Source organism: Lepus europaeus, chromosome 9 (genome assembly GCF_033115175.1).
Source record: "Lepus europaeus isolate LE1 chromosome 9, mLepTim1.pri, whole genome shotgun sequence".
Classification (NCBI taxonomy): Eukaryota; Metazoa; Chordata; class Mammalia; order Lagomorpha; family Leporidae; genus Lepus; species Lepus europaeus.
The window spans coordinates 121,170,849-121,312,793 of record NC_084835.1 but is presented as its reverse complement, the minus strand read 5'-3'; the positions used below and the strand labels follow the sequence as shown (position 1 = coordinate 121,312,793).

Genomic DNA, 141,945 nt, shown 5'->3' with positions numbered 1-141,945 from the left:
GAACGAGACCCCGTGTCCTCTGTTTGAAGAACACCGGCAGCATACCTGAAAACCCGTGACCTGCGCGGACATGACCACTGTCCATTTCCTCAGTGTGCGAGTACCATTCCAGAGGGGCTGTCTCCATTTTAAGATTCACACTCTGGCTATGATCACGCATGTTCCATGGTGCACTGGCTGTGATCACACATGTTCCATGGTGCAGTGGCTGTGATCACGTGTTCCATGGTGCACTGGCTGTGATCACACGTGTTCCATGGTGCACTGGCTGTGATCACACGTGTTCCATGGTGCACTGGCTGTGATCACGCCTGTCCCATGGTGCACTGGCTGTGATCACGCCTGTCCCATGGTGCACTGGCTGTGATCACGCCTGTCCCATGGTACACTGGCTGTGATCACGCCTGTCCCATGGAGCACTGGCTGTGATCACGCCTGTCCCATGGTACACTGGCTGTGATCACGCCTGTCCCATGGAGCACTGGCTGTGATCACGCCTGTCCCATGGTACACTGGCTGTGATCACGCCTGTCCCATGGAGCACTGGCTGTGATCACGCCTGTCCCATGGTGCACTGTGATTACTCATGTTCCATGGTACACTGGCTGTGATCACACCTGTCCCATGGTGCACTGTGATTACTCATGTTCCATGGTACACTGGCTGTGATCACACCTGTCCCATGGTGCACTGTGATTACTCATGTTCCATGGTACATTGGCTGTGATCACACCTGTCCCATGGTGCACTGTGATTACTCATGTTCCATGGTACATTGGCTGTGATCACACCTGTCCCATGGTGCACTGTGATTACTCATGTTCCATGGTACACTGGCTGTGATCACACCTGTCCATGGTGCACTGGCTGTGATCATACATGTGTCCCATGGTGCACTGGCTGTGATCACGCCTGTCCATGGTGCACTGGCTGTGATCACACCTGTCCCATGGTGCACTGTGATTACTCATGTTCCATGGTACACTGGCTGTGATCACGCCTGTCCATGGTGCACTGGCTGTGATCATACATGTGTCCCATGGTGCACTGGCTGTGATCACACCTGTCCCATGGTGCACTGTGATTACTCATGTTCCATGGTACACTGGCTGTGATCACGCCTGTCCATGGTGCACTGGCTGTGATCATACATGTGTCCCATGGTACACTGGCTGTGATCACACCTGTCCCATGGTGCACTGTGATTACTCGTGTTCCATGGTACACTGGCTGTGATCACACCTGTCCCATGGTGCACTGTGATTACTCATGTTCCATGGTACACTGGCTGTGATCACGCCTGTCCATGGTGCACTGGCTGTGATCATACATGTGTCCCATGGTACACTGGCTGTGATCACACCTGTCCCATGGTGCACTGTGATTACTCGTGTTCCATGGTACACTGGCTGTGATCACACCTGTCCCATGGTGCACTGTGATTACTCATGTTCCATGGTACACTGGCTGTGATCACGCCTGTCCATGGTGCACTGGCTGTGATCATACATGTGTCCCATGGTGCACTGGCTGTAATCACACCTTTCCATGGTGCACTGGTTGTGATCATGCCTGTCCTATGGTGCACTGGCTGTGATCACACCTGTTCCATGGTACACTGGCTGTGATCACACCTGTCCCATGGACACTCTGGCTGTGATCATACCTGTCCCATGGTGCACTGGCTGTGATCACACCTGTTCCATGGATACACTGGCTGTGATTACTCATGTTCCGTGGTGCACTGATTGTGATCATGTGTGTTCCATGGTGCACTGGCTATGATCATGTGTGTTCCATGGTACAGTGACTGTGATCACACCTGTTCTGTGTACACTTCTGGCTGTGATCATGCCTGTCCATGGTGCACTGGCTGTGATCATACATGTGTCCCATGGTACACTGGCTGTGATCATGCCTGTTCCATGGTGCACTGGCTGTGATCACACCTGTTCCATGGTGCACTGGCTGTGATCACGCCTGTTCTGTGTACACTTCTGGCTGTGATCACGCCTGTCCCATGGTGCACTGGCTGTGATCATGCCTGTTCCATGGTGCGCTGGTTGTGATCACGTCTATCCCATGGTGCACTGGCTATGATAACACATGTTCTATGGTGCACTGGCTACGATCATGCCTGTCCCATGGGCATGGTAGCTATGATGGTGCCTTTCTAAGGGCAGCTGGCTATGTTCATACGTATTCTGAAGGCATGGGTGAGCAGTGGAGTTCTTCTGCGATAACCAAGCTCCATGGAGAGAAATTGTATTGTTACGACACAGTGTGGGTCTTAATGATCAGTGGCATGCAGCCCCTCGGCCTTTGTTGTCACGCAGAGTTGAAGTGGGAGACAGTGTCAGGTGCAGGTGGGAAGGGTGGCTGCACCGCAGGGAAGCCGTCTTGCGGAGGCAGAGGTCAGTAGGCTCTGACCCGTGCCTGCCCCCCCCCCGTGTGGTTATGGATAGACCAGCGGCTGACCAGAGGTGGTCTTCATGCTGCTCTGATGCTTCCTTTGGAGGCTGTCCGTGTAAAATTCCTCATCTGTCCTCTAGGCTTGGGAGCAGGTGTTCCCCTGCTCACGCTGTGTCCTTCAGCACCCAGGAGAGGTGTGTCTGGGAAGCACGCAGGGTACCACGGGCACTGGGGCAAGGATCCATGTTGGCTCCCAGGTCTTTCAGTGCCGTGTCACCAGGTGGGGCACGGAGCTGCTGAGGGAACTTGGGGGTAGCTCTTCAGTAATTATTGATGATTGTTAAATTACACCCATGGTAGAGTTGTGGGATAAGTTTATCATTTATTTATATCTGGAGAATGTTTGGTTGTAAAGCTGGCTTAGTTTGCTAAAGTGCACACTTTACTGGAAACCACAGTAATTTCACTGCTGCTGTCTTACCACTCTTGTGTTAATGAAGCTCTAGGTGAATACAACTTCGTGTGCTGTAATTAGGACTTAGGTGATTGCTAATCCCTGTGTAATCTAACCGTCAATTTTAGTGAGTGACATTTCCGAGCACTTAGCGAGAGCCACGTATGACCTCAAGTGACCTACGTGAGCCCTCCTGTTTTGTCCTCATAATTGCTACATAATTGTAATTAGAGTTTTGCCTTAAGCCTGTGAGACTCCAAATCATTTACTTCAACCACAAGGGTCACCGCGGGCTTGTGTGCCAATCACTGCTGTCCCAACAAGGACAGGTGCATGCTGGGCGCTCTGATGGGACACTGGTGAGTGCCGCCCCTTGGGGAGCTCTGCACGACGGGAACAGATTCTAAGGGAGTCTGAGGCAGCCATGAATCAACACGTGAGAGTCCGTGGAATTCCGGAGGACGTGTTTTCCAGGGCCGTGTTCCCGCAGGCTGGAGAGGGGCAGAAGGACCCGAGCCCAGAGACTGCAGGTCCCTTTTGCTGCCTCCCTGTGGACACACTTGTAAAGCCTTCCGGAACAAATCGAGCTCATTTGCATTTCAAAATAACATGTACCACTTATGAAGGGACTGTATAAACACGTTGGTGTTTTAGGTTAGCCAGAAAACAACGTTTTTGTACTTTTAAATACTTGTAAATGATCTGTGAAGTGAGTGTCTCGCTGGAGATGATGCTGACAGGATCAGTTTGTGAATCGTGGCTAGGAAGTTGGCGAGTAACATCCGTGTTGGTCTCTGTTCTGTTGCTATGACAGAACCCCCAAGACTGGGAGACGCGTAGAGGAGACAGGAATACTGAGCCCACAGTTCTTGGCGGGGGCGCGCCTCAGCCCTGCTGAGGACATCACAGTCCTGGGAGGGACAGGAAGTCAGGGCAGGGCTGGTCTAGCTCTTTGGTATCAACCAGCTCTCCTGAGAACTGGCATCACCAGTGACAAAATCACCTTGTACCAGGCTCTGCCTTTTAGAGCCACATTACCTCTCAACACTGCCACACTGCGGCTGCGGCTTCCAGCACTCAAACTGCCAGCAACACACACCGCATCCAAGCCACAGCAACATCTGCTTTTTTATTTTTTATTTCTTATTTTTTTAAAGATTTCTTTTATTTATGTGAAAGATCTACAGACAGAGGGAGGGAGGGAGGGAGGGAGAGAGAGGTCTTCCTTCCACTGGTTCACTCCCCCAAATGACTGCAACAGAGCTAAGCTGATCTGAAGCCAGGAGCTAGGAGCTTCTTCCCAGTCTACCACGCAGTGCAGGGGCCCAAGGACTTGGGCCACCTTTTACTGCTTTCCCGGGCCATAGCAGAGAGCTGGATCGGAAGTGGAGCAGCTGGGACTTGAACCAGTACCCATATGGGATGCTGGCGCTGCAGGCTGGGGCTTTAACCCGCAGTGCCACAGCACCAGCCCCTTTAAATTGCATTTTTAAAAATTATTCATTTTGACACTCAGAGAGACAAAGAGGGCCTTCACCCACTGGTTCCCTCCCCAAATGCCTACAACAGCTGGGGCTGGGCCAGACTGAAGCCAGGAGCTGAGAACTCAGTCTCCCAGGGTGCACATCTGCCGGAAGCTGGAATTGGAGGCCGGCGCCGCGGCTCACTAGGCTAATCCTCCGCCTTGCGGCGCCGGCACACCGGGTTCTAGTCCCGGTCGGGGCACCGATCCTGTCCCGGTTGCCCCTCTTCCAGTCCAGCTCTCTGCTGTGGCCAGGGAGTGCAGTGGAGGATGGCCCAAGTGCTTGGGCCCTGCACCCCATGGGAGACCAGGAGAAGCGCCTGGCTCCTGCCATCGGATCAGCGCAGTGCGCCGGCCGCAGCGCGCTACCGCGGCGGCCATTGGAGGGTGAACCAGCGGCAAGGGGAAGACCTTTCTCTCTGTCTCTCTCTCACTGTCCACTCTGCCTGTCAAAAAAAAAAAAAAAAAAGGAAGCTGGAATTGGAAGCAGAGCTGGGCTGTGAGCTCAGGCCCTCCAGGATGAGTTGCAAGCGTCCCAGTGTCACACTGCACGCAACACCCCAGTGTCTGCTTAGCAAAGCACCATGACAAGCAGTTGAACTTGGACATTTTTATCACTGACTTAACAATTTGCTGCTTGCTGTCCCGTTTTTCTTCACGTGTTGTTGGAACAGCATATGGGAGAAAGGAGAATAGTTTATATCATCTTAGCACTGAGCGTCTATACAACCAGTCTCAGGTAAGAACAGATATTTGACAGTTTTTTCCTCTACTGCGTTCCACTAGGTCGACTTAAAGACTCCACAAAACTGGCTTCTTTTCATTCTTGGCCCTTCACATGCAGTAAGCAGGAGAGTCACCCAAGGAGCCTGAGCAGCCTCCCTGTTCCTGGCCCTGTCCCCCTCCCCCCAGGCGGTGTGGAGGCAGGGCCTGGCTCTCCCCCTGCCCTTGTGCCCATGTAACAGAGCTCTCCCTCACCTGTCATCTGCCTTGCATGAGTGGAGCTGTCCCCTGAGAAGGAGCCGTGTGTGTGGGCGCAGATGGTGTCAAGGGAGTGATATAGATGGAGAAAAGCTGGTTAGGTTAGGTTAGGTTAGGTTAAACTTAGGTAGAATGTGCAGGCAGGAGCTGGCCTTGTGGCATAGTGGGTAAAGCTGTTGCTTATGATGCCGGCATCCCATAGGGGCACTGGTTCAAGTCCTGGCAGCTCCACTTCCAAACCAGCTCCCTGCTTACACACTTGGGAAAGCAGCAGGAGATGGCCAAGAACTTGGGTTCCTGCCACCCACATGGGAGACCTGGAGAAAGCTCCTGTTTCCTGACTCCTGGCTTTGGCCTGACCCAGCCAACACTGTTAGGGCCACTGGGGAGTGAACCAGCAGATGGAAGAAATCTCTCATCTCTCTATCTCTCTCTCCCTCCCACCCTCCCTCCCTCCCTCTGTCCCTCTCTCTGTAACTCTCTCTTTCAAATAAATAAATAAATCTTTAAAAGGCAGCTACATGGTGGGGAGAATGGTCTCTAATACTGGAAGTTGCAAGCCCTAAAGGCAAGCTTTGCATACAAGCAAACTGACCCTGTGCAGGGAACAAGCCTTTTACAAACAGCTGGGTGACCATTAACTAAAGCCTTTCTGTGAACTCTCCCAGCAGGGATCCCTCCTGCTGAGCCCCTGTGCTGAGAGAGCTCTGCTCTCTCTTTTACTTTTTTTTTTTTTTTTTTGGGGGGGGGGGAAGGGACTGGTTCTTTCTTTCAAAAAGACACTTACCAATAATTGTATCAAAACAGCTACACTATTGGTTTTTCTTTCTCCCAACAGGCCCCAAAGAGAGCACACCAAAGGAGAGTACATTTTAAGCCAATAAGCTGTAGGATATGCCCTTAACAGACCTCACAGAAACCTCACTAAAAGTGGGGCCGGGTCAGGAAAGAAACTTGGGAAGAGCAGCTCACCGCCAGCCCAGACTGTGGAGTGCTCTCAGCCAGAAAGGCTGGCCCAAGATGCAAAGTTTCAAAATAATATAAAAATGTTAAAGTCTTGTGCAGAAGCTCTTCAAGATTTCTCTAGCCCTGATGGATACAAAGCACAGCGAGATGGCACTTTTAGAAACAGCAGCCTCAGACCCAGCAAAGGGGGTGAGATGAGTTTTATATGGCTAAATCGGTGGCAAAAACAGTTTTCTTTCCTTCAAGGAGGCAGGAAAAGCAGTGAAGTGATCACCTCAACCTAAGAGGCACATGATCCATTCTGCAAGCTGTCAGGAAGGGGCAGAGGAGGGACAAAAATTAGTCTCAGAGGTCTTACCATCTTAATTTGGCCACTTTTGATGGGGGGAAAAAAAGGTCCACAAAGATGCCTTAAAGCTGCAAACCTGAGCAGTGAGGGGTTTTTGTTTGTTTTTGGCCAACTCCTCCCAGAATCACCTCTTTGGTTTGGCTGATACTTTGTACAGAGCAATGAGGTTCCCTATGGAGGAGTCTTCCCTGGGCTCTGTCTGGCTCCCAGTAAGGCAGGCCCACACGTCGTTCCCTGCTCTATGGACAGTTACCTTCAAAAAGTAAGAGAAGGATTAGATTGCTCCTTCAGAGGGTGGACTTGCTTGAAATGTTTTACAGAATGGTCCCTACAACAAAAAAGTCATTACAGAATGTGCACATCACAGCATGCGTGTAAAGACGCTTTGTGTTGTGTTCACATGCCCTTGAATGTTGTTCCCAAAAGTGCTCAGCCTCTAGTCCCACTGGAATCCCTGGGAAGAGGCAGAGACAGTTTGGTGAAGAAGACATGGGGGAGGGGTTTAAGGATAGAAGAGGTGAGTGGCAAAAGAAGAAAGTGGCCTTCTTCCAGTTAAGGATCAGCCCTCAGCCACACAGCAGACTCATAGAATGACAAATACCCTAAACAGCATTCTGGCCTCAGAATCAGCCCTCAAGGCATTCAGATCTGGCTAAAAAGCCCATGAGAGCGTTTCAGGCATGGAAAGCCAAGACACTGTGGCAAAAAATGACCTACATGAATGATCTCTGTGATTGAGGTCCTGGTGGAAAGAAGGGACCATCAAAGAAGGAGGTACCTTTCTCTGAAGGGAGTAGAGAACTTTCACTTTGACTATGGCATTGTATAAATAATGTCAGAGTTTGTGGACTCAGGAGGCTTCCATAGCCTTGGCAGCTCCCAACAAGAGCCTTGGCTGATCACTGATGTCATAAATAAGAATGTCAGTTGTTAAATCAACAACAGGAGTCACTGTGTGCTTGCTCCCCATGTAAGATCTCTGTCCTTAATGTGTTGTACTATGAGAATTAACAGTAAAACTAGTCTTCAAACAGTACTTTATACTTTGTGTGCCTGTGTGGGTGCAAACTGTTGAAATCTTTACTTAGTATAGAGTTGATCTCTGTATATAAAGATAATTAAAATGAATCTTAATGAAGATGGGATGGGAGAGGGAATAGGAGATGGGATGGTTTGGGGGTGGGAGGGCAGGCATGGGGGGAAGAGCTGATATAATCCAAGAGTTGTACTTATGAAATTTATATTTATTAAATAAAAGCTTTCCATTAAAAAAATTGCTTCAGGAAAAAAGATCAGCCCTCAGTGTAGAGGTCAGCGCTGGGCAGGCCGGCCTCAGGTGGGGCCGGGATCAGGGAGGAGCAGCGGCAGGGCAGAACTGGGGTGCTCTACCTCTCGTTCAGCTCAAGCAGAGTCTGGTCCAGCACCTTTGTGTACAGAGGTGCTCCTCTGTGCATTTCGGTTGCTCTTCCAGATCATCAGCTGTCTTTTCCAGTTGGCTACGGATCTCTCAGCAGATTCAGCACAGGACTTTGCCTCCTTCAGTTTATTGCTGAGAATCTTTATTGCTTCCTCATATTTGTCCTCTTTTTGAGAATATTTTTCTTCAGACATTTAAGGCTCTGGTCCACCAGTCTGATCTGCCCATCCATCTCTCAGCAGTGGGACTGCCAGCTCAGCCCCTTTGTGCCTTCCAAGCTCCTTCAATAATCGCCGATTTACACCTCTTCACACTTCCTGTCTGCCTCTTGGGCAACGTGCTTAGCTTCTCTGAGTTGGATTTCCTGGAGTTCCATCTTTTCTTCATCTTTTAAGGCCCAGTTTTCAATACCCCTCATGCCTCTCTCACTCTCAGCAGCAGCTTTGTCTGCTTCTGCAACGTTTGCCGGACAGTGGCCAGGTGCTCCTGAGCTCAGTCCAGCTCCTCTTCCTCCAACTGGATCCTACGGTTCAGCGAGGCCGCCTCAGCCTCAGCCTGCTCTCGGGCCCGCCTTTCTCCCTCCACTCCCGCTGAAGGCACCCGGCTCTCTCTGCATCAGCCGCCTGCTGCTGCAAAACCTGGATCTTGGGGCTTTACCGCCTTGACGGTGGTGATCCCAGCCATAGTACCCACCCGGCTGCTTCTCGTGCCCCGGGCTCTTGCCTCCTCCGCTCACCCTTTCACTTTCAATAAAAGCCTGTGCGCTCTTCATCCGCCCATCCTCATCATGCCTTCATACTTTGTTGACATGCTGTGCCACTGCGCTGGCCCAAATTCTCTAAACAACGGATCAGTCAGAAGTTCTAATAGAAAAGGTTTGAAATTCACTGATAATTGTGACATTTGTTCTTGTGGAGACCCCTCACTACCTTTGAAACACCGTGTTTCAGTTCCCCAGTATTCTGTTGCTAAACTGAATTTGGGAGTAATACATAATTATGATTGCCATGCTTTATAAGTCAATAGTTGTTTAGGGAGAGCTCATTCAAGAATTATCAGATGGAAACATTTAACATTGTTATATAGCAGAGTAATATCACCTTCACATTTAAATGTTATCAGCTATTAAGTTTAAGAACACAAGAAAAAAATATGTAATTATCTTGGAATAAATCTTCATGATTTTGGATCAGACAGTGGTTTCTTAGATAATAACATCACAACCGCAATCAACAGAAGAAGAAACAGAGAAACTGACTTTCAAAATTTTAAAAATACATTGTTTCAAAAGACACCATCAGCTAAGTGAAAAGACAGCAGAATGAGAGAAAATACTTATAAGCCATCCATCTGAGGGACTTGTGTCTAGAATAAAGAACTCAATAAAAGACAAATAACCACATTTTAAAGTGGGAAAATATCTGCATCGTACTTCTGCAATAAAAATTCAGAAATGACTGGTGAGCATCATTAGCACAACTCAACACAGAGAGAAGCAAATCAAAGACACAGAGAGAGCACTGGACACCCACTAGGAGAACTATAATTAAGGCAATGCTAGCAGGTTTTGACAAAATGTAGAGAAACCGGAATCCATGTGCATCGCTGGTGGGAATGTAAAATGGCACATCCACTGTGGAAAATGGTATCCCAGTTCATTAAAAAGTTAACTATAGAGTTAGCATCCTTGGCAACCTGACAATCCCACTACCAGGAATATACCTAAAGGAGAAAGAGATATACAGACAAAAACTTGTACGTGATGATCACACCACCCAAAAAGTGGAAACAACTCAAATGTTCAATAGATGACAGATAATCCAGATTCATTGCACTCATACAGAGGTCTTGTTTGGCAATAAAGAGTACTAAAAATGCTACCTGATTGAATCTTTGAAAAGTGAAAGTAGCCATTCCTAAAAGGCCACATACTGTGAGATCCAGTGTATATGAAATGCTCAGATCAGGCAAATCCTTGGAGGGCTGTGGAGGAGGCTAAGGGGGAACAGAGAGTGACCATGGCCTCTTTGGAGGTTGATGAAAATGTTCTGCATTTGGTTGTGATGATGATTGTACAGGTCTGGATATACTAAAAACCATGGCACTGTACACTCTGAATGGGTGAACTGTATGGCATGAAAATTATGTTTCTTTTTGTTAAGATTTATGTATTTGAAAGACAAAGCAACAGAGAGAGGGAGAGATACAAAGAGAAAGATCTTCCATCTGTGGCTGCAATGACTGGGGATGGGCCAGGCTGGAGCCAGGAGCAGGAGCTCCCTCAGGGACTCCCACATGGGTTTCAGGGCCTCCTATCACCTGGGCCAGCTTCTAGGCCCCTATCACATGGGCTAGCTTCTGCTGCTTTCCCAGGCACAGTAGCAAGAAGCTAGATAGGAAGTGGAGTAGCCAGGACTTGACCAGGTGCTTTGATATGGGAGGCCAGCATTGCAAGCGCAGCGTAACCCACTGCACCACAGCAATGGGCCCAAGAATTCTATTTCAACAAAGCTGTTCTTTGAAAAGTTGGGGGCAGGGGCCGGCGCTGTGGCACAGCAGGTTTAAGCCCTGGCCTGAAGCGCCGGCATCCCTTATGGGTGTGCCGGTTCTAGTCCCGGCTGCTCCTCTTCTGATTCAGCTCTCTGCTGTGGCCTGGGAGAGCAGTGGAGGATGGCCCAGGTGCTTGGGCCCCTGCACCCATGTGGGAGACCCAGAGGAGGCTCCTGGCTCTTGGCTCCTGGCTTCGGATCAGCTCAGCTCTGGCTGTTGGACAATCTGAGGATGGAAAACCTCTCTCTCTGTCTCTACCTCTCTCTGTAACTCTGTCTTTCAGATAAATAAAATAAATCTTTAAAAAAAAAAAAACCGGGGGCAGCGTTTGGTGCAGCAGTTAAGATGCTGCTTGGGATGCCCGCATCCTGTGTTCGAGTGCCCGGTTTGAGACCCAGCCCCTTCGCTCCTCTGCTCCTTGCTAATGCAGAGATGGAAGCAGCAGGTGATGGCCCAAGCACCGGGGTCTTTGCCACCCACGTGGGAGACCCTAACTGAGTTCTTGCCTCCTGGATTTGACCTGGCCAAGCCCTGGCTGTTGTGGGCATTTGGGGGAATGAAGCAGCAGATGGAAGATCTCTCTCTGTCTCTGTCAATGTCTCTGTCTTTAAAATAGAGAAGAAATTCAACATGGTCAAGGCCAAGTCCTCCTCTGTGCCCAGGGAAGAGCCCAGTCCAGCTGTCCTATTGTGGGAGTATCTTCCAGTTCATTCCAGAAGCCCCCTTCCCCTTCAATCACCTGTCTGTTTATGACGTGGCCTCCTTCACGGTGTAAGATGCGATGTCGGGGGGCGGGGGGCACTCTTGTGTCTCCTATTCTGACCATGTATATGTGGTTTGAATGAAATCTGTGACCTTTGCTGTTGCTAAATTCGTTGTTTATACGTAGTATTTGTCTATAGAAGACCGGGCGGTCTGCCTCTCTCATTTCCATCTTCCCCTCCTCCCCAAATGCTGTGCTGTGCTCCAGGCCTCCAGACCATCTCTTCTGAATTCTTACCGTCAGTGCTCACTAACAGTCTCCCCTGGGGATGCCCAGGCCATTTTTTCTGTATCTGCAGAGCCTGGTCCAGTTCCATCAACCTAGCCTGTGTTTGAACAATGGCAGTGGCTGAAATACCCTAACAGTTTCTATCTCTAGTACCTGGCCCTGGCTAGTGTTCCCATCATCATCAGATTATCCTTAGCACTTGCTATCACTGCTGCCCAGAAGCCTTGGCGATTACCCCAGCCAAGGAGGCCCTGACGCAGGCTGCATGGCCCTTTGGGAATTGCAGGCCGGCGAGGCTGACGGCCGGTTGGTATTGTGGAGCCCAGAGCCCATTCATTCGCTCAGCCTGGCAGGAGGTGGAGAATGACGTTACCTGACACAGCCCCGATCTGCCCAGCACGCAGATCCAGTGCCTGGAGAAGCACCGTGGATGGCTGCGCTAGTGTAGATCTGGCAGAGTGTCCAGGAGCTTGGGGGCCACCGAGCGTGCCAGGTTATCAGCACCCAGCACGAGGCGGGGGCGGGGAAGTGAGGTACCGGAGGTCGGGGAAGTTCTGCGCTCCCGGCCCGGAGTTTGATAACCTGTGCCAACTTGTGCTAAGTTACCCCTTATCTCTGCAGAGCTGCAGTATCTCAGCGCGTCAGGCCAAGGCTCTTCTGTGCTGGTGAGGTGTGCACAGCACTCCCCAGCCTCGCCTGCCTTTAGCTAAAACCTGTAGTGCTCAGGGACCCCCAAGGGACACCCTCCTCCTGGGAACCACCATCTCAGCATTCAGGACTGGCCACCGCCGTCCTCTTCTCTCTGGCCCCTGGACGCTGAGTCACTTGCAGATGGCCCAGGAGATGCAGCTGAGGGTGGGATGTGTTTTGGGTTGAAGTTTTCTGCTATTAGGGTACCCGCAGAGCAGATCTCCGCCCTTCTGTCCCGTGGCGCTCCGTGTCACCTGCTGCCATGTTTCAGAATTGTTCCACTGAGAGCTGTACCCCTTCTGGCTCCCTGCCTGTGCTTTTTAAGTCCAAACTGGATTCTGGTCCCTTTCATTTCTCTCCCGAACCTCTTCCCGCCAGAGCGAGCGTGGAGCTCACGGCCAGCTCTCGGCTGTTCCTCTACAGTCGTAAGCCTCTTCCTTGAGGCTCCCAGAAGATCCAGACGCTGTCAGTTTCCTAAGCAATGGCTTTGCCAGAAAATAAGTGACGTGAGGCCTGAGGGCCTTAGAGCTTTATAACAGTAAATCCAGCGGTGCTTGTAGATGTCCCTGCTCACCTTTGTGACTGCGGGTTGGCTGTCCTCTCTTCCTGTTTCTAGAATGTGGTAGAATGTAAGGTTGGGTGGGTGATTGTCCAAGCCATGTAAAATGGAAAATCACAATCACTTGATGTTCATTTAGTTTATTCACTGGGCAAGAATGAAGCCCCTGACTGGAGTTCAGCATTCACAACCCATCAGTTAAAATTCCCTTGTCCTTTCCTTACGGGGGAATAAAGAAGTTCGCAAAGCTGTCTCTGTACTGCAATGTTCCTAGAATTTTCTGCTGGGCCTCTTAGAGTTCCCTTGCATCTAATCAGTTATCACAACAACCTCTTAATTAAAGCTTTCACAAGCATCTGGCTTTGTCTTCATGATCTTTACGGGAACATCGCCCATATTTGCATTTGCAAGTTACATAATATTCAATTCGGTGGCATAATTGCTATTACATGTGCAGCTAACGTGAGCTGATTGGCGACAAGCACGCTACTGAGCAGACTAGCAGGTGTGGGAATGTGTGCAGCCACGAAGGCGGCCATAGTTGTGCGTGTCAGCAGGTCGTGGGCAGTGGCTCTTTGTATTTCAGATGACAGGGAGAGAGGCAGTCCGTCCGGAAGGTGGACTGACAAGCGCTGACGGAGCTGCTCCTGTAGTGTGTGCTGCTGAATCCAGACCCCACCCCGCTTTGTCCTGGCTGATCTCAGGCTCATGTTTCCACGGATGACTCTTGGTTCTGTGTGTCGTCTCCGTGAATAACGGCTGTTCACGAGAGCAGTCACTGCCTGTCTCTTGGAGAGGGAACCCTCAAGAAATGATGGGAGTTCCTGGCCTGGCTGGCTAGCCGTCAGGCTCTCACGAGCAGCACCGGGAACGGAGACACCTGTCTCAACTTCAAAAGTCCTTCACGGGAGCCTTCCATCCCCAGAAAGCATATGAAATATTTCACTTATCTGTGCTTTCTCCTGAGAAGAATTTTAACAACCTTTCTTGAATCCTTTTCTTTTAGAAGTGGAAGTTAGGTTTTTTTTAAGATTTATTTATTTTGGGGCTGGCAGGGAGAGTGTGATTGTCATCAGTGGGGTCAGGACATCCTCCGTGAATGGGGACGTCTGGGTAGGGAACTGAGTAACAATGAGCCATGGACAAAGCTGATGGAAATGTCGCTGGGAAAGGAGACTTCACGCTCAGAGGCTCGGAGGCAGCACTGTGCCTGACGTTGTCAAGAAGGCCGGCCTGGTTTCTGCAGACACAATCTGGTTCACATCTGGAGGACCCCTCTGGAGATTACAGACTCTGGGTGGCCAGCAGCAGGCAAAGGGACACTATTGGTAGCATCTCCTGAGCCTGGGACTAAAAGTGTGCACTTAGGTAGGACTTCATTTTTCATGTGTTTAGATTTTAAAAATGGAAATTTTCTATTGTAGAATTATTGCTTTTTATAAATATACTTAGAAAAGAAGAAGTAAAAGTCAGAAATGTTTTAAATTTTTAATATGTTTCATTTATTTGAAAGGCAGATGGGGGTAGGGGCAGACAGACAGAGATCTCCCATCCACTGGTTCACTCCCCGAATACCAGCAACAGCCAGGCAAGCCAGGCCAAAGCCAGGAGCCAGGAACTCAGTCCAGTTCTCCCATGCGGGAGGCAGGGACCCAGCTGTTTCAGCCATCATCTGCAGCCTGTTAGGGTGCACATCGGCAGGAAGCTGGAGTTGGGACCGAGCAAGGACTAGAATCCAGGTACTCCAATGGAGGGGGGTGCAGATGTACCAAGTAGCATCTTAACTACCGCCTCAAATGCCCAACCCACAAATCAGTAATGTTTAAGAAGAAATTTAGTTGATAGCAATTATACGGGGGCCACTTGAGAATAACGACAGCTAGCATTTTAATGTCTGTCCCTTCCAGAGTGACTTTATATTTCTCCAGAAAATGGAACCATATTGGAAAGCTTTTTCACTTGGTAATATATTGCAGACATCTGTCCTTATCAACAAAGGGCTATCTTACTACTATTACTGTTATTGGTAAGAGCAAGGGTTTATTTAAAGAAGTCAATAGTCTTGGGGAGAGAATGATCTCTGAATCTAAAATTATATTGTTCTTAAATGGAGTCTAATACTACCATTATATTTTATTATGATAAAGTATATATATATTCTTTTTTTAAGGAAATTAGCATACCCTAAATGTGTTCTGTGGACCTGCAGCTGCATCACCAGTGAGATTTAGGGATGTCCAATCTTGGAGTCCCTGTGGTTGGAGAAGCACTGGCAACCAGCAGAGTCTTCTACCCACAAAGGGGCTGTTACCTAAGGCTGTGTCGTGTTGTTTGATGCCAATCTCTCTATTTACCCTGCTTGGCCAAAATCAACTATTTTAATGACTTGGAGTATCATCTGTGTCTTGACATCTGTATTTGCAATCTGTTCAATGAGATCATCCATCTTTCTAGACATACATCTATCCATCATCCATCTTTCCCTCCTTCCATCCATCTTCTTCCAGATTCCCACAATGGCCCCCAGCTGGTGCCAAAACTGGGAGCCAGGTGCCCAGACCAGGTTTCTACAAGTGATTGGGTTCTTGCCTCCCATTGTGTGACAGGAGCCCAATCACTTGAGCCATACAGCTGCCTCCCAGGGTGTGCACCAGCAGGAAGCTGGAGTCATAAACACAGCCAGGTGTCAAACCCAGGCAGTCTGGTAAGGGGTGCACGTGTCTTAACTGCTATGCCAAAAGCTCACCCCTCTTTTAATTTTAAAGGCAGAAGACATGAAGATGAGTTTCAGTGCTTGGAGAGTTGTGTATGGGTGGCAGAGGCTGGGGCTGTGGAGGAAGGGGCTGAGAGCTGAGGTCCCTGGGGAGAGGAGGGACACGAATGGGCTGGTGACTCCTGGGCACGTTGGGCTTGGCCCTGGGAGAAGAACCATCCATTGTGGAAGGGCCAAGGAGGCAAGGCGTCAACGACGTTGGGAGTGGGGCAGGGGACGGAGCGAGAGGAATGGAAAAGCCATGCCTGCTGTGTTCTATTGCTGAGTCTTCCCACCAGCAGTGAAGTGGTGGAGGGAGAAGGCAGCCCTAGCACCTGCGAGGAAGAAGGGAGTGGAGCGTTGATGACCTGTGGAAGGACATGGGTAGTACCGAGGGGCTAGCTCCGTCAGAGATCTTTGTACATGGCATGTGCTCAAGTGCAGCCTGGGTACGGGCAGCATTATCCAGGGTCTGTGCAAGCAGACCATGTGCCCCATTAACAGGGAGTCAGGTGCTTTTGTCCCTTGGAGCTTCCTGTGGGGTGAACAGGGTTTAGTTCCCAAAAACTCATGTAGATGTTTAAATCCGAGAGTCCTGGATTGATGGTGGGCGCTTGGTACCGCGGTGGAGACTGAAGATGTGCCTGGGGGAGGTTGCTGGGATGGAGCTCCACGGCCGAGTCACGGTGGCCCTCTGCTTCCTGGCTCACCGTGGCCCTCCCCCCGTGCATTCTCATAGACAGCAGACCATGGGGTCACTCGATCTTTGAACCTCTGAAACACAGCCAGTGCAAGCCTTCCTTGCTAAGTAGCTTCTCTCAGGTGGTTCAGGTAAGTAATGAGGGGCTTGTTCTGTTTGCACGCATCTCAGCACTGGCTGTTGGCAACGAGCATCTCTTTCTTGCCAGCAAACCTCTGTTCCCCTTCTGATAACAGCACCCAGATTAAGCTTTCAGGAGACCTGTTTCCCTCATGCTCAGCCTGTGTTATGCGTGGGATTTACCCCACTCCTAATTCCAGGATGAGTTAAGATTGGCTTGAGCGAAGCATCCTGTCTCCTGGCCATAGTGGGAAGCTATTCTGCTCTGTCAGAACCGAGGAGGCAGCAGAGGTGTTTGCCAGTGCTCTTGGGAAAGTGAACCTGCTTCCTTCTCCTGTCTGTGCCGTCAGAGGACTGGATCAGGGGCGTGAACATGCACATCTGGAACTGCTGCTGCCATTTGGTATCATGAGGCATCCTGGGCGTCTCTCTGAGACGGGAACTCTAGGAGGTTGTGGCTGAGCTTGTCTGTGTGTCCTGAGTCCCAGGGGCTGGTGGCTCTAGAGCCTCTCTCCGTGCTGCCGCTGCCCTTGGCTCCTCTTGCAGCAGAAACCAGGGCCACACAAAGAGCATTAAAACGTGCTGCTGCTGGGACCACCCCTGGCTCCGGGGCGATCAATGCCCACGAGTGGGGTCCAAGGAACTGGCTTCCAGTTCCCAACTGAAGTGGCCTTGGCAGTCCTGCAGGCGAGTTGATTCTGAGCAGAACCCTGCTCAGATGGGTGTGGGGCTGAGTGCACTGGCAGCCCTGCTTTGTATGGGAGCTGACAACAGCCTCAGCCGCTGGGTTTCCTCATCTCACACATCAGTGTGGACTGAAATCAACACCTTACCGTAAATGTGTTAGAGAGAATGGGGGTGCGCATTCGGCACATTGGCTAAGTCGCCATCCACATTCTGTGTCTGAGTGTCTGGTTCAAGTCCCAGCTCCCCCGCTTCTGATCCAGCCTCCAGCTAACGGACACCCTGGGAGGCATTAGGTGATGGCTCAAGTTCTTAGCTCCTGCTGTCCATCATGCAGGAAACCCAGATTAAGTTCCAGGCTCCTGGCTTTGGCCTAGCCTGGCTTTGGCTGTTATGGGTGTTTGGAGAGTGAACCAGTGGATAGAAAATCTCTGTCTCTGTCTCTCTGCCTTTCAAATTAAAAAAAAATTATTATTATTTTTAGAGCAGGCAGAGGGGACCTTATGTTGTAAGCAGATACTTGAATTTGTTCTACCTGTAAATTGGTGTTGGGAATGGCTAGAAGAAATTAGGGTGTGATGAAGTCAGAACATTGCCAGTGTTGTTGGGCTGTGGGAGTTTTTACTGCGTTAGGATACACAAGATTTCAACCGTTCATTTTCCCTGCTCCTGATGCTCAACTGGTCTCCTTTTCTCTAAATAAACTGCAGACTGAGCTGGAAGCCACAGTTAAGTGAATTAACGCATCATGTTCATCATGGCTTTGGCTGTGTGGCCCCGAAGAGAAACCTTGTGAGAGTTCTGGAGTCACTTGTTCATGCACCCGTGCTGCCTCCGCCTGCCACCTGGCACCCCACAGCCCATGGGACTTCCTGGGTGGGTGGGAGGAGCCCCTCGCTGCGTCCTGCTGCCCTGTGGCCTGCCTCTCCAGCCGTTGGAGACCAAGCTGTGGCTTCCTCCAGTGGGACAAGAGTTTGTGGAAGCCGCTGGTGCCTCTGGCTTTCCCAACCATCCAGGAATGACGTGAGCACAGCAATCTGGCAAAATCCATGGCTCACAGGTTCTCAGAGCCCAGATCCTTTCAAACCAAAGGGCTTTTTGTGGTTCTGCTCTCCGGGCAGGAAGTTTCAGTGAGGCTCAGGTGAGCTCAGTTCGTTAGTTATGCACAATCATCCTTCTGTCTGCACCACTGGTTTGTCTATTTCCAAACTCCATCCCCAGAAAAGAGCTTACATGTTCTTTCCTCAGCCAAAATATATAAAGGAAAGCTTAACTTATTGATCCATGTATGCTGTTGGGCAATCACTTTCATTGCCTGAGCTGAAGTTCAAGTTCAAGTAGCTGTTACAGTTCTGCAGCCAGTTCCTCAGGGCTCAGCATGAACTGCATGTGGTTGTACCGTGACAGTCGTATTCTGGGCACCCCCACTTGCTTTTCTGATGTGGCAATTGATGCCCCCTCATGATAACCATGTTTGAAATTCAGAGGAAGAAACGATTCTCCTGGCAAAAGTTGGAGGTTCAAGGCCAGATGTCACCTTGCTCAGCACTGCTTACTTCTGATTCGTGTGCACGTGTGAGAAGAGAGATGATCTGTTTGATGCCATTGGCCCCCACATGTCTGCCTTGAAGGGCCAGTCTGACGTGGAGGCAGTTTACCTAATATGCAAGATTTATATTATAGTTTTGCACGTGTGACCCCCAAGATAGTAGTATGATTTCCCATGGCTTAAGTCTTTTACCTGTTGCAATCAAGAAAGAATTGAGCTCTTTTTTGAGGGAAATGATCTAGAAAGCTCTTCTGGAAACTGCTTGTGAAAATTGTGCCAGCTCCAATGTCAACCTGGAGCCTAATTTTTTAACAACCATGAGTCACCAGGGTAATCAAGTCTGATAGGAAAATAGCTAATAAGTAACAAAGCCTGTGCCGTGTGCCCAGTGCATTTGGTTAGGTATTGGGGGATGGATGTGAGGGTGACGCGTGTCACATCTGCTTTCCAGAGACGTCTAGGGACAGAGGACAAGAGAGAGGGAGGCGTGGACACCGTGCAGTTGCATGGCAGTTGCTCTGCCCGTTGGCTCCAGTGGCCCCTGTGGCTGGGCTTTTGTTCCAAGCGTGCTGAGTGGGCATTTGGGGGTGCCCGGGAGATCTCTAGAGGAGTCGGTGATGAGTAGTAGGTCTACAGGTGCACCTTTTAAGTACAAACTGTTACATATTGTGATGAGAAATGGCTCTCATTATGGGTTTCATATGTTAACTACTACTGATTTGTTATAACTTTTAGGGGGCTAATATTTAAATTAAAAATCTATCTAAATGAATGTATTCATTTGAAAGGGCTGCTGGCACAAAGTACTGTGGACTGGGTGGATTCACAGTAGGAACTTGTTCTTTCTCAGCTCTGTGGTCTCCAAATCTGAGATGGAGGTGTCGGCAGATCTGGCTCTGTTCCAAGCCACCCCACTTCTGGTGGCTTGTAGAAGCCTCGCCTGATCACCACCTTCATCTCACCGGGCACGTCTGTGTCTGCATTTCCCTTTTTTGTGAGGACAAACACCAGTTTCAGTGAGTCAGGGCCGCCCTATCCAGCTTGACTTAGTCTTAACTAATTCCATCTGCAGTGGCCCTGTTTTCAAACCAGGTCTCGGGTTCACATACTGGGGGTTAGGACCTGGACATGTGAATTTTGAGGTGGGCAACAATTCAACTCCTAATAAAAAGAAAACTTAATATCAGACCAAATATTTGGGGGACTGTGTCTCAGGGCACATTTTAAAATTCAGGTTTGAAGGCAGAAATTGGGTTGACAGCTTAGAGAGGGGAGGGAAGCAATAGGAATGAGCCATGGCTTAGATGCTCACTGTGCTTGTGAAGTGTTGCTGTCACTTGTGGCCCTGCCCACTGCAGGGGCCCTGCCCGACCTCTACCAGGGGTACAGGAGATGGTGCTGCTTGAGGGCAGGGGTCTGGGGCCGCCGAGCTCCTTGGCCTCCCTGAGCGCCTGCTTTGTTCTCAGAATAACAGGTGAACGGAGAGCATGCAGGTGTCAGGAGAAGCAAGAGAAGCCAGACCTCACTGCAGTGGGGTAAGGTGCACATTTCCCTGATGGGAAGCACCAGAGCTGGCAGAACAGAGCCCCGAATAAGATCCCCAGCCTCGGACGTGGTTAAATCGTTCGCCTCACCCAGCCTGGGCTGTGCCTCCCACTTGAAAATTCCACTCCCACTTGGCCATCCCCATGCAGGGTGTTCAGCAGTGGGCAGGGGTGGAGCACGGCTAGTGGGCGCGTGAAGTCAGGCTGACTTGGGCCCATCTCTTTAGCAGGTGTACATGCAGGAGGCCAGTACCTGCTCCATCTCTGAAAGTCACACACAGGTCCTCAGGCTGAATGGGGAAGGGGCATTTTTAATGTGGGGAACATTGTGTGTTTTTGCCTTAACGTCTGGTTTGAGTTTGCAGTGACAAAGAATTAAGAGCTACAGTTCCCCACAGCTTGTGCTCGCCTCCCTGTTAACTCACTTCTCCAACAACCAGGAGCAGACTCTGTAAGCATCTAAGAGACAAACTGCCCCAAAAGGTCCTCTTCACGTCCAAGCGTTGGCCGTGCTGACTTTAAGGTGTGGAATCTGGGTCAGGATGTTCTTTGTGTTTTTTAAAGTTTTTTTTTTTTTTTTAGCTATTTGAGAGTCGGAGTTACAGAGAGAGAGGGAGAGACAGAAAGATCTTCCAACTGATGGTTCATTCCCCCAATGGCCAAAAAGGCCATGGCTGGGCCAGGCTGAATCCAGGAGCTTCATCTGGGTCGCCCATGTGAGAGGCAGGGGCCCAAGGACTTGGGCCATCTTCTGCTGCTTTTCCCATGTCATTACAGGAAGCTGGATCGGAAGTAGAGCAGCCAGGACACAAACCTGTGCCCATATGGGATACCAGCATCGCAGGTGGCGGCTCTACCCACTGTGCCACGATGCTGGCCCCACAACATCCTAAAAAGAGGCGAGGAGTGCATCGAGGCACAGTATGGAGCTAGACTTGGAACCAGCAGGTCTGGAGCACTCTCTAGCGAGGCGTCTCTCCCTATGGCTCTGTGTGCTTTCTTCCCTGTGTTCTGGCTTCGTTTTCCTCTCTTGACTCCTGCTGGGCCCATGTGCTTCACAGATCCGGGAGCTGCTGGTCCTTTTCGGCCCTGCTAATTATTGGAGTCTTCTCTGCCTCTGGCACGTGTGGCGCCTGGTTAGGCGATCTCCAAGGGCGATGGAGATCTGGCCACAGGGCCCAGCTCCTAGGCTACTGCCTGGGGGATAGCTCACCTCTCAGCAGGGAGTGCTGCCTTCTAGGGGTATCTTGGAAATGTGTGGGACCCTCTTTGTCTTCTGGTGTAACTGTTCCCTAGTGTTTACATATGAAATAAATCATATTATTTAATTCTAAATTACTTTCATTTTATTTTTCTTTTGCATTTGTTATTATGCTAATTATTTTGAAAAGTGTGTATTAGATACATCATCTCTGAGTCTCATTTAAGGTTAAGATGAAATTACAAAATATTAGCTTTAAAATGGTGAGTATGAGGGCTGGCATTGTGGCGTAGCAGGTAAAGCTGCCGCCTGTGACACCAGCATCCCATATGGGCACCAGTTGGTTCGCAGCTGCTCCACTTCCAATCCAGCTCCCTGCTAATGGCCTGGGAGAAGCAGTAGAAAATGGCCCAGGTGCTTGGGCCCCTGCTACCCACGTTGGAAATCTGGATGAAGCTCCTGGCTCTTGGCTTAGGCCTGGCCCAACCCTGGCCATTGCAGCCATCTGGGGAGTGAACCAGTGAATGGAAGATCTCTCTCCCCCGCCCACAATGAGTGTGTGTGTGTGTGTGTCCCCGTAACTCTGACTTTCAAATAAATAAATAAATAAATCTTTTAAAAAAAGAAGGGTGAGTGTAGGAGGTAACAGACCGCGGGAGGTCCTGTGAAGGCCATGTCTGTCATGGGGGACGATTCCAAAGAATGATGACATCCTTGATGTTTCTGGTGTTGGCTGCAAGCTGTTACAAACCTCTGGCTGTTTGGAGAGGCTGTCACGAGGATCCACAGTGAGCCTGTAAGTGCCAGTGCTGCCTGCAGCCCGAGCCCTGCTGAGCCACTGTGCAAGAGTCAGCGTGGGTTAAGTGTGTGTCTATGCCGAGAGAAAGTGTTTGATAATGACTGGCTTCTTGCCACTTCTTACCAGCGTGGTGGCTGTTTATTTGCCTCTGATCCTGCTCTGTAATTTAGACTTCGGACACGTGGCTTGTCAGGCTTTCTTGTCAATGCCAGTTCATCCTAGGTGCAATGTGTTAAGCTGGGGAACAGCCCCTGAAGTGTCCCAGACAGGAGTCAAGGTCCTGTGCTGCTGCTCTTCTGACGTTTCTGATCCTTATCGCTTCCTTGCCCTTGGCTGCATCCAGGGCAATTATTCTACCAAGTCCTGCACCTCGGCACCCAAACACATGGCACACAATCTCCCGTTTCAACATCTGTCCGTGTGCACTGATGGACGGCCTCATTGTCCATATATCCTCATAGCGTGGGCAGGCTTGCTTGCTTTCTTCCTTTCTTTCCCATCTTTCCTCCTCCACCTCCTCCTCCTCCTTCTTTTTCTTCCCCTCCCTCCCTCCCTCCCTTCCTTCCTTCCTTCCTTCCTTCCTCCCTTCCTTTTTTTCTCCTCTCTCTCTCTCTTTACTTCTTCCTTTCTTTCAGCTTACTTGCTTTATTTGAAAGAGAGAGATTTTTTTTTTCCATCCATTGGTTCACTCCCCAAATGCCTGCAACAGCCAGGACTGGCCAGGCTGAAGCCAGGAGACAGGAACTCTATCTGGGTCTCCCACATGGGTGGCAGGGACCTAAGTTCTGAGCCATCGTCCACTGCCTTCCCAAGCCATTACTAGGGAGCTGTATGGGAAATGTGGATTAGCTGGGGCTCAGACCATTCTTCAGTAAGGGATGTGGGCGTCTCACACGGTGGCTTAACCTGTTATACCACTAAACCCACCCCTTGGGAAGTATTTCTAAACACTCCTCCTCTGCCTTCCGTTTTCAGGTGACGAGGCCCCTTGCCTTTCAAGAATATCTTACACACACACTGGTAGATGATCTCACCTTTCCCACAGACGCTGCTCATCTGACTTTTGTCCATAGCTGTCCACAGAGCAAACTGACATTCAAACTTTACTCCATGAACACCTGATTGAGGCACGGGTCTGTCCAAGTTCCCACACATTGGCCTTCAGCTCAAACCGACCTACGTCATGATGGCTTCTCTGGGCTACCTGTAGCTCACCTGTAGCTGACTGAGCAAGGCTGCTCTCCTGCTCATCGTCTTGGCCTCCCTGCAGACGTAGCATCCCTGCTGAGCCTGTCTCTCCAGTGCACTCACGGCCCCAGTGCACCCCCCAAATCCTGGGAGTACATGGAGCCTGGACGTTCCCTCAGGAAGCGCATAGCACATGGATGGGTCCCACCCTTCCTTCTGTGTCTTTCTGGGACTGACGAGTAGGTAATGCTCCCTACTATTTCCTAAGTACAGCACACCAGGCAAGTATCCTAACCCACTGCCTATTTTAATCCTCACAGTAACTGCCACACTGCTGTGGCCAACTCATTTTTACAGACAAGAAAACAACTTGCTGAAGGTGACTCAGCGGTAGGCGGTGGCATGTTTGGCTCAGGTGCCTCTACTTCTTATGTCTGTGCTTGTCACCTCGTTCTTGATGTGCAAGCTCCAGGGTGCCCCCAAAGCTTCATGTTTTTGACAGCCTCCCCTCAAGCCCTTTTATACTGCGCAGGTTGGCACTGAATGCTGGTGTGCTACCTTCTGGGAGCGTGGCATCAGACGATCCTGCAAGACACTGGTAGCCTGCAGGAGTTCAGTGTTGGTCTGGGTAGGCAGACACATTCCTGTGCCCATATTGAGAGGCGAGGCTAGTAGTCTGTGCTGCATCTGGAGCTACATGTGCAAGCTAAGATGTTTGAACTCATTTATGAAAGCAGAATGGATTAGGAATCTCCCAAAAAGGTATATTCGAGTCCAGACCTCCAGTACCCAGTAATGGGACCTCATCTGGAAACAGGATTGCTGCAGGTGTAACTCGTTAAGATGATAGGGTACTGCAGTAGGGTGGGTTCCTGATCCCATATGACTGGTATCCTTCTAAGAAAGTGCCCACGTGCAGACAGAGAGCAGCCACAGGGCAAGGAGGGCAAAGACTGAAGGGATGCAGTTGCCCAGGAACACCGAGGGGGACAGTGGCACCAGGGCCTGGAAGAGGCAGGAAGTTCCCTCCGCTGCTGCTATCATGGGCTCACGACACCTGATGTCAGCACAGAGACCAGGGAAGCATTTGAGGAGCCCTCGTGGTTCCTCGGGGTCCCAGAAAGGGCTGTTGCTTGCTTCACATAACCGTGAGGGACAGGAAAAGCGAGTAGGTAGCGCCGAGACCAGGTTCTGAAGCCTCACCCTGCCTGGGCACTCAGGATGGCTTCCTTCCAGTGGAGTGGCTCCTATCAGTGCCCTTTTGCACAGCAAGCCACGGCCCTTTATCTGCATTTTCTCCCCTTCGCCTGAACTCTGGTGCTCCTTTGTTCCAATAAAGAACTGAATCTCGGTTTATGATGCAGATATCCAGATAAAACTGACCCTTGGGTAGGGTATCTCCATGGTAGAAACACACTTGTTTGTTCACTCATTCAAAGGTTGGCCGAGCTCAGTGTCCACCGAAAGACTCTGACACAGGTGTGCCCCAGGAGCCAAGAGCACGGTGGTGCCCAGGTCAGGGTCTCCAGTACTGTTCTCCCTGAGAGGAAGCCAGTCCTCCGCAGAGAATATCTGGGTGAGGGCAGTGTGGGTACAGCATGAGTATGGGGCACCCTAGTATTCCACTGAAGGGAGGCATTTTGAAAAATTGGGCCGATCAAGAGGATGGGGATGGAGGTGGGCATTGTGGCTCAGCAGAGTAAGCCACCACTTGGGATCCCACATTCCACATCAGAGAGCTGAGTTTCCAGTCCTGCCTCTGCCTCCAGTCCAGCTCCCTCCTAATGTGCACCCTGGGAGGCAGCAAACGATGGCTCAAGTACTTGGGTCCCTGCTACCCATGTGGGAGACCCGGATGGAGTTCCTGGGGGGCTCCTGGCTTCCAGCTTGGCCCAGCCCTGGCCATTGCAATCATTTGGGGAGTGAATCAGCAGATGGAAGATCTCTCCCTCTCTCTCCATCACTCTGCCTTTCAAATAGACTAGATAGACAGATAGATAATAGATAAGTTGTAAAATAGAAGGACACCGGATGCCAACTTGGGGGACCCTCATTGGCCAAGTGTAGCACAAGCAATGAAGCCCAGTGATGACTTAGAAACCACTGGGAACACTAGGAACCTCTGACTCCGTACTCATAACAGAAGGATAACTACAGAGACGACAGAGGGCTCTGGCGCACAGGGTGGAAGAGCAGGAGACGCCATCTGCAGCCACCCCAGTGAGGACGAGTTCAGAAAAGAGCCGTGGGGGAGGCTAACTCCAAGGTCACGATCTGTGCCTGGTCTTCTGTGTCTCTCCATGGACCGCTTACTCGCCACAAGAAACAACAGTAGCTACACAGTAGAGCGCTGCCTTGCCTTGTGCTAAACACTGGCTTCACCACGCAGGGGCTGATGGACAGCGATGTCTCCTGAGAAGGATGCAGTGTCACGCACCGAGTTCCCTGGCCAGGAGAGTATGAGGCAGACCCCAAGTGAAGGCAGAAACGCAACGCCTGGAAGATAAAGGCTGTGGGGATGTTCCAGACTAAGCTGACTAAGAGACGACAAACAAGTGCAGTGCCAGATCCGGGAAGATTCCTGGCCTGAGGTGGGGAAAGTGCTGTAAGAACATCAGTGAGGCGACTGGCGGAACTGGGGGGATAAAGATGTGTTAGCGTTAAATGTAGTGAACTGACAGCTGTGCTGGTTATGTAAGAGGACCTCCTGGTCTTGGTGAACACACCTCAGGGGACCATTACGTGTGCAACCTGCTCTCAGACGGCTCAGAAAGATCACGTAATAGTGACAGCAAATGATAATGCCAGGGAATGCAATGGGATGACAGGAGACCCAGGTCATGGGGAGAGAGAGGAGAGGGGTGCTTTCTGAGCAGTCATTCTCCTTACAGTGTTTTTGTAACTTTGAAATTATTTCCACATAAAAAGTATCAAACATTAATGTATTATGCTATCATTCTTGCTGTCGGACAAAGATGACCCATAGAGGTAGTTTTAGCCAATAACCTAATTTCAGTGTGTGTGTGTGTGTGCATGTAGAGGTTGTGTCTATGGTTGGCCTGAGTTTCCCAGCCTTGCTGGAGGCCAGTGTCATGGCCAGTGTGGTCAGCAGATTGGGGAAGCAGAGGTCGTGCTTCACGGATGAGCCCCCGTCTGTGGAGAATACGGGAAATACCGCGTTCAGTGAAGGTGCTGTATTCAGAACGCGGGGAGGGTGGAGCTTGTCCCACACGTCCTGCTTCTCACCAGGACTCATCCTGCTGCCCTAAACAAAGATTTGCAATGTGTAAGATAACCAAGATTCTTAGATGGTCATATAGTCAGGTGCAGAAGAGCCTGGACTTCTGAGAAGTGCTTCTAACACTAGGAGAGCCCAGGGAGCAGCTGCCCAGGCTGTTCCCCTGGGGCTGAGCAGAGCCTTCCTGTCCAGGGCCAACAGAGGCTTATGCTAAAAGGAAGAAGGGGAAGAAAGCCCAAGATCTCGCCATCTTCCTTTGTCTAAACATTTCCCTAAATCCTTAACGTCCCCTGGGCTTTGCTGTCTGCCTGGAGTCCATGTGCACACTTCCCGAAGAAGCCCCGAGAATCCTCTGGTCGTGTTTGGGGGTGCAGTTGCAGAGGATTGAGATGGGCTGTGGTCTTCTCTAGAAAGGGGAGCGGGAGAGACAGCACCAGATGCCACGGCTGACCCTGGCAGGGTGGCCAGCCGGCCGGAGACCTGAACTGAAGTAACCCCAGGAGGGGTGTGCTTCACATGGGGTCTCCGGTGGGAAGGAGACTCTGGAAGACCACGTGATCCTGTCTGGGCTCTCGAAAGGGCTTCTTGGATCTGATTTCCATGGTGCAGCCAGTAGAGGAGAGGGCAGAGCCCAGGGAGGGGGTTGGGGCCTCACATCAGCACAGGGAAGAAAGGGGAGCAGGCTGACTGCCTGGTGCTGCGAGGAGGGAAGCTGGGACCCTCGATGGGCATGTTGGCCACCACAAAGTTTAGAGCTGTTCATGGAGCAGGAGCGTACGTGTCCAGGTGAGTGCTGCAATGGATGCTTGTGGGAACACCTGTATCCTGAGGGTCTGACAACAGCTGCGTGGAACGGGTCCAAGCTCAGCACTGCTTGCTTTGCCGCCGACTCGGTGTTGAGACCCTGCTCACCAGGGGGCGAGGGAAGGGGCTGGAATTCTGTCCTCACCACCTTGGCGGGTGTCCTGTGAGCCCCAGTCCAGGATGGGGCTGGGTTCACAGTGTTGCTGGGGGTGTGTTTCCTGGAGCAGCCTGGAGGGGGCACTCTCCTGCCCAGCTCCCTCCCACCTGGTGGTGAGTGCAAAGATGCTTGTTTGAGCACAGTTGGCGTTATTTTAGTGAGTGATCAACTGCTTGCCTGCTTTGTTTTAAGAGGGAGTCTCTGCTTTTGGGCACCCAGAACCATTCAGTGGAGCGTGCGCCCTCTGGGGTGCTAGGGGAGAACAGGCCAGCACAGCAGCTGCTGTGCCCTGGAAGCATGGGCAGAGGCTGCAGCCTTCCCAGGTGGGCGCGGGTCCTCCCTCCCCAGGGAGCCTCCTGGGATCTTTACCTTTGAGCGGCTGGCTTTCTGTGCCTTTCCCTGAGGGCTTTCTCTGGTGGCACGAGTGGGGCAGGCACAGGTGATGCCCTAGGAGTGAGGAGTGGGTGGGTGGAGCTGTGGCGAGCCCCAGGCCCTCTCCAGAGTCCCGCTTGGATGGAGCTTCAGTTCCCTGAGATAGCGTCCCTGCCTCACTCATGTCAGTGTCAGTGCCAGCGCTCTAATTAGAATTCACCTTTTCATTTTTCTACTTAGAAATAATTTTCTAAATAGCTCACACAATAATCTTACTTTACTGAAAACATCAAAATTCATCTTAATACACTTAAGAAACATTATATAATTAAAAGCAATATTTTTCATATTAACACTTTATGTGGTGCTAATGGACAATGTTATATAATATCTATGATAACAAAAATAGTTATTCTTCAAATAAGTATTTTAGGAATTCCACTTTTCTGCTCTTAGTTTATTGGAGATCTATGTTAGGGACTACTGATCTAATTTGACTACCTCACAGAAATCTGCGGCATGATTCATAGGAATTGTCAATCTAGAAGGTGTGATGATTGGTCACTCAGTTTTGCTCATTCATATCTTAGTTTATGGCACAAACATTAATCAGGTGCTATTCAATGTGGTTAAGGCTAGAGAAACGGAGCTGCGGTCACCTGGGCCAGGTGGAAGGCGTTTGCACACCAGAAAGAGGTTTGCAGCGAATTCTAGGCGAGCCCGGGGTGAGAGGTCTAGCAAAGATAGGGTCGGTGTATGCAAAGTCTTTGAAATGCCACAAGTTCCTTTCCCAACAAGAGCCAGAGTTGACCAAATCAGACCTCTTCTCAGGCAAGCTTTTACTTCTAAGTCCAGCCTGCTATCATTTAAGCCGATATTTGAAGCCTCCTTGCAACAGAAGTTTGACTGGTACAATCCTAGCAGGACTGACCTCATTCTGGAAGGCAACGGTGCTATTGCCTCAGCTTAACCTGCTGGGTTACAGGTGGTCCTCGTCAGCCATCACTTGTTCAGACGGAAGGAGCTCCGGATTAGGAGCTGGGAAGCGAGTCTCCAGTTTAAGATTTCTCCTTTACCTTATTTTGTGACCTTGGCACGGACTCATGTATCTTCTTTGGGTCCCAACTTCTTCTGTTGTAAAGTAATGGATCAGTGATAAGCGAGGTTTTGTTGCTCAAGAGCCAGTTTAAGAAAACAGAGTTGGAGCTTTTCTCCTTAAAAAAAAAAAAAAAAAACGAGAGAAAGAAATGGAAACTTTCAAATTAGGAATTGCAATACTGAACCTGCTGTGAACTTAGTATCTGTGCTCTCCTGAAATCAGTGGGCATTCGGATGGCTCAGTAACAGAGCCATCTCCAAGGCATCTTCCAGCTTCGTCAGTTGGGCTCCCACTGGATCAACTTCATGTAGTAGCTAGGGTTTAATTTGACACCGATCAGGCTACTTGATGTGCCTGGAAAACGACAAGTACAGGGTGACAAGAGATCTCGAGATGCCCGCCAGTGCTCAGGGCTGGTGGGTTGGGGAGGTGGGCAGCACTGACAGCCCCCACTTCCACCACAGTCATCTGCTTTGCACTTTAAAGGGGCTGCTGTGTTCAGAAGAACGTGCAGGGGGCCATGAACTCCCTGTCTGATGTAGCTATTTGCTTGTTCGATATCTCGTACACTGTATTTTCCTTTCCTCTGTTGTTTGTCCCTGTTCAGTCATTCTATTGACAAGTCACAAGAGTTCACCCAAACTGTCACTCACAGCCACAACTACCTGCACACACTGGAGCCAATGATTTGAGCACAGTCCACTTTGTGCATGGACTCTCACCACCCTGGCCCTGTCCTGGGCAGTTTCCCTCCCAGATCTCTTCCTCCTCTGGGCCCTGCTTGGCTCCCTAACATTTGGGGGTGACTCTTGCAGGCTTCATGTCCCACACTCAGAACCACTGATTTAGCCAGGGGGCCTTCCTGATGGACTGGAATTCGGCCAGGAGGCTGGAGCGATGGGGTTGGGGGGAGTCAGGGTTTCCCCTGCTCGGTTCTGAGTGGTGTCTCAGGCAGGGGCCACGTTTGATCTTTGGGACTGACTTCCATCTGCAAGGGCTGCAGGCCACTCTGCCAGGTGACCCTGGGGCCTGGGCTCCCTCTGTCCTCCAGCGCAGGATGCTGGTGTCTTCTTGTGTTGCCAGTCTCTGCATGTGGCCTTGATTTAGCGTCTCTGCTCTTCTGTCACATATATGAGCAATTAGATGCTCTGTTTTAAATACTGGAATGGTCAGTTTGGACCTTGAGTAGTAAAGTTCTTGGCAGCAGAATCAGATCTGTGAGGCGAGATTCTGGGACGGAGCTGCTCCCCTGTTTGGGTGCAGTGTGACACTGTTCCTGCAGATGGAACGTAGGCCACTGTCCCTGCAGATGGAACGTAGGCCACTGGTCACCCGTGACTGGAGTTGCATCACGACTGCCCGGATTATCACCTGGCATCGCCTGGGTTGAGGTGCTGCTCGAGTTCAAGGCTATGGAGATTAAACAGAAGCTGCACTGGACTGATGCGCCAGCAGGGACAGTCACAAGGACTGCGAGTGTCTGATGATCTTGGAGAGATTTCAGAAAAAAAAAAAAAAAAGTTCGGAGTTGGAAGTCTCAGTTCAAAGCACAAACGTATCCCAAGATCAACCTTAAGGAAATGGTCTGTCTCTTGTAGCTGCTAAGCAAGTGTGGCTAGAGACCTCTCCTGTGTGGGCTACGGAAAGGTCAGCATTGCTAAATCCCTCTATCAACGTCATGCACTAGGGAATGGCAGCCTTTGAGTAGACTCACCTGAGTCGAGAGCCTTGACCCTCCCATCCCCAACTCTTGCTCTGCGCCTGTTTTCCCACCTAGATTCTTCCTGACCCAGGGGAACAGGATTCCCCATGTAAAGTCTCTGCTACCCTCAGACCTGTTCTCACCACCTGCCAGACCTCTAACAGCTGGGTTGATTAACCCCATTATCAAATAGTTTAAGTTTGAGAGGCAGAGATAGATTGATTTCTTTCTTTCCTATCTATCTATCTATCTATCAATTAATCAATCTCTGATTTATTCATTAAATGTCCACAATGGCTGGGGCTGGGCCAGGCTGAAACCAGGCACCAGGAACTCTATCCAGGTCTCTCATGTGGGTGGCAGGAGCCCAACCACTTGAGTCATCACCTGTTGCCTCCTGAGGTGCAGTCATTAGCAGGGAGCTGGAGTTGGGAGTCAACCTGGGACTTGACTGCAGGCACTCTGGTGTGGGATGTAGGCATCCCGAGCTCCTACCCTGGTTACTTCCATTTTTGAGATGAAGTTAGGTTACTACTCTCCTGGTCCCTGCGTGGCTGTTGGTTCTTCCATCGTCTGCTCAACACGTCCACCTGTACTGAATTCCTGGAATTGCTTTGTCTTTAGTACTTGGCATGGTTTCTGTCTCCCTGACCCAACCCAGGTTGACAACGCGGGCTCTAACTTCATTCTACAGTTGAGCAAACGAAGATGGAGGTCACGGAGCCAATCAGGGCCCAGCAAAGGTCAAACCAAGACCAGGGACGTCCTGCAGGCCATACCACCTTCCAGTCCAATAAAACCGAACTGTTTGCTGCTCACTTTACCCCCGAACATTAGAACTTCAAGTGAGTTGATTCAGACACACAGCACTAAAGCAAGTCAAATGGAGAGAAGTGCAGTCAGCAAATTACTTTGGAAGCTGTTGCATGCTGGCCAACCTTCGTTAGTAGGGCTAACTCTGGAATGTGGTCAAGGACCATGGACTAAATGTGGCGGGGAAGCCGAAGCACCTCCAGAGGTTGGAACTGAGCTCTTGTTGTCTCATCCAGTTCTCCATGCTGGGGTGGGTCCTCCCCCAGCAGCCACTGTCCAGCGTGGTCCCACCCTCTGGTCTCCAAAGAAAGGACAGCCTCCCTTCCAGCCCCCTCTCCTCTGGACACGCAGAGCACATTTCTCCTCCCTTGTCCTCTCTTCCTTGTCCAATGCACAAGTCTCTTCCCCATCCTGTCTTCCACTCCTCCTACGAAAGCGCCACTCCCAGGGCTGGCACTGTGGCATAGCGGGTAAAGCCGCTGCCTGCAGTGCTGGCATCCCATATGGGTGCTGGTTTGAGTCCCGGCTGCTCTACTTCTGATCCAGCTCTCTGCTATGACCTGGGAAAGCAGTAGAAGATGGTGCAAGTCTCTGGGTCCCTGCACCCACGTGGGAGACCCAGAAGAAGCTCCTGGCTTTGGATCAGCCCAGCTCTGGCCATTGAGGCTATTTGGGGAGTGAACCAGTGGATGAGAGCCTTCTCTTTTTCTCTCTCTCTGCCTCTGCCTCTCTGTAACTCTGCCTTTCAAATAAGTAAATCTTGAAAGAAAGAAAGTGGGCCGTCGCCACTGCTCACTATGCTAATCCTCTGCCTGTGGCGCCGGCACCCCGGGTTCTAGTCCCGGTTGGGGCGCAAATTCTGTCCTGGTTGCTCCTCTTCCAGTCCAGCTCTCTGCTGTGGCCCGGGAGTGCAGTGGAGGATGGCCCAAGTCCTTGGGCCCTGCACCCACATGGGAGACCAGGAGGGGGCTCCTGGCTCCTGGCTTTGGATCGGCACAGCACTGACCATGGCGGCAATTTGGGGGGTGAACCAACGGAAGGAAGACCTTTCTTTCTCTCTCTCACTGTCTAACTCTGCCTGTCAAAAAAAAAAAAAAGTGCCACTTCCTCCCTCGCTTCTTCTGAAAGTCACAACGATGAGAACTGTGCATGGCGCTGCTGTGCCTTTGCTAAGGACCAAGGTGGGCCTGATGCCAGATGCAGCAGCAGAAGGGGGTGGTGAGCTTTCAGTCCAGAGCCCTGGAGGCCAGGGGCTTCCCTCCCAGCCCCCTCACGTCTGAGGCTCACCAGCTTCCTGCGACCGAAGCCGGGCCCTCCTCAAAACCAGCAATCAAGATTTTTTAAAAAATGCTAATACAAAGTACAGATTCTGCTTTTAGTCCCTAAATTTGCACCCGTGGTAAACCACCCCCCACCTACAAGGTAGGGTGGGCAACATCTGTGGGGTTAACGCGCCTCTAACCTGCGCGGAGCCTCACTTGCCTGTCAAAGTCTCTTCTGAGCCCAGAGCAAAGTATTCGCGCCTTCTGATCCCATCGGTGCTGGCTGTCAGTCCTGAGGCTCTCAGGGTCACTTTTTTAACTGTCAAAAACGCTGACCAAACACAGAAACAACCTACAGTTACTAGATATAGTGCATTAAAATACAGAATTTCCAGTTAAAGGTGAATGTCAGATAAACAACAAATACTTTTTTAGTATACCTGATATAATGCACAACACAGTATCATAAAATATTTGAAATATTTAAACCACAATGTTATTTACCCGACATTCAAATTATACTGAATCTCCTGTAGCTTGTCCCTAATTTAATCAAACAAAAAAGCATTCCAAATTATTTATAATTTTAAAAAATTACGATTTTTTCTTTGGCCAGACTGGCTGATAAGAACCATAATATGTGTTTGAGTTTTTCTCTTACTTCTTTTTGCTCACTCTTTGGTTAAGGAAATTGGAGGGGCTGGTAGTGTGGTGTAGGGCGTTAAGCCACTGCCTGGGATACTGGAGTCCCGGCTGCTCCACTTCCGATCCAGCTCTCTGCTATGGCCTGGGAAAGCAGCAGAAGATGGCCCAAGTGCTTGGGTCCCTGCACCCACGTGGGAGACTTGGATAAAGCTCCTGGCTTCAGGCTGGCCCAGCTCCAGCCGTTGTGGCCATTTGGGGAGTGAACCATCAGATAGAGGATTTCTCTGTCTCTCTCTCTGCTTCTCCCTCTCTATATAACTGCCTTTCAAATAAATAAATAAAAAGTCTTCAGAAAAAGAAACATTGGCTACCAATTTAATGTCCAAGAAGTATTTGTAAGTCAATTATTTCCAAATTGCATCACCTTTTCCATAAGAAAAGAGGCTTTTTAAAAAAATTTATTTATTTTGAAAGAGTTATACAGAGAGAGGGAGATCTTTCATCCACTGGTTCACTCCCCAGATGGCTGTGGTGGCCAGCACTGGGCCAGGCTGAAGCCAGGAGCCAGGAGCTTCATCCAGGTCTCCTACTGGGTAGCAGGGGCCCAAACACTGGGGGCATCTTCCACTGCTTTTCCTAGGCCATTAGCAGGGAGCTGGCTTGGAAGTGGAGCAGCTGGGACTTGAACCGGTGATGGGATGCCAGGATTGCAAGTGGTAACTTAACCCACAAGGCCTCAACACCGCACCCTCAGAAAAGAATTTCACCGAGTTAACAGTGTCAGGGGAGCAAGGGTGAACCCAGAGCAGGACGGGGTCCCCTGTGGTGTTCGGCTTTCTCAGTCTGTACAAGCAGAAGTGGCAGAGTGGCATAACCACACGTCCGGCTGGAGGCTGCTGTCTTGGAGCTGGCTGTGTGTTCCGCCCTTGTGGCACTCAAGGCCTTAGGAACTGACAATGAAATAGTTTCTGTGGGGAGAGATAAGATTACAGGAGCATTCAGTGTGTCTCAAAACGGAGAGTTGGAAGCTCAATCTCGTTGCTCTCTGACCTTTTCCTAAGTAGCATTGCAAGTGCGCTTATCTCTTCGACATCTGAGAAGCTTGGCCAGCTTTGATCATGTGGCAGCGGAAGGTCGGAATCGGGTAAACCTTCATAAATCTTAGCAGGGAACTATTTAAATGGGAGAGTGCGGGCACGTGCAAGCAGTAACCAGGAGCAGCATCAGGGAGTTCTGCGTAGGAGCGCGTGTGGTGATGCTCCTGTGGATTCCTGCTATTTTCTTCCTGGTTTTGAGGCAGGCACAGTGTCACTTGGGGTCCCTCTGCCTGTGCGGCTCACGTGCCCTTGGGTCTGGTTGGGCAGCTTCTTTGGGTGAATGTGACTCCCCAGAGCCCAGTTTATAAACCTCCTAGCATCTTGCAGCACTGCCACACTCTACACGGGCCAGCCAAGAGGCCAGGGGTGGCTCCCACCTCTGGGGTTGGTGGGGAGTGGGGGCAGTGTCCTGGATGATGCAGCTGGGGCTGGGGGAGCCGGCCTGGCCACGGCAGCACTTCATGCTGGCCCTGGAGTCCTTTGTCCAAATTCAGGCCCTAGAGGGGACTCTGCTGTGTGCCCAAGGGCATCCTCAGGGCTGGGAGGTACATCAGGGTCACGCTGTCAAGCCCCACTTCCAGCTGTCTTATCAGAGGGTGCCCCATTCTGACTCCTAGCTCGTGCCTATGTTGAGTGCCGAAAGGGCGCTCAGTGGTGTAGGGACGTGGCCTGAGGCCCACCCAGAGGCCCTCAGGAGGGCTCTGTGGGTGACCTCTGGGTCTCAGGGCTGTCCTCATCCAGACCTGCGCTCGCCAGAGTCCAGCTGTTTTCTCCGCCCAAGCCCCGGTCCTGGCTGTGCCCTCACCCCTGTGTGGCTGTTGACGATACGGAAGTTCTGCGTCCTAGTGCCCTCTTTCTTAGGGTAGAGAAAGTGACCCCGGCTGCTTCTCCGGTCACTGGAGAATGAAATGAGAAGCGTGTAGAACATTCCACGGTGCTCACTAAATGTTCAATTTATGCCAGAGTTGTGGTGGAAAGGCAGCTGTGTGGGTGCCTGACCTGGGCCAGAGTTTTAACACACTTAGATTGGTAGAACGGAAATTAGGATCCAGAGTCTGCAGCCCTCTCTGGAGGTATGTTTGCTCTCCTCAGGACTGGACGTGTTCCGTTTGTAAAAAGAACTTCATTAAATGATGGGTTTTTTAAGAGTCGCTTGCTCTGAGTTGGTATGGATTTATATAAACTTTCAGACACCTCACAATGTAACTTATTTACACATTCATAGTCCATAAATAGCCTTGCAGATGGTCTCACTATGAACCCTACTTTCTCAAGGAGAAACGATGAGTCATGATTAGATTCCCTGACTCCCAAGAGTGCACAGTTCATGTGTCAGGGAAAGGATTGGAAACCAGCTCTGGCTCCTCAGGACGTGTTCATGATACTGACTAAAGTTGCCAGCAAAATATGAAGTTGAGGATAAACTGAAAACTTGAATTGACTGCTCTAATCACACTTGCATATGCACAAAGACATGCACATTCTGTAGGAAAAATCATCCCAGCTTCCTGGAGTCGGTGTTGGAGCCAGCAAGACCCCTTGGAGACCAACCACACCATGTTAGAACACAATAATGCATCATTTTATAAATGCAAGAAGAATTCCTGGTCTATTTGTAATTTATTCTTTATTCATCCTCAAAAATACTTTCAATAGGTAATGTTGATGAATATGAAGACATATGTTTACAATCCAGCCTGTTTCAAAATATTTGTCTCTCTTACACAAAAGTCCATGAATATGTTTGTGTGTTCATATATAGCTTTTACAAGGGAACTTCAAAAAGTTTATGGAAAACTGAATTAGAAGGTAAGTTTACTTCTCTTAGCCTGTGGTTTAGCTTTACATTTTTTTTTAAAGATTTATTTATTTATTTGAAAGTCAGAGTTATACAGAGAGAAGGAGAGGCAGAGAGAGAGGTCTTCCAACTGCTGCTTCACTCCCCAATTGGCCGCAACTGCCGGAGCTGCGCTGATCTGAAGCTAGGAGCCAGGAGCCTCTTCCAGATCTCCCATGTGGGTGCAGGGACCCAAACACTTGGGCCATCTTCTACTGCTTTCCCAGGCCACAGCAGAGACCTGGATCAGAGGTGGAGCAGCCGGGGCTAGAACTGGTGCCCATATGGGATGCTGCCACTGCAGGTGGCAGCTTTACCGGCTATGCCACAGGGCTGACCCCTATCTTTACATGCTTTTAGCAGTGAATTTTGAAGAGCAGTTTAAAAAAAAATCAATAAAACCTATTTTACCAATTAAAAAGAGTTTCATTGAGATGCAGTTCACATACTAACACGTGCTTTATTTGGTGAGTGGAAGATGTTTTAAATCTGGACTTCTGACTAAGATGGAAATAAAAAGACTACTATTGGACATGCAAGTCTAAGAATAGGGTTTCTTTAATGCAACATCTCTCACAGTTAGAACTATGTCTGGGTGTTTTGATGTATAATTGCATTTGCTAAAGTAATAGGAGTTACACAGCAGGCACTAGCTTACATTAAACATTTTGGAATAGTTCTGTTATCTTGACGTAAACCTCTCCTATGAAGCTGTGTGTGTAGCATGGTGAAATCATTTCACTCCTGATGAGTGTATACCAGGGGGAGAGTACAGTCTTCATCCAGCACCCGACATTGTCATCACCCAGTGTGAGCGCTCATCTCCTGCTGCTTTGGCAGGAGTGACTCCCGCTGTCCAGTGAACACTGAGCCAAACGCTGTTGTGCCTCATCTTTGCCAGAATTTCCTTTACAAAGATTTTTATTCTTTATTTGAAAGAGTGACAGAGAGAGACATTCTCTATCTGCTGGCTCACTCAATGGTCACAACAGGCAGGTGTAGGCCAGGCCGAAGTCAGGAGCCAGGAACTCCATCCCAGGCAGTGGCCCAAGCACTGGGGCCCTCGTGCAGTGCTTTCCCAGGTGCATTAGCAGGGAGCCGGATTGGAAGTGGAGCAGCCTGGGTATGGGATGCCAGCATCGCAGGTGGCAGCTTCACCTGCCGAGCCACAGTGGCTGCCCATGTGGCTCTCTCATTCCTCTGCTAGAGTGGCACCATCTTCGTCTCTCCATCACTGGCCATGGGCCTCCCCTGGGCCTAGACGAGATCCTCCCAGATCACAAAGAGAGTACCACCTTCCTGGCAGAGGCCATACTCAGGAAGACCTCAAACGTTGGCTGGCTGGGGCAAAAACACACTGGAAGTCTCGCACCTCGATTCCTGCTGGCATTTCCTGTGTAAACCTCCCTGTGAAACCCTGTCACTCTCCCCCTCCCTCTCCTGCCCCCACGGACACCATGGCTGCTCCTCTGGCCCATGAAGTTTTCTAGAAGGGGTTCCCTGGGTGCCGGATCAGAGCCAATGAGAGACAAAGTTCTTTGGCTCATCATAGCCTGTGGTGGAATGAGAAGGCCATGCCAAGATGGCCGCTGGCAAGTGAGTGTCAGTTACTCAGGAATGGGTTTGAAACCCCCTGAGAAACTACCTGGCGACGGAGCCTGCCTGGCAACAGGCTGTGATTGGATGGCTTTGGAAACTGCCTAGCAACAGGCTGTGATTGGTTAGGGCATAAACCTCCCCTTGACCGGATTGGCTGCCTTGGCTATATAAGGTGCTGTACCTACTGAAATAAACGAGTCTGTGGGCTGCTCGCCTCTGGCCTGCTTTCACCCGACTCCCAGGGTCTGCGTGATGACTCCACGCCTCTTGCCCCTACCGCGCTTCTCAGAACAAATCCACCTCAATAATAGCCTTGGGCCACCCATGTGTGGCAGCTGCTAATCTCCAGGAAACCTGGAAGGGCTCATAAAACCTGAGGTGCATGAACACTTACTTCTTATTAAGTTTTGACTGCAAAGTAAACGTGTAGCCATAAGGTGAGAGTTCACCTTGTTATACCTCATCTGTTTTCTTAGACGTGACATTGTTTGCATAAAACCCTGAAACTATTCAAAACACTTAAAAAGTCCTCTTTAGCTCATTTCCAAGGGCTTAGTTTGTCTTGCCCTGCTGTTACTATCGGGCCTCATTATTCAGAGGGCCTGATCCTTCTGAGTTCACTAGGTGGCTTAATTAGTTCATGCACCCAGGCCCACTTGCTTGCTTGCTTGTCATTTGGATGCTGAATAGCAGTGTGCTTCTCATGCTTGCGGTGCTGAGGGGGACTGGGGGAACGGAGTGCGTCTTGGTGAGAACGTGGCAGGCAGGGCAGAAGGTGTTTCCAGACAGACGTGTTGGTGTGGCGTTGATCCCGGGCTGTTTTGTCACCATCCAGAGTCTGAACGTTGCTGCTCAAGGCCTGCCCCCTCGAAACCTGGCCTCAGCCACCCGGCCCTCAGCCTCAGAGAAATCTGTGGCCTTGCTTGCCGGGAACGCCCCTTCCTCTCTGTCCCCCAACCACCAACCTGCCATTAATTCTGGGAAGGTTCCGCCTACTCCCAGCCCCTGCCCTGCTCTGCGTCCTAACCATGTGGCTATCCCCTGACCCCGTCACCCGGACCACAGCTGGCTGGAATCTGCCAGGACTCTCTGAGGTGGAATTGTGCAGGCCCCAACTCCACGGGCTGTGTGGCCTTGTGTCTGGCCAGCAGGGATGCCCGGCTGTACTGAGAGTGGAGGGAGCCCACACAGACAGAAGGCTCCTGGCCATGTCAAGGCCACTCCAGTTGAAGCCAGGGTGCCCCTGCTCTCGACTGTATACCCCTCTTTTTTGTGGATCCCAGGAGCTGGTACATTTATATGTATACCTAAATTTCTTTTATACTTAAGCTCGCTTGAGTGGGGTTTCTGACACTTGAAGCCACAAAAGCCCGCCTCTCACAAGGCCACTTTGTTAGGTCCATGCTGATGATTCCCGACTTGCAACCAGACCGCGCGTCTGCTGGCGGCCTCAGTGCTTGGGAAGTGAGATGTCAGCGGGAAGGGGTCTGGGCTCTGAGGGGGTCAGCTCTGCCTGCTCCCCACGGTGCGTCTTGTAATGACTGTCCCCCAAACACCTATGGCCCACGTATACCCCTACTGGTGTGCACTCCACGCCAGCCCAATTCTCACCTCCTAGGCAACCTCTCACCCACTGTGTGCAGGTCTCAGTGCAATCACATCTCTTAGACAGAGCTGTGAGACGGGCACGCATCCATCTGGAGGTGACTCGGTTGCTGTGTGAGCCCACACGTGTGGGCTCTTTCCTAGATAGCTGACTTGGAGAGATGTTCTCAGAATGCCCTTTTTAATACAAAACTTTTATTTAATAAATATAAATTTCAAAAGTGTAGCTTTTGAATTTTAGCGGTTCTTCCCCCCATAACCACCCTCCCACCCTCAAACCACCTCATCTCCTACTCCCTCTCCCATCCCATTCTTCATTAAGATTCCTTTTTAATTATCTTTATATACAGAAGATCAACTGTATACTAAGTAAAAATTTCAACAGTTTGCACTCACACAGACACACAAAGTATAAAGTACTGTTTGAAGACTAGTTTTACCATTAATTCTCTCTCTCTCTCTCTCTCTCTCTCTTTTTTTTTTTTTTGACAGGCAGAGTGGACAGTGAGAGAGAAAGACAGAGAGAAAGGTCTTCCTTTGCCGTTGGTTCACCCTCCAATGGCCGCCGCGGCCGGTGTGCTGCGGCCGGCGCACCATGCTGATCTGATGGCAGGAGCCAGGTGCTTCTCCTGGTCTCCCATGGGGTGCAGGGCCCAAGGACTTGGGCCATCCTCTACTGCACTCCCGGGCCACAGCAGAGAGCTGGCCTGGAAGAGGGGCAACCGGGACAGAATCCGGTGCCCCGACCGGGACTAGAACCCGGTATGCCAGCGCCGCAAGACAGAGGATTAGCCTATTGAGCCGCAGTGCTGGCCACCGTTAATTCTCATAGTACAACACATTAAGGACAGAGATCCTACATGGGGGGGTAAGTGCACAGTGACTCCTGTTGTTAATTAAACAATTGACACTCTTATTTATGACATTAGTAATCACCCAAGGCTCTTGCCATGAGCTGCCGAGGCTACGGAAGCCTCTTGAGTCCACAAACTGACATTATTTAGACAGGGCTGTAGTCAGAGTGGATGTTCTCTCCTCCCTTCTGAATGCCCTTGATCTTTTTCCAAGTATGCAGAGTCATGCTTGCTCTGACACTCCACGCGTCAGTGAAACCCAGTCAGAGCTTAAGGGGATCTAGAGCTCCAACTGCTTTAGCTGTGTCTTTTTTCCTTTGCGGAAACCTGAGTTAAGAACTTTCTCAGCGATGTACAGAATCCATAGAGCACCTGATTTGGGACGACGTCTGTTGTCCTGAGGCTCAGCGACAGACCAGCGGGTTCCTCGCTCTTACTCAGGAGAGAAGTTTCCTTTCGAGGAGCACTTCGCTGTTGTGTTATTTAGCTGCTCATCTTCTGCAGACTATAGCTTTTCCCTGATGAGCTGGTGCGTGTTTACACTGGTCCCGGATCCTTAGATGAGCTACACATTTTCAAACAAGTTGGGCAATTCCCCTTTGGAAGTGGAGGGCAGTGTGGGTGCCTCTCTAGAACGTTCTGGGATTGCTCAACTCAAGTTCACGCAGAGGCAGGGACACAAAGAGGAAGCCTCAGGACCAAGACACTGGGCCAGGTGCCCACAGGGAGCCCTGCCCCTTCCCAGGCCACAGCCGCTGGGGGGTCTCACAGCCTCTCTGGCATGCCACCTCCCCGTTTCCTCCAGCCCCTCCCCACCCTACTCAGGTTCCAGGCCCCCACCTCACATGATTCTCCACATGAGGCCTCTCTGGTCCTGAGTCTCTCACAGCATTGACTGTAAAAGCATCCGCCGTGGCCCTTTACCCGAGGCCTTCAAAACGCTCATGACAGAATGGAATTCCCAAGGAATGCACATTTTCCATGAACGTTCCGAAGCCCCAGTAGCAAGTGCAGGGCACCGTGTTGGGGACTTGCACCCGGCCTGCCGCTCAGGAGCAGGGCACCGCCTGGTTTGCACGTCCGTGTGCAGCATGTGCAGAGCCTGGGCCTGAGCCCAGCCGGTGTCTCCAGGCCTCTGCAGCTCCGGTTCTCTCTGCCGATTCCTTCCCTTGTTGCTGACCACTGCGCTGCAGCCCACCCAGTGGTGGCTCTGCTGGACTTGCCGCAGAAGTCACCCCCACGCCTGGTCCTGTCCATGTGTACGTGCGGAGCAGAGGTCACCAGCCCACGTGTGGTCCTGGTCTGCAGAACACAGCATCCGCTGGCTGCAGTGGGAAGGGCCGGCGTGGGGCCTTGTGCTGTGTCTTTGATGCCCGTGTGGCTGCTATGGTGCTGTGGTGTCTTCCTAGGCTGCCATCACCAAGACCACAGACGTGGGTGGGGGAGGCACTTTCTGCGGGAGCTTCTTCCCTCTCAGCCCTTGGAGACTCCAGTTGGGGTCCTGGTGTGGGTAGGCTGGGCTCCGAGCCTGCAGGGGACACCCTGCTCCAGGCCTTGGTGGGGGGTGATGGTGACCTTTGGTGTCAGTGTCTCGTGGCAGCTTCTTCCCGAGGTGGTCTCCCTACATGTGTGTCTGTGTTTTCTTGTAAGGACACCGGGCCCACCCTAACGACTCCTCTCTTCAAAGACCCTATTTCCAAATAAAGTCACATGCAGAGGTCCTGGGTGTTTGGACCCACAGACCAGAAACTGGACGCCTGGCGGGTGGCTGCCAGGAGGTGGCACCTTCTGCTCTGCCCAGCCTTCCTGGGGCCACGCTGGCCAGGGTTCGGACCCAGCAGGGCCTCTGGGCACCAGCTCAGAGCCAGAGTCTTGCCCGAAAGGCTGCATGCAAATGTCCTGGATGCCAACACGCTGAACACCCACTCCCTGCTCAAACCCTCATTCACATCGTTGGGGGCTGTGCCTCTTCTTGGGTCTTACTTGCATCAAAACGGACAAGAAGACGAACTTCAAAATCAAAGGAAGCGTCCCTGACTTCTGGGGCCAAAAGCCTGTCCCGGCCTCAGAGCCTCAGCCCCTCTCAAGAGGAGGAAGTGGCCGGTGACCCACGCAGGCCAAGAAGTCACTGGGCCAAGCGCCAGAGGCGGTGGCTGGTGAGTGCCCTGTTAGCGTCAGTTCTGCAGTTTGCTGCCCTGTGCCCCGACGCCAGCTTTCCTCACGGTGCAGCGAGGGAGCGGAGGTGCCGGGGCTCACGCCTCGCAGCCGCGAGAGGAGACTGTGATGTGGAAGCCTGACTTCTCTCTTGTCCGCTTATGCCGCTCACGGCCATCATTCGTCAGTGACACCCAACACACAGCTGGTGTGACTTTCACGCCTTCCCTGGGGTGAGGGTGAGCCAACAACTGTTGCCGAGCTGTTCCTGTGTGCGAGGTACATTGCGAGTGCCGAGTGTCTGCTCCTTCTTCTCCTTCTCCTTCTCCTTCTCCTTCTTCTTTAAAGATTTATTTATTTATTTGAAAGAGTTACACAGAGAGCGGAGAGGTGGAGAGAGAGAGGTCTCCCATCCTATGGTTCACTCCCCAATTGGCTGCAATGGCCTGAGCTGTGCCAATCTGAAGCCAGGAGCCAGAAGCTTCTTCCAGGTCTCCCACACAGGTGCAGGGGCCCAAGCACTTGGGCCATCTTCTGCCGCTATCCCAGGCCACAGCAGAGAGCTGGATCAGAAGTGGAGCAGCCAGGTCTCGAACCGGCATCCATATGGGATGCCAGTTCTCAGGCCAGGGCGTTAACCCGCTGCGCCACAGCACCAGCCCCCACAGCTTTATTCTTTGGCGGTGCCACATGCTTCTTTTTTCTTTTCTGAAGATGCCTCTCAAATTAGGGGGCTGCAAATCTGCTCATGAGCTGGTTCAAACATGCAAGAGCCAAGGCCCAGCTCTGTTTAGGAAGCTCCCTCTTCGTCCACAGCACAGATTTAGGGGCAAGTGCAATCCAGAAGCAGCTGTCGAGGTGGGCGGGGCACAGCTAAGGTTTCAGTGTGCCTGAGTGTGTGGCCAGCCTCATTTATAACTGATGCACCGTTCACCCATCCGCAGCATGCGCTAGTTCCCGGCCCCCAGGGCTCCCTGGGAGAGCAGCCTCATTTTTTGTTTTGTTTTGTTTTTTATTTATCTGACAGGTAGAGTTACAGACAGTGAGAGAGAGAGAGAGAGAGAGAAAGGTCTTCCTTCTGTTGGTTCATTCCCCAAGTGGCCGCAATGGCTGGAGCTGTGCAGATCCGAAGCCAGGAGCCACGTGCCTCCTCCTGGTCTCCCATGCGGGTGCAGGGGCCCAAGGACCTGGGCCATCCTCCACTGCTTTCCCAGGCCATAGCAGAGCGCTGGACTGGAAGAGGTGCAGCTGGGACTAAAACCGGCACCCATGTGGGATGCTGGCACCGCAGGCGGAGGATTAACCAAGTGAGCCACGGCGCCGGCCCCAGCAGCCTCATTTTGTGTTGTTCCTGATTGACAGCAGTTATGTTTGATGTACATTTGAGAGAGACATTTTTCAGGCATTTCAGTACTTTTTGCTTCCTTGTTTCTGAACCCCTGGCATGCAGCATTTTCTGAACCGAGGTCTTTGTGTGACCACCTGTTCCTCATTATGCAAGGTAAACACTCTGCAGACATCCTTGTAGATCTACTTGAACCTCAACGCTCCTGTCACTCAGACGTCAAATCACGTGGATGGTAATCCCCCTTTCCAGCACCTCTTCTCTCGGGGAAGACTTCTGATTAATTAACATTAACAAATATTAAGTTTTCTACAAATATTTTCAGTCATGGTATTTACCGCCATGGAACTAATTCCGTTCTATAATCTCTGAAGCAACACCAATCCCACATCTATTATTGCCTGAAGAGGAGAACAAACAGAAAAATTGAACACTTCCCATTCTGTGTACTGATTGGCTCATTACTTCTCTTCCCAGCATTAATTTAAATCCCAGGCTCCACCAGCTCATTAAACTTTTTAATAACCTACTAATGAATTCAAACACCACCACATCCCCGATTATAGCCACCCAAAATTTGCATGAACAATTGCATCCACAGCAAAAATACCGTCTTTGGCCTCCCCACCTCTGATTAGCAAAAGCCGGTGTGGAAGCCGCAGTTCCTGGTTCTGTAGTCCTTGCAACTGTATCACTCACATTAGGAGTCTGCTAGAATATACGTTGCTATAATTTTAACAGAACATAACAGCTGCCCATTTCTTAAGTTATCTTTGTGAGGAATAATTGTAGCAAGCTCTGTTTGTGCCAAACAAACAAAGTCACTCATCTTAGTCGCCTCTAAGTCTCCTGACACTAATGATTGTAGCTATTCTCATGCAAACACCATAAAGATTTATAGGAACTGCAGTTAATATTGAAGATGTGAGGCCCTGTAACCACCCCCAGCCTCATTGTCAATATTACTGCATCTTGCAAACTCCGACTGGAGATGAATTCATAGCAGGACTTAGTCGTTAGCACTGGAGCTACAAAGAGCAGTTCCTTTGGTGGCGACATGATGGTCATGGGCCAGCCTGCTGGAATGTGGCCGCCTTGGTTGCTCCAGCTCAGCCATTGGCTTTAACCATGGAGAACAAAGCTTGGCTAAGGGTCACCACTGCTGTCCAATGACTTGTGCCCTGGTCTATCATCTTGGGTAGCTCCTGGGGGCACAGGAGGCTGAGCCAAGGCCTCCCAGGGCTCAGGATAAGTCCCTGAACTTCTGTGAACTGAGCCGGGTTAATTTTTTAGCTGGGCTCAATGCCCAGGGCAGAGGCAAGTGGCACAAAGGGAAGCGTTTTGATCTTTGGACTGACAGGAGTTTCCTGGTTCATGTTCTGTCTTCATAAACCCTCCTGACCCTTTGGCTCCCTGCTGTGCAAATCCAATCCTGCACCCCGGGCCACGGCAGCTGCCCCGCTTCTCCACACAGGAAGGGAGGGCTGGTGGCCCACACTCAGCACTCGTGCAGACGATCCGGGCCATGTGTGAGTCACGGTGTCTGATGATCACAACAGGGTAGTCAGCACTGCCAACTCCTCAAATGTTAACCATCTCCACATGTGGAAGATACATTAAAAAAAAAACGTTCTTAAATTTCAAAATATCCTTTAAGCGATTTTAAAGAAGTTGAGTTTCTTGTGGGGGAGAAATATCATGAAGGAGTCCCAAGGGCCCTTTCAGATTTTATTTTAAGGATTTACTTATTTACTTATCTGGAAGGCAGAGTTAGAGAGAGAGAGAGAGAGAGAGAGAGAGAGAGAGAGAGAGAGATCTTTTATCTGTTGGTTCACCCACAATGGCCATGGCTGGGTCAGGCCGAAGCTTGGATCCAATAATTGCATCCAGATCTCCCAAGCACTTGGACCATCTTCCACAGCTTTCCCAGGCGCATTAGCAGGGAGCTGGATGGGAAGTGGGGCAGCAAGGACTCTGGCATTGCAGGCAGGGAGTTAATCACTGCACCACAGCACCTGGCCCCTCTTTAAGTTCCATGTATGTATCTATCTAACATCTATGTACGTATCTGTGTATCTATGTATGTATGTATATCACCCATATATGTATGTATCTATGTGTCTATCATCTATGTGTCTATGTATGTATATATATTACCTATCTATGTATGTATCTATGTATATATGTCTATCATCTATGTGTCTATGTATATATATATATATTACCTATCTATGTATGTATCTATGTATATATGTGTCTATCATCTGTCTGTGTATGTATCTGTCTATATACCTATCATCTATGTGTCTATGTATGTATATATATTACCTATCTATGTATGTATCTATGTATATATGTGTCTATCATCTATCTGTCTATGTATCTGTCTATATACCTATCATCTATGTGTCTGTCTATGTGTCTATTGTATATCTCTGTATCTATATATTTATCATCTATGTATCCATGTATGTATCTATATGTCTATGTATCAATATGTCTATGTATCTATCTATGTATCTACCTATCTATCTATTTATGGCTTTCTGCTCTGAATACAATACACCCTCCAGGAGAGCGTGGAAGACTTCAGACTCCCTACCTTTCAAGTGATGAACATGGAGAATGCCCAGAGGCTGCATCCCAAGTATGACCTGACCTCCACCCCCCTGCAGCTCGCTCCTCCCTCCCCTGCACGGCGCAGATGCACTCGAAGCCGTAGGTGCTCTGTGCACTACTCCTGAGTTTGTTCCTGAAGATGGGGCTGATGCTTTCTCGCGGCCTACCGGAGGTGCAGACCCTGGGCCGCGGTCTTTGAATGTCCACTGGACACACAGAGACAATGCCAACCATTTCTTCACTTTAAATGTCAGGGGACTTACCAGAGAACCTTGAAGTTTAAATACATACTATACAAAATGAACCTTAAGGAAACTCATGTCTTTAGAAGAAGATTCTGAAGCAACTTTTGCTTTAAAGGAAAAACTTTCATGATCTATGATTACGTTAACATTTAGCGTGTGGGGTGGAATGGTCATTTTTCCATTCAATGATTGTTCATAGCCACTGCCTCTGTTCCCACTAAATTAAGGTCTTCCTGATTCTTTTAAAAAGATTTATTTATTTATTTATTTATTTGAAAGTCAGAGTTACATAGAGAGAAGGAGAGGCAGAGAGAGAGAGAGAGGTCTTCCATCTGCTGGTTCACTCCCCAGATGGCCGCAATGCCGGAGTTGCACCGATCTGAAGCCAGGAGCTTGTTCTGGGTCTCTCACGTGGGGCCCAAGGACTTGGACCATCCTCCACTGCTTCCCCAGGCCATAGCAGAGAGCTGGATCAGAAGTGGAGCAGCCAAGTCTTGAACCAGTGCCCATATGGGATGCTAGCACTGCAGGCCAAGGCGTTAAGCTGCTGCGCCAGAGCGCCAGCTACTTTTTGATGCTTACTTGTGAAACTTCTTCCTTGGTGAAGCATAAAGCCTTTTTTGTGATGCAAATTTAAAGTATGTTATCTCAAAAACTAAAAAAAGGGAGATGGAGGGTGAAGGAGGAGGGAGTGCCATTATATTCTTAGAATGGTATGTGCGATGTTATTGGTTGAACTCTTACTTCGTGTAGGGTTAACTCTGCGATCATTCAGTAACTGAAAGTGGATCTTTGTAAAAATTAGGAGTGGGAATGGGAGAGGGAGGAGGAAGGAGAGTTGGAGCGTGGGTGGGAGGGAGGATAGACAGGGAAGTATCACTAAGTTCCTGAATCTGTATGTATGAAATACATAAAACTTGTATATATAACTTAAATAGAATTTAAAAATTGTATGCATGAGCTATATCGAATCTGTTAAAAACTAATTAAAAAAAAAGAAGAAACCTGGGCCTCAAGTGCAGGGCTGGAGCCCAGCCCTTCCTGCGGTGTCGGGCGCCCCCTGGTGGGCGCGCCGGGCACAGCGGCCGCTCTCGTCGGGAAACGCGAGGCCCAGGGCAGGAGGAGACGGGTGGAGACCCAGCAAATGCCCTACCGTGTAGTTGGGGCACGGCCGGTTTGGTTCCTTTCGGCGGAGAGGAAGCCCGGCGCTCGTGCGCCGACCTGCCATGCTGAAGGCGCTTGGGGCCAACGTTGCAGAGCCGGCCAGTGAGCAAACGTGGAGGGGAGCAGGCCATCGCAGCAGGGCCGGGAAGACTGCCAGGGGCCCGTGTTTGAAAGCCAGCTACCCTTTGGTGCCCTGGAGCCTGATCTCGCTGAGGAAGCCCTGGCAGCGGGCGCCTGAGCGGCCTCGTCGGCTGGTGAGGGGCCTCAGGGATGGGTGACGGAGCCGGGGCGTCGACGCTGCATCCCCACCGTCTCTGACTGCCGTGGGGCAGGGGCCGCAGCTCTGCTCACTTGTAGACAGCACAGGAGGCAGCCCCAAGTGCTGGCTGTTGGTGCCACGTGACGTACACCGACTTGGTGCTCCTAAGTATGGAAGGGGTATGGGTGGGTACCACCAGTGGCTGCCACGCTCCGCACCCACAGAGTGCAGGCACACACCCATGTGCACACACACCCATGTGCACACACACGTGCACACGCCTACAAAGTAGGCAGGGACATGGACCCGGGGATCAAACATATCCACCACCCTGGAAATCAGCTAGGTGTAATTTCACCCGTGAATCACAACAGGTGGATTTCTGGTCCAGGCCGCCAAGGTGTGACATAGGCCATCTGGGGGATTCGTGCGCTCCACTTCTTGTTGATTGGACCAAATGACAAGCAGTCGATACTGAAGGGCGTGCCCGGTCATGGTAGCTTTGGGATCCGCAGGAGAGAAGGCCCACACTCCCAGGAATGGAGAGTCCCTACCCACACTTCCGGGAAGGAAAAGTCCTTGTCAAGGTCCCCGCAGGTGCCTAAAGGTCAACCAATGAGGATCAGACCCGCCTCAACCTTTAACCCCCACACCCTCTATCTACAAAAGGAGCCCTCCCAACCTCTGACACGTGACTTCCCCGGCCCCCGCTCTGTTGGGACAGGCGAACCTTGTCTGGGAGTGGAATCCCAATAAAAGCTTGTGAATTAATTGATTCATCTGTCTGGGAAGATTTGTTCCGCGCCGGACACCTTGCAACGCTCAGTGGTTTCATGTTGACTTTAGCCTTTGTGCCTGGGAGCAGAAAAAACACCTTGTGAAGGTTGAGGAGGGATGCTGGGGTATCTGTCCCAGGAGAGATCGAGCGGTCGTGAGCGCGAGCCTTCCTCCTCACTGTGCGTCTGCCTGTAACTGCGTTTTCATGGCGTTGGCCACACCATTGCCAGCCCGGTCCCTGAGCCCAACAGGAGAACTTTTGCTCTAGATTCTCCTAGACGCTTTTCATGACAACTAAGGCACAGGAGATTCAAAGTTGCTGCAAAAGTAAAAGCTCTCTAAATGCGCCTCTACTTTTTCTTTGTTTTTGTTACATGCGACTTGGCATAGAACACTGCTTTCCGTGACTAGGTAATCCATATTTAATGGACAGCTGTTGCTTTGTCTTTTGCTATCCTCACATGTTAGTATAGTTTTTCTTTTTGAGTAAAGAGAAAGAAGCAAGGCTCCCATCTATTCCCTGAGCTTGCTAAGTGGACGTATCAGTAGCAGGTGCAGGCGGGACTGTGCAGTGCTAGCACGGAGCCCCCTTTGTGTGTTCACTCCCACGGCTCCTGCATTCCTGGTTCCATCCCGGCCACCTCAGCCCATAGGACAGCTTCAGGAGAAGTAGAAAAAGGCATTTTTTTCCTGCCATGTAAAATAAAAAATTAACTTGGTATGCTATTTTTCTCATCAATAGCAAAAAATACAAAACCATTCTATGCAACTTATACAAGTTATATCAAATTATATGTTATACAACTTATATCAAATTACTGAGCCCAGTGGACAAAGAAACATATAAAATAATTAGGAACTCAAAGTCACCAGGATATGGTAATTCGCTAACTGTATTCTTGTCTGCCTACTTTTCCAACATTGTATGAAATTTGTCACAGCGGACAAGGAAGTGGACCTGTAGAGTCACCTCTGTGTCTGTTGGGGATGCCACCATGCAGCATTCTGTGAAGTTCCAGCTCCAAAGTCGGCCCCTTCCCTGGCATTTATCTCCAAGAACTGAGCCGATGGCACATTTTTTTTCTCTAGTAGCTTTCACTTTGTCATCTTCCCATCCTAAGTTTTATTTGCTGGCATCTGGAATGCATTTTGTCTTCGAAACGGTGATGTTATGAAAATAGACAAGGAGCCTCTAAATTTTAGCAGCGTTTAATTATCCTGAAGAAAACCCCATAACGATAAATGAACAGTTTGCCATCTTAGTGCGTTATTGTGTAATATACAACGGGCTATACCCTGGAGTTGTAGCCCGTGGGTTTTTGTGGCGCAGGATCACTGCATATCAATGTCTGTCGTCACAATGAGGATGATGGAGGCCCAGGCTGGCGTCTCAGCAGCAGCGTTCCAGTACAGTGAGCACCCACACAAGGCACCATGTGAGACGTTATGTTTATCCTGTGGTCTAATACCAACAGAAGTTTCCTTTGGATTTTAAAATGTTTACTGACCAGCACATCAGCTAGAATAGTTCTTGTTTAGAAGCAGTTGTTGTAGATCCTGTTTTGCAATAACTTCTTTTGATGATCAGATTTTTTTAAGGTTTATTGATTTATTTGAAAATCCAAGTGAGAGAGAGAGAGAGAGAGAGAAGAAAGAGTATCTATCTGCTGGTTCACTCCCCAGATGGCCACAATGGCCGGGGCTGGGCCAGGCCTCTTGAAAAGTTAGATCCAAGGTACAAACAGGGTGGATGGTGATTCCCTAAGCCTCAGTCGCCCAGGTCCTGGAATTTCCAGTGCATCTGACAAAGGTGAGACCCCAGTCACTCGCTGCATCGCCTAGCATGCAACTATTAAGGGAAGAAGTCAAATCTCATTTTTCTAACATTTTGTGGTGTTAGACCTCTAAATTAATGCGACACCTCTGTATGATTACTGTCATTATTCAGTGATCTGTAAGTCACAACCAAATGTAGTCAAGAGCCTTGTCTTTAAAAAAAAATACTATGCGTAGGTTTCAGCAATTTTTTTTTGCACCTTATTCAACGTATTGTTTGATTCTGTTTTTCTATGAACTTTTTTTAAAAGATGTTTGAAAAACTTATTTGAGAGGTAGAGTTACAGGCTCAGAGAGGGAGAAACAGAGAGAGAAAGGTCGTCCATCCATAGGTTCACTCCCCATATGGCCACAATGGCGGGAGCTGCGCTGATCCAAAACCGGGAGCCAGGAGCTTCTTCCGGGTTTCCCACGTGGGTACAGAAGCCTAAGGACTTGGGCCATCTTCTACTGCTTTCCCAGGCCATAAGCAGAGAGCTGGATTGGAAGAGGAGCAGCAGGGACACAAACTGGCACCCATGTGGGATTCCAGTGCCACAGGCAGAGGCTTAGCCTAAGCCTACTACACCACAGCGTCAGCCCTGGGCCTTGTCTTTTAAAAGAAATTAAGATGGGGCCGGCGCCGCGGCTCACTAGGCTAATCCTCCATCTGCGGTGCTGGCACACCGGGTTCTAGTCCCGGTCGGGGCGCCGGATTCTGTCCCGGTTGCTCCTCTTCCAGGCTAGCTCTCTGCTGTGGCCAGGGAGTGCAGTGGAGGATGGCCCAAGTGCTTGGGCCCTGCACCCGCATGGGAGACCAGGATAAGCACCTGGCTCCTGGCTTCAGATCAGCGCGGTGCGCTGGCCGCAGCGCGCCTACCGCGGCGGCCATTGGAGGGTGAACCAACGGTAAAGGAAGACCTTTCTCTCTGTCTCTCTCTCTCACTGTCCACTCTGCCTGTCAAAAAAAAAAAAAAAAAAAAAGAAAGAAATTAAGATGGAACCCCTCTGTGATTTAAGTCTCCTCTCTCTAAAGGGAACAGCTGCATAGAACGGTAAATAAGAGAGGTCGATGAAATAAAGCTCACTTACCCTTTCAAGTTTGCCCAGCTCGGTGTTTTTGCTTCCTGTTCTAAGAATCAAGGTTCACTGATTTACAGGTGTGTGCTAAAGAGTAATGAGGCAAATTGAAAAAGATCCTTCCACTTACTCCTCGTGAAATGGCTAAGGACTAATACAAGTTCAAAGCTCCTTCCCTTCATCAAGAACCTGCCTGGTGAGGCTTGGCCTTCTGGAAACCACAGACGTGAAGTTTGCTTTGCCAAGTTTCTGTAAACAGAAAATACCTTGTAGATGTTCTCACAATGTGTGTGTGGGCAGGGGCAAGCGTGTGAATCCCTGTGACAGAATGAGTAAGGAAACCCCTGACCCAACGTCCCGGCCCACTGGCTTGTGCCTTGTATCCCGTCATCTAAGATCCAGGGCTGTGGTTTGAGATTTCAGTTAGCTAGACAAAAACACTGCGGGCTTCTCCAATGGGAATAAACAACCAATAAACAGGCCAAAGAGTGATGGCAAATAAGTAATGTGGAGCTCAGTAAAAGAGCAGGAGGCATACTTACAGTTTTGAAGAGAGGTTTAAAAATTAAAACAGCTTTTAGAGGAAGTCAAATAGACATTTTAAAACTTAGAAAATGTAATTAAAGTGCTAAAGTAAATTAATTTTGACTCTAATAAATTCTAAGTAAATTAATCTTTAACTAACATGAGGACCTTAAGAGAGAACATCTTCTACAGTTTCATCAGGAAAAGTAGCCTAATAAGGGTACCTATCATATCTGTAGATACAAACCCAGCACCTAGACTGTGGTCACCATGGTTAACCACCCTGCCCACAAAAGCACCCAGATGCTGGTCACCATGGTTAACCACCCTGCCCACAAAAGGATGCCCTTTGCAAGCTCAGATATTCATTTGTTGAAGCCTCTACCTCCAGTTCATCAGAATGTGGCCACACTGGGAAGACAGGATCTTAAATAGCTCATGGAAGTAAAGTGAGTTCTGTAGGGTGGGCCCTAATCCGATATGAGGTTGTGCTTATAGGAAGAGAAGAAGTCTTAGAAGGAATCAACGCTGTGGTACACTCATCTTGGAATTCTGTTCTCCAGAATGGTGAGACAAGAAATCTGTGTGGTTAAAGCCACCTGGCCTGGGGTGGCTTGTTGTAGCAGCCCTAGCAAGTGGATGCACCTGTTAGAGCAAAGCGGCTCACACTGATTCCTTACATCCCATCCTCAGTAACCCCCAGGTTTTGCCCATTGTCCCCATATGGTCTGTTATTCTGAAACAACCCTGTTCAGCATTTGGCTGCCATGTCTTTTCAGCCTCTTTGAGTCTGGAACAGTTTCTAAGTTTGCCATTTTTTTCCTTGACACTCAGGAGCTGGAGACTGTTGAAGCTTACAATTAGTCATTTAATAGAATGTCCGTCACTCCAGCTTGTCTGAGATGTCAACAGACAGCACATAACTCTGAATTATTAGCTTCATGAAACAGAGAATTTATGTTACAGTGAAAACCCATCTTTGCTCACTGATTGGGTCAGCTTAAGCACCAGTTCTATGACTGCTGCAATTCTTAACCACACAGATTTCTTATCTCACCACAAGTATTGCCTTTGAGGGTGGCAAGTTCTTTTCTACATTAAAATTCCTTTTGGACTCTCCTACCCATTTCTGTGTCCATTGTACCTGCTCCTTTCTGTTGCTAATTTGTCAGAAATGGAGCCTTGCCCGGCAGATTTGAGCTTCCTGCCTCCACCCCTTACCGTAACTCCCTCTGCCCCACTGAAGACCTCCATGGAGCTCCCCAGCAAGGTTCCTCTTGTCTCTGACACCTGCAGCTAGGCCACTGCTGCCCCTTCATTCCCCAAGGTCACTCCTGGCTTGGTTTCCATGTTGGCTTGTGTGGCTGTCACAGACTGGGCTTAGCCTAACTGAAGTTTATTCTCTCACAGGTGTTGAGACTGCAGTCAGTTGGACCGTGCGGGTTCGTCAGGGTGTGACTCTGTTGTAAGTCGAGCAGTGTGTGCAGTGAGTGCAGCTGGAGGGACCGGGTAGGGAGGGGGCGTGGGAAGTCTGGGAACGGACCAGGAGCAGCACCTGGTGAGGAGGATGTGTGCCGGCCTTGCTGGGCGTCCTCTGTGTAGCTCCTGACCCTCTCGTCAGGTCAGGCCCAACACCCCCAGCCCCGTCTTTAGCCTCTTCCCTCCCTGGACCGTACGGCCTCACCACGTAATGGCAGAGGGCTCCTTCCCAGCGCTGCTCTCATGGAAGTGGTTGAAGTCTCCCCAGTAAGAAACGGTGCCTCCTTCCGCTCTGCGGGAAGCGCCTTCTTGTGCTTGAAATACCCACTCTGCCTGGTTTCTTGGCACTGAGTCTGCACTCTTGTCTCTGCTGTTTGGAGCTCCTTATGGGGCCATGTGATGGTTAGGATTTGCCGTGTGCAGTCCCATTCTTGTTCCCGATGCTCCTGTCACTTATCCAGGGTTTGGTGTGGGTGGGTGGAGGGATTACCTATACTCAGAGGTTAATTACTTTGCTCTCATGATAGAGTACGCCTTTGCCTTTCTCCAAGTCCCCTTTCCCCCTCTCTGTCCCTCCCTGGAATGCCGACTTGCTCTTTACAAAGTTCTTGCTTCTTAGCAAGTTTGTACATTGGTGTTTTATCTCCTAAGAATTTTACACGCAATTAATTCTTGGGAGAGTCCATGCAATAGGAGACACTATTATCCCATTTTACATATGAGGAAAATGCTAGGCAGGTCTCGGAGAAGTAAAATAAAAAACCTGTCTCCGTGGTAGAACTTGGTCTTGAATCCAGGTAAAACCGTGGGAGTCCTGAGCTGTATTGCTTCTTTTAAGAAACGTTGGCCGAGTTCCTGGACTTGTTCACTGTGAATAAGAAAATGAGACTATGAGGATTAGGTCAGAGAATGAGAAAGGCCGCTGGGGTTACCTGGTGCTGGGCAGCCTCTACAAGGTGGCACTCTTCTAGTTCTACGCTTGTTCCCCTGTGAGGTCAGCCTCACCTTCCCTGAACTGGTGAGACCTAAAGATTTGCCTGGCTCGATCTTGAGTCAACAGGAAGGAATATAAATGTCAGGCTGGCTCAGGAATTCTCGGAGCCATAGGTCTTTATTACAACGTGTTGAGGAGAGAGTAGGTAGAAGATGAGAAAACAGAGACACTCGAGAGAGGAGAGAGATGGAAAATCGAGTGGTGACAGGCGAGGGAAGAGGGCACGGGAGAGGAGAGAAGCCTGGGGGTGAGGTGGGGAGCTGAGGTCCCACGGCTTTGTCCTCAGAGGCTGCAGCCTGCTGTTTCCTGGGCCATGGGCTTAGGTGTGAAGTCACCTGGATGTTGAAGCGTTGGCCCCATTCACCTGTTGTCTGGGCTCTGAACACTGAACCTCTGCTTCTCTCCCTGGACCTGAGAAGTCTGCAGTGCCCTGTGTGTGGGAGGACGGCAAGCTGCCTTTCTGAAAACTGTCCTCTGTGTTTCAACCACAGGAGCCACAGAGGCCAGGTGAGCACTTGGTTCAAAGATGGGATGCAATCTTGGGTCAACGTGTTCCCTTTGCCAGGAGCCCCACCCCAAGGGAGCGCTGATGATCCGGGGCTGCTGGTGTTGATCATTCACAAGAAACTTCAGCACAGTTCTTAGCAGTGCATTGGAATTGGAAATAACATAAATCTTTTTTTTTTTTTTTTTGGACAGGCAGAGTGGACAGTGAGAGAGAGAGAGACAGAGAGAAAGGTCTTCCTTCCATTGGTTCACACCCCAAAGGCCGCTGTGGATGGTGTGCTGCGCTGATCCAAGGCCAGGAGCCAGGTGCTTCTCCTGGTCTCCCATGGGGTGCAGGGCCCAAGCACTTGGGCCATCCTCCACTGCACTCCCGGGCCACAGCAGAGAGCTGGACTGGAAGAGGAGCAACTGGGACAGAATCTGGCACCCCGACTGGGACTAGAAACCAGTGTGCGGGGCCGCAGGCAGAGGATTAGCCTGTTGAGCTGTGACGCTGGCCAATAACATAAATCCTAATAATAACAAATAATGATGCCATCACATTGGAAACAAAAATGAACATTTTTATAGTTCTTTGATGTGAAAAATAATCAGCCCATTGAGAACCAATTATGTAATTTGAAGCTACTTGAAATGACATATATTATTTTTCTGTATTTTCCCATTTCATATAAATTGATATCAATGACTGTGGTATTCAGCTAAATACATTTCTGACTTTCATCTGAATTATCCCTAAATAAAAGTGACTGCATGTACGGGCAGCCTGCCCCACACAGCAGACAGTGGCTTCCAGGAAAAACGTGGCTGATTTTCACCGTCTGTGCCAGAGACAAGGGTCCTGCTGGGCTCATGCAGAGATTGGCGTGGACCCCTCAGAGCCTCCTCCAGGCAGGAAGCCCAGGGCTCACTGAGCGCTGATTTGCTCACCGTGCTTACTTCTTCTTTTTAAACTTTTATTTATTAAATATAAATTTCCAAAGTACAGCTTTGGGATTACAGTGGCTCCCCCCCCCCCCCATAACCTCCCTCCTACCCACAACCCTCCCATCTCCTGCTCCCTCTCCCATTCCATTCACTTCAAGATTCATTTTCAATTATCTTTATATACAGAAGATCAATTTAGTATATATTAGGTAAAGATTTCAACAGTTTGCACCCACACAGAAACACAAAGTGTAAAGTACTGTTTGAGTACTAGTTATAGCATTAATTCACATTGGACAACACATTAAGGACAGAGATCCTACATGGGGAGTAAGTGCACAGTGACTCCTGTTGTTGATTAACAATTGACACTCTTGCTTATGGTGTCAGTAATCTCCCTAGGCTCTAGTCATGAGTTGCCAAGGTTATGGAAGCCTTTTGAGTTTGCCAACTCTGATCTTATTTAGACAAGGTCATAGTCAAAGTGGAAATTCTCTCCTCCCTTCAGAGAAAGGTACCTCCTTCTTTGATGGTCCCTTCTTTCCACTGGGATCTCACTCACAGAGATCTTTCATTTTAGGTTTTTTTTTTTTTTTTGCCAGAGTGTCTTGGCTTTCCATGCCTAAAATACTCTCATGAGCTCTTCAGCCAAATACGAATGCCTTCAGGGCTGATTCTGAGGCAAGAGTGCTGTTTAGGACATTTGTCATTCTATGAGTCTGCTGTGATGCTGGCTTCATAGAAAGAATTTGGGAGGATTCCCTCTTTTGCGATTGTTCTGAATAGTTTGAGAAGAATTGGAGTTAGTTCTTCTTTAAATGTCTGGTACAATTCAGCAGTGAATCCATCTGGTCCTGGGCTTTTCTTTGTTGGGAGGGCCTTTATTACTGTTTTAATTTCTGTGTCAGTTATGGGTCTGTTTAGGTTTTCTATGTCTTCATGGTTCAATTTAGGTAGATTGTATGTGTCCAAGAATCTGTCCATTTCTGATAGATTTCCCTGTTTGCTGGCATACAACTCTTTGTAGTAATTTCTGATGATTCTTTTTATTTCTGTGGTGTCTGTTGTTACATTTCCTTTTTCATCTCTGATTTGATTGATTTGGGTCTTTTTTCTTCTCTTTTTTAGTTAGTTGGGCCAATGGTGTGTCAATTTTGTTTATTTTTTCAAAAAACTAGCTCCTCGTTTGGCTGATCTTTTGTAATGTCTTTTTTTTTGGATTCAATCCTGTTGATTTTTTCTCTGATTTTAATTATTTCTCTTCTCCTACTAGGTTTGGGTTTGGTTTGCTGCAGATTTTCTAGATCCTTGAGATGACTTGAAAGCTCATCTATTTGGTGCCTTTCCAATTTCTTGATGTAGGCACCTATTGATATAAACTTTCCTCTTAACACTGCTTTTGTTGTATCCCATAGGTTTTGGTATGTTGTGCTTTTATCCTCATTTACTTCCAGACAATTTTTGATTTCTCTGTTAATTTCTTCTATGACCCATTGTTCATTCAGGAGCATGTTGTTCAATCTCCATGTGTTTACATATGCTCTAGGGATTCCTGAGTTGCTAATTTCCACCTTCATTCTGCTGTGGTCTGAGAAGCAGCATGGTATGATTCTAATTCTTTTGAATTTGCTGAGACTTGCTTTATGGCCTAGTATGTGGTCAATCCTAGAGAAGGTTCCATGGACTGCTGAGAAGAATGTAAATTCTTTAAGTGTAGGATGAAAAGTTCTGTAGATATCTGTTAGATCCATTTGGGCTATAGTGTTGTTTAAATCTACTGTCTCCTTGTTGATCTTCTGTCCTGTTGATCTGTCTATTTCTGAGAGTGGAGTATTGAAGTCCCCCAGTACTATTGTATTGGAGTCTAAGTCTCCCTTTAAGTCTCTTACCATATCTTTTAAATAAACTGGTGCCCTGTAATTAGGTGCATATACATTTATAATAGTTACATCTTCCTGTTGAATTGATCCCTTAATCATTATATAGTGCCCCTCTTTGTCTCTCTTAACAGTTTTTGTGTTAAAGTTTATTTTGTCTGGTATTAACATGGCTACACCAGCTCTTTTTTGGTTTCTGTTGGCATGGAATATCTCTTTCCAACCTTTCACTTTCAGTCTGCATGCATCCTTGTTGGAAAGATGTGTTTCTTGTAAGCAGCAAATAGATGGGTTTTGATCCTTAATCCATTCAGCCAGTCTGTGTCTTTTAACTGGAGAGTTGAGGCCATTAACATTCAATGTGACTATTGATAAGTAGTGACTTTGCCCTGCCTTTTTCCCCAAAGATATTTCTAATATATGCTTTGAACTTCCTGTGATCTTTTATTGGGAGGTTTTCTTCCTTTACCTTCTTTCATACTGATGGCCACAGTGTTTACTTCTAAAATGGAGCTGACAGTTAAATAAATGAACATCCCTGTTTCCACAGCTCACGTGGTGGGAACAGTAAGTGCGTGTGAATGACGCTTTCTTACAAATGTGAGTCTCAGTTGGCCTAGGGCACTATGATCAACCGAAGTTGTGCTGGTCCTTCCTCTCTTTGGTGGCCGTGCCTCCCTATTGTGAGCTGATGTTTCAACATGCACCCAGTCCTGGAAATTGAGCAAAAAAGGCAGCTGTTGGTACCCACCACAAGCAACAAAACCAGATTCTCTATTGAGTGACTTTGGCCTTCAAGTAAACTTTCATTTTGGTGTGCTTCCTTTGACTTAAAAAAAAAAAAAAAAACAAAAAACAAAAACCAAAAAAAACCCAAACAACCCAGATCTCAAAGAAATGAATACAACTGGCATGTTAAACATCCAATGATGTATTTGTATTTCTGTTAACTTTTTGTTTGTTTGTTTGTTTGTTTTTGACAGGCAGAGTGGATAGTGAGAGAGAGACAGAGAGAAAGGTTTTCCTTTTTGCCGTTGGTTCACCCTCCAATGGCCGCTGCGGCCGGCGCGTCTTGCTAATCCAAAGCCAGGAGCCAGGTGCTTCTCCTGGTCTCCCATGTGGGTGCAGGGTCCAAGGACTTGGGCCATCCTCCAATGCCTTCCCGGGCCATAGCAGAAAGCTGGCCTGGAAGAGGGGCAACCGGGATAGAATCCGGTGCCCTGACCGGGACTAGAACCCGGTGTGCCGGTGCCGCAAGGCGGAGGATTAGCCTGTTGAGCCATGGCGCCGGCCTGTTAACTGTTTTTAACAAATGTTCATTGCAAATTCCAGAGGAAAAAGAACAGAAAGAGGAGAGGTTTTATAATTTGTCCAGATGTGTGTATTATGATGTAAAACGGAGAATCTCAGCTGGCCAATTTTTTCCTACTTAGGGTGATGAAACTGGAAATAGGATTTTGGTTGAAAGAGGGAGAGAGTGCCTCTAAGTTTCCTGGTTGTCAGGGTAATTTGGAAAGCGCCTTTCTTATATGTGTCTCATAGACATTTAACTGTGGGAAGCACCATTTACCACACAATGAACAGCAAGCAGGGGCTAAGACAGCACTCTGGACAGTCATTGCTGAATACTGATGCAGCCGATTAATGCAAATGGCTACTCTGAGCTAGCCACGTTGGAGTTTTTCAAGTAAATTGTTACACCACTTTCCCTGTAGTTACAGAAATGTTTTATTATGAAGCCATTTGTTTTCTAAATGTGAAAAAAATCTCTAGGGTCAAATTGATAGAACCAAAGCAGTTTTGGTGGCTCTAGTAACTATTTGTCCGAATACTCTTTGCATTCTTGCTTTCTCACATTATAAAGCGGGTGGTTTTCCAAGGTGGTTGTTCCATCGACTGTTTTGCTGCTTTATACCCACACCCAGAACAGTGTATGTTTTCCTCCCATCAGTCCTGCTCCTGGTGGTATTTCAATCTTCTAGATCCATTTGATTTATTTTGTTTGGGTTGTTAGCTTCTTTTACTTAATGCATAATCATTTCTAGGGATGACAGGAGTACTCCATAATTTTTGCAATCTTCTATGTCTCAGAGCTGGCACACCAGAAATTCAGCAGCTTTCTTAGTCATTTTTGAGTAATGTACTGCTTTGGTATTAAAACTAGAGGCAGTTCCAAGGTTTGTATTTAAGGGTGTTTTTGAGAACCTGTCTTCTAAATGCTATAATAACTGGATAACAAAAGTTAAAACGACGCCTTCTCTATGTACAATCTAAGGGAAGATAAGAGACACACTTGGCAGCTTTGTGCCAGCCATTGCTGAACACCTGCCATAGGATCTCAGGTAAACTTTGTAAAATCTCTGAGGTAGGTATTGGTGTCCTAATTTGAAAACTGAAGAAAATTTAAATGTAGAGAGGTAGAGAAACAAGAAAGGCAACACTGGGTCATGCCTAAACATGGGTCTGCAATTGGATAGGGCTGGCACCAAGCTCATACAAATAGATGGCCTTGGGCCACTTGCTGCTTTACTGGTGCCACCCCTACCAATGTACACCCACATACAACCCCTGGATCCTGTGGATGTTAATCTGTGTGGCAAAAGAGGTGCTGAGGGGTCTTGCCAGCATGTGTTTACCTTGGGTTATATGAGTGTGCCCTAAATTCAATCACATGCCTCTGTGTAAGTCAGACACGCTGAAGAGGCAGCAACGACTGGCGTGACACAGCCACAAGCCAAGAACATCTGGAGCCACTAGAAGCCGCAGGGCACAGGAAGGATTCTGCTCTAGTGTCCACAGGGAGCAGGGCCCCATGTGTTTGGCCTTAAACCCCTCCAGAGCTGCGAGAGCTCACTTGTGTTGTGTAAAGCCCCAGGTTTGCAATACTTGGTTATGGCAGCCGAAGGAAACGGACGTCTCTTTACTCCTTGCTCCCTGCAGCTTCACTGTTGACAGGCCGAGAGCTGATTAGGGGCCCTTTCCCCAAGGAGTTTGTGCCACCTCAGCTCAGAGGCTAAGTCTTATTAGTTTAGGATGACCGTGGAGGGGCCTGCACTGTGGCACAGCAGGTTAAGCTGCTGTCTTCAGTGCCAGCATCTCATATGGGCTCTGGTTTGAGCCCTGGCTGCTCCAGTTCTGATCCATGTCTCTACTAATGTGTCCAGAAAAGCAGTGGAAGATGGCTCTAGTGCTTAGGCACTCACACCCACATGGGAGACCTGGAAGAAGCTCCTGATTTCTGGCTTTGGCCTGGCCCAGCCTGCCTGTCCCAGCAGATGGAAGATCTCTCTGTCTCTCTCCCCTCTGTCTTTTAAATAAATAAATATTTTTTAAAAAAGATGACCATGGAGACTTCATTTTCTTTCTCAGCCAGTAGCAAAGGGGATGAGAGCTCAGGCAGTGTTCTGCTATCAAGGCCTTGGAGAGTTCAGGTGACCCAGTGGCCTCTCGGGAAGGTTTCATCAATCACGTTGCTAAGGAAGTTGACTAAAGATGGAGAACCAAGGAGGTTCCAGGTCAGTCAGGTGGGTTTGCAAAGCGGGATCCCAGAGCCACACTGGCCAGGTACAGGCGGATGCTGGGTAAGAGACCATGCAGGGTGGGGTCCAGGGAAGCTAGAGTAGGAGGCTATTTAAGTCACAGGAGTTATGGAGGCAGAGCTATGATCTCTCTCTTTCTCTCTCTCTCTCTCTTTTTTTTTTTTTTGACAGGCATAGTTAGAGAGAGAGATAGAGAGAAAGGTCTTCCTTTTTCTGCTGGCTCACCCCCCAAATGGCCACCATGGCTGGTGCGCTGCAGCCAGTGCACTGTGCCAATCTGAAGCCAGGAGCCAGGTGTTTCCTCCTGGTCTCCCATGTGGGTGCAGGGCCCAAGCACTTGGGCCATCCTCCACTGCCTTCCCGGGCCACAGCAGAGAGCTGGACTAGAAGAGAAGCAACCAGGACAGAATCCGGCACCCCAACTGGGACTAGAACCTGGGGTGCCAGTGCTGCAGGCAGAGGATTAGCCAAGTGAGCCTCGGTGCCGGCCTTATGATGTCTCATTGTAAGGCAGGGCCTGGCCTGATTGGCTGTAACCAGGTGGGAGCAGTGAAGGGTACTGCTCAAATCAGACACAAGCATGGAAACACCAGGCCTTGCAGTCCTGAAGTGAATCAGTAATAAAGACCCTCCCAACAACGAAAAGCCCAGACCGGATGGATGGCTTCACTGCTGAAATCTACCAGACATTTAATGAAGAACTAATTCCAAATCTTCCCAAGCTATTCAAAACAATCGAAAGAGAGGGAATCCTCCCAAACTCCTTCTATAAACCCAGCATCACCTTAATTCCTAAACCAGAAAAAGATACAACAGAGGAAGACTATAGACCATATCTCTGAACATAGACAAAAAAAATCCTCAACAAAATACTAGCTAATTGAATCCAACAACACATCAGAAAGATCATTCACCCACATCAAGTTGGATTTATCCCTGGTATGCAGGGATGGTTCAACAGTCACCAATCAATAAATGTGATATATCACATGAACAAACTTAAGAACAAAAACCATGATTATCTCAAATATGTAGAGAAAGCATTTGGTAAAATACAACATTCTTTCATGATGAGAACCTTAAGTAAATTGGGCACAGAAAGAACATTCCTTAACCAATCAAGACTATTTATTATGGACCCACAGCCAGCATCTTATTGAATGAGGAAAAGTTTGAAACATTCTCACTGAGATCTGGAATCAGACAAAGATGCCCACTCTCACCACTACTATTCAATATACTCCTGGAAGGATATTTTAGCCAGAACCATTAGGCAAGAAAAAGAAATCAGGGGGATACAAATTGGGAAGGAGGAAGTCAAACTATTTCTATTTGCAAATGACATGGTTCTATATATAGGGGATCCATGACTCCACCAAGAGTTTGGTAAAGTGGCAGGATATAAAATTAACACAAAAAATCAATAGCCTTTGTATACAGACAATGCCACTGCTGAGAAAGGACTTCTAAGATCAATCCCATTCACGATAGCTACAAAAATAAATAAATACCTTGGAATAAATTTAACAAAGGATGTCAAATATTTCCATGATGAAAATTACAAAACATTAAAGAAAGAAATAGAAGATGCAAAAAATGGAAATGACCATGTTCATGGATTGGAAGAGTGTATATCATCAAAATGTGAACACTATCATAAGCAGTTTAAAGATTCAATGTTATCCCAATCAAAATACCAAGGCATTCTTCTCAGATCTAGAAAAATCAATGCTAAAATTCATATGAAAACACAAAAGACCCTGATAGCAAAGAAATCTTATACAAACAAACAAACAAAAAAAAAAAACCCACAAAACAAAACAAAACAAAACAAAAAAACAAAACAGAGGCATCACACTACCAGATTTCAAGGCAGGGCAGTTATCATCAAAACAGCTTGCTACTGTAAAAAACAAACAAAACAGCCATGTAGAGCAATGTAACAGAATAGAAACTCCAGAAATCAATCCATCCATCAACAACCAACTTACCTTTGACAAAGGTGATAAAATCAAACCCTGCAGCAAGGATAATCTCTTCAACAAATCTGCAGAAGTATGAAAAAAGACCCCTACCTTACACCTTCCATAAAAAAATCCATTCAAAATAGATCAAAGACCTAAATTTGCAACCCAATACCATTAAATTACTAGAAAACTTTGGGGAAACCCTATAAGACATTGGCATAGGCAAAGAGTTCTTGGGAAAGAGCCAGAAACACAGGCAATCAAAACCAAAATTCACAAGTGGGATTATGTCAAGCTCAGAAGCTTCTGCACTGCAAACCAAACACTCAGCAAAGTGAGGAGGCAACTGACAGAATGGGAGAAAATTTTTGTAAACTATGAAACTGGTAAGAATTAACATCCAGAATCTATAAAGAGCTCAAGAATCCCAACAACAAAACAATCCAGTTAAGAAATGGCACTTTTCTGTTTTTTTTTTTTTTTTAATTTTTTTATTTGACAGAGAGACACAGAAAGGTCTTCCTTCCGTTGGTTCAACCCCCAAATGGCCGCCATGGTCGACGCTGTGCTGACCCGAAGCCAGGAGCCAGGTGCTTCCTCCTGGTCTCCCATGCAGGTGCAGGGGCCCAAGCACTTGGGCCATCCTCCACTGCCCTGCTGTACCACAGCAGAGAGCTGGACTGGAAGAGGAGCCACCAAGACTAGACCCCGGCATTCATATGGGATCCCAGCGCTGCAGGCAGAGGATTAGCCAAGTGAGCCATGGTGCCAGCCCCAACTTTTCTGTTTTTTTTTTTTTAAACAAAGATTTATTTGTTTACTTGAAAGTCAGAGTTACAAGGAGAGAAAAAGAGAGGCAGAGAGAGAAAAGTCTTCCATCCTCTGGTTCACTCCCCAGATGGCCACAACAGCCAGAGCTGTGCTGATCTGAAGCCAAGAGCCAGGAGCTTCTTCCAGGTCTCCCATGCGGGTGCAGGGGCCTAAGGACTTGGGCCATCTTCTGCTTTCCCAGGCCACAGCAGAGAGCTGGATCAGAAGTAGAGCAGCCAGGACTTGAACCAGCGCCCATATGGGATGCTGGCACTGCAGGTGGTGGCTTTGCCTGTTACACCACAGTGCCAGCCCCAGAAATGGCACTTTTCAAGAGAAGAAATTCAAATGGCCAGCACAGATGAAAAAATGCTCAGGAGCACTAGCCATCAGGGAAATGCAAATCAAAACCACACTGAGGTTCCACCTCACCTGTTAGAATGGCTCACATATAGAAATCAACCAACAACAGATGCTGGCAAGGATATGGGGGGAAAGCTACCATAATCCACTGTTGGTGGGAGTGTAAACTGGTACAGCCACTGTGGAAGACAGCATGGAGACACCTTAGAATCTCAATGTAGACCCACCATATGACCCAGCCATCCAGCTCAATTCACAATAACTAAGATATGGAATCAACCCAGATGTCCATCAACTGAAGACCAGATAAAGAAGTTATGGTATACATACACTATACAATACAACACAGTAGTAAAAGAAAAAATGAAATCCCGTCATTTGCAACAAAATGAATGCAACTGAAAACCATTATACTTAGTGATGTAAGTGACTCCCAAAAAGACAAATACCATGGCCGGCGCTGTGGCTTAACAGGCTAATCCTCCGCCTTGTGGCGCCGGCACACCAGGTTCTAGTCCCGGTCGGGGCACCAGATTCTATCCCGGTTGCCCCTCTTCCAGGCCAGTTCTCTGCTATGGCCTGGGAAGGCAGTGGAGGATGGCCCAAGTCCTTGGGCCCTGCACCCGCATGGGAGACCAGGAGAAGCACCTGGCTCCTGGCTTCGGATCAGCACAATGTGCCGGCCGCAGCGGCCATTGGAGGGTGAACCAACAGCAAAAAGGAAGACCTTTCTCTCTGTCTCTCTCTCACTATCCACTCTGCCTGTCAGAAAAAAAAAAAAAAAAAAAAAAAAAAAGAGGAGAGGATCAGGATCTAGGAAAAAAAAAAAAAAAAGACAAATACCATACATTCTCCATGATATGTAGTAACTAATAGAATACCTAAAAGGTAATCTATAGGAATGAAATTGACAGAGATGTGATGATTTTTAATAGCTCGTCTCAACTGTTGAGGAAGTGTTTTTTTCTTCTTCATACTACTTGTTGAACTCTTTACTTAGTGTAGGGTTAATCTCATTAGTATAAAGTTAACTGAAGGGCTGGTGCTGTGGCGTAGCTGGTAAAGCCGCCGCCTGCAGTGCCGGCATCCCATACGGACACCAGTTCTAGTCCTGGCTGCTCCACTTCCAATCCAGCTCTCTGCTATGGCCTGGGAAAGCAGTAGATGATGGCCCAAGTGCTTGGTCCCCTGCACCTGCATGGGAGACCCGGAGGAAGCTCCTGGTTCCTGGCTTCGGATCAGCGCAGATCCAGCCATTGCAGTCAATTGGGGAGTGAACCAATGGATGGAAGACCTCTCTCTCTCTCTCTCTCTCTGCCTCTCCTTCTCTCTCTGTGTAACTCTGATTTTAAAATAAATAACAAATCTTTAAATACAAAAAATAGTTAACTGAAAATAGATCTTTGTAAAAAATAAGAATGGGAATAGGAGAGGGAGGAGGAACAAAGGTGGGAGTGCAGGTGGGAGGGAGGCTAGCATGGAAGAATCATCACGTTCCTAAATTTGTATACATGAAATGCATGGTTTGTATACCTTAAACAAAATATTAAAAAATCACATCATTTTCATAAAAATGATAATATCAATTTCATAAAAATGAAAAAAGAGGATACTGAGCAGTGAGGTATATACTCCTGATTTTAGAACTGATTTCAGAGGAAGATGGGAGTGAGGCCATGGACAGAGAAGCCAGATTTGATGATGAAGGGAGCTTTTAGGAAAATGAAATGTTGACATTATCAAGTTAAGTCATAAGAAAACAGAGGCATCTAAATAATTATGCTCTGCATTTCCCTATGGTTACTCAGAAGAATCCTGAAGGGATATTTTCCCTTTTGAAAAGTTTTGTTTTATTCCAATTTAAAAGGAGCTTGGTAAGCTCAGATCTTCAAGGGATACGGCTTATCATATAATGGGAGGTACACAAGCAGTCGTACACTATGGAATAGCTTTTCTGAGTGCAGGATAAGCAAGCAGAACCTCTCAGGTTGTCAAGTGCTGAAGTTTCAATGAAGGAAGACTACTGACATTGAACATTCTACTGGGAAGGCCAGGAAGAAATGGTCAGGAGACAGAGCCACACACAGTAAGAGCTCACCCACCTAGTGTGTCACACCAGGGAGCCAAGGATTCTGCTGTTAGCTCCTGGACTTCCTAGATGTGTGACATTTTTATAATTAAAATAGGAAACATTTAAAAGTAGTTAAACCAAGAAAAAAAGACCCACTAACTTATAAGCACGGAGACTAACTTAAAAGAGGAGATGATCGTCTGGGGGCCCTGAACATCCTACACGTTCAAGAACACACTCACTCATTTCTGACAGTTCTGAGTGAAGGAAGGGATACTCGGCAGGGGACATTTCACCCCAAATCCACCACAGAGAGGGGCACTCCTATACCTCCCCTAGCACACTAACACCTTACAGACATGAGATCAGGTTCTCATAAGTGAAAGACCCCTAACTACTTCAAATAAAACGGTGTTCATATTAAGGAAAAAAAGGCTCTGTGCAGATTCTAATGGCTCTTGTTGGTCTCCAGGCCTCTTTCAGCAGTATGAGGGGAAGGGAACCCTACATGGGTACCTTCTATGGTCCAGGTACTTACACCTCTCACCTCAAGTCACCTGAGCAAATCCCAGAGCAGTAGGGTTGACAGGATTAAGACACCTGCACAGGAACACACACGTGCTAGAAAGGTGAGGGGAGAACCCAGGTCCACGCAGCTTTTCCACTACTCAGAATGCTCTCAATCCACTGTGTTGGGGGGAGGGAGGACAGGAGATAGGTTCCCCCAGCCATACAGTGTATACAACCTTCCTGTGATAACTGAAGAATGTTTTATCATCCAGTTCACACAGTTTATTTTCTCCTCAAGTCAGTTTTCCCAGTATGTGGAGGGAAGCTGCTTAGACATATTTTCGTTAGTTTTAATTTTTATTGTGCAGGCTTCATATAGTTATCCAGTATTTTAAAAAGCACAAAATATTGAAATCTGTTTTTATTAACATAGTGTGAAATTTTCAGTAAGAAATCCTCATCACAAAGGTGTTGAAGCACAGCAGACTACTGTCCCTGACTGACCATCAGTGGTACAACGAGAACATGCCCTGTGGCATGCTGTTCTGGCCTGTCTGAACTCACTTTCGTGAGCCAGTACCCTTCCCTGTCTGTTCTTCCTAATGGACCCTGGAAGACCTGGGAGACCACGTGCACCATTCACCGTCCCTCCAGAAACTGCAGGCTTGCAGGGTTTCTTTTAATTCTCTTGAAATCGATTATCCTCAATGACAATAGTTCTTCCAGGATAAGATCCAACTTCTACAAATATATATCGAAAATCACACTCGCCAGTCTTTGGGTTCTGAAAACAAAAACAAAAACAAAAACAAAAACAAAAACAAGTATTTCCAGGTGCTGCTTTCTTTTCTGGGCCCAGAACCACCTCCCCCCCCTCCAATCCCTGGTTTGCACCTCTTTCACTTCCACGTGCACTGTTCCTTGCTTCCCTGGCTCAGAGCCCTCGATGTAGAATTTCACACGCATGTATTTCAGCCCATCTTTTACATATTCAATAAAACTGTCAAGAAAAGTAAGTAACAGAAGTCTAATTTCCTTTCATTTAAAAATGATCCCCAAGCTTCCTGAATTCAGCAGACTGGGGTACCTGACATGCTGCCTTCGGCCGCGTCTCGTCATCTCACCATAGCCTTTGACAGGCTCACCAAAGACACTGATCACCTGCCAAACAAAGACGGTACTTTATTTAGTGTCCTAGGAAAGCATGTTCTGACAAACTTAGTGATTTATTTAGGAAAAAAAAAAAAATCAGTGAAATAGGATCCTTTAAAAAGTGACCACTCTAATGATGAGAATACTGAAAAATTAAGTTACTATGTAACAATCATCTAGTAACAATTGCTTCATGCAGAATGCCATAGGCAGTGATACAGTGTTGCTTGTAGTTTTAAAACAATGTAGGTTGGAGTGAAGTTGTTCTTATTTCCCAGGACAAAAAATGAACACATGTATTTCTCTACCAAAATCTTATGGTTTAAATATAAAGTACAGGCCAGTGCCGTGGCTCACTAGGCTAATCCTCGTCTGTGGCACCGGCACACCAGGTTCTAGTCCTGGTCGGGGCACCGGATTCTGTCCCGGTTGCTCCTCTTCCAGTCCAGCTCTCTGCTGTGGCCCAGGAGTGCAGTGGAGGATGGCCCAAGTGCTTGGGCCCTGCACCCACATGGGAGACCAGGAGAAAGCACCTGGCTCCTTGCTTCGGATCAGCATGGTGCGCCGGCCACAGTGCGCCGGCCGCAGCGGTCACTGAGGGATGAACCAACGGAAAAAGGAAGACCTTTTTGTCTCTCTCTCTTGCTGTCCACTCTGCCTGTCAAAAAATATATATATATATATATATATATATATATATATATATAAAGTACACTAACATTTTAAAGCAGAATTAATTAATGGGGTCTAAAAACTATGAGATCAAAAGGACTTTTTTCCCCTTATTTGTTTGAAAGAACCACACAGAAGGAGGGAGAGATGAAAGATAAACTTTCCATCTGCTAGTTCACTCTCCAGACAGTCCAACGGCCAGGGCTGGTCCAGGCCAAAGCCAGGAGCTAGGAGCTTCCTCCGGGTCTCCCACATGGTCAGCAGGGGACCAAGCACCTGGCCCAACTTCTGCTGCTTTTCCTAGGCCATCAGCAGGGAGCTGGATTGGAAGTGAAGCAGCTGGGACTCAAAGTGGTGCAGAGCCTATGTGGGATGCTGGTATTGCAGGTGGAGACTTTACCTGCTAGGCCACAGCACCACCCCCAAAATGACTTTTGAAGTCACTAAACACAGTGAGGAAAAGAAAAACCCTAAGTAGAAACAACAAATTTAAAGTAATTCAAATCTACAGGTGTGAGCCAATTTTTCGTACTGGGAAAATTCACACACAGAGGAAACATAAATTTTTGTTAAGTTAAAATGCAAATACTTTGGTACTCTCCGTTAAAAAAAAAAAATTGATGTCACACAAGAGAGCTTGGCTATTGACTTTGTAACATTTTTCTTATTTCATCTGTGTCTTCAGTGTCAGATTTTCCAGGCATACAAAGAAACAGTATGTAAGATGACAGATAAATTTAATTCTATACAGCTGAGATAACTCTAACAACCGTCATAATAATTTACCTGGGCAGATTAAACACATCAGCATCTGAATGTTAGAACTTTCTGTTGTTTTAGGCAGGCAAGGTGCCCTTCAAAAATTTTGACAAAATTGAATTTTTTTAACTTTTTAAAAAAAATTTATTTGACAGGTAGAGTCAAAGACAGTGAAGGAGAGAGACAGAGAGAAAGGTCTTCCCTCCGTTGGTTCGCTCTCCAAATGGCCACCACGGCCGGCGCTGCGCCCATCCCAAGCCAGGACCCAGGTGCCAGGTGCCAGGTGCCAGGTGCCTCCTCCTGGTCTCCCATGTGGGGGCAGGGGTCCAAGCACTTGGGCCATCCTCCACTGCTTTCCCGGGCCACAGCAGAGAGCTGGACTGGAAGAGGAGCCACCAGGACTAAAACTGGCGCCCACATGGGATGCCAATGCCGCAGGCGGAGGATTTAACCTAGTGAGCCATGGCGCCGGCCCGGCAAAATTGAATTGTAAAGTTTATTATCCATAGAGTTCTTTGTGGGAGTACAATAAGTTATGATTTTATTTTAGAAATATTTATTTATTTGAAAGTCAGAGTTACACAGAGAGAGGAGAGGCAGAGAGAGAGGTCTTTCATCTGATGGTTCACTCCCCAATTGGCCGCAACAACTGGAGCTGCGCTGATCTGAAGCCAGGAGCTTCTTCCTCGTTTCCCACACAGGTGCAGGGGCCCAAGCACTTGGGCCATCCTCCACTGCTTTCCCAGGCCATAGCAGAGAGCTGGATCAGAAGAGGAGCAGCTGGGTCTCGAACCAGCGCCTGTATGGGATGCCAGCGCTTCAGGCCAGGGCGTTAACCTGCTGCACCACAGTGCCAACCCCGCAAGTTATGATTTTAATAATATCTCATTCTCTGTGTTTATTCTGTGGAGTTCTGTTCAAAATGCTGAAAAACCTCTGAAAGGCTATTGGTGCATAACACAGCCACTCTTCACCTTTAATTGGGTTACCGCCCACATCTGTTTTTGTGGTCTGGAAAGAGTGTTTCCCGTTAGACAGAATTTGGATTCTCAGTAACTACATGGGCCTCTTATTTCCTGCAGATTTTCAACTCTCCTGGGGACACTTCCTACCCTGCCTCTGTCTCCATGGTTCCCAGGCTATGCAGAGCCCAGTTAAGAGAAATCAGTGGCTTTAAAAAGAGAGATGGCGGCCGGCGCCGTGGCTGAACAGGCTAATCCTCTGCCTTGCGGCGCCAGCACACCGGGTTCTAGTCCCAGTCGGGGCTCCAGATTCTGTCCCGGTTGCCCCTCTTCCAGGCCAGCTCTCTGCTGTGGCCAGGGAGTGCAGTGGAGGATGGCCCAAGTCCTTGGGCCCTGCACCCCATGGGAGACCAGGATAAGCACCTGGCTCCTGCCATCGGATCAGCGCAGTGCGCTGGCGGCAGCACGCCAGCCGCGGTGGCCATTGGAGGGTGAACCAACGGCAAAAGGAAGACCTTTCTCTCTGTCTCTCTCTCTCTCACTGTCCACTCTGCCTGTCTAAAAAAAAAAAAAAAAAAAGTAAAAAAAAAAAAAAGTAAAAAAAAAAGAGAGATGCCAAGACCACCAGAGAAAACCGACAGAAGGAGCATCCAGAGCCAGTGCCTGGGAAAACCAGGGCAGGTGTCCGTGCCGACAGCGGTCTGTGCACCTGCATCTCGTCTAGTTCTCAGACATCACTCCTTGGTCTGTGTGAGGAACAACCCTGGTATTTATGATGCAAGACTTCAGTGGGCAGTCTCTTCCAATGCTGCAGCTCTCGACCTAGGGTTAAGAAACCTGGCAGGACTCAGGCCACACTGGCTGGCCACCGGTCACGGGAAAGCCATCCTATGAAGCCTTCCTTCTGGACAGGGTTCTTTAAATAACCAGCAGCTTTTCCACATGCTCATTCCTCCAGGAATGGCTGAGGTAGGCTGCGCTTAAGAATGGGACTTGTGGGGCCAACGCTGTGGAGTAGCGGGTAAAGCCACTGCCTGCAGTGCTGGCTCCCAAATGGGTGCTGGTTCAAGTCCTGGCTGCCCCACTTCCATTCCAGCTCTCTGCTATGGCCTGGAAAATCAGAAGATGACCCAAGTCCTTGGGCCCCTGCACCTGCGTGGGAGACCTGGAAGAAGCTCCTGGCTTCGGAATGGCACAGCTTTGGCCATTGCGGCTGATTGGGGAGCAAACCAGTGGATGGAAGACCCTCCCGCCCGCCTCTCCTTCTCTCTCTGTGTAACTCTTTCAAATAAATAAATAATTTTTTTTTTTTTTTTTAAAGAACGGGACTTGTATCCAGGTTCTGGCTCTCCCACGCACCAGATGGGTGATGGTGGTTAAGTTACTCAATTTCCCTTCTGCAAAGTGGAGACAACGTTAGTACATACTGCAAGTGGATTTCATGAGACAGTAAAGACGCCGCACTGGGACACTAAGCATAATGCTGGCACTTAATGCACTTGTGCTGTCAATTACTATCATGATCACGAAGCCATGAGTCAAGTTTTCTTTCTTTTTTTTTTTTAAATAAAAAAAGTCTAAAAACTCATCATCTGAGATACTTTGGTGTATTCTAAGCATTGAATATCGATGACCAACTACTGAAACTTTTCATACATTTAGAATGAAAACACCCATTCCCTGAATGCTCATAATCAAACTGTTTTAAGTACAGAACAAAAACCTAAGAACAAAATCACAACCCAACTATCACGTATTATACAAACATTTCACAAGTTTCAGAACTGGTGCTAGAGTTCAGCCTATTTCCACTTTGTCACACTTTTCCCCCCATCACTGGAATCTGTGTGATTCAGTTTTGAGAACTAACCTCAGGGTGTGATCTGCATTTTTCTAAGGCTTTCCCATATATCTTATTAGGACTGGATGCAGAAAAAAGTTCTTTGAAAATCGTGTAAAACAAGCCACCTGTAAATCACAGAAAAAGATGAAGCAAAGCAGGGGCCAGATGAAACGGTGAGTTACACAGATATTCAGGGGAGTTATACTTGCTGTTTTTGGCAACCTGTGATGCCGATTCCAATAAGCACCACTAGCAAGTAGGAAAAATCTCTTCCAGCTTCTTTCACTGTAAAGAGAAAATGTCAATGAGTTACACATGTGCCCGCCATCACCCACCTGCTTGCCACTTGGGTGTTTCTAGACGTCAAGACACAGGCTCAAGACCAGAGTGAGTGCGTTCTGGTGTGTTCTGCAGCAGCTGCTCTCGAATCTTTCTGAGTACCTGAAACTTGGAGGGTACTCAGAGCAGGCCCAGAATCTGTTTTTATTTTGTGTAACACAGTGTTACAATTCTAATACCCTCTTACTTTCTAAAATCCCCCTCCAGTCCCTTGGAGTGAAAACAACCCTGGACAGGTAAGTGACAGTTTTGCCAACCAAAGGGTCAAGAGACCAAAATCGGTGTCAACTCTCAACAGACAGTAGCTTTCCCAAACGCACCTCTTCCCCAACCCGAACTCCACCAGACTGGTGCATAAAATGAAAATACAGAATGCAAATTTGGTTGGCCAGAAATATGTGATTCAAGTAACTCAGAACATGAAGAACCTGCACAGATTGTACAGGTGCTCCTCAGCTTACAATGGGGTTACGTCCTGATTAAAACACCATAAACTGCAGAGTGTACTGTACACTGGAGGTGCACTAAACACACCTTAGCAACACAGCACTCTGCAGAGTGTTGGCTGTTTCACTCCGCTGTGAACCCAGAGCTGTCTGGCAGCTGTGCTCACTGCCTCACCCAGGGCTGAGAGATCCTCTCACAGTCTGGGAGAAGATCCAAATTCACAATTTAAAGTATGGTTTCTACTGAATGTGTATTGCTTTTGCACCATCCTAAAGTGGAAAAACGGTGAACTGAACCACTCTAAATGAGGGAATGTCTGTATTTTTTTCCCCACATACTAATGTGTGCATATGGGATAAGCAGAGAAGAACTGGTAACTAAGGAATTCTATCAATGCTTTGTTAAGGGACACAGTGTGTATATTTGGACAGCGGTCAGTATATATCTTCATATAGTCACAAAGAGCTTTAACATTACCATTATAACTATAGTTTTTTATTGATGCTGAATAAGTGAAGCACCTCCTAATATTTTACTTATAATTTATTCACCACGCTAGGAATCTAGACTTCTTAAATACAAATCTCTTGCAATTTTTTTCCAGAAAACCAGCAAAATTTTAACACTGTTATTTTTGCCCCCCACTTTTCACTTTTGTACAACAAGCTCCTATTGCTTTCATAACATAAACAAGTAGTCCAGGTTTTCAGTACAGGTACTTAATTTAAGAGATGCAATTCAAAATAAAAAGATAGTATCTGTTTAAAAAAACAAACTGTGTAATTGAGGGGACTGATCCAGAGAGTACCTACCACCACAGACCCAATCTCCTTAGCAAGGTTCAGAAGTTGAGAAGGGCTACATTTGACAGCGTCTCTATTAATGTCACAAAATACTCTTCAACAAATACTAACAAGTCCCCGTTGAGAACACAATCACGTGACTAAGTAGCCGTCTTTATGCCTATTACCCAACAGGCCACTGGCCCCAACACCCTGGGTTGCTGATCCTCTCCCAGCATTCAGCTTGCCTTGCCATTCAATCATTTCTCTCTAGGCAGCTCCTGCACACCTACTATGCTAAAGCCCTGTGCTGAGTGTTACTCATGTTCCACACGTTAAAATTCACATCTGGGGCCAATGTTGTGGTGCAGTGGGATAAGCCACTGCCCGTGACACTGGCATCCCATACGGGCACCAGTTGAGTCCTGGCTGCTCCATTTCCTATCCAGCTCCTTGCTAATGTGCCTGCTAAAGCTGTGAAACATGGTCCAAGTACTTGGGTCCCTGGCGCCTACACAGTAGGACTGGATGGAGTTCCAAGCTCCTGGAAATAACAGAATGGCCCTGGACAGAACAACACTGGAGAGAAGGCTCAGCAGGCTCAGAGGATGGGCGTGCTGGAGTGGACATGAGTACCAGAGGCCAGAGAACACTGTTTACAAAAGCCGTAAGGAGCCACACAGTTACATCACTAAAGAGTAGGGTCTCCCGACAGTGCTAGGGATAAAGGAATCATGAAACAGATCATGCATCTATCACACAGAACGGCCAGGCTACAGTGGCAGTGCCAGACCTGCAGAGAGAGACTGAGATGAACAGTCCCATGGGAACGTGGTGCTGCCATGTGAAGACTGACGGCAGCTGACAAGGATGATGCTCAGTTGTATAATCATGAGAAATTATTTTAGATGATTTGGTGGCTGTAGGCAGTCGTTCGATCACTGAGGGCGGCCACCTCCCTCTGAGGCACTTGGACAAGTGTATACGATGACTCACCGGTCCTCCACTAAGGACCTGCAGTCACAATGGCACCCAAGGATCCAGAGGCCATAGGGCTCCCCTGTAGGAGTGTAGGGGGCCACAGTATAGCATCTGGCTTGTAAAGTGCTCATAGCTGAGCTCAGGGACGCACCCAGTAGTCATTTCCCTGATTTCCAAATGTGTAGCTGGAATGGAAGTATTCAGTAACTCGAGTTTCTCTGGAGGCGGGTGAAAAGCTATCCCAGCGGGAAGAGTCAAACAGAAGCTTCTGAAACTAGCACCTCCAACCCAACCAAGACAGCAAATCAAAATGCATCACTTCCAAGGGGGCATGCCAGAGCCAGTGCTACTCTTAGAGGCCTAAAGATCCACAGGTTGTAGTCCGCATCGTATTCTCATGTAAATCACCAGTCTTCCACTGACAGAAACCCCAGGAAGAGGCCAGAGAATGACAGTACTTCAGCGCAAACTCAACCAAGTAGTAGCTGCAACAGAGGTGCAAAGCCAGATACTGCAACTTCCTGGGAGCACATTGACACAACCTCATGGCATTGGCTAGTGATCTGAAGAGCGCCTCCCTTTCTGTCTCTACTGAGGAGCAGCAGCAGTTTGTACGAATATGGAGCAGACACCAGTGTGTATTTGTGGTCTTGCTTAGGACTGCTGGTTCTCCCATCTCCTTATATACAGTCCTAAGGGACTGGAGCCTTCTGAACCTGGGCTGTCACAATCGGCACTAGCCACTCATGGCTGTGATTAGTTTTAGATGAATTTAAATGAAATAAACTCAGTTCGCTGGGACGATTCAGGTGCTCAACAGCTGCGTGTGCCTACCAAACCGGACAACGCAGACAGAGGACATTTCCATCACTGCAGAGAGCGCATCTGGACAATGCTGCTCTGCACAGTTGGCAAAGTATGGACGCCATCGTCTTAGAGGCCAGGGGTAGTAAGGGGCAGTGCACTGGAAGGCTTGGTAAGACCAGTGCCCCGAGTGTGAAAGATGTGCCCGTGGAGACGCAGAGGCCCCCTCGCCGACCACATCAGCCGGCCTTGCAGAGGGTCCTGTCTGAGACGTGCTAGGGTGCCCACCCCAAGGAAAAGATGAAACCACACCCTACTCTTCCCACCACAACACTTGTCAGGCCTCCCTGGATTCTGCAGCCAGCATCTCCCACATCTGGGAATACTGCTCCCACCGACTCCCTGAGTGGCAAGGAAGTCTGTCATCCCTGAACGGGGTCCCTGTCAGGGAAGGACTCTGGAGAGCCCAGCCTGTCACAAACAGGTGACCCGACACACGGGCTGACACTTCACTCCTTTCCGTCTGCGTACAGCTGCGCCCTTCATGCTGAACCGCCATTACGAATGAAAAATCAGATTGGCTCTGACCCATTAGTAGAGCACAAAACATCTGGTAGGCTTTGAGACTTCAAAAACATTTACTAGGAAATGTATCTGTGTTGAAATGACATACACCTTATCTCTGCATGGTATGGGCAGGGGTCTACACTGCTTTCTTTGCTTCTCCCCCCTCAATTAAACCAAGAAACAGAAACTTAAATACCTGTGAAACTATCTGATTTCCCCTCACAAAGGCACACTTCCTCCTGTTTTGTACGTCTCATGACTGCATGTAACATTGCAGGCCAGGGGTGTTATGGACACCTTTAATTCTGTGGTCTACAGGGCTAACTCAGGGCCTCGGCGTGGGTCGACCTGCATAGAGTTCTCCCCACTATGAACCGATCAGCTCTCTCTTGTGCTTATCCAATTACTCTGTTACATGGACCAGGGCTCACTCAAGCCGAGAGAAGCTTCCTAGACCCCGTGCGGACATGTAACATGACATGACCTTCATGCCCAGCACTGCGTCCGTGCGGGCCGCCGTGGGCGTCCACCCCACTGTCACCGTGCTGGTTCAACCTGCCAGCCACTTCTGCGTCGTCGGCAGCAGCTGCGCTCCCATCACCGCGGGTTCTGTTACCTTTCTGTGAGGCTGAGACGGCCGGGTCCCTTCCCTGGCCTCTGTGCACGGACACCTGCTTGCTGCTGTCCTCCTCGGCCTTCCGGGGGCTCGGGCCCCCGGTCCAAAGGGCTTTCTGGCCGACGCCGAGGCCAGGGTCGGGCCGTGGGGTTCTCCGCGGCTCTTGCCGCCCCCATGTCAAACGGGGCCCGGGCTTCACGCAAGATCTGTGAAGCACCACGTGTGGCGAAAACCAGCGCTTGCCCGAGCACCTGTGCAGCTTCTCCGTACACTGCGCGGCCCGGAGGAAGTTACCGATCATGCTCGCCGCGAGCTGTCCCGCCGGGGGACGGTGCCAAGTACAACCAGCAGAGCCTCGCAGTCCGCCACGCTGCCAGCCGGACACGTGCCTAGGCCCGCGTCGCGCACAGTGCTGGGAGGCGTCTCCTACGACAGGACATCGCCCCAGAAAAGTTTATGCTCGCTTTCCCTTCTCGAAAAACGTGACCACCTTCTACGCTGACATTCACACCGCACCGCGGCGCCTTCGCAAGGTAACCCGGGAAGCTCGAGAGCATCCTGGGAACTGCAGTGCCGAGCCCTGCTCCTGACGCAGCCGCCGGGCGGGGAAGGCGCGCAAGGGACTACAACTCCCACAATGCAAGGCGCTCGGGGCGCGTCGGCCTTCTCAAGGCTCCCAGACGCTCTGCGCGGGACGCATGCGCCGCTCGTCCTTCAAGTACAGGAGGGCGGGGCCGTGCTCGAAGTTTAAAAAGTCAAGTGGAACCTACAACTCGCGTTGCCGTCCTGTACAGGCCGAAGCTGTAGTTCCGGCATCTCCAGAATTCAGTTTTTTCTTAAGAGTTTGCCACACAGTACACTGCCAAGTGGAGCTGACGGAGCATGCCCCTGAGGGGCGTCCTTGGCGTCGGAACGTCGGAGCGTGGGAAAGAGCGGGACGCGGAAGTTCCCAGAACGCCGTTCCGGAAGCGAGAACCGGGGCGGTGGCGCCCCGAGGGGGCGTGTCCGGGGACTGCGCAGGCGCCGCCTCTCCACGCTCTGCGCACGCGCCCGGGGGCGGGACTCCGGGTCTCCATGGCGACCGGACGCGGTCGGCTCCTGCAGCAGCACTGGCTTGGCCTCCAGGCTCTGTACTGGCCCCTGCGTGGCCGGGGGGCGGCTTGCGAGCGCCCTGGGGAGGCCGCGCGGTGCCCAGGGGCTTCGGGGCATAGGTGACGGTCGGGGGGAACCGCGGGTGGGGGCTCCGTGGTCCGGGAAGCCTTCGAGTGTCCCTGGCCCCGCCCCGCCGCTCTCCCACGCGTGTTTTTATTCCCCCCGGCTGTTTCTCGCGGAACAGCCGCTTTGTCCTGAAATTGCGGGCGCGCCAGGTTGTGGTACAAGCAGTGCAGTGTCCCGGTCAGGTCCTGGTGTCGTGGGTCCTGGGACCCGGCTGACCCCCGCCCTAGGGTTCCGAGGGCGCACCCCGCCTCGTGCACGGGGCAGCCCGCCCGGCGAGGGCAGGCCCGTCGTCTGGTCCGTGTTCCCGGGGTCCCTTGGGCCTGGACTCCCCGGGGTGGGGTAGGGGCCGGGGTCTGGACGCCGCGTCTGCCCGGCCTCCTCCCCGAGCTGTTCCCGTCCCCCGCCCCTGCCCAGGGCCGGCGGTGGCGGTCTCCGGTCTCCAGGGTCCCCGACTTTGTAGATACAGAAGCCCTGCGCATTCTGCCTTCTGGTAGCCAAATGTCTAAGTGTAGACAAGGGTTGTTCCTGGCCGAGCTACTCAGGCCCCCCACCCCAATCTCCAGGGCTGGGTTCCGTGGCCTCCCAGGCTCGATGTCCCCAGGAACCGTGTTCCTCATCGCTCTTGGTGGAAGAGCTGTAACGCCAGGCGTGCCACCAGCCTGTGACAAGGCGGTCACAACACTAGCAAAAGTTCTGGTATGCAGAATTACGTAGGAGAGAAAGATCGGAATTTAAATGGGGCACTTGAACTTTAAATCAGTTTGCCAGTGTTACTAAAATTGGTCTTTATATGGAGCTCTGGCGTGACGAGTCTCTTATTCCTCAGTAAGCCGGTGCACTTCCTGGTGGGATAATGGGTGTAGGGAGCCCTGACAGCAGGCCTGTCGTGGAAGCCTGCACTTCAACCTGTGATTTAGAGCTGCATGCGTTTCTTTCTGGTAAAGAAAAATCAGCTGCCCCAAATAGGATGATCGACTGTGGTTTAGAAAGGCGGTTATTTTTAATATCTCTGCAACATTACATGTTAATAAGGAGTCAGTGGTTCCTTTTTTACATAACGTGATATAAATATCACAAGCTATAGCAAAAAGCATATCGGCTTAAATTGAACTTGGTGTAATTTATTTGCGTTGTGAGATTAAAATCAGGCACAGAAGTTAAAATTTTTAAGCTACTGGACTTATTTAAAACTATTAGGCAACAAATTTGACACCTAGAAAGGTGTTTTCAAGCTCAGTGTTATTTTAGTCTATCAGTGTGTGTTCTGTAGACACAGTGTGCCAGAGGCTGGGCATGGGGCTTCCTTATGTGTTGATTGTGTGGCCCTCGGAAGTGTGTAGCTGGTTTACTTTATGGAGGCATTAAAGATAGGATTCAGTAATGCTGAAAGTTATATTGATAAGATGCATGATCTTATCATGGTGGCATGATTAGGAGGTGGGGGTCTTGGGGGCTGGCTGCCTCTGTCTTGGGTCTCTTAAGCAGGTCCTTTTAATTGTCGAATGGAGCCTTAGTCTTCGAACCTGTGAAATGAGGGACTCTGTGACCTACTGTAACTAATTTTCTTTTAAAAATTCATTTGAGAGGCAGAGAGAGGGAGAGAGAATGAGCAGGAGTGCTCTCTACCATCTGCTGGTTCACTCCCCAAATGCTCACAAAGGCCGGAAGTGAAGCCCGGAGCTGGGGATTTAACCTAGGCCTTCCACGTGGGTGACACCCCCTCCCCACCTCCCCCTCCCCCAGGGCTGTGTCAGTGGGAAGCTGGCCTCTGAAGCCCGGAGCTGGGGATTTAACCTAGGCCTTCCACGTGGGTGACACCCCCTCCCCACCTCCCCCTCCCCCAGGGCTGTGTCAGTGGGAAGCTGGCCTCTGAAGCCCGGAGCTGGGGATTTAACCTAGGCCTTCCACGTGGGTGACACCCCCTCCCCACCTCCCCCTCCCCCAGGGCTGTGTCAGTGGGAAGCTGGCCTCTGAAGCCTGGAGCTGGGGATTTAACCTAGGCCTTCCACGTGGGTGACACCCCCTCCCCACCTCCCCCTCCCCCAGGGCTGTGTCAGTGGGAATCTGGCCTCTGAAGCCTGGAGCTGGGGATTGAAGCCAGACATTGTGATGTGGGACATGAGTGCCCCATGTGAGGCTAAGTGCCAGCTACTTAGGCGATCTGTCTTGATTGTGGGAAAAGAAGGCAATGCGGTAAGTGCTCTAGCACCTGCCTCATCCTCTTTCGTGTGTTAGGACTGCAGGAGGCGCTTAGTTTCTGTTCTAAGCCACTAGTTCATGGTACTTGCTAAGGCAGCCTCGGAAACAATCCAGTTTGGGAATTCTGTTTTCCTTCTGATTGCTGGGTTAGGGCCAACAGAGAGGAGCTTTTCTGCTGTGGAAATCTTTGTTTAGAAAGGAGTGTGTGAATACATGACAGGTAGACTACTGTAGGGGGCAGCACTGCACAACTCCACGTTTGTATCTCTTCCTGTCTTTGTTCCTTCCTGTTCTGCAGAGCACATTGGTCTTGCCTAACTTGAAAACGTTGCTAGAAAGTCAGATGAGACAAAAAAAAAAAAAAAAAAAAAAAAAAAAATCCAGTACCTACGCAAGGCACGTATGTGTTGTCGCCAGCATTTTTTCCTCCCCTTCAGGATCTGGAAAAGTTTACCTTACTGAATCTTACTCAGATGATCACGAATAGTTACAGAGGGGTTATTGTGCATCAGCCATTCTTGTTCCAAAGAGAGGAAGAATCTGTCAAGGAAGGAGAAATCCGTTTTCCACTTGCTTAGAAGCTCACAGGGGACTGTTGCTGAGAATGACAGATGGGCACTGCTGGGTGACTTGGGTGCTTATTGGTGTATGTGTATCTCAGTGCACCACGTGGGCAGTAGGTGTCAGGCCAGGCTGTTGTGTGGTCAGCCGAGGCCTTGCGCAAGGGCTTCTCTTTCAGCGTCTGTGCCTTGTACCAGCAGGTTCCGTTTTTCTTGGCTTTGGGGGCCAGCTTCCGTTAAGATCTATTCTGTGTGAATTTCGTGCATCAACTCCCAGAGAGTTACTTACCTCACCTTCAGAGTTCTTTGGCCACTGATTGTTGTCTATATCCTTTTTGAGTGTTAGTTTAAATGCCTCTGGGGATCAGCCTGGTAGGAAAGCCAAAGGTGGCAAGACTTTTAAGCAAATTACATAATCCTGGCAGTGGTGCTGGGGAACCCAGTGTGTGGGTGATGGAAACTGTGGTTGTAGAGTTCCTCAGACACCATGCAGGGTGGCAGGTGGATCAATGACTGATACCTGTGTTTTGGACAGTGCTTAAAGAAGCAACTAGCAAACTTTCCGCAGGGCACAGCCACGGGGTGCTGTCCCCGGGGGTTACTGCCCAGGAGTGAGAGGCTGTGGCCACGTGCCTTTCTGTGTTCCCAGACCCCCTCCAGACCACGGTTGAACATCCCTGCTTTTGAGGATCGGCCTCAACAGAAGTTTATTTTCGGGAACTGAAAAGGACTAACTGCAAACAGTATCATACCCTATTTCATTGACTCTGAAAGGCTGTTAGTCTGTGAGGCACACTATTGCTTTACATATGGCCAGATAAGATGATGGCAAGTGCACATAGATTCCATTGAGAGTGAGGTATTAAAATGTGAGAAAACTTGTGGATGAATATTTGGTGCTTCTGTGGCTCTGGCTGCCAAAGCTCGGGTAGGAGCTGGTCGTCCCCTCAAAGGCAGCAGAGTTGTGGCTGTCAGTTGTTGACAGTTCTAGTTCTCAAATCTGCAGGTTAGAGGAATTCCGTCAATGCTATCTTCCAGGCCTGTGTTGTATTATCAAGCTGGCCAGTCACTATGGTTTATCAGCTGTCCTTTTTGTTCCCGTAAATGTATTTTACAGCCCCTCGTTGACCTACTGCCAGCCTGCAGTGAGAGTAGCTATTTACCTTAGGTTGAGCACACATCGGAGTAAGCCCAGTCTTCAGGTTTGCTTCCAGAAGCATGTTCGGCACCATGCTGGTGAAGGACGTGGTGCAGGCCCCGAGCTGGTGACTCCCAAATGCCGGCCCCTTGGCGCACCTCCCCTGCACATGACAAGCAGGCTGTCTTGCTTTCTTCACCTCTCAGGAGAGAGTAGGTATTAGGTATTAGGTTGAGCACACATCGGAGTAAGCCCAGTCTTCAGGTTTGCTTCCTCCAAACACTAATTGACAACCCACTCCTTCCTTCTTCTCCATGCTTGCTTTCTTTGTGTAGGTGAAGTTTCGCAAAGTCTTTGGCATTTATGAATCCCTTAGGATTTTGTAGAGGGGAACAGATAATTCACCTCATTGACTGACTGTGTGATTTCAGTTTCTCACGTTTACTTTCAGAAAGGGACCGGGGGTCAAATTCGCTGTGGGCCGCGCTGCTGGAAGACCCTGTGCCCGGCACACACAGCACTGTGAGAGGTCCTCGGGCTGCCCTGTGTCCCTGGCGAGGTGAGTAGCAGAGGCAGCCTCACTTTGGGTGGAGCTGGGCGGGGTGGAGGTGTGTGCGCTCCAGGCATGGGGTTATCAGAGAAAGTTAACAATGCTCTGTACATAACGCTGTTCTGACTCTCCAAGAATAGGCGTGCGTAGGCTGAATGTATAACACGGAAAGTTTGAAGTGAGTCATGAGCCTGTCACAGTTCTTATTAGAGTAGTTTTATGAAGCTAAACTTCTGTGACAAGTAAATTGAATTGTCCTTTTATTAAAATGTTCTTCAAAATTACTCACTCTTCAATTGGTGAAGACACTTGAGAAAGAAGAAAGAAGATTAAAATGGGTTCTCTTAAAAGCTCAAGAGCCCTCTCGGTTTCTAACTTTCTGTATTTTGAGAACCCGTTTTTCCATGGCAAGATTTCATACTGCGACCCCCAGCACCTAGACCCGTGGAGTTGTTTCTTTTTCTTTCAAAAATTATTGTTTGAAATTGATTCTGAGATGCCTCTCCAGGCATCTGTGCTGTGGTAGCAGGGCACACCGACTGTATTCTAAGTGTCATGTGGAGCTCTGGAAACTTGCTGTTACTCTAGGGAGGCTCCCCCATAGCTGATAGCCTGCAGAACAGCAATATGAACATTAGTTGCCTGCTTCCAAGCGTGGGGCATTGAGCAGGAGATCATCACTAGCTCCACTAACAGTGTATGCACGTCTATGTACATATTTTAGTGTGCTTTAGAGAGAAGCCGAAAAATGAGGTAATTAAGAATATTCATTTAAGCTTAAAAAACTACACTTTGCAAATAGAATGTCGTGCAATAGTGCAATATGAGAGGTAGAGCAGGTATGTATCCATTTCATTCATCCATCCTGTGCTTGGTGCTATAACCACCACTCACATGTGGTTCCATAAACCTAGTGGTCTAGTGGAGGGGTAGATTAAAAAAATAACTGATTTTTAATTGGAATACATAGTGTCAGGAAAACAATGGACTCCATATTCCATAGTAGTGTGGTAGGCTGGTAAGGAAGGACTTCTCTCTGACAGGAGACGTGTAAGATGACAAGACAATTGAGGTTGAGGGGCTTGGTGGGGAGCAGCATACCAGAGAGGACAGCAGAGGGCAAGTCGGGAGCTCCAAGGCCGTAGGGCAGGGCCACTGGGCGGCCAGGGCCGGGTGGGTGAGGGACTGCCGGACCACGGGGTGGAGTTTGGGCTTTATTATATTATGGTGTGATGTAATTTGATTTCTAAAGTTAGCTTGTTTACCTGGCACTCATCTCTAGAAGGAAGGGAAAAGGAGAGACATGGGCAGATTTGAGAAATGTGTGGGGAGTGTGGCTGACACCACTCATTCATGAGTAAGATGGAGGTGGGAGGAGAAAGCAGACATGGGGTAGAAATCCCCAACTGTTGGCGTGAGCAGATGTGTGAGTGGAGGTGCTGCTGGGGATGGAGAGGAGTTGGGGTAGGGGCAGAGGAGAGGGTCACGATAATGACTTTGGACTTGTGGCTGCTGAGATGGCTGGGACGTGTGCAAAGAAAGATGCATCTAGTCTAGTCTGGGGCGGGTTCTGACATGAGTGAGCACTCAGGGAGGTGGCTGGGGTGGACAGCAGGTAGCAACGAGATAAGCAGAGGCTCAGGAGCAAGCTGGGGGGAATGGGGTCATTGAGAAGCGACTGAGGAGCCAGGGAACACCCGTGAGCTAGAAGAAATCAAGAAGAGGGGCCGTTGTGTGAACCATGAGAGACAGCTGCTGCATGGACCCGAGGGGTCAGTCCCCTGCTGCCTAGAGAGGGCGAGTGGCAGGAGGCAGTGGAGGGCTTGGCGGCTGGGAAGATGGGGCAACCTCAGAGCTGTTCAGACCGTAGCCTGGAATGGACTGGGCGCTTATGTTTGTAGCTCTGTGTGTGTGATATTTCACACTGAAATGTGAAAAGCAGACAGTAGGAGGCATGGCTGTGGAGGCAGCAGGTGGAGATAAGTGTTTTTTTTTTTTTTCTTTTCCCAGAGGCGTGGCAGCGAAGGGAGCATAGCAGCTGTGTGGTAGCTGGAGCGATTGGGGTGGCAGGACCAGGGGAGAGGGCAGTGTTAGCATGCGGTGTTCTGGGGCTGATGTGAATGATGCTGAGGGTGAAGCGGCAACGGGGGCTGAAGAGCTTGGGGACACAGTGGGGACCAGGGCACAGCTGGTGTGACGGGAGGAAGTGACTGTTCTGCCCTGGAACTGGGCCGGGGGAGGACGGTAAGGGCACGCAGGTTGGCACGGACCCACAACATGAAACAGGGACAAGGTCGTGCTCATCTGTGATTTCACGTACTACTGAGAACGAATGTGCACGAGTCACGTAAACTTTCTCGGGGAAGCCCCTTGGCCTGAAACAGTTTTCCTTGCTCTGACATTCTAAGTCTTTATGACTGTTCAGCCTCTCACTTCCCCCTTGTTCTTTTCCTCACCGTCATTTCCTATCCTTACCCCAATAATTATGTGAAATTGGGAATAATACAGTGCAACAGAAAGTAACCCAGCGTGGGCATAAGTATTGATTATACCAACTTCAAGGAACCCTTAAGAGCAATAACTTTTTTTAAAAAAAGGTTTATTTATTTATTTTGTTTGAAAGGCAGAGTTACAGACAGGCAGAGGCAGAGAGAGAGGTCTTCCATCCACTGTTTCACTCCCCAGATGACCACAATGGTTGAAGCCAGGAGCCAGGAGCTTCTTCTGGGCCTCCCAAGCGGGTGCAGGGGCTCAAGAACTTGGGCCATCTCCTACTGCTTTCCCCGGCCACAGAAGAGAGCTGGACAGGAAGCAGAGCAGCTGAGTCTCAAACCAGCACCTGTGAGGGATGCCGGCACTGCAGGCAGAGGCTTTACCTGCTATGCCACAGTGCCGGCTCCAGGAATAATAACTTAAAACAATCTTGGAGGGGTAGGTATTTGGCCTAGGGTTAAGATGTTGGCATTGCTTATCACGGAATGTGGGGTTTAGCTCCTGGCTCTGACTCCTGACTCCAGCTTCCTGCCAGTGCAGACCTTCGGAGGCCACGGTGGTGGCTCCTGCCACTTATGTACGAGACCTGGACTGCGTTCCAAACTCACAGCTTGGGCCCTTCCATACCCAGCTGTTGTGAGCATTTAAAGAGAGAACTAACAGATGGGAGCTCTGTCTCTCTGTTGCTCTCTTTGCCTTTCAAACAAAAGGAGAGAATGTCTTTGAAAACATAGAAAACAATTGTCTCGACTTTAGAAATTTTCTCTATAGCTAAAGTCACAGAAAGTGAAGCCTTTTTATTGTCTTAGTCTGGTGGGTAGGGAGGTAAAACATCCTGTCTATACATGTCTCCAGTAGGATTTTCCAGTTGCATATTTCTTCCAGTTCCTGCACACCTTTCTGAAATGTTGCCTTTAAGTATTAACTCTTAAGTTTTCTTTAATTACACTGATTAAAAAAAAAAAAAAAACTATGGGGGCCGGCGCCACGGCTCACTTGTTAATCCTCTGCCTGTGGCGCCGGCATCCCGTATGGGTGCCGGGTGCTAGTCCCGGCTGCTCCTCTTCCAGTCCAACTCTCTGCTGTGGCCCGGGAAGGCAGTGGAGGATGGCCCAAGTGCTTGGGCCCCTGCACCCGCGTGGCAGACCAGGAAGAAGCGCCTGGCTTCTGGCTTCGGATCAACGTAGCTCCGGCCGTAGCCATTTGGGGGATGAACCAATGGAAGGAAGACCTTTCTTTCTGTTTCTCTCTCTCTCTCACTGTCTAACTCTATCTGTCAAATAAATAAATATATATATAATTAAAAAAACTATGAATACTTGTGAAATAGTTAAAAGAGAAAAACAGTATGCAGTAGATAGTACAAATAATCCCCAAAAACCTGTTTTTTTTTTTTTTTAACTTTGCTGTCTTTAGTATTGGGGACTGTTTCTTATTAAAAGCATCTAATTAATTGACTCTGACTGTAAGAGATATCATCTGGGGAGAGACATTTAATACCTAAGCAAAGCTGCTTGTTTAGACTGTCCGCAGGTCTTGGCTAAATATCTCAGTTTTGGGCAGTTGTGGCACTTGGTAGTGGCATATCACAAATACGTGTGACGTTGATCATCCTTTTTGTGATGACTCAGGTTATTGTTAATATTCTCAAAATTTGTAACTGGTCATTTCTGTATGACATGTTGATAATCTGATTCTCATCATAAACAAACAAAATCATTCAAATCACAAGTAGAGAGTATGGGCAAGCCATTTTAAATTGATAAAAGGATTTTTCCCTCAGGCCTTTCTCCCTGGACCCTTTCCCCTCAACTCTTGCTCCAGTCTTGTGGGGCTTCCTCTTCCTTCTCCCTTTTGTTGGAGCTCATCAAGGTGCATAAGTGCCCCTTCTGACTAATAACACTAGTAGTGCTTTACGGGCACTTTCAGATTTTTAGTATATTTTACAGATTTTTCTTTATTTATTTGAAAGGCAGAGTTATAGAGAGGCAGAGGTAGAGAGCAAGCAAGGACTTTGATCCACTGGTTCACTCCCCAGTTGGACTCAGTGGCCGGAGCTGGGCCAATCTGAAGCCAGAAGCCAGGAGTCTCCTCCAGGTCTCCCATGTCGGTGCAGGGGTCCAAGCTCTTGGGTCATCCTCCACTGCTTTCCCAGGCCATAGCAGAGAGCTGGATCAGAAGTGGAGCAGCCGGGACTCGAATTGGCGCCCATATGGGATCCTGGCACTGCAGGGGCAGCTTTACCTGCTGTGCCACAGCACTGGCCCCTATTTTACAGAATTTTAAGATCACTGAAATAGGTGAAATATTGAGGACACATCTCAGCATCATGTTTACTTAATCACATGAATGCAAAAGACACTTTAGGAAACTTTGTGGGTTTAGTGTCTCCGTGAGCCCCTAGAAGAAGCAAATGACCAAAAGTGTGAGGGCATCCAAGAGGGGGCATGGTGGGGGGATAATCCCATTTCCCACCCCACTTACTCCTTCGTTTGCTGGTGGCAGTGTTGAGGGGTGGTCCCGTGTTTCTATCCCAGCTAGGAATGGTTGTGTCTGTCTTTATCTCACCAGAGGAGAGCCCACACTTCCATGAGACGGCAGTGAGGTCCTGCTGCTGATAAGGCTGTGTGTGCGTGACTTAGACGCCGGAGGAGTTAGCTCTTTGTACTCTTGGGTGTCTTTATTGGTTTCTGTCACAAGAATTGTGATACCAGAAGCTATCAATGAAGAAAATGATTGAAGACGAGGGTACAGCTTGCCTTCTGCACAGGAGGGCCTGCAGCCAGTGGTTTTCTGGGTCATTTGTAGAGTATGCACTTGTTGATGTTGCTGGTTCTCTCCCCTCTCCCAGAATGCCTTCAGAAATCTTGTTGAAGATACTTTCCTACCTGGATGCTGTAAGTCTGCTGTGCATTGGATGTGTAAACAGGCGCTTTTATCACCTGGCCAATGACAAGTAAGGAGAAAGCCAAGCCTCTCTGTTGTGTGGCCCCGCCCTCCCTCCCTCCCTCCCTCCCTCCCTCCCTCCTTCCCTCTCTCTGCCTCTTCTTCTCTCTTTCTTTCTTTCTCTTTCTTTTTTAAAGATTCATTTATTTATTTGAAAGGCAGAGTTAGAGAGAGAGAGAAAGAGAGAGAGATTGATCTTCCATCCACTGGTTCACTCCCACGTGGTTGCAGGGGCCCAAGGACCTGGGCCATCTTCCTCTGCTTTTCCAGGCACATTGGAGGGAGGTGGATCAGAAGTGGAATTTGAACCAGTGCCCACAGGGGCTGCTGGCATTGCAGGCAGAGGCTTAATCTGCTGTGCCACCTTGCTGGACCCTCTCTTTTGTGTTTTGATGATAGACAAATAGAAGTCGTGAAAACTGGAGAATTTCTTAGCCATTTTAAAAAATTTAAGATAATTAATTTTGAGAATATTTTGGACATAAAGAGATATATCTAATGCTTCATGTAATCACATGATATTTAAAATATCTGCATTTGTTTGCTTAAAGGAAGGAATGTTCTCTGCATATAATGAGAAGACCAAGCCTGTAAATTGGCGTAGCCGTTGGAGGGGGCGACTTTGGTGTCTTAGCCAGGAAGCTTGGCTGCGTTGTGCAGAACTGGGCAGACTCACCCGCATGGTCTCAGCAGCACTGCAGGGCCCCTCCTCTGGAACTCCAGCGCCTGGTTGCAGAGCGGTGCATGCCCTCTGCTGGCAGGCACACAGATCCTAGAGAAGGAACAGAATGGGGCTCGGGAACTTGTATTTAGCATCTCCTTCCAGACTTCTGGGAAGAGGGGGTGCGGGGGAAGAGAGTGACCCAGGAGGCAGAGGGGTGGAGGGTCACTCCCCATCACCTAGGCTCACAGGGGCGGAGGGTCACTCCCCGTCACCTAGGCTCACAGGGGCGGAGGGTCACTCCCTGTCACCTAGGCTCACAGGGGCGGAGGGTCACTCCCTGTCACCTAGGCTCACAGGCAGCCACAAGGAAAGCAGAGAAGCCTCTGCTTCTGTTTGGTTGCTGTGATCTTTGCCTACAACTCAAAAGTTTATGTTGGGTTGAGAGAGGTTAGAATCTTCCTCACTCCCAGTGAACATTTTGTGGCCTGCAACTGAAACTGTTGGCTTTTTTGGCCCCCTCCCATTCAACATCAGAAGATCAGATAAACCTTGATCCTAGGTAGAACCAACATATCAACCGGGGAATATCAAGGTAAGAGGGAATGCAGGGTGGTTCTGTTGAATAGACAAGGAGATGGAGCATGGCGGGAAGAGGGCTGTGCTGTTGTTTAATCTTGGGACTCGACGGGCAGGACATGCTATCTGGTATGTGCCAGTTCATAGAAGATTGCATCGGATCCAGCTGGGAAGGTGTAAGAAATCTGGATTCCCTAGTCCGCATTTTTGAAGATTGGAATCCTCTGCTCTGGAATCTGTATTTTTAAAATTTCCAAATTCTGAACTGACCAGTCTAGTGTAGCTTTGGTGTTGGGTGTTCACCACCGAAGTGAGAAGCCCAAAGTGTGCCTTCAGATCACACTGCAGATGTCCTCAGGTGCTGTCTACTCAGAGGGGACATACACCACTACCTGGTTGGGGAGGCTTCACTATTTGTGAATTTGTTTTTATTTATTTATATTTTGTTAGTTGAAGAGGGAGAGGGGGAGCGGGAGGGGGAGGGGGAAGGAGAGGGAGAGGGAGAGGGAGAGGGAGAAAATCTTTCATGGACTGGTTTATACCCCAAATGCCCACAGCAGCTGGGACTTGGCTAGGCCAAGCCAGGAGCTCAGAACTCATTCCAGGTCTCCCACATGGGTGGCAGGGAGCCAAGCACTTGAGCTGTGCATCCCTGTGTCCCAGGGTGCACGTTTGTAGGAAACTGGATCAGAAGTGGAGCTGGGACCCTAACCCTGGGAACTCAAAATGGTGCCTTCCCTGCTTGCCAAATGCCTGCCCCTTGTGTTTTAATTTAAAAGAAGTTTCTCAAATGGGAAAAATCTGCTAGTGTGTCCATCTTCATTAATGTATCTATGTCAGGGTATGCCTGCACGGATCAGTGAAATGCTGGGTCATGTTCTTGAAAGTAGTTTTTGAGCGATCGTAGAGCGGTTTTTATGTGTCTCTTTCCTAATCGTCCCCCAAATTAGGAAGGTATTCTCAAAAGCAAAATGCAGTGCGGTATTTTTTGAGAAGGGAGTCAACCACATGCTGAAAACTGTAGCATTCTGGAAGGTTTTCACCTCAAGGATCGAGTCCGAATCAGCAAGCTGATACAGGTAAACGTTTCTTAGTTTCTCCGGGTGTCACCTCTCTCCGCTTCACCGTGAGGGGTGAAGGTGGTGCAGGAACCAGGTCTCCAGGCAGATCTGGGGCCAGGACTCCAGTGCTGTTCTTTGCATGCCTTTGTTGTTATGTGCCCACCCTACTTTCTTGGAAGTTTTCCTTAAGGAATCTGAGCTTTGGATGAAAATTAACACCTATTTCTTTTCAAAGGATAAATCTTGATTGTGTCAGTTGAATTGTGCTGTTTGTCACAGTCTGAGTAATACTGAGACTTCATACAGGGATGTATAACCATTGAATGGATAACCAATAAACATTTGTGAAAAGTTAAAAATACCTTCCAAGCGTTGCTTCTCAAGAGAGAACAGGAACATACCTTGCACTGTTGACTTAAAGAGAAACACCTTGAACAGTGGTGATCCCTATGCCCCCCCCCCCCCGCCCCATTCCGGTCCATCAGTGGGGAGGCCTCCTGAGTCTCTGCGTGGGGACAGGGAGGTGAGCAGTAGGTGGCCTCTGGGTCACCAACGTGCCAGTTTTATTTGTGATGTGCTCTGGGAAGCTTCATTTTACAAACAACTTGTTTGACATTTTTCTGAGCCTGGTTGACTGTCATTTGATAAATATACTCTTGTCCTCAAATACATCTTAGCTTTGTAACAGGATGGAGGATTTGGGGATCAAGAAATAGAGTGTTGGGGCCAGCACTGTGGCGTAGTGGGTTAAGCTGATGCCTGCAGTGCCTGCATCCCATATGGGCACCTGTTTGAGTCCTGGCTGCTCTACTTCTGGTCCTGCTCCTTGCTAATGTGCCTGGGAAAACATTGGAAGATGGCATACCTGGGCCACTGCACCCATGTAGGATATCAGAATGAAGTTCCTGCTCCTGACTTTGGCCTGGTCCAACTCCAGCCATTGCAGCCATTTGTGGAATGAACCAGTGGATGGAGGATCTCTCTTTCTCTCTCTTTCTCTCTCTCTCTCTCTCTCTCTCTCTCTCTCTCTCTCTGCGCCTCTTCCTCTCTCTCTGTAACTATGCCTTTCAAATAATTAAGAAAAGAAAGTGCTCGGGTTTTGGAAACTGTTTAAAGCATCTTAACATATTTTATAATTAGCCAAGGGGAATTTACTATGATGTTTTAATTCTGTAATGCACAAATGAGATAAGATAATGTGTGAATGTAGTTGGTCCTGCGAATACGAGGTGTAGTTCTTGTCTCTGGGTGGCTGTAGTGTTTGTGCTCTGATTCCTGTCTCCACCGTGGTGCATGTTTTTGTGGTTTGTGAGTGCCAGAGTGAGTAAAAAATAGTAGCAACAGTAGATTATGTAGTACTGATGTGAGAAATTTGGCAACCAGGCTGGCGCCGTGGCTTAACAGGCTAATCCTCCACCTTGTGGCGCCGGCACACCAGGTTCTAGTCCTGGTTGGGGCGCCAGATTCTATCCCAGTTGCCCCTCTTCCAGGCCAGCTCTCTGCTATGGCCCGGGAAGGCAGTGGAGGATGGCCCAAGTCTTTGGGCCCTGCACCTGCATGGGAGACCAGGAGAAGTACCTGGCTCCTGTCTTCGGATCAGCATTATGAGCCGGCCGCAGCGGCCATTGGAGGGTGAACCAACGGCAAAAAGGAAGACCTTTCTCTTTGTCTCTCTCTCTCTCACTATCTACTCTGCCTGTCAAAAAAAAAAAAAAAAAAAAAAAAAGAAAAAAAAAGAAGAAATTTGGCATCCATAAAGATCTTGATAAAGCAAAGGAAAACCTATTTAGAGTGAGATGATGTGTCACATAAATTTGAATATAACAAGAGCAAGCTTTTATGCATAGTGAGTGTTTAAAAGTGACAATTCCAGAGATTTTGGTAAAATGCTTTGAGATTTACCTAGATGTACTCAACTAAATCATTTTGTGTCTGTTAGCTTATATATGAAGATCCAGAAATTTCTGTTCTGACATAAAGCAGGTTAATATAAGGGCTTGGCTTGGAATGGTTCTGTGGGGTAAGGAATGACTTGAGAATCTGTGTGGAAAGACATGTCAGCAGAGATCTGTTACGTGTGAGTGAGTGAGTGTCGGGCTGTCTGCAGAGTGTCGGAATGGAGATGTGCTGTGACGTAAGATCCTGTCTGCTGCAGGCAGTGCGGTAGCCACTCCTCTCTGCAGAGGGTCCCTGGGTGTCTCCAGTGGACCTCCTGCCACTCAGGGCCAGCCCCTTCTGTGGGGGGATTGCTTTCTCCCAGCGATTCCCTCTTGCCCATTGACCGGTTTTTCCTATACTGCTCTAGATGGGAAAGTGGAGACATAAATTATCAAATAGTTGCATCATATTCATGTGAAATTTGCCTTTCAGATTAGGAAACCGATTCCCCCCTCTCAGTTTTCCCTAAGTGCTGCCTGTCTTCCTGGTGGAGTGCTGTGGCCGAGGGAGCACAGCTCTCGGGTCAGCTCTAGGCGCATTGGAGCTGCCCCGCCCGGTGAATTCTCAGGGGCTCTGCGATGTTGTCTCACAGCTGAATTTGAATTCCAGCATTGTGGTTCCTTGGCTTCTTTGGATAGCTTATTCATTCTCCTTATGCTGTTGAAGAAGCAGTGACGCGCAGGGGGTAAGAGTGCGAGCTCTGGTTGAGGCTGCGTGGGTTCAGGTCCTGTTCCACCACCTAGTTCTGCCTGCACCTGGACCAAATCACTGCACCTGGGCCTCAGTTACGTCCGCTGCTCAATGAGGACAATAGTTGGAGCCGCCTCACTGGCTCATTGTGAGGATGGAGTGTGTTAATCTGCGTGAAGTTCTTAAATGTGCTCACAAAAATTTATACTAACTGCCATTATTAGTTATTTTTAAATGATCTCTACTTTTTTATGCTTGTGAAAGCAATGCAGGTTCATTTTTGAAATATTAAAAAATAGAAAGCAAAAAGAATACACAATTCAGTTATTCACTATTGATTTTTTGCATATCTATGTGTATGTATCCTTTCTGGTCTTTTAAAAAACATATATATTTTTAAAAACAAAGTAAGAATCACACTGTATATACTTGCTTCTGTCCCCTAGGAATACACTGTTTTGGATGGTTCCAAATAACATGAGTTTGCTCACTTTAAACTTGACCCTGGGAAATAGGCTTTGACTCTTTTATGCATTTTTTTAGGGTTGGTGAACCCTTATCTCAAACTATAATTCACTTCAACATATCAACAACCATAAATGTTCAGCTTGACTTATTCACGGATTGGGCTACTTAAAATTATTATGTGTCTCTAGTTTAGTGTATTGCTGCTACAGGTACATGACAGTGTATGTTAGTTAACGTATTTCCTCATTTTCCCCTCTAGTTTTATTTGGATCAGAATTTACTTGGCTGCCTTTCCACCTAGAAGATCCAATTGGAAAGTTGATGCAATGGAAGAGGCAGCTGAGGAGACCAGCTTACTATCCATTGGGGAAAAAGAAGCCGGATACTGGAAGAAAGAATATATTACAAAGCAAATAGCATCTGTGCAGGGGGCACTCACTCAGGTCCTGAGACCTGTTAACCCCTACACAGGCCTGCCAGTGAAAACCAAAGAGGCCCTCAGGTACACAGTGTGTTCTGGCTTCACAGTGGCCATCGGGTTGCTGGACAGCACGGTTAAGTGTTCCCATTCATAACCACTTTAAAAAGGAGTGATAGTAGTGGCTGCAAGCATTGTATATGTAAGAAGTTGGTACAGTTTAGATTGTAGGCAACTATCTCTGATGTGTTTTTGTGTTTTGTACAACTATAAAGCATACAGCGTTTCCTGTTCCATTCATATGGCCCAAAGCTTTTGTGAAGAACAGAAATAGCCTAGCAATCTCTCTGGTAAAGCAGGAGTACTGAAGGGGTCCTTCCTGGTGTGCGGAGCCTTCAGCATGCCTGTCATGTCCTGCCAGTCCCAGGGACATCACAGGTGTCTAGAGAGTGCATGTTAAGAGAGGAGAGAAGTCTGAAAACTGCTGAGGTGAAAATTATATTGAGCATGTTGACTTCGGCTTCTGAGAAACAAGGTGTTTTAAATATGATATCATGTAAAATTGCCTTTAGCATTTTTTTTTTTTGCAATGAAGTATACATTTGTAGCTTTTTTTCCTTTTCCAGAATATCTGGTTTAGGCTGGGCAATTATATTGAAAGAGAAAAGTGGAAAAGAATATATCATGGACCATGTTGATCTTTCCTTAAATGATACATCAGTTACTGTGGTGTGGTATGACAAAAACTGGCCATGTTTAGCCTCGTTGTCAACCTTAGATTTGTGTGGTGTGACACCAGTTTTTATGGACCGGTATAAACTCTCCACCAAAAATGGGTAAGTACTAACTCAGCAGAATTGTTGGGTGAGAACATCTTGTATGTAAATATTAGGTGGCCTTACTTTTGTAATTCAAAAATACCACCAATGATTTATAATTTAATTATATCTTAAAAACTTTTCTGTCATTTTGTGTCGCTATAGATTAGGCAAAATGATGCATTCCTCTCATTTATCATTATATCTAAATTTATGTTACTTATATCTTGGCTGTTTATAATAGTAGAGAATGATAACCTAGTTAACAAAATTTCCTGAGTGATTGATGGTTAGCCTCTTGAAGTTTTTAGCTTTAACTATCTTAACAGAAATATATATAAAACTATTTTCCCTCTTTTTAAGATTTATTTATTTATTGAAAGGCAGAGTTTACAGAGAGAGAGAGAGAGAGAGAGAAATCTTCCATCTGCTGGTTCACTCCCCAAATGACTACAACAGCTGGAGCTGGTCCCATTCAAAGCCAGGATCCAGGAGCTTCATTCGAGTCTCCCACCTGGGTGCAGGGGCCCAAGGACTCCGACCATCTTCCACTATTTCCCAGGCACATTATCAGGGAGCTGGATCAGAGTGAAGCAGCCAGGTCTCGAACCTGCACCCATGTGGATGCTGGTGTTGCAGGCAGCGACATCACCTGCTACGCCACAATGCCAGCCCCCTCTATTTTCCCTCTTTAATCAACAGTACATTAATCATAGTTTAAGTATGAGGTTGTAAAGTCATAATTGTTGGTTATTTTGTGTGCCTGTCTCTTGGACTTACTAGATATATAACCTTGTGGAAGTGAATTCCTCTTTCTTCACCTGAGTGATGATGCTACCAATGTAGCATTTAGCATGTGTAGCTGCTGTGAAAAGGATCACAAGATCCTATAAAATACTCAAATCACGTTGCTAATGCTTTTTGAGCACTTCTCATTATTCTGTTAGGTGGCTTTGCATTGAGTCCATCCTCATTATGAGGCTTATATCTGCCTTTCCTAGCAAATCCATCACATTCAATTTCTTGGCATTGGTCATTTTCTAAGTGAGACAGACTGTGGCCTGTGTAGCATCCTCATCTCCTGAGCAAGCTAACATATCTTAATGTAAAACTGACGGCAAATGCAGAAGTAATCTGCCTTCTCCAGTGCTGGCTTCTTGCCTCTCTCCTACCTCCCTCGCAGTCTCAGTGCCCTTTGATTTTCCCATGGTACTGACCACATCGTTTTGCTTACTTTTTTTGCTTGCTGAATTTCTTCTTTCAGCTTCTTTTCTTATCTGCCTTAGCTGTGAACGGTTTTACAGTAGCTGGTATTGGTGCCTGCTGTCTCTGTGGAGGGACAGCGTTCTTTCAGCTTCTCTGGACGCGGAATTGCTTTCTGTGCCTCTGTAACAGAGCAGCTTGGGTTTGGCTGCTCTCCATGGTGCTGGCTCTTTGTGCTTGTCTCAGCGATCACTGAGCTTCCTCTGGGCTGTGAGGTTCCCATTCTTTGGACCTGTTGGTGCTGGTAAATCTAAAAATTCCCTTAGTGCTGTGATGAAAAAAAAAGTGTAAATTATTATCCCTCATGGTGTTACTGAAAATATTTTGGAAACACAGTTTACTTTTTAAATAGTATTTTTATTTGGGAAAAATCTCTGTAATTTCTTATAGTATCATGATTTACACCAGATTTTTCTAGTGTAAAACCTTGATTTGGGGCTGGTGCTGTGGCGTAGCGGGTAAAGCCATCACCTGCAGTGCTGGCATCCCATTTGGGCGCCGGTTTGAGTCTCGACTGTTCCACTTCCAATTAAGCTCTCTGCTATGGCCTGGGAAAACAGTAGAAGATGGCCCAAGTCCTTGGGCCCCTGCACCCATGTGGGAGACCTGGAAGAAGCTCCTGGCTCCTGGCTTTGGATCGGTGCAGCTCAGGCCGTTGCAGCCAATTGGGAAGTGAACCAGCAGATGGAAGACCTCTCTCTCTGCCTTTCCTTCTCTCTTTTCGTAACTCTGACTTTCAAATAAATAAATAAATCTTAAAAAAAACTTTGATTTTATGTACTGTGAAATTATGTTTGGAGAATGAGTCTATACACCCTCCACTGGTTTGACTGAACAGGTGTATTAGTTGGAATGTCGTGAAATATTATTGGAAAGTATTAGGAAAAATTTGTTAATATTATTTAGAAGGATCTTAAAAAAGAACCCTAAATTGATTATATTGAATTGTAAAGCTTACTGAAATATGTGTTCCTGAAAATTGCCATTAGGGTCAGAAATACTAGAAATGACATAGTGACAAATGCTAAAATTCATTGGGAAAGTTCATTTAGCGCAATTTATCTTTAGTAAAACTCAATGGGCTTCATCCAGTCTTTGGTAAACTGAGGTAAACCAAACAAAAAGTGTTTTTCAGGAATCTGTTTCGAACAGCTTTTTTTTTTTTTTTTTTTTTTTTTTTTTTTTTTTTTTTTTGCCATTTTATAAGCCACTGCGTTCATCATGCAGGACAACAGATCGTTGTGCACGCCTACAGCCAACAAGGGATTTGTATTTGGGTTTTTCTTGCTTCCTCTATGAGAATTTCTTCAAGCAGAGCGAAAGCCACATTGATGCAATTTGCGATTTGAGTTTCACTGTAATTTTTATGCCTTTCTAGTCAGACTCTCAATTCCCTTTCTTGCCAGCATTTTCCACCTTCAGTTGATGCTGCCCCTCCCCAGGCTGATGAGAACTGTTGGGTAAATGTTAGCCTTAGCTTCTGTGTCTGTAAGGCCAAGGCGAGTGAGGGCTGCGTATGTGTTCACAGTCTACTTAAAGGCTTCAAGAGGCAGACTCATGAGTGTTGTCCAGCTTTGGGCACACTGAAGAGTGGGAAGAGAGGATTTGCCCCATCCCCACCCAGCCTCCTTCATCCACATTGTGCAGGATAATAGCAGTGACTACCACTGGGTGAGCACCTGTTGTGTGTCTGTGCTCTCTTTCTGCTTTCTCATTTAATCTCCATCCCGCCCTCTGAGGCGGCTGGCGACGTCCTGCAACACAGAACCAGTCTGTGCGGAGCTGGAGCTGAGGTTTTACCCCAGGGGCCACTAGTCCACACTCAGGCCCCTAACCTGAGCTCAGACTCTACCGGGTACATTCTGCAGATGCTGAGCATCGTTTTGGTTCATACAGCGCACACATACTCAGTGCCCACCTCTCCTTACCCGGTTGTCGGCACAAACAATTCTTTGGAGAAGTTAAATGCAGGACTGGAGTAGTAGGGTAGCTGCATTGGTTTTGACGCCACACAGCCCCCACCCCTGCTTTGAATCTGCACTGTTGACCTCCTCTTTAATTACTGCACTTAATGGACTTCTGAATACCTATTGCCTCTGGCTTGTGTGTTGGGTGCTGGACACAAACTCTGGAAAACCGTGTGGCCCTGACTCCTTCAGGACTTTGGTCTAATACTCTGCTGTTGATTGACTGTGAGACCTCATCTCCCTTGTAATCTCCTGGTCCATCCCCAGGTCCCTGGGAGGGACAGAGCTCTGTGTCTCCAGTGAGAGTAGAGATGGAGATGCTTCACTCTGGATGGTTTCAAGTCTTATGAAGAATAGCTGAATCATTCTTTTTTTTATACATCTCAATATTTACTCTTAGATACTAAGAGTTTATAGTGTTTTCTTCATGAAAAATGTCATGATTTTTAGCTTAAATTTATTTTTCAGTATTTCAGTTTTCACTGTCTCTGAGTTACCTTGGGTAATGACTGTAAAAGGCACATCTACTGTCAGACCCCCCCGAGACCGCCTGCCTTTGTGTCATGTAAAGCATTTCATCTCTGCTTGTGTGTTGTTTCACTCACTTGATTAGGGGTACACACCGAGAGTCTGCTTTGGAGTGAAGCATTGTGCTGGGTTTGGGCATCGGAGTGTGGGGAGAAATAGAAGATGGTTTTCCCACTTTTTTAGCTTTCTTCTGGCTAAGCCATTGAGTTGACAGTAAGAGTGAGAGGGAGCAAAGGAAAACATAGTTGGATATAAGACATTGGAATGTCCATTTTGTGTCCATACCGTACAGACATGCCATTTAGTCTGAACACATTTGTTCACCTAGAAATGCTCTCCAAAAGCACTTTGAGATGCACTGGTGATCTAGCTGACAATGCTACAGATAAAAAAGCTCATTTCTGTCTCCTCTCTCTTTGGCATGGCTGCTCAAAGACCTCGTTGGTATTCTTTAATTGCAAAGTATGATCTCAGTCATTTAACTGAGTGCACGATGATTGGCTGTGACAGACTCATTCGGATCTTCTGCCTAAACCCTGGGCTCCTGGTGGGGCTGTGGAAGGTAAGACCAAGTCCTTGTGTGTGTACGTCCTGTGTCGTTTCTCCCTCACATCCCCACGTCTGTCACCATGCGGTATGATACCACACGTGCAATCCCTGGAGACTGCTCAGTCCCTTTCCATCTTTTGTGCTGTCACCTTTGTGTTTCTGTGTGACCCCCTATTCCACTGAGCTTGCTCTGCTATTCCACTGTCAGAGGTGACGAGCCACCTCCTCCTGCCTTTCTGTGTTGTTCATGTTATTCCCTTAGTGTTGCGAGACCTGCCTCCTTTCCCCTTCCAATCAATTCATGCTCCTGCTTCTGTCCCTTTCATGTCCTTTCTCTGCCAAAGCCTGTCTTCCTGTGCATTCAACACAGTATCTCCCAGGCACATTGCTAATGCTGAGGATGCGGCATTGTGGGGAATCTGCCTTCCAGGAGAAAGGATCTAAGAAGTTGTCCTTTCCCTCCATGCAGAGTTTCTCGATTTACCAGGGCAGGCTTCTCTGGGGTCCATTTTCTGGCCAATCACTGCACAGAAGAGCAGAGCAGTTTGATGTACCTCTGTATACCCAGATTATTTTACATCTGTGGCCTTGGCCTCTGTTGTTTTAAGAGAGTAGTTCACAGACTTGAGGCTGAGGACAGCGGTTTGCGTTTTTGTGAGATGACTCCACAGAATCGAAATCCACAGCTTCGTATAGCCTGGTCCTCTTGTACCTTTTTCTTTTCTCAACTTAACCTGGGAGTCCATTTTTCTCTCCCTCCTTCTGTTTCTGTGTGAGGGTGACTTGTGAGTAAGGCAGCAGTTTGCTTGCCATGTACTTCATGACTTGAATTCATCAATCTGCATTGGCCTGCAGTTACCAGGATGTTGTGGTTGATCTTGTCATCTGCCTGGCCACTGGAGAATGTGGGGCTGCCTACGCCAGGTACTGTCGCCTGTGTATCTAGGGAGACGTGGATATCAGCTCCTGAGCAGTCCCATTTTCTGCTGTTCAACCTGATGGATACGTGAAGAAGTTGAATCTGGTTAACTTCTGAATCAAGCAGTTAGTTGAGATAGGAACATGATGCCAGTCATGTTCAGTATTTTGGGAATTTGTCTGGTGTCTGTCTTATCAGTGTTGTCTTTATCTTTGAAAAGAGTTTGAAGCAGTCTGGAACTAACAGTTTGTATTTTTTTGCAATCATCTTATATACTATAATTTGATACTTCACAAGTACTAGGATGCTAATTATGTGGCACTACATGCTCTGCATTTTTGGGTGAATTGTGGTTCTGTTGTCAGTGTGACATCCAAGTCATTAGATAGTGGTAATATATTAGCAGTAATAATGCATTAGCACTGTGGTGGTCCTAATAGTTGTAAGAAACTGCATCTATCTACAAGATGAATGTGCTGTGACCTTCACAATGACCTTGTGAAAAATTGAAATGCTTCAGTTGAAAAATGTATTCTTTCTAATTAACTTTTCAGAAGGAGGAAGAGCTGGCTTTCGTTGTGGCAAATCTTCATTTCCATCACCTTGTGGAGAGGAGCACCTTAGGCTCGGCCACCGTGTATGTATCTGTACATGGGTGAATTCAGTTTCTGTACGGTCAATGTAGAGGATTAGAAGTTGATGTATCTTAATATCCTGAGAACAACTACAAGGATACCCTGTTTTGAATCATTGGACAGAAATTACAATAATTAGCTTACCCCTGAGTACACGTTGGCTTTATTCTGAGTTAAAGAATTTATGCCTGGTAGAATATTATTTATAGGAGCAGGATGGCTTCATTACTGCAAGGTGCTGCTGCTGTCTCTCAAGTTCCTACACTTATGTGGACTTGCGAATCTTGCAAGGTGCACAGACTCATGGCTCCACAGCTCTCGCCCATCCTTCCCCTGTGTGCTTAGACGACTCCTTACTCACTTTTTGTTTACCTAAAAAGCTCCTGAATGCTTTTGAGTTTGTTACTTTGTGTAGTAAGGTTTTACTTATTGATAAAAGCAGTGTCCATCTCGGCTTGGGTCTTCTGCCCAGTTTACTAACCACTGGACCTGTTTTGTACATTTGCCTACTAAAGTACTTCTGCCCTCTGGAGACAGAGGAGACACAGAGCAGATGTGGAGCTGCAGCCCTAGGGTGGATAACAGAAAGCTGTGGTGCTCTTGTGGCTGCCCAAGAATTCTTATCTTGCCCTGTTTTTATAGAAGTTGATAAAAGGGACATGGAGCTGTTGTTTTGAGCTCTTGGTATTGAAAATTATTTAGAAGTATGTAAGTGAATGTTGATTTTTGAAAAATTGTTTTCAATCCAAGTATTTTTTCCTCTGGTGTTGATGAATTTTTGTTTATGTTTTGTTTTGCTTTTCAGTCCTTATGAGCTGCCTCCTCATAGTCCTGTTTTGGATGACAGCCCAGAGTATGGACTACATGGCTACCAGCTCCATGTGGATCTGCACGGTGGTGGAGTTTCCTACCTGTGCGGTACATTTCGTAATCTCTTCACCAAGAGAGGTGAAGTCAACTGAATTTTTATTTCATCATCAAATTAAAAAGGTTGTAGAGAACAGGGAAACAGTTTTTATATTTGAGTTAAGAATTGTTGTCTTCATTGACTACTTGATAATCTGTCAGCACATCTATCTTCTCAACCCCCTATATCGTTCTAGGACTTGTGAAATATCTTGATTACATTGAATCTCTAGCCCCTGGCCCTGTCTGCTCTGTCTGCTCTATGTTAACTTCTCGATATGGTCTCTGCCCATCTTTTCTGCTGATAATTCCTTAGTGTTTTTCTATGTACCTCCCTCCCAACGTTCTTCCTCGAAGGAATTGGCCAGGTTGCCAGGCCGGCCAGCATAGCAGCTGTCCAAGATGAGAATAAAGAGAAGCTGGCCTTTCTACTGTCTGCACTGTCTCAGTGTTCATTAAACTGACTGAAGCTGGGACAGAGGCTGGGTTGAAAGGACAGAAGGTATGTAAACCAAGCCAAAAAGGAGGAACGGAGGGTTCCCATTCCAATCTGTCTGATTGTTTCTTCTTGGTTAGGTTTTTCTGTATCTTGTTATATTGGAGTTGAGGGTAGATTCAAGTTTAGCTGTTTCAGTAAGGATATTTTTGTGGGAGAAATTACATACTTCACTTTGCATCGTATGAAGAGGAACACACATAATGTTAGATCGTCCCATTGTTAGCAATGTCAAGCTTCACTATTTGGTTCAGATGGTGGCCATGGGAGCTCGTAATTTTAAAGATACTCTTTTCTAGATAGACTGTTCCTCAAGTCATTTACCCAATGGGCTGAATACCCACTAATATGAACACATAATTTTACAGGCTGAGAGTCAAACTCCTGTAAAGGCAGTGCAAATACTTAACTCTTCGCCTTTTAACCGCCAAGTTTCAGATTATGAAATTGATACATTAGTTATCTTTGTGGTAGAAATGATTTTGAACTCTCTTTTTTTCCCACCCTTTCTCTCTTTTTAAAGATTTAGTTTTTATTTACTTAAAAATCAGAGTTACAGAGAGAGCTGGAGGCAGAGAGGGAGAGGGAGAGAGGGAGAGAAGAAGAGAGGAAGAGAAGGAGAGAGAGAGAGAGAGAGAGAGAGAGAGAGAAAGAAAGAGAGAGAGAGAGGTCTTCCATCCACTGGTTCATTCCACAAATGGCCACAATGGCTGGAGCTGAGCTGATCCAAAGTCAGGAGCCAGGAGCTTCCTCCTGGTTTCCTACGTGGGCGCCGGGGCCCAAGGACCTGGGCCATCTTCCACTGCTTTCCCAGGCCATAGCAGAGAACTGGATCAGAAGAAGGGCAGCTGGAACTAGAACCAGCGCCCATATGGGATGCCGGTGCTTCAGACTGGGGCTTTAACCCACTGTGCCACAGTGCCGGTCCCCCTTTCTTTCTTGCTTTTTAAATGTCACTTTAGACTCATTTTGTTTATTTAGTAATTTATAATCAGTTACAGAAATTATTTTTTAAAGATTTATTTATTTATTTGAAAGGCATATTTACACAGAGAGAGAAGGAGAGGCAGAGAGAGAGAGAGGTCTTCCAACTGCTAGTTCACTTCCCAAACAGCTGCAATGGCTGGATTTGAGCCAATCTAAAGCCAGGAGCCTGGAGCTTCTTCCAGGTCTCCCGTGTGGGTGCAGGGGCCCAAGGACTTGGGCCATCGTCTACTGCTTTCCCAGGCCATAGCAGAGAGCTGGACAGGAAGTGGAGCAGCCGGGACATTAACTGATGCCCATATGGGATGCCGGCACTGCAGGTGAAGGCTTTACACAATATGCCCCAGTACTGGCCCCAGAAATTATTCTTTTTGAAGCTAAATGTTTCCCCAGTTTAGCCAGTGTGGTTTGTTTCAAGCTAGCCTCTGTGCCCTTTTGATATCCCTCTCTTAGTGCCTGAGCCTTCTTTACTCTTTGGCTCAGAAAGATTTGTTGTTTTCTGTGCCAAATGTTTTTATAAATGTTTGTTGTTGACATGTGCCATCCAAGAATGTGTAATGCTTTTACTTTGTTCAAAAATACTTTTATGAGTCTTCTTACTAGTTTTGTGCATTTCTTGTTAAGCTATTTAGCATTTAACCCTTGTCACATCTCTTACACTTTATCTTCTAGTCATTCTGTAATGTCATTGTGTGATTTCGGTCTCAACACTGCTGGTCTCATAGAATGAATTGAGAAGTGTTCCTTCCTGGTGAAATTTTGGTGGGATTTTTGCGTAGAATTGGCAGTATTTCTTCCTTAATTGTTTGGCAGAATTTGCTCTCTTTGTGAGATGATTTTTAGCAACAGTTTCAATTTCTTTGATAGATATAGGATTATTTAAGTAGGAAATAAGACTCTTTTTAGTGGAAATGGTACTTAGAGACCGTAATCTGGATCCTAGGGATGCATGTTGCTCCTGGGTTTTCATTGCTTTAGTGTTTTTAGTAGGCAAAGTTAAGTTGTGGATTTTATAAGGTAAGTAAATAAATTGTGTATTCATTTAAGTTAAAGATCTTACTTTAAAAATTATTTTATTGGCCTGTGCTGCGGCTCACTAGGCTAATCCTCTGCCTGTGGTGCTGGCACTCCGGGTTCTAGTCCTGGTTGGGGCGCTGGTTCTGTCCTAGCTGTTCCTCTTCCAGTCCAGCTCTCTGCTGTGGCCCGGGAAGGCAGTGCTTGGGCCCTTCACCCACATGGAGATCAGAAGAGGCACCTGGCTCCTGGCTTTGGATCGGTGCAGTGCACTGGCCATAACGGCCATTTGGGGGTGAACCAAAGGAAGGAAGACCTTTCTCTCTGTCTCTCTCTTTCACTGTCTAACTCTGCCAAAAAAATTATTTTATTTGCAAGGCAGAGAGAGTGAGTGAGAGAGAGCAAGCTACAGAGGCAGACAGACAGATAGCAAGTGATCCCATCTGCTGTTTCTCTCCCCAGATGGCCATAATGGCTGGGGCTGGGTCAGGCCGAAGCTGGGAGTTGGGAGCTTGGAGCTCAATCCAGGTCTCCCTCCTGGGTGGTAGGAAGTCACCTACTTGAGCTGCCCCTGCTGCTTCCCACGATGGGCATTAGCAGGAAACTGGAGATGGGAGCCAGAACGGGAATTGAATGTGGGTTGGGCATCCTTTCCATCATCCTTACTGCTTTGCCAAACAGGTGCTGATACGAAAATTCGGCCTTTCATTGAGCCCAACTGATTTCTCTACCCAATCTATACTCCTTTATCCTGTCACCTGGGGCCCTGCAGATGAAAGTCCCACCTCTTCTGCTCAAACTGTTGAAGGTGCCACTGACATACAAGTGCTTGTGCCTCTGTGCTGTGTTAGCTGAAAACGTAGTCTTTTTCTCCGTGGCTGCAACCCTCATCCTGTAGGGTCCTCCACTCCAGCCTTGAGTTGGGCATCCACTTGTACGGGTCTCACCAGGGTGAGAAGCTGGCCTCGGTAGTGGGTGAAGGAGAAGTGATTCTCTGTGACCAGGTGAGCTGGGTAGAGCAGCTCCTTTGACTGCCCTCCCCCATGAACATTGCGAGCTGTTACATGGGGCTGTGGAGCCCCACCCTGCCTCCACTCCGTGGCCTCACCCCTTCCATCTTCTGCCCTGCTCTCCTGGCTCTGTGTCAGCTCTCTGGCCTCTTCCCTGTTCCTTGGTTGTGCCAGGCCTGTTGTGCCTTCGGATCCTTGGCCTGCTCCCCCCGCCTTGCCGTGCTGCCTCCCGGATCAGCATGGCCACCTCTCTGCTCCCAGCTCACTGACAGCCTCAGTGAATCTTTCCCTGCCACGCCACACCTGGAGACTCCTGCTTGCCACCCCCCCCCCCCCCCCGGGCCTGGCTTGAGTTTTGCACTACACAATTGTGCTTATTTAATTCATTTACATTTAAGAAATAAAGCTCTGTAAGGCAGCATTTTTGTCTGTGTTGTTCGAGACTGTCCCTCAGAATGTAGCCCACACCTGGCACACAGCGGGCGTGCACATGGCTGTCACACCGAGAGTGGGTGGAGGGCTGCTTGCCCTCAAAGGTTACACGGTCAGAAGCCCCTGCGATAGCTTGTCCTGGGCCTCTTATCCTATTGCTCTTCCCCCTTCTTCAGCTGAGGCTTTGTCGGCGGCAGTGGCCAGGTCCTTGTTGGTGAAAGCTGTGGCGGTCCTCTGTTGCCTGTGGAGGAGGCCGCCCCTCCTCAGAGTGCTGCAGAACAGGGCCACAGGCTGAGAGGCCTCCATGCCGGGCTGAGGCGAGGGCCGGGCCAGCAGCCAAGCCTCTCCATGGTGCAGAGTGAAATCCTGCCCCCACCTGGCCGCTCAGCGCCCAGGAGACCCTGCAGCTGCTTGGGCCTGGTGCGCAGGCAGTTCATCGCTGCTGCTGGCACCCTCTGTTTGCTCGTTTCCTTCTTAGAACGCGGGATCATCTCAGAGACCCCCTTCTGCGGTACTTCCTCGTGTCTGTCTGGGAGGAAGCCTGGCCGATGCCGCTTGTAGTCCTTTGTGTCTGTGTCCCTGTGGCTGGTTACTTGTGCACCCATCAGAGTTCTTCAGAATCTGAACACAGCCACTAAGTGTCTAGCTCATCCACGCACACGGCAAGCCTCAGCAACTTTTGCTGTTTCTTGTCTAACATTGTCTGTAAGATATGGATTTAGGAATTTGTGAAATTTGTTTCAAAGATACTTGTGAGATTAAACTGTTATTTTGAAATAGTTTCATGATGTACCAAATGCAAAGGACTCTTGCATAGCCATCACACAGAATTGACCAGTTAGTAGCTCTTTTTTGCTGTATCTGTTGTGTTCTCTTGCTGCGTATACGTGTTTATGTCCACATATGTGTGCGTGGACTCAGCCTTCTGCCTTTGTTTCTCAAGAGGCCGAGTCTGTTAGTGCTGGACCCGTCCTGGTGCACAGCCACTCGGAGCTGCAGAGGAGGGAGCTCTGACTTCCCGGTTCTGAACGAATGCAGCCTACTCCTGATTGGCCTAGGGTGGCCCTTCATGACAATGAAGAGGGTGGTGATGGGGACATCTGGGAGCACTCACGCTAGCTTCCTGCTGTTTCCCATTGGCGTTCAGTACTTCATGTGGTCCTCACTGCACACGGAGCGAGGCCCCTCCTATCCCTGCATTGCTGACGAGGAGCCCGCAGCCGAGCGCCGGTGAGCTCGCACGTGGCCCATTCCAGGCTGCTCTCAGGCCCACATGACTGCAGAGCGGAGGGTCTGAAGCACTTCCTGGGCAGACTTGCTTTTCCATGGTGTGCTTTCAGAGAATCTCTGTGTGTGGGCGACCTCCCCCCTGTTTCCGCAGCGTTGGCATCGTGCGTGTGGTCGGCACAGGGTGCTTCTCTGCTGCCTTGCCGTGTAGCCTTTGAGCCAACTCTGTTCATGCTGAGAAGCCCCTCTGCTGGCTGTGACTGTCCCAGCTTGTAGGAGGCTAAGATAAATGAAGGATATTGGGGAGCCGAGGGGAGAATCATGTGCTCTTTATCTATTTTTTTTTTTTTTTCATTATAAGATTTTCCGTAACAGGAAGGCCTCCAATGTAAGCGCAAATGTCTCCTCTGCAGTGGTTCTGCTACTGAGATCCAGCAGAGGGTGCTGTTGCCCCCAAGAGCGTCTCTTACTTTTTAAGAAGCACGAAGAGAATGTCCTTTGCCGTTTTTGAGAAAGTCTCTTGTGGTACCGTGTGGTAGAGTCCGCAGATGCCAGTGCTGCCGCTGCAGTGGAAAAGACAGCAGTTGGCCCCTAGTTTTTGAACACTTTGTCCCTGTCGAGGGTAAGTGTTTTATCACCATGTCCCTGAAATGTAGGTGGCTCTGTACTCTCTGTTCATCTCAGTGAGATCCAAGAATCCTGGGCTGATGCTAATAAGGCCGTCTCCAGGGAGCTGCAGGAAGCAAAGGGACTGGCTGCTCTGTGTGTGTGGTGTAATCATTAGCAGTTATTGAGTTCAGGGGTTGTGCCAGGCCCAGGGGGCGGACCAGTTCATGCCACCAAGAGTTTAGGTGCAGAGAAGCTTGGCGGGTGGCGCGCAGACCTGTGCTGGGAGGGGTAGCAAGTAGTTGCAGCATGCAGGCAGCTTGGTGGGGAGTGGGCCAGACAGAGGCAGGAGGATCACACAGCAGCAGAACGGAGAAAGCTGTTTTACGTAATTTCTCTACAGAGCTGATTTTGGTTATTTGGCAGAGCCATGTCCAGCATTCCATCTTTGAGTCAGGATCATGTGGGTGTACCGATGTAGTCTACAGATCCATGGCAATTCTATTGAAAAATTCCCAGTGGGAATTTATTATGAAACCTGCATAGTTGAGTTTGCCATCCTTTTGGCAATATATAAATAAAATAAAAGAATAAATAAACAGTTTCGCTGCCACGCAGTTTAAGAAACAGTCACCATGAACTTGAAGCCAGCTGAGTGTTTCTTTCTGCTAGAGGAGCCGTTGTTGTGGATGCTTTGTTAATTGTTTCCCCCTTTCTCCCTTCCCTTCCCTTCCCTTCCCTCTCTCTTCTCTCTTCCTCTCTTCCTCTGTCTCCTGTCAACTGCTTTTTATTGTGAAATTACACAGAGAAATAGATAAAGTAGATTGTTATAAAACAAATACATGCCCTCCCTAACCAGGTCCTGATGACATTTTGAAAGTGAATATGAAGAGGGGGACTGGGTTAGCAGACATCCGAAACTCCCGTGAGCAAGACAGGCTGCTGTCAATCCAAGAGTAGATGTCCAGGTGTGGAGAAGAAAATGGTTTTACACATCTTTTACTGTCGAAGGCTCCTTTGTCAATTATTTTTATCGATGTAAAACCTTTTTTTCCACATTCTCTTAAGTAGTGGACTTGTAAAAAAGCAACTATTAGCTATCTTAATTAATTGCATCATTAGTGTATTATCTACATACCTGGCATCATCTTTAAAAGGTTATATATTTATTTAGAATGTTAGTGTAGAATGCATTATATAGAGTGATTTGCTTAAAATTGGCTAAAGGGATCTCTAGAACTGAATATACAAAGAATATCAATAACAAAGGATTTATGACATGTTTGTTTTAAGACAGAACAATCCCAATGAAGACTGCAGAGTAAGTTCTGGACAATTTGATGGTGTCTACATCTTAGCGCTCTTCATTTACCCTTTGTTCTCTTTTCTTAACTCTTTCCCATGCATTTTGATGTTCTTAATGCTCTTTGAAACCAACCTTCCTCTCCCCTCCAGTACCTGTTACTAAGAGCAAACCAGAAGACCCTTGTTGGCTCTTGGTGCCTGGGGTTAATTTCCTGGGTCAAGAGGAGGAGAATTAGGTCTGAGGTGACGCAGTGGAAAACGCGCAGGGATAGAGCAGCCCCTTGTCTGAGACCAGCAGAGTCTCTGAGCTCTAAGTGCTGTCCTCACCTGTTAAGGGCTGTAGTGGGCGCCAGCATGCCTCCAGCAGGCTCAGCTCCCAGCCCGAGAGCACCAAGTCCTGCTTTAGCTCTCTCCTGTCGCCTTTTGGAGTCAGAGCATCTTCTAGCTGGAGCCCCCCAGTGAGGTATTCCTGCAGCTTCCAGACATTCTCCCTCTCTGAGCAGTGTCTAGGGGCGGGTTACCTACCTCACAGCTCTACTCAGCGCCACCAGCACGGGCTGCGTCTGTCCTTTCCTTGTAGGTTGGTTTAACTGCTTCTCCTTGGAACTTTGTCACACTCCTCCTAGAACTGGGCACTTTTCTTTCTTTGTATGTTTATGTCTTCTGCCACTTTGACAAATCATGGCTATTCCGAGAGGTTTTTTTTTTTTTTAAAGGATACATTTAATCTCTTCAAAGAAAAAATCATGATGTCCCAACCTACACATATTTGCTACTTCTTGTTGCATCTAAAATTGAGCTAAAAGGAAGTTTAGGTGAAAAAATATTTTGTCACTCTAACTGGGTTTGTGAAGGGCAGGAGGGAGAGAGGGATCAACAGTGAATGAAATTCGTAATGAGTGATTTGTAGATGAACGCTTGAGGTGAACTTAGAAGAGAACCTTATGGGTTTTACTATTTATGTTTTTTTTCCTGTTTTTTTGTGCTTGGGTCCCCAGCACTAACCCCAAGTTTAGTCTTAGATTTTTTACAGTGCAAGGATACAGAGCAAAATCAGCAAAGAGAAAAGGTGCTGGGGTGAAGTGCAGAGGCCAGCATGTGAGCAAGCTTTTCCTTGAAGCCCCACAAGATGTTCCTCCAGGAGTAATCGTGCCCACACTTGTGAAACTCTGCCTAGACTCTGGAGACTCAGCACCTGAGGTTCTTCCTGGGGGCTGACCCTGTAGGACCTCTTGACCTACTACTACCAACATTTCAGATTCCCTGGAAGAAAAGGAGCCGTCCCCATAGCCTGCATGGTTTATAAGGTTTAGGTACAGTGAGCCACCCTGTTGGTTAGAGTGGTGGGCAGGCTCACTCCTGAAATCCAAGTCTGTAGACCGTGTCCAGTGGTCAGCCTTTAAGCAGATTCTTCTAAGAAGCTGCAGTCTCAGGCCGGCCGTATTGACTGTTCTCTGCACAACTGTCCATGAACCCTGGGATGAGATTACAGTGCAGCCTAGAGAAAGCGAAGGGAGCAAAGAGCCCAGTTGTGTCTTTGAAGTGTAAATAGAGCTTGCCCGAAGGGCCTGATCAGCAATGCAGAGTTTGAAGGAATGTATGTTTATTTGATCTTTGTATCAAGCTAATTATTACCGATTTTCAGAGGCTGAAGGGAAAAGGTTTTACACAGTACAACACTGTAGTCTTTTTTCTCAGGTACAGAGGGGGAATAATAGTAAAGAAGCAAAGGGAAATCGTCTTTAAATAATGAAGTATGTTACCTTTGTCATTTGACTTAAAAAATACTTTCTTAGAGCAGTTTGTTTCCCAGCAACACTGAGAGGAAGGGGCAGAGATTGCCCACATCCCCTGCCCCACACCTGCGTTAGCCTCCTCTGTTCTTAGTACTTCCTACCAGAGTGGGACATTTGTTACAACTGAAGAACCCACACTGATGCACTGTTATCACCCACAGTAGGGCTCCCTCTTGGAATTGTATGTTTCATGGATTTCGGCAAATTTAATGGTGTGTATCCCCCTTTGTAGTATCCTACAGAGTAGTGTCACTACCCTACCAATGCTCCATGCTTCACGTATTCGTCCACCCTTCTCCCCTAATCCCTGGATGGCACTGATCTTTTACTGTCCTCATAGGTTTGCCTTTTCCTGAGTGTCAGACGGTTGGACTCACACAGCATGTGGCCTCTCAGGCTGCTGTGTCTGTCAGTTAGTACTACACATCGACTGTTTCTCCCTGTCTTCTTGTGGCTCAGTAGCTCATTTCTTTTCATTGAGTATTATTCCATTGTTCAGATGTACCATCGTTTGTTCCATCCATTCACTTATTGAAGGGCATCTTCCTGCTTGTGTCAAAGTTTTGGCAATTATAAAAAAGCTGCTGTATACATCGTTGTACAAGGTTTTGTATGGATATAAGTTTTCAGTTCCTTTAGGTAGGTATCAAGGAGTATTGTTATTGATCGTACGGTGAGACTATGTTTGCTTTTGTAAGAAATGGCCAGCTCATCTTCCGGAGTGTCTGTTTTGCAGTTTCTGTTGCTGCACATCCTTACCAACATTTGGTGTTGTCGCTGTTCTAGGTTTTGGCCATTCTTTTGCAATGTTTTGGATTTTCTCCATAGAGGATCATATCATCTGTGAACAAGATGGTTTTATTTTTCCCTCACCTCCCTGATGAGGATATGTTTTATTTCCTTTTCTTGTATCATTGTATTAGCCAAGGCTTCTGGTGTCATGCTGAGAAGTAGTAGGGGCTTGTTCCTGATCTTAGCAGGAATTTCAGGTTTCTCACCGCAAAGTTAGATGTTAGCTGTAGATTTTTTTTTTGTAGATATTCTTCATCAAGTTGAGGTGGTTCCTTTTATTGCTAGTTGACTGATTGTTTTTGTCACAAGTGGATAGTGGGTTTTGTCTTTGTTTTTATCACAAACGGGTGGTGGGTTTTGTCTTTTCTGTGTCTATAGCTATGACCAGGTGATTTTTCTTTTCTTGGCCTGTTGTTGCAATAGGTTAAATGAGTAGATTTTCAAAGGTACCAGTTTTGCATACTTAGGATAAAGCCCACTTGGTCATAGTGTACAACTCTTTTAAAGCACTGTTGATTTGATTTGTTAATATGTTGAAGATGTTTGCAGCTATATTCATAAGAGATGCTGATATTTTATAATTTTCTTTTCTTGTAGTATCTTGTTTCAAAATTCGGATAATGCCTGTCTCATAGAATGAGCTAGGAAGGATTCCCTCTGCTTCTAGTTTTTAAAAGAGATGATAGAGAATTGATGTAATTTCTTCCTTAAATGTTTGGTAGAATTTTCCAGTGAACTCATGTGAGCCTAATGCTTTCCATTTTGGAAGACTGATGATTATTTGTTCAATTTCTTTAATATAATATTTTATATTAAATAATAATATTTTATATTTCTTTAATATATGTAGACCGATTTAGATTGTTTCTTCTTGTGTCAATTTTGTCAGATTGTATCTTTGAAGGAACTGGTCATTTTCATCTAAGTTACTAAATTTGTAGGCCTAGCATTGTTCATAGTATTCCTCTATTGTCCTTTTGATATCTGTGAGCTCTATACTGATGGTCCCCTCTTTCATTTCTGATATCAGTAATTTGTGTTCTCTTGTTTTTCTTAATTTGCTTAGCTAGACCCTTAACAATTTTATTGATTTTTTTTTCAAAGAACCAGCCTTTGGTTTAATTGATTTTCTCTATTCATGTCCTATTTTTAAATTCACAGACTCTGCTCTAAATTTTATTATCTCTTTTCTTCTGTTTAGTTTGGATTTAATTTGCTCTTTTTTTATTCTAGTTTCTTAAGGTATGGAAGCTTAGATTGTTTATTCAGTTCTTTCTTCTTTTCTAATATAGGTATTCAGTGCTGTACATTTCTGACTAAATATGGCTTTCATGTGTATCACATATTTTGATAAATTGTATTTCATTGTCATTTAGATGAAAATATTTTTTAAATTTCTCTTGAGATTTCACCTGTGACTCATGTGGGATTTAGAGTAGGCTGCTTACTCTCCAAGCATTTTGGAATTTTCCTGATGACTTTGTTATTGATTTCTAGTTTAATTCGCTTGTGGTTTAAAAGCAGACATTGTGTGGTTTCTATTCTTTTAAATTTGTTAAGGTGTATTTTGTGGTTTTATGGCTCAGAATTTTCTCTCTCTTTGTGGCTGTCCTATGTGAACTTAAGAAGAACGTGTGTTCTGCTGTTGTTAAAGTTATAGTCTAAGATGCCCGTTGTATCCAGTTGACTGGTGGTGTTGTGGAGTTCCACTATGTCCTGACTGACTTTCTGCCTCCTGGATGTGTCCATTTCTGATAGAGGATGTTCATGTCTCCAACTTTGGTAGTGGATTCATTTATTTCCCCTTCTACTTCTATCAGTTTCTGCCTCATACATTTGGATGCTGTCTTATTAGATACGTGAACATTAAAGATTGCTGTATCTTCTTGGAGAATTGACCCATTTATCATTATCTAATGCCGTCTCTATCCCTGATAACTTTCTTTGCTCTAACATCTGTTGTCTATGAAATTAATGTTAAGATGGTATATTTTTTCCATATATTTGTTTTAATTTGTATGTGTCTTTAAAGTTGAATTAGGTTTCTTATAGACAGCTCCTAGTTGGGCTTCATTTTTGTATGCACTGTGACAGTCTTGGTCTCTAAATTGGTATACTTAGAGCAATAATGCTTATAGTGATGAATGATGTAGTTGAATTAAGATCAATCATATTTGTTACTGTTTTCATTGTTACCCTTGTTCTCTGTTCCTATTTATGTCTCCCACTCTTTTTCTATCTTTTGTGATTTTAACTGAGTATTATATGACTTCATTTTCTTTCCTTTCTTAGCATATCAGGTATACTCATTTCTTTAAAACTATTTTTGGCTGTTAGCCTAGAATTTGTAACCCAACTCCACTTTCAAATAACTATAGTTTTTCACAGGTAATGTCAAATTCCTTATAATAGCAAAATAATCCTGATTCCTCCCAGCTGTCACTTGTATTATTACTGTCATTCATTTCACTTATTTATAAGCATATCTGACTATATATACACACACACATGTACATACTTGGTATAATTGTGCTATTATCTTGAACAAATTTATTGGTTAGAATAATTGTGAATAAAAAGTGAAAGTTTTGTTTTCCCTTCGCTTGTTCCTCCTTGATGCTCTCCATTTCTATGTGTAGATCCATGGTTTTGACTTTTATCACTTTTCCCCTAAATTTTTTCCTTTAATACTTTAAGTGAGACCCATCTGTTGCAAAAAATCATGCTCAATTATTGTCTGAGATAGACTTTCTTTATCCTACTGTTTTGAAGGATAATTTCACTGGATAAAGAATTTGCCCAACAATTGCTATTTTGATAAATGTGCACAATGAAATATGACCTAGCTATCAAAACTATGTTTAAAGACCATATACCCTCATCCAGAATGCTTGGGACCAGTGGTATTTTAGACTTCAGGTTTTTTGATTTTTCCAGATATTGGAACATTTGCATATACACAATGAGAAATGTTAGGTTAGTGAACTTTTTTTTTTCTTTGAATACTTACCACTTTAAATATTTCACTCCACTCACTTCTTGCTTGCATAGTGTCTGAGAAAAAGTAGGATGTAATTCTTACCCTAACTCTTTATAAGTGAGGTCTTCGTTTACCCTTGCTTCTTTCAGCATTTTTTCTTTGTCTTCTATTTTCTGTTGATTTCTCCTGAGTTTCTAGTTTGTGGGCAGTGGTTTGCCCTGTGACTTCACTTCTCTTATAGTGCTCACAGAGTCGTTGTTCAGCATTTCACCTGTTGTTAGGATGGAGTGGTGCCTTCCAAGCTTCTTTTGATGCTGGACTGGAAACCAGAAGTCCTATTTGACGTTTTATTTGTGTTGCTGTAAATTTACATTTAAAAACTATTGTCATTTGTATTATGAGAGCTGAAAATTCTAAATATGTAGAAGTTTATAGAGAATCAAATAAAAATCCCCAAGGACAGCTGTTGTTCATATTTTGATCTGTTTTCAAGTGAATCACCCTGTTTATATCTAGTGGACAGCATTATGTGAACAGAGTGTTCATTGTGAGCATCTCTATGTCATAAGCAGTTTTTGCAAATTTGATTTTGAAGAGTCGTGTGACATTCCATTGCTTAGCTTTGCCATGATAAGGTGACCCACTCCTAAGGTTGGACATTTAGGTCTCCATTTTTCATAATTACTGTTATCATGAACATTATTTTGAAAAGTGCCCAATGAATTGAGAGGAGAAAATGATACCTGGCTGTTTAAAGTTTACCTATGTCTCTGACTATTACATTGGCTATTTAGAAAATTACTGTCAGGTTTATGATTATTGTAGAGACCATACTACAGGCTAGCGATAATCCTCTTGGGATTATATTCAGTACCATCTCTTACTATTTCTGTGATCTTGTGTAATTACCATAGTGTCGTTGCTTGCCAAATGAGCTCATCACAGCCTGCCTTCCAAGGCACTGCCAGGATTAAAGTGAGGTGACAGAGTGCTTCAAATCGCTTGATGCTATGTTGCTGTATTGTCTATTTTCTAATTGAATGTTTTTGCTTATGTTTGGTTGGTTCTATGCTCCCATATACTGATTCATTCCTTAAATGCCTGCAAGAGCAGGGGGCTGGGCCAGGCCACAAGCCAGGAGCATGGAACTCAGTGTGGGTCTCTCAAGTGGGTGGCAGGGACCCAAGTACTTGAGCCATCACCTGCTGCCGTCCAGGGTGCACATCAGCAGGAAGCTGGAATTGAGAGTGGTGTTGGGACTCAAACACAGGCACTCCAGTTTTAGATGTCAGCAACCTAAGTGGTGTCTTAACTACTACACCTAATGGCCACCCCTACAAAATTTATATGTATTATATTTGTTGCATTTTGCCCATCTTGTCTTCTGCCTTGTCATTTAATTTTGTATATGTTTTGTATATATTGTCTTGAGCTTTCAAAGTTTTTTTGTATATAAATGATATTTTTAATGTCTCCATCTCCCTTTAATATAGGAAGTGTCAGTCTCCAAGATAAGGCAGATGCTCACCTGGATTTCTTTTAGATATTTGTTTCTCTTGTTTTACCTGTGATTCCTGTTGATTAGCATAACCATTATACACCACATACAGATTGCCATGCCTTTTCCTGTAGGATTGCTTCTCTTCGTTGATACTTAGTGTACCATCTCCAGGCAGAAGATATTTCATATATTACTTGTTCATTTTGTCATGAAAATATGTATCCTCTGCTTTCATATAAAATATCTTTCTAATGAGCTCTCATAAATATTTCTTGATTATTTTCATTTGGCCAGATTTTTAAAATATCTTATTTGCATTTTGATATTCATATTAAACATGTACTTTAATTTGGAAGGAATTGATGTATTTTAATTATGTTTTGGTCTGTATTCCTATTTAAGTTTTCCTTTACTACCCTTAGGAAAAAAATTCTTTATATAGCTCCTGTATCCTTCTCAATTTACTAATACTTTCATATCACCATTGTGAATGAATTCTTTTGGATTGTGTCCCCACTTCCTGTGTGTTAGATTTGCTCTATATCCTATAGAATTTTTGCAATATACTTTTCATTAAAGGACTGATTAGGTAGTAAACATTCCATGCATACTCTAAGACACAGTAGAAAATGCTTAGGGGATAAAAGCAGTTATGGGCCTTAGAGACGGCCTTGCTTTGTACCGGGGCAGGGGAATCGTTCAGTTCTTCAACAGCTGAACCTGAGGAGCCAGGGTCACTATTTCTCATCCCATCTTGCTACTCAGATATTTTTTTCAGCTCCTGTTAATTCTCCTTCACCTTTCATGTACAGGCCTTTTAAAACCATCACAGTGTCTTCCTCCTCCAGTCCTTGTTCTTGGGCTCAGTGCATGCTGTGACTTTTAGCCTGTGATGCTTCCTGGTCTTCCTTTGTTGTGACATCTTCACTGTGTCACAGTCTGTTTTTTTTTTTTTTTAAGATTTTATTATATTTATTTGAAAGGCAGAGTTGCAGAGGCAGAGAGACAGAGAGAGAAAGAGAGGGAGGTCTTCCACCCGCTGGTTCACTTCCCAGATGGCCGCAATGGCCGGAGCTGTGCCGATCCGAAGCCAGGAGCTTCCTCTAGGTCTCCCACAGGGTGCAGGGGCCCAAGGACTTGCTTTATCTTCTACTGCTTTCTCAGGCCGCAGCAGAGAGCTAGATCGGAAATGGAGCAGCGGGGACTCCAACTGGTGCCCATATGGGATGCCGGCACTGCAGGCGGTGGCCATACCTGCTGTGCTACAACACCGGGCCCCTTCCCACCCCCCCCCACCCCCCCCCGTATCACAGTCGAATTCTTGCTCTCTTTCAGTGCAAGTTCTATGCCTAAATCTATCTGCTCTTGCTTGCCCTGGTACCTTTATTTGGCTTTTTGTCTCATTTCTCCATCATTTCAAATATGTTTTCCCGTGAAGTCTTCTACTTAAAAATAACATTCATGGAGTAAACATTTGGCTTAGTGCTTAAGACATTTGTTAGGATGCCTGCCCTGGGTTTGGCCCCTGACTCTAACTCCTGCTCCTAGCTGCCTGCTGATGTGGACTTCTTGGAGGCAGTAAGTAGGTGGGTCTCTGCCATCCATGTGGGAGACCTGAATTGCACTCTTGGCTACCAGCTTTGTCCCCACCCCCAGCATTTTGGGAGTGAACCAGTAGATGGAGAGTACTCTTTCTTCTCTCTCTGTCTCACTCTCTGCCTGCATCTCAAAAACATAATAAACATAGTCATATATAAATATTTATGCAGGTATGTATGTTCATGTTTTTCATATCAGATTGCTTTGGGGGAAAAAATTCTGTGTAATTGTTTTTTGTGATTGAAAGCTATAGAAAACCCAACCTAACTCAAACAGGCTTAGCAAAATGGATTCATGTTGTTGAAAAATACAGAGGGAGGGCTTTTTTCAGGTAGTTTGCCTGTCATGTGACTGGATGTTGTCTGTACAGACTGTCTCTTTTCTGTCCCATTCTGATTCTTGATTCACTTGATCCTTTATTAGCCTTCCACTTACGAGGTGATGCTAACTAGCTGTAGATAGCACATTTCACACCTGAGAGTCTTCTGTCCAGCTTGCTCTCTCTTCCCAAGAGTCTCCCTGCCTCTGTTTGACTCTGGGCAGTTGTGAGGTCATCCCTGAGTCAGCCATGTGCCAGGTGAGCAGGTCGTTTCTATCTGAGCCTGGCTTCTACTGTCTCAGGCTCATGGCCGTCCCTGAGTTTGTTGCTCTGAGGAATTCCAGAATATACCCCACAAGAGAAATAGAACATGTATTGGAGAGCCCCAAACAAGTGTCCATATGCTTTTCCTTTAAAATGCTTTGGAAGAACTACCATAGAAAAAACACATTACACTCAAATGAACTGGACAGATATGAAATGGGTCTGAAGGCATGGAAGACAGAGCTGAGTCTTGTACCAGTTTGAACCTATGATAGCAATAGGAAAAGCTACTTCTAACTCTAATAAATTAACCAACAGTGAAGTTTTAAAGAGTCCAACTATATACTTTATTCTCTTTAAACTCAAATTAATTGTCACCAATATCATGAGTGATACCACCAGTATGCATAGCCTATTAGGTCCCAGCTAATGTGAAAAATGTAGGCAGTCAGGGGTTCAAAAGATTAGAAGAGATTTTGTTGAAGTTGTCATATCTAACATGCTATGAAAGCCTGAAATGGGGAGGGAAACTGCTCTAAAGATTTGGAAGTTATATTTTTAAATATTTGTTCTGAGTTACACAGAGAGAGAGAGGCCTTTAGCAAGGATCGGGATCAGGAATGGAGGCGCCAGGACATGCACTGGCACCGGGGATACCAGTGTCACAGGTGGCAGTTTTACCTGCTGTGCCACAATGCCAGGCCTGAAAGTTATGTTTTTTTAATCTCCCACAACTACTGCTCCAGTTCTTTTTACTTTTGCAACCTATGTAACCAAAGGAGCTCTAAGAGCATTCTGAGTCCTACTGTGTCCGCAGATTTTATCTCTTTTGATATTCAAGATCTATGCCTGAAATTAGGTACTGAAACTTCACCTGTATTTGGGATTTAGAAGATACCAGCAGTATTTAAAAACAATTAGCTGAGATAACTGGAAAAGCCATGTATGTGCTCTGGGAGGTTTACGTTAGGTACCTAATAGGGAATGGGAGAATGCTAAAGATTTTCTCTCCCCAAGAATTAGTGCTGATTCCGTTTGATCATTAGACTCCAATGATTACATCACTCTGTTATTAATTACTCCTTTGTAACATCAGATATTTGAGGCCTAATTAATACTGATTAATACTGGCTAACACTATTTGGCAGTGACTTTTCACTTTATACAGCGTCTCTATCTCTGTATTGAAACTCGACATATACACGTAAGGGAGGCTTAGTGAGGTCCACTCTGTCTAATCGTGTTGTTAAGTTGGTCTTTTGGAGGATGGTCTGGGGTACTGTCTCATTCAGTTTCTCCTCATTGGGCTTGACCTTTTGGTTGTGGTTGTTTATGCCTCAGGCAATTCTAATTCATTTAACCATTTTCCTCGTCTTTCAGTTGCTCTAGGAAGATCAGTCACTCAGTCTCTTCTCCTTGTACTTCGTCCTTTTCTATGTTTATTTATGAGGCAAAAATGAACTCTAATCTAGCTGAGAAGTTAGAAATGTTCTTGGTACCATTAACATGCTGTGGAGGAAACTTTCTTTACTTGCAAAGATTGTAGGTTTTTTCTGAAGAGCAGAAACTCTTCTATATAATGAAATAACGTTGACATGCCGAGGGAGGAAATTCTCAGGAGGAGTAGGTGAGGTGGAAGATCTGAGGACAGAGATGGGCCACACCCAGATTTGGATAGGAAAGAAGTGGCAAGAGGGCTCTTCAGAGGAGGGCTGAGACAGCTGTTAACAATGTTTATTGAGTGCTTCCTTCTTCTGTAACTTTTTATTTTGATATAATTTCCAACATGGAAGAAATATAATAGTACAATGGCTATATATATATATATACACACACACACACAGACATATATAAATACACATATATATACACACACACATATATATACACACACACACACACATATATATATATATACAGATAGATATATCTGTCTGTCTGTGTGTATATTTTTTCACCCTGGTTTAGTTCCATTTCATATAAATGGGATCATAGAGTAAATGTGTTATCTCTGGGGTCTTTTACCCCCATCTTTGGTGTCCAGATTCTTCTGTTTACCATGATGCGGTACTGTTGCCAGGTATTAATCATTCATTCCTATTCATTGGTATTCTGTCGAGTGGTTATGACACAATGTGTTCATCCATTTTCTCTTAATGGACAGGAAATTTGGATTATTTTCTGTTGTGGACTTTTGTGAAGAAAGCTGCTGTAGAATTCTTGTAAAAATCTTTTTTTTGCTGACTAGTGTTTTATTTTTCTTGACTAAACACCTAGGACTGGAATTGTTGAGTAAGAAATTGCCAAAAATCTTCATGTGGAAGAAATGTTTATGCATATGTAATTGCCAGACCTTTGAGTGGCTAAACCCTTTCATTGTTCCAATGGTAGTATGTGAAAGTTCTGGCTGCTCCATATGCTAGCCAACATTTGGTATTGATAGTCTTACATTTTAGCCTTTCTTGAGTATAGTCTTAGATTTTAGCCATTCTCTTCAAATTCCAGAATTGTAGGAGTTCTTTATGTGTTCTAGATACCAGTACTTTGTCAGGCACATGCTTTGCAAGTATTTAGTCCCAGTCTTGTTCGTTTTCTTAATGCTATCTTTTAAGGGTCACTGTATGTCCTGTGATAAAATCTTATTTATCATTTGTAATAGTTGCTGCTTTCTTTCTCCTGTCATAAAATCTTTTTACCTTAGTTTACAAAGATATTCTCCATTTTATTTTCTAACAACTTCATGGTTTGGCTTTTATATTTAGATTGGTTATCCATCTCCTCTGGTTAATTTTATGTAGAATCTGGGATAAGCCTTGAACATTTTTTCCTCCTATGAATATCCAGGTTTTTTGTACATTTTTGAAAACACTTTCTTTTCTCATTGAATTATTTTGATATCTTTGTGAAAAATCAATTGTTTATAGAAGTGTAGGTCTATATCTGGACCCATCTATTCTCTTGACCATTTGTGTGACTTTGTGAGCTATACCACATTGTTTTGATTGCTGTAGCTCTACAGAAAGTCTTTTTAATATACATTTATTTATTTATTTATTTATATAAGGAACACATATTTCATGTATTCCACATGAACAGTTTTAAGAACGTAGTGGTACTCTCCCTACCCCCACCCTTCCTTATCCTTCCTTTCTTGTTTTACTTTAAATTTTTGTGATAATAAACTTTGAATTTACTTTATAATAACAAGCTTAACTGTCCACTAAATAAATAATTTAACAAGTAGAAAATGGAAAGACCACTGTTTCTCAGCAGTATAGACTAAGGCTATAAGCAATAATCAAATCTCAACATGTCAAGTTTATTCATATACATTACATTTTTTTTACTCCATATATTAGCTGCCATGTATTAAAGAAAATATATACTATTTGTCTTTTGGGGACTGATTGATTTCACTAATCATAATGGTCTCCAGGTGCATCCATTTTGGTACAAAAGACAGGATTTCATTCTTTTTTGTGACTGAATAATATTCCATCATACACACACACACACACACACCACATTTTCTTTATTCCGTCATCAACTGATAGACATGTGGGTTGATTCCATACTTTAGCTATTGTGAATTGAGCTGCTATAAATATGGGGGTACTGAAAATTCTTTCATATGCTGATTTCATTTCCTTTGAGTGAACTCTCAGGAATGGGACTGCTGGGTCATACGGGAGCTCAATTTTCAGATTTCTGAGGAATCTCCATACTGTCTTCTATAATGACTGTACATTCCCACTACCAGTGTATTAAGGTAACCTTTTCTGCACATCCTCACATGCATTTGCTAATTTTTGATTTTTGCATGATAGTCATTTTAACTGGGGTGAGGTACAACCTCATTGCGATTTTTATTCGTATTCCTCCGATACCTGGTGATACCTAGTGATCTCTGATACCTGTCTTGTCGTGTGTCTGTTAGCCATTTGTATTTCGTCCTTTGAAAAGTGCCTGTTCACATCCTTAGCCCATTTCTTTTTTGTTTTTAAAGATTTATTTATTTACTTGAAAGGCAGAGTTACAGAGAGGCAGAGGCATTGAGAGATAGTGGGATCTTCCATCCACTGGTTCACTCCCTAAATGGCTGCAATGGTTGGAGCTGGGCCAATCTGAAGCCAGGAGCCAGGAGCTTCTTCCAGGTCTCCCACGAGGTTGCAGGGGCCCAAGGACTTGGGCCATCTTCTGCTGCTTTCCTAGGCCATAGCAGAGAGCTGGATAGGAAGTGGAACAGCCAGGACTCAAACTGGCACCCATATGGGATGTTAGCATTGCAGGTGGTGGATTTACCCATTATGCCACAGCGCTAGCCCCTAGCCCATTTCTTAACTAGATTTTTTTTGTTGTTGTTGAGTGTCTTGAACTCTTTATATGTTTTTAATATTAATAGTTTTTTTCTTTTTTTAACTTTTATTTAGTAAATATAAATTTCTAAAGTACAGTTTATGCATGACAATGGCTCCCCCCCATAACTTCCCTCCCACCCGCACCCCTCCCATCTCCCGCTCCCTCTCCCATTCCATTCACATCAAGATTCATTTTCAATTATCTTTATATACAGAAGATTGATTTAGTATAAATTAAGTAAAGATTTCATCAGTTTGCACCCACACAGAACATAAAGTGTAAAATACTGTTTCAGCACTAGTTATAGCATTAATTCACATTGGACAACACATTAAGGACAGAGATCCTACATGAGGAGTAAGCACACAGTGACTCCTGTTGTTGACTTAACAATTTGACACTCTTGTTTATGGCATCAGTAATCTCCCTAGGCTCTTGTCATGAGTTGCCAAGGCTATAGAAGCCTTTTGAGTTCGCCGACATCGATCTTATTTAGACAAGGTCATAGTCAAAGTGGAAGTTCTCTCCTCCCTTCAGAGAAAGGTACCTCCTTCTTTGATGTAACCATGGTCAAGTTCCAAGCTGAGTAAAACCAGGACACAAATAGAAAGCACTTTCTGAGACTGTGAGGATTAACAGCATTAGTACCTATATTAACACTACAGGGGCTGGCCAGCGCCACAGCTCAATAGGCTAATCCTCCACCTTGCGGCACCGGCACACCGGATTCTAGTCCCGGTCAGGGCTCCGGATTCTGTCCTGGTTGCCCCTCTTCCAGGCCAGCTCTCTGCTGTGGCCAGGGAAGGCAGTGGAGGATGGCCCAAGTGCTTGGGCCCTGCACTCCATGGGAGACCAGGGAAAGCACCTGGCTCCTGGTTTCAGATCAGCGTGGTGTGCTGGCCACAGCGCGCCAGCCGCGGCGGCCATTGGAGGGTGAACCAACGGCAAAAGGAAGACCTTTCTCTCTGTCTCTCTCTCTCACTGTCCACTCTGCCTGTCAAAAACAAAAACAAAACAAAAACAAAAAAACCACTACAGGGTAGCTCATTTATTCCAGGCTAGGAGTGCTACCACCTCATGTGCATTTTCTCAATATTAATAGTCTATCCAAAGATAGAGAACTAAGTCCACTGCCAAGCAGAAAGTAGAAAGGTGTCAAGTTCATGGCTTGGAAGAGCCAATAACGACAGGAGGTCCATTTACTCAAGTCTATAGATTAAATGCAGTTACAATCATAATCTCAGCAGGCATTTTAACAAATAGTCTGTAAATACCTTTCTACTGGGATCTTACTCGCAGAGATCTTTCATTTAGGGTTTTTTTTTTTTTTTTTTTTTGCCAGAGTGTCTTGGTTTTCCATGCCTAAAATACTCTCATGAGCTCTTCAGCCAGATCTGAATGCCTTCAGGGCTGATTCTGAGGCCAGAGTGCTGTTTAGGACATCTGCCATTCTATGAGTCTGCTGTGTATCCCGCTTCCCATGTTGGACTGTTCTCTCCCTTTTTTATTCTACCAGTTAGTATTAGCAGACACTAGTCTTGTTTGTGTGATCCCTTTGACCTTAGACTTATCAGTATGATCAATTGTGAACTGAAATTGATCACTTGGACTAGTGAGATGGCATTGGTACATGCCACCTTGATGGGATTGTATTGGAAGCCCCTGGCACATTTCTAACTCCACTATTTGGGGCAAGTCCGATTGAGCATGTCCCAAATTGTACAATTTGAATATGTACAATTTGAATATTAATAGTTTATAAAATCTATAGTTTGCAAATATTTTCTCCCATTCTGTCAGTTACCTCTTCACTCTGTTGAATGTTTCTCTTAGCTAGATGTAATCCAACCTGTCTATTTTAGCTTTTATTGCCTGTGCTTCTGGGGTCTTATCTAAGAAGTCTTTTCCTATGCCAGATTTTCTTCTAGTGATTGACGGTTTCAGGTCTTAAGTTTAGATCCATGATTCATTTTGAATTGACTTTTATATATGGTGTAAGGTAGGGGTCTTTTTTCATATGTCTGTATGTGGCGATCTAGTTTTCTAGCAATATGTTGAAGAGACTGTCCTTCTTCCAGGGGGTAATTTTAACTTGTTTGTCAAAGATTAGTTGGTTGTAGATGCGTAGATCAATTTCTGGGTTGTTAACTTGTCTCATTGAGCCACATGTCTGTTCTTGTGCCAATACCAGGCTGTTTTGATTGTGAGTGCACTGCAGTGTGTCTTGAAAACTGGTATTGTGATGCCTCCAGCTTTGTTTTTATTGTGTAAGATTGCTTTAGCTGTTTGGATCTCTTTTGTTTCCTACAGAAGATCTTGAAGCCAATTTTTCCCCTCTTTTCAAGGTCATTTAGACTATTTTAGGTGCTTTGTACTTCCATATGAAGTTTAGGATATTTTGTTAATTTTTCTAAATATTAATTATTTACAGACTATTTGTTAAAATGCCTGCTGAGATTATGATTGTAACTGCATTTAATCTATAGACTTGAGTAAATGGACCTCCTGTCGTTATTGGCTCTTCCAAGCCATGAACCTGACACCTTTCTACTTTCTGCTTGGCAGTGGACTTAGTTCTCTATCTTTGGATAGACTATTAATATTGAGAAAATGCACATGAGGTGGTAGCGCTCCTAGCCTGGAATAAATGAGCTACCCTGTAGTGTTAATATAGGCACTAATGCTGTTAACCCTCACAGTCTCAGAAAGTGCTTTCTATTTGTGTCCTTGGAACTTGACCATGGTTACACAGTTAGTAAATAAGATGGCGGGCAGTGTTGGAATGGGATCTTTCTGACTCTGTAGACCGTTCTTTTTTTTTTTTTTTTTTTAAGATTTAGTTATTTACTTGAAAGAGGTACACAGGGAGAGATTGATCTTCCATCGAAGATTCACTCCCCAAATGGGTGCAGTAGCCACGGCTGAGCCAGGCCGAAGCCAGGAGCCAGGAGCTTCTTCTGGGTCTCCCATATGGGTGCAGGGGCGGGGCCCAAGCACTTGGGCCATCTTCTGGTGCTTTCCCAGGCACGTGACCAGGGAGCTGCATCAGAAGTGGAGCAGTCGGATCTCAAACCAGCACCCATATGAGATGTCAGTGGCGCAGGTGGCAGCTTTATCCACTGCAGCACAACGCTGGCCCCTGCAGAACGTTCTTATAAGGGCAGTGTCATTGGAAGCCGAAGAGGTGCCCCTTGAATTGTGTTTGGCCTCATTGTGGAGATGGCAGTGTGTAATGATAGTTGAGATTTGAGTCTCCACCAACAGAATTATTCTGAATGGCGTAAGGAACACAGGACTTGCAGGGGCTGTGCTAGCTCACGGTCTGCAGGAGAGCCAGACTGTGCGTTCGTATGTGTGTGCACAGGCACGTTTTGTGGCTCCTCCTGTGGAAACAGCGCCATTATAGTGCCCACGAGGGGACTTGGGAGTTCTGCCCCACGAGCACAAGGGCCTGGGCCCTCTGCTGCAGCGAGTCAGGAGATGGTTTTCCCTACTCTGTTACCTCCTCACTGTTCACTTTGATTGCAGGGCTGTTTGTCGCACTGAGGGAATCTGGGTCACTTGTGAGCTGCTAATGAGGAAGATCAGGGATGGGTGAGCGTGAGCTTGGGGCTCCGAGATTAGGACGTCCCCCACGTCCTGGGGAGCTGTAAGTGCTTCCCCAGTGTATCTTTTCTGCTGACAGAAAAATGAAAACGCTTCCTGAGAACTTGAATCCACATTGTAACTTCTTAGCTAGGATACAGACTGACAGATGATGCCCCCTTTCTGTGTGCTTTAACCCCCTACAGCACGGGCCATGCCTCAGGACACAGTTGGCCTCACGTTTCTGCCACTTTCCAGTATGTGACCTAGGTGAGTTACCACCAACCTCCCTGTGCAACAGGAAACTGTTACACCTGATTAATCATATTATTCTAAGGGAGCTGTCGTTGAGGCACAGTGGGTTAAGCCACTACCTGTAGTGCTGGCATCCCATGTAAGTGTTGGTTTGAGCCCCAGCTGCTCCACTTCCAATCCAGCTCCCTACTAATGTGCCTGTGAAAGCAGCAGAAGATGGCTCAAGTGCTTGGGCCTCTGCCATTCACATGGGAAATGTAGATGGAGTTCTGGGCTCCTGGCTTCAGCCTGCACATCCCTGGCCATTGTGACCATTTAGGGAGAAACCACCAGGTGGAAGATTTCTCTCTCTCTCTCTCTCTCTTTCTCTCTCTCCCCCTCCCTCTCTCTCCCCTTCTCCCCTTCTTTCCCCACCTCCCTTTCTCCCTATAACTCTGACTTTCAAATAAATAAATAAATCCTAAAAAATAGTAATTCTAAGCTAAGTTTTTTTTTCTTAAAGATTTATTTATTTGAAAGGCAGCATTACGAAGAGGCAAAGGCAGAGAGAGGGAGAGAGAAAGAGAGAGAAGTCTTCCATCTGCTGGTTCACTCCCCAGATGGCTGCAATGGCTGGAGCTGTGCTGATCTGAAGTCAGGAACCAGGAGCTTCCGAGTCTCCCATGTGGATGCAGGGGCCCAAGGACTTGGACCATCTTCTACTTTGATTTCCCAGGCCATAGCAGAGAGCTGGATTGGAGGTGGAGCAGCTGGGACTTGAACTGGCACCTATATGGGATGCAGGCAGCAGCTTTACCCACTATACCACATTGCTGTTCCCAGCTGTTCTTAACCTGCTTATTCACAAATATTGCCTGTTGTGTATACACACACTTTCCTTCATCCATAGATTCCACGTGCAGATTGTAAATGGAGGAAGAGGGAGCCTTTCTGTGTTCTACAGATAGCAGTGGTTCCGAAGGTTGGTGGCAAGAGCTGTCTGGCCTTCCAAGTTGTATGCGTCACACTTGTGAAGCGGGAGGGTGTCCTTGCTTCCTGTGGGAAGGTCATGTTCATTAGCTCAGACACTTGCTGTTGAGACGTTGCTGGTTGTTGTACTTTGGAGTTCATTTTCAGCGTTGTCCTGAAGATAGGCCGTGTGGAAAATGGGCTCCGAATTTTCTGTGGGGCACTGTTGGCTGCCAGCAGGCACGCCTGCCGTTGCCGTGCCAGATGGAGTTCTCCCTTGATTTTGCACATGGCTGTGCAGTAGTGGAGAGCAGAGCGGAGCCACATCTGGTCCGTTTGGAATGTCATTACTCAGTCTCCACGGAGGCCTCGCTTTTCACAGACTTCCTCCCTGCTTTGTCGGGCCCTGCCGAGGTGGTGGTAGGGCCCTCGCCTGGGAAGGGTCAGTGTCGTTTGGCATTCATCCCTGTACCCCGGGAGCGTGGAGAGACGCTGCACAGTTTTGGCTAATTGCTCCGCAGCAGAGAGGAGAGTATGGGCTGCGTCTGTCCTTGGAACAAAAGGAAGACTCAGAAAATGCAGCCACTGAGGCTAAGCGCGCCCTCCTGCAGGGCTCCGAATGCCTGCCTCTGAGAGCGTCTTTTACTTAAACCAAATTACTGTATTACATGCACGCTATTTTATCACCGCAGAGGCCCCTTGTGAAGCATCATCTTTAACCTGTTGGCTACGCTTAGGCTGAAGAATACCATATAAAATGTCTGGAACAGGGCTTTGTCTCCCAAGGCAACTTAGCTTTGATTTTATTTTGTCCCAGAAAATATGACAACCTGGGGTTAGAGAACAGTTGCTGTTCTCCATTTTCCCCATCTGCCTGTCCTGTGACTTAGATCTTGCCTTTATTCAAGTGTCTGTCTCTGAAGAAATCTTACGCACGTGTGATATGCCTTGACGGTCGCCGGCCCTGGCATGTGAGCATGGATCTGTAAAGCTTACGGCATTACCGAAAGTCTGGTCCTTGTCAGCGGTGCCACATCAAAATGACAAGGACAGGTTTAAGGATAAAGGAGAGAGGAAGTTTAATCCAGTGGTCCCTGAGGAAGGTACCAGACTGGAGTCTCCCGAGCTGCAGTCCTGGCCAGTGAGGGTGGGCTGGGGCTTTTAAGGAATGCGAAAGGGAGGTTGAGGTGTGCTGGGGACATGACTAATGGCGTGTCAGGAGTAGATAGGTGCCGAAACTGATAATGGCATTGTATCAATCTGAGATGTCAACACAATTCACTGAGAAATTTGCTGGGTGGTTTGACTTTATCATGGGAGAGCATAGCGGGAGGTTCTGCGTAACTAAGCAGCTACAAACATTCCTTGTCTGGAATCTGAAGGAGGTGGAGTCCTGCGGAAGAGTCTCATTAACCAAGATGAGGCCCACTCTGTGTGTGTTGTGCCCTTAGTGGTTCACACCCCTCTACCTTCATTACAGTAAATTCTGTCCTCTGGTCATGCTGACAGGGGACAGCTAGCCTCCTTTGCAACCTGAGCTGACTCCCAAGGCCAGTTTCTGGAATTCACCAGCAGACGTGATTTATCTGTTTGAATAGACACCTCACTTAGTCACAAGCCCAGTAGTTAGCTTCGTTTATCAGAATATAAGAGGAAGAGAAAGATGTGTTTCATATGGCTACCGTGGCTGTGTGAAGCTGGACGGTGCCGCAGGCTCTCCCAGTGCAAGAGGCCCTGGTGTGGGCTGCTTGGGTGGTGCAGGCTTCTCAGAGTGTGAGGCGTCAAGTAGCCAGCATTGAGCCAGTGAAGTGAGGGTTTGGCCTTGAGTTTAACAGGCATTGCAAGAACTTTACTCATTTCCTTTTTTAAAGATTTATTCTTAATTATTTGAAAGGCAGAGTTAGGGAGGGAGGGGGAGAGAGAGAGAGAGAGAGAGAGAAAGAATCTTCTATCTGCTGTTTCATTCCCCAAATGGCCACAATATCCAGGGCAGGACCAGACTGAAGCCAGGAGCCAGGAGCTTCCTCCAGGTCTCCCACGTGGGTGCAGGGGCTCAAGCCCTTGGGCCATCTTCCGCGGCTTTCTCAGGCATATTAGCAGGGAGCTGGATCAGAAGTGGAGCAGCCGGGACTCCAACTGGCACACATATGGGATGCTGGCATTGCAGGCGGCAGCTTGACCTGCTATGCCACAGTGCCGACCCCTTTCTTACCCATCTCTAAGCACAGGCAAGGTGTTCAGTTTGGGCTTTTTCCCTTACCTCCTCCTGTGCACCTGCTCTCCAGTCCCCGGTTTCTCAGACAGCTCTCTCATTGCTCTCTGATGCCTGGTTTCTTTTGTTGACATTTCTGCATGTGCTTTCTTAGGTCCTTAGTTCTGATAGTCCACTTCCACTGCTGTTGGCTTACCCAAGTCCGAGGAACTTCTGTTTTCTCATGGTCTTTCCATTAGTCACAGAGTAGGTGTCCAGTTCACTCTGGCCTTCCCAGCTTACTTACCTTTGACAGAGCTTTGCTGGAACACTCCCTCTTTTTCTGGCACCGAGAGACCGCTCTGGCCTTGAGCAGGAGGCCGAGATGAGCTGTTGCCGGTGTTACTCTCTGACCTCAGCAGGATGAGACCCCCTTTGTGGAACAGCCACGCTGAAGATTGTTGTGTTGTTCTGCGTGGTGTGCGGTCATTAACAGATCTTAATCTTACATCTTTTCAGAACACATTGAAAATGGACACATCAAGCTCATTGTTATAAATGTTACGAATAACAGAGAGCACCTACCTCTTGTTGGAAAAATTGGCCTTACTTGGAGAACTAATATATTTTATGGCTTTATAAAGGTAAGAAAAGTTATTTTCTTTCTTTCAAGTTTCCATATAACAAAAGAAGGCTGTGCGGGGTGTGTGTGTGTGTGTGTGTGTGTTTATATATATAGTGCCTCCTATACAGTCTTGGATTTCTTATTCTGGTTTCTGAAGATTTGTGCACATTCAGCTGATTTATTCATCAGGTGCTTACCTTTTGTTTTTCACTGAGGGAGGTGAAATAGGAGGGGTGGGTGGTCTGTGAGGAAGTGTCTGGAATGTGTTCACTACAGTCTGTGTTCCCACAAAGCCCCCTCTGTTTTTGTGGACAGAGTGGAGCTGAATGTTGGACTAGGCAAGTAGCATTTCCTCAAAACATCTACCATGCACCACTTTTAACTGTACTGAGTTAGAAGTTCTGGTTTTGGGTTTCAGCTATTTCCTTGAACAGTTAAGAATTAGCCACATGGATAGGAGAGTTGTAGCGGGCTAGGAATGGGCAGGACGGAAAGAAGAGGAGGAGAAATGCTCTCTCCTCGTGTTGCTTTCTTCTGAGATTCCTATGCCCGGCATACCTTGGCTGTCATCACTCTCCATCTTTATTTTGTAGACCGAGCAGGACGTGTAGGCACAGGAGCCAGGGGTTGATGTCCTGTGACTCTGGAGGGCCTCCTGTCCCATGGCTTCATTTTGCCCCGTGTGTGTGGGTACCGTTAGTAGAACTGTTACTCATGGTGACCGAGGTGGTGACCTTTGTTAGAGCTTTACTCATGGTGACTGAGACTGAGACCAGTGTTTTCACAGAACATTATCTTTTGAACAGTGTGATATTTGATACAATGAAATATTGGCCAGTACTGATATTGTTATGTAAATGTTTAAACTTTGGTAAACATCAAGTTTATCACACTCAAAAGATATTGTTTCATGTCTTTAAGAATACAGATTTAAGTTCTTCATTTTTGATAGATTTAGAAACCTATAGTAAAAATAGATACAAAATATTAAAAGTTGACTTTGAGGTAGAGTACGAGCTTAAAAAGGGTCAACATAATTAAAAAATAATAATTTGTTGTGTTTCCTGATAGTTTAGAGCAAGATAAAAGCAGTCATTTAGTTCTCACTGGGGGAGAAAATGGAAGTAGAGTCATTTTACTGTGAGACAATGCTTCTTCCCAGCTGATTATTAAAAACAAAACAGAATTTTGTTAAAATTTTATGAAAAAACAAAATGGAATTTTATGTAAGACTGACTAAGCTACTAATGGGCTAGTCTTGGACCATGGTTTTTTTAAATTTATTTATTTATTTGAGCGGTAGAGTTACAGAGAGAGGGAGAGACAGAGAGGGAAGTCTTCCATCTGCCGGTTCACTCCCCAAATGACTGCAACAGCTGCAACAGCTGGAGCTGGGCCGATCCAAAGCCAGGAGCCAGGAGCTGCTTCTGGGTCTTCCATGCAGGTTCAGGGGCCCAAGCACTTGGACCATCTTCTACTGCTTTCCCAGGCCATACCAGAGAGCTGGATCAGAAGAGCAGCTGGGACTTGAACCAGTGTCCGTTTGGGATGCTGGTGCTGCAGGTGGAGGCTTAGCCCACTGTGCCACAGCGCTGGCTCCTTAGTCCATGTTTCAGCCGCAGGTGAGCTAACAGGTTTCTAGAGCAGTTCTCACAGAAGCTGAGGGCATGGTTTTCAGACTGGGCCTTCACACACGTTCCACGCTGCGATTCTGGAGATTGCCAAGCCAGGACGACTCAGATACACAGGCTTCTGGCAAAATAGCATACTGCGAGGACAAGGTTTTCTGTCCTTAGATTCAGGAGTAGCTTGTGTAGTCCTGGACAGTTTTGCATGTAAATTCCTTCCCTCAGCTCGGGGAGAAGACAGAGCTGATCCAAAGCCTTGCCCTCTCTCGGGGCCTGGAGGGGTGAGCGGTCAGCTTGTGTTTTCCCTTTACACTGTTGGTTCAGTGGGAAGACTGACCCGTCGTTCAGTTCCCAGGGACAGCAGTCAGGGCGTGAGGCCGTGCTCCCGCAGATGGCAAACTTCCCTCCAGCCATCTGATCACTCCAACCATGGTGATGTGATAAAAGGGATTGTAAAAGGTTGTCTTAAAGGAGTGAACTTTTTTGAGGCAGGGGCAGATGGTAGAAAAAAGTTTCTCAAGTCCATGTAATTGTTTAAACAAAATAAAGTAAACATGCTGCCTCTCCTAGAAACTGTGGGGAGAAGCCTGGTGAGGAACATGCTGATGGCCTGTGTCAGAGTGCCCCTGCAGCGAGGGCTAGACGGAGCCGCCGAGCCTGACCCTTCCGCTCACAGGGACAGAGGGTGAAACAGTAATATTAGTGGTGGTGTCAGAGAATGCCGGCTTGTCGCACTGCTTTGTTGGACGGGAGTCTCTGATGCTCCCTTAACAACCTCTCCTCCCCCATACCTGGGAGGAAAAGTGGCCCCCACACTGACTGGGATGCAGGTGGTTCGGGTGCAAGGGCATCAGTAGCTCCGGTTCCTGGAGGAGGACCTCGCCGGCCTCCGAGCTTGTGTGGCAGCGTATTCAGCTGTGATAGAAATGGTCATGTTCTAAGCACATAGGTTTTTTCTTGTTTAAAGTCAGGTTTTGCTATTTACTGTGTTTTAAAGACACTTGCAGTGGCTGAATGCTGATAACGGAGTCACGCAGGACGGTCGCTCCACAGGTGGTTGCCAGCCCCTCATAAACTACAGAGCCCATTGTAAATAGCCAGGCTCCCCAGGCAAGGCAGCCCTGCAGCCATCTTCAGTGTAATTCTAAATAAAATGCTCTCACGACCTGTCTTCCCCCAGTTCCTATCAGAATTTCTGATGGATGGATTTTCTGTTGGTAAGGTTTTCCTTCTATGTCTTCCTTTTACTTTATTCTTTCAGACCTCGCCATTTGTGATGTTATTTTAATGTTATTTCTAAATCTCTGTACAGTTTTAATTTACACTGGATATTTTAGTAGAGCTCTGGGGTGTGTTTTCTGCAATATGAGTAGAGTTCAGTAGACTCTGCTGTGGGCATATCATGAGATCAACGTATTGTGGGTGGCTGTGCCTCCGAGAAAGGTGCTGCAGCCACTCTGGAGGAGTGACTAAGGCCGACAGCTCCACAAACACAAACGTCTTGGAAAGAGTAGGACGTTCCCATGTGCTCCTCTCTCCCTGGCATTGCATCCTGTGCCTGGAGCAAGTCGTAATGAGCAGCCTCACTTGAGCCTGCTTCGGCCTCCCTGGCCCAGGCTGGGTTGGGTGCTGTGGACTGCAGGGCTTCTGGCGTTGGCCACATACTGTTCCCTTCTCTCCTCTTGTCTTCATTAACTCTTGTTCATCCTTTACGACACAGCTTCACTTATCATTGTTTGCTTATTCATCAGCGCTGGACTGAGCTCTGTGACTGGAGCATGTGAAGTGCTTCCAGCCAAGCCACCACACGCACAGGTGCACCACTCCTTGCATGTGTGGTGGGTTGAGATGGGAGCACCAGGAAAACACCCCTGAGGAGCTGATATCTGCACTGGGTTCTGCATGCTGGTGTAGACAGGAGAGGGTGGGCAGAGGAGAGCTCTTGGACACAGGGTATCTGGACAGCCCTTTGTCACGTGGCTGTGTGGTAAGTTCAGGGAGTGGGAGGAAGGCCCGTGTGGCTGGAGCACTGCTGGCACCAGGAGCAGCAGGAGTTGGTGTGGACAGGTGGGCGGGGCCTGGCCAAGCCTTAAAGGCAAGATGGGAATTGGGTCCTTTTGTTGAAGCCCTCACTGGGTTTTTACCTGCGGATTACTTGCATTTTGTCACGACTCATCTTTGGAATTTGGAGAATGAGTGAGAATGAATGGGGGGAGACTTGAAGGCTGCTGTTGTGATTCCTTAAAGAAAAGTATGGTAACTTTGTGTCTTAGTATACAAATGCTGTAGGCTGGGCCACTCTTAGATAACAGGTTTATTTCTCAGGGTTCTGGAGGCTGGGAAGTCCAGGAGCAAGGCATCAGCAAATGTAGGGTCTGGTGAGGGCCCTCTGCCTGCTTTGTAGGTGGCACTTTTGGCTGGGCCCTCACATGCAGAAGGGGTGAGGCAGCTCCCTGGGGCCTCTCTTGTAAGGGCAGTGATCCCAGTCCTGTGGGCCCAGTCCTCGCAACCTGATCTCCTCCCAGAGCCCAGCCTCCTACTACATCACGCTGGGCATGAGGATAAACCCATGAACATAGGTGTGCACGAACATTCAGACCATGGAGCTGTGAGGGAGTGACTTGGAGGTGGGGAGGGGGAGACTATTTGAAGACAGTTGGGAGGTTAGACACCAGCAGGATTTGGTGACGGACTGGGTGTAGAGGGTCAGGTAGGCGATGTCTAGGGTGGTGTCCAGGCTTCAGGCTTGCCCAGCTGGCCCGTCAGTGATGGTTCCTCCAGTCCCTGAGATGAGCACTGGGAGAATTCTTGGATGATCACGAGTTTGCAGACAGTTGTGCTGACTTTGAGAGATCTGGGGCTTAGAAAAAGGTTCTGCGTGGAGATGTGGAGATGTGCTTTTGAAAATCACAGGCATATTGGTTATTTATGTTGAGGTCTTCCATCTGCTGGTTTACTCCCCAAATGGCCATGATGGCTGGAGCCAGGCCAATCCAAAACCAGGAACAAGGAGCCTCCTCTGGGTCCCCCTTGTGGGTGCAGGGGTCCAAGCACTTGGGCCATCTTCTACTGCTTTCCCAGGTGCATTAGCAGGGAGCTGGATTGGAAGTGGGGCAGCCAGGACTTGAACCAGTGCCTGTGTGGGATGCTGAAACTGCAGGTGGCGGCTTAACCTGCTGTGCCACAGTGCTGGCCCCATGTTGGTTATCTATTTAACTGTGGTTGTAGATGAATTCCATTTTGGAGAGAGATTATGCATAGGGGAAATAGGGCTTGGGCTCGAGCTGTGAGAAGCCAGCACTGGGGTTTGGTGGAAAGCTTCAGAGAGGTGGATCTGGAGGCATGTGCGAAGAGAGCGTTTCAAGACAAGAATCACAAATAATTCAGAATGCTGCTGAGATAGAGACTCGCAGATGTCCCCTCGATGTTGTGGCTCTGTGACAAGATGGTGTGGGTAAATGACAGATTGGAATGGGCCGGGGAGTGAGTGGGAGTTCCAGAAATGGACAGGTCAGGTGGAGGCAGCCTGCTGGAGAGCTCTGTGTGGGGAGGCCGGGAAGAACAAAGCCGCCGCGGGGTCCGTGGAGGTTATTTCCCTCTGTCTCTACAGTATGTGAGTTCCCTGGACGTGTTTGTGGGTTACTAGCTGATGGGAGCGGGCGGTATCCACTTGGGAGAGAGAAAGATGAGCCACAGTGCAGGCTGCTGGGCTGGTTAAATGGCTGGAAACAGTATACCCGTCCAAGAATGTGGAGCAGACAGCGTGGGATCTGGCATTGGAGAGATGAGGAAGTGCTTTTCACCTTCTCTGTGACAGGTGGCACCATCGCCCAGGGCAGCCCATGGGAAGGATGCAAACGGTCAAGGGAGGGGTCAGGGTTTGGGAGACTGGTTCACTGGGGAGGAGGGTGGGCCCTCCACAAGTAAAACAGGACCAACAGGTGACACTAGGGATGATTGGGGACTCTCGGCAGAACTGGCAGCTGTGTGGGATTCTCCAGCAGTGCACGAGAGCTCTGTGCAGAAGGAGGTGGGAAATGATGGCTGCGTCAGGGCTGGGGTTCTGAGGGAGGGGCAAGGGGGTCTGCGCCCTGGCGAGGGTGTCAGTGCAGTGAAGGACGAGGGAGTCTGGAGTGGGTGAGAAGCGGCCTCAGCCAGGATGGTTGCAGGGCAGGCTGGTGGGCGTGGGTGCGTAGGCAGTGCTGGTCACACCTGTCCATGCTTCCCACTGCAGATCCATGAGTGTGAACGGACAGCCCCACGTGTAGTTCAAACAAAAGTCCCCAGGACTCTGTTTATGCACACAGTGTGCGGTGCATGGGGATTGTGTTCTGTTTTGTTTGGTTCTGTCACGTTTTGTTGTAAGGTTATGCCCCATGGAGTTTAGGGCAGGATGCACTCAGAGGTTGTGGCTCTGCCACGGCAGCACTGGGATTTGGTTGCAGTGCAGTTGCAGAGGGAGTAGAATGAAGCTGGAAGATGAGATGTGTTTGGAAAGCGATGCTTCTGGTGTTGATTTTGCAAGCAGAGCATTGATGGGAAGTGACGTCTGGAGGAGTAGCTGTGGGAGCGAGTGACTGAGCTGAAGTTGGAGAGGGGATCTCAGGGCTGCATAGCCTAGGGTTGAGGGTCCAAGGGCATTGATCGCTCCCCTGGGTGCCCAAAGTATCGGCTCACTCACGATGACGGAGAGACATGGGAGTGAGGGAGCAAACGGGAGAGACAGAGACAGACAGTGGGCTTGGTGTTGATCTTGGAAGGAGGGGGACTGAGCAAGCTGTTGGTGTGTGAAGAATCCGTGGAGGAGCAGGGGTGGGAGAGGTGGAAAGTCAGCGCCACAGAGGGTGGAAGGTGACTGTGACAGCAACGCGGCTTCCCAGGGCAGTCTGACGTGTCCCGCTTGCAGGCAGCACGTGCTGGCATTTGTGTGACTGACGTAGCGTCAGCTGCCTGTGGACTGAAATTTCCATTTCTCCGAGGCTCCAGCACCAAGTGCTGTGCCATGCTGAGCGTGCCACAGGCCTCTCGTGTGTTTGAGTGTGACTGTTGACCACGGGACGGTAAATGCTGGTTGTCGACCACACACGACTGACACAGGGTTCTGGATTCGGTGACGCGCACAGCACTTGCAGCCAGTTTTCTGTGGAGATCGGGGCTGTGCGGCATCACGCTGACAAATCTTTGCTTGTCTCGCAGAGCTGCTCTATAATGGACGTGACTCTTCTAGACGAATACGGGAAGCCTTTCTGGTGCTTGAGTTCCCCAGTCTGCGTGCGATCTGCCGCCAGCCCCTCGGATGGCCCTAACTTCCTGGGCCAGACATTCTACGTGGACTACGTGGATGTGGAGGGAGCGGTGCACGCGGAGCTGGTGTGGATGCAGGAGACCGAGGAGTACTTCCTCGTCAGCCTGGTCCTTCAGCTCGCCGTGGCGAAAGTGAACCACTGGTTTGGGACGAAATACTGAATGTGAACAGCCGTTGGCAAAGAAGTGTTGCTAGTTGGCTGTTTCTTTTTGACTTACTCGCTTTGTTCTTGGGGTTGGACGTTCAAATAAAGCCTTTCCGTAGTAGTCTTTTTGGTGCCTTCCTATTTCACATTAGAAATTATGATTTATGGGTCACCTTAAAATTAATGTTTAGGAGATTAAGTTTAAAAAGAAGAAAACAGCACATTGTAATAAAAATTTATATGAGATGAAAAGGAAAAAAATTATTTCTTTCCTGCCCTCAGCCAGTCTCCTGAGCACGCAGTCAGCACTATCTCTGTGTTGTGCCATGCAGGCCAGGCTCTCTCTTCCCCTGATTGGTAAGGAGCCCAGAGAGGAGACACCCTTATGCATGAACTTCACATATGAACTTGGGATTACACAGGGTGTGTTCACAGCATTCAGCAGCTATGTTCCTGTTTAACGAAACAGCGTGGAGTAGAGAAGTGGCCTGGCTCTCAAGGAAATCATCGGAAGAAATTATTGTAACTTAAAAGAGCGCGGCACAGCGCAATACAAGTAAGACCCCGCATACATTAGCGGGTGGGAGTAGACAGACTACTGAATACTTCCTCTGTGGAAATATTTGTAAAAATTGACACATGTCTGGCATTCATATCAGGATGGCATGTATCTAAACATATTGGTATGTTCACCATAAGTATTTTTTCTTCCACTTAAAAAGTTACTCTCAGAGGAGACTGTCAGCGTCATTCCTGTGTCTCCTGCCCAGGCGCGTGTGAGCAGACCTCCCTCCCCTCTGGATCTTTCCCCTCCTGTGGAGCTGCTGGCCGGGTTTCTCTTTTGAGATGTGTGTACGACAGTGAGTGAGTGTGTGAGAGTGTAGGAGAAAGACCTTGAGGGCAGCAGCAACAATCCGGATCCAGCACTAGCTTCTCGCCCTCAGAATTCGGCGAGCAAACAGAATTCTCGCTGCTGACTTCGTCCTGCAGCCCTCGCGACCTCTCCGCCCTGGGCCAGAGCCCTTGGGAAGAGAGACGTTTGAAACCTGGATGAGACACTGTGATCACAGGGCAGTGTTGTTTCACAGTACCTCCCGAGAGGGGATATCGCGTGCCCACCCTGCCCGTGCAGAGGAGGCACTGGGTGAAGCCATGCACCTGTGAGAGGCAGAAGGCCCTGTGGAGCCGGTGTTGCTTAGAAGACAGTGTGTCGAGAGCTCCTGGGCTCACCAGGCTACGTTGTCCAGGAACTCAGATCCCGAGAACGCTGGAGACAGACACTGTTCCTGATGGAATGGGGCAGAAGGCGCTTCCGAGATGGCAGTGCAGTGGGAGAGCTTTTGCGATGACACGTGTCAGTCCTGGAGTCGTCTGTGCCTCACAGCTGCCGTTCCTGGAGCCTGCTATTCGGAAGAGCAGGGACTGATTCTTGCTCGCTGCATAGTCTCCAGCACCCAACAGGACGCCAGGCCCAGCATCAGCACTCATCAGCCGCTTGTTGAACCGGTGGCAGCTGGTACAAGGACTATGCCTGGCAGACGCAGGGGAGTGTGGGAGCCAGGCACATGGCAGGTAGTGTCTGAGCTCGCCTTTGAAGAGACCTTGTCTAGGTGGTGGAGGGAAACGGGTCATAAGGCCAGGGTGATTCTCAGTATCTCATCAATGCCAGTGCGCACCTCACATAATCGAGTGGAGCCAGCACACCCCTGCCTGCCCCCTGTGCCTGGATAATAGCTTTCCAAAGTGGTTTTCTCATGTTTACCCCCATATTTCTGAAGATGTCTAAACACATCAATGGCTCTGTGAATTCTACCTTTTCCCCTTCCAGGATATTTGGTTCTTGAAACTCTGCCAATGCTTTTAAACTCTGGCTCCAGCCTCATCCTGGAGTGCAGGGTCTTAGTCCACCCGTGCAGGATGGACTGGGTCCGAGGAAAGGTGAGTGTGCTGCTCGCCCGTTCCCCAGCCTCCCGATCCCGGAGACAGTCAGACGCAGTGGGGAGCCAAGTCTAGTAGCAAGGACTCGTTTACTTCGTGTGTAACAGAACCTTTTATAGCACAAAACTGCAGAGTCATTGGGGCAGGGCTAAGGACCAACCAATCACTTAAAAAATCACCTTACGGGGGGATTTCTATAGGACTAGCCATATGTCTATACACTTGTTACTAGTTTTGTTACCTCCCCTGATGTTGTGCAGCCAATTAGTTTTAGTGGTAAACAACTTTGGATTCCGCCCATCTTACTTCCTCTGGGTGCCATCTTACTCGGCTCCACGTGGCTCCGTTCCACGCATCTGGGGCGGGGGCACTCGGGGGCAGCTGCACATACAGAGCTCCCGGGCCTGGCCTGGCCGCGCCATGGCCACGCTCATGCCCTGCACTGGAGTGTCCCTGTGTTTGTTTGTTTTTGGAATCCTGTCTTCTTTTTCCTTGATTGACATCCTTTTTGTCATTGGTACACAATCTCCATGACTTTCTAAGGAAGGTAGCACAAGAAATGCATTTGAATCCACGAATTTCTGAAAATGTCTGGTGATAGTTTAATTGGGGTGCCAAGTGATAGGGAGAAAGATGTTTTCTCTTGGAACACTGAAGACTTTTTAAAAGTTAGCATCTGCTATGCTAGCGTTGTTGTCAGTGCACATAATGCCATGTGCTCTTGCTGCTTCTGTGTCAGGGTGGGGAGCGTTCTGCCCCTGGGCTGTCATGTGGTCTGGCTCTGCCAAGGCAATCAGAGGCAGAGCTTGAAATTCAGTAAATCTATAGCAGGCTAATTTTTAAGCTGATAATTCTGTCAGCCCCAAAAATGATGTTTTAAATCCAGATGGCCCTTAGCAGGAAAGTTTCCCCACCCAGACTCCATGTGGACTGCCTTGGAAGCTTTTAGAATTTTCAGGTATTTTGAAATTTAAAGATGATGTATCTTGAAGTTGGTCTTTGAATTCATTACTGGTCATTTTATTTTTTTTAAAAAAAATTATTTATTTTAATGGTTTGAGAGGCAGCTCACTCCCCTTGATGCCTTTATCAGGTGCAGCCAGGCCAAAACTGGGAGCCAGGAACTCAATCCAGGTCTCCTGTGTGGGTGGCCAGGACCCAATAACTTGAGCCATCACCTCCCATCCCATAAGTTATGCATTAGCAGGAAGCTAGAATTGGAGGCAGAGTTGGCACTCAAATTCCAACATGAGATGTGTGTCCCAAATGGAGTCTTAACCATTACTCCAAATGCCTACCTCATTATGGGTCATTTTAATCTAAAAATTGTGTGCCTCAATTCTGTTGTAGTTTAGAAGTACTTTCTCTATTGTCTTTTTCTATAATGTTTCTTAATGAGCTGCGATTCTTCCTGGATTGATCCTCTCAAGTCTCTTATTTTTCCATCTCAATTTTTCTATGAGTCATTTGTTCCACCTTCTGGAACACTGCCTCAACTTTGTTTTTCAGTCCTTCTATTGAATGTTCTATTTTGATGAGCTGGTTCTTACTTCATTAGAACTCTTTTATTGTTTTCTAGTATTTTGTTTTCTAAAACATCTGTACCCATTTTATGAATGTACTATTTCCTCTACAGCAGAGGTTGGAAAATTTCTATGAAGGTCCATATAATAGTTCAGGTTTTGTGAACCATATCATGTATGTTGGAACTATCCAACCATGCCATTGTAATGTGAAATCAACCTTAGATGACACACAAATGAATAAGTGTGTTTCTGCTTAAAAAAAAAAAAACTTACTGAATTTGGCTTTCAGGTTGTAGCTTGCCAACTCCTGCATGAAGGTGTCTTAAGCCATTGATTTTAATTTTTGATTGTTTTCATCTTAGTGATCTGGAAGAACCAGGGTAATAATCATTTTGGGCAAGTCATCACTGGATTCTGAAATTTGTGAGTGAAGGAATGATTAGCAATGAGATACTGATGGAGTCTGAAAGCTTCACGTCATGTGATGATACTTCATCACAAAGGAAATGAAGGAACTCAAAAACACAGCACCTTAAGCAATGATAAAGCTGAGGGCATCAGAAATGGGCCAGTTTACTGCCCCGATGACCCCATGGGAAAGGCACATCATTGCTTTTGTGCATTTTACCAAAGATGCAAGACCTGGATTATACACAGGGAGACTCATACCACTGCAGGATGTCCTACACTAGCTTTCTCCATCCCCTGCGAGAGTGTTGTAGAGGTGAAGGGTGGCTACTGGGCTGGAGGAGCCTAGGGAGTGGGACAGAACAGAGTCAGACATGTTGATCTCAGCTTGGACCCTTGGCCAGAAAATGGCGCTGACGGGACCATCAATGGCGTTTGAAGAGGGCGATAGATCAGATAACAATGTTGTATCAGTGCTGATTTCCTTATTTTGATATTGAAATGTGGCGTGTTAGCATTTAGGGACCCTGAATGAAGGGCATACGGGAAATCTTTGTCTCATTTTTGCAAGTCTTTTTGTAAATACTAAATTTTTTTTAAATGGGAAGTTAACTATTCGCTTTGGTCCCTTGATTTCCTGTTGAGACTTTGCCAGCCCTCATAGTTAAGACTCAGGCCCCCATATGAGTTTGGATGTTGAGTGTCCCAAAAGTCTTGAGTTAATGGTTCTAAGAGGGAGG

The 141,945-nt window shown here is 47.3% G+C and overlaps 2 protein-coding genes and 1 pseudogene across 2 annotated transcripts; 1 reads left to right on the top strand and 2 right to left on the bottom strand.

The window, feature by feature from the left end:
• Nucleotides 1–8,069: 8,069 nt before the first annotated feature.
• On the bottom strand, nucleotides 8,070–8,785 carry LOC133766396 (tropomyosin alpha-3 chain-like; annotated as a pseudogene).
• Nucleotides 8,786–68,082: 59,297 nt separating this feature from the next.
• Nucleotides 68,083–78,211, bottom strand: TIMM21 (translocase of inner mitochondrial membrane 21). The gene is made up of 6 exons (XM_062201802.1): nucleotides 77,464–78,211; nucleotides 73,150–73,212; nucleotides 72,955–73,052; nucleotides 68,627–68,700; nucleotides 68,434–68,539; nucleotides 68,083–68,323 (listed from the first exon to the last, which is right to left on the bottom strand). The coding sequence occupies exons 1-6, from the start codon at nucleotides 77,762–77,764 to the stop codon at nucleotides 68,219–68,221; spliced, it is 747 nt and encodes a 248-aa protein (XP_062057786.1). The 5' UTR covers nucleotides 77,765–78,211; the 3' UTR covers nucleotides 68,083–68,218.
• A 4,546-nt stretch (nucleotides 78,212–82,757) lies between these two features.
• Nucleotides 82,758–137,435, top strand: FBXO15 (F-box protein 15). The gene is made up of 9 exons (XM_062200311.1): nucleotides 82,758–83,137; nucleotides 88,473–88,577; nucleotides 94,224–94,466; nucleotides 95,009–95,218; nucleotides 99,394–99,520; nucleotides 100,981–101,063; nucleotides 101,867–102,009; nucleotides 130,150–130,274; nucleotides 137,080–137,435. The coding sequence occupies exons 2-9, from the start codon at nucleotides 88,474–88,476 to the stop codon at nucleotides 137,347–137,349; spliced, it is 1,305 nt and encodes a 434-aa protein (XP_062056295.1). The 5' UTR covers nucleotides 82,758–83,137; nucleotide 88,473; the 3' UTR covers nucleotides 137,350–137,435.
• The last annotated feature ends 4,510 nt before the right edge of the window (nucleotides 137,436–141,945 follow it).

Bases quoted from the DNA above. Each gene is read 5' to 3' on its own strand.
- TIMM21 (XM_062201802.1), bottom strand. From the start codon at position 77,764: ATGATCGGTAACTTCCTCCGGGCCGCGCAGTGTACGGAGAAGCTGCAC. The intron at 73,213-77,463 runs GTAACAGAACCC...TTCTCTTTACAG, and splicing joins CGTCTCAGCCTCACAGAAAG to TGAAAGAAGCTGGAAGAGAT. The intron at 68,540-68,626 runs GTACCCCAGTCT...TTTTCTTGACAG, and splicing joins GGCCGAAGGCAGCATGTCAG to TTTTATTGAATATGTAAAAG.
- FBXO15 (XM_062200311.1), top strand. From the start codon at position 88,474: ATGCCTTCAGAAATCTTGTTGAAGATACTTTCCTACCTGGATGCTGTA. The intron at 95,219-99,393 runs GTAAGTACTAAC...GGCTGCTCAAAG, and splicing joins AAACTCTCCACCAAAAATGG to ACCTCGTTGGTATTCTTTAA. The intron at 130,275-137,079 runs GTAAGAAAAGTT...CTTGTCTCGCAG, and splicing joins TATTTTATGGCTTTATAAAG to AGCTGCTCTATAATGGACGT.